This window comes from Oppia nitens, unplaced genomic scaffold (genome assembly GCF_028296485.1).
Source record: "Oppia nitens isolate AA-2021 unplaced genomic scaffold, nextdenovo-longstitch-racon4-pilon3 scaffold18_pilon_pilon_pilon, whole genome shotgun sequence".
NCBI classification, from domain to species: domain Eukaryota; kingdom Metazoa; phylum Arthropoda; class Arachnida; order Sarcoptiformes; family Oppiidae; genus Oppia; species Oppia nitens.
Genome location: NW_026533197.1, coordinates 347,162 through 491,340, shown reverse-complemented (window position 1 = coordinate 491,340; position 144,179 = coordinate 347,162). Strand labels below are relative to the sequence as shown.

The 144,179-nt window shown below is 22.6% G+C and overlaps 3 protein-coding genes across 4 annotated transcripts; 2 read left to right on the top strand and 1 right to left on the bottom strand.

Annotated features, from left to right (window-relative positions):
* Positions 1 to 50,905: 50,905 nt before the first annotated feature.
* On the top strand, positions 50,906 to 64,561 carry LOC128965831 (synaptogenesis protein syg-2-like). The gene is made up of 15 exons (XM_054312608.1): positions 50,906 to 50,951; positions 57,931 to 58,269; positions 59,325 to 59,435; positions 59,493 to 59,696; positions 59,858 to 60,154; positions 60,363 to 60,454; positions 61,106 to 61,310; positions 61,384 to 61,674; positions 61,744 to 62,043; positions 62,943 to 63,068; positions 63,177 to 63,246; positions 63,389 to 63,480; positions 63,761 to 64,014; positions 64,189 to 64,452; positions 64,511 to 64,561. The coding sequence occupies exons 1-15, from the start codon at positions 50,924 to 50,926 to the stop codon at positions 64,559 to 64,561; spliced, it is 2,724 nt and encodes a 907-aa protein (XP_054168583.1). The 5' UTR covers positions 50,906 to 50,923.
* A 1,862-nt stretch (positions 64,562 to 66,423) lies between these two features.
* On the top strand, positions 66,424 to 70,954 carry LOC128965939 (T-complex protein 11-like protein 1). The gene is made up of 5 exons (XM_054312720.1): positions 66,424 to 66,626; positions 68,928 to 69,409; positions 69,478 to 69,819; positions 69,881 to 70,017; positions 70,085 to 70,954. The coding sequence occupies exons 2-5, from the start codon at positions 68,967 to 68,969 to the stop codon at positions 70,858 to 70,860; spliced, it is 1,698 nt and encodes a 565-aa protein (XP_054168695.1). The 5' UTR covers positions 66,424 to 66,626; positions 68,928 to 68,966; the 3' UTR covers positions 70,861 to 70,954.
* A 983-nt stretch (positions 70,955 to 71,937) lies between these two features.
* On the bottom strand, positions 71,938 to 125,087 carry LOC128965960 (protein sax-3-like). Of its 2 annotated transcripts, none has more exons than XM_054312753.1 (7): positions 124,832 to 125,087; positions 75,742 to 75,856; positions 75,478 to 75,656; positions 73,377 to 74,914; positions 72,370 to 73,306; positions 72,137 to 72,300; positions 71,938 to 72,067 (listed from the first exon to the last, which is right to left on the bottom strand). In XM_054312753.1, exons 1-7 carry the CDS (start codon positions 124,938 to 124,940, stop codon positions 72,053 to 72,055), a joined length of 3,057 nt encoding a protein of 1,018 aa, XP_054168728.1. In that variant the 5' UTR covers positions 124,941 to 125,087; the 3' UTR covers positions 71,938 to 72,052. The 2 variants fall into 2 exon arrangements, with proteins under 2 accessions (XP_054168728.1, XP_054168727.1); XM_054312752.1 differs by lacking the exon at positions 124,832 to 125,087 and adding an exon at positions 95,642 to 95,788.
* Between the last annotated feature and the right edge of the window lie 19,092 nt (positions 125,088 to 144,179).

Genomic DNA, 144,179 nt, shown 5'->3' with positions numbered 1-144,179 from the left:
CCAATTCAATCTAAAATTTTATAATTTTGATTTGAAATTAATTATTAATAGTTATTATAATAAGATACAAATAATTATAGACAGGGTCAATTTCTTTACATTTTTGACAAAAAATCTGGATGTTTAATTCTGATAATTTAGATTTTAAGGGGGAGTAAACTGTCAAATATTACTTTCATAGATATATAATTTATATACAGTATTACAAAATTATTGTTAAAATAATATTATAAATTGTTATTCAATTGAGCATAGAATCTGATTCAATAAAAATTTGATAAATTTTGATAATAATTTTAAAAAACATAGTAAATATTAACCACATAATATTTATTATATAAATTTTAATAGATTTTTGAAATTATACTAAAATATAATACTTTGTTATAATAGATGATGAAAGTGTATTATAATGAAAATAATTTTATTTTATATATAAAATATACAATACTACTAGATTTTATATTTTTACAATTTATCTAATATAATTTATGTATTTTTGTGTGTTTTTTAATTTTATTAAAAATATAATATTGTTATTTTTATAATAACTTTATTTGATTTGGTTAACAACTTATAATATTTTTATTATATATACTATTATTAATATGAATAACAAAAAATATATAATAATATGCCATAAAATAGTAGTTTTTAATAGTATTATAGATGTATTTCTTAAGTTTTATTATTTATAACAATTCCGCAATTTTATAGCAAAAGGAAATGTGGTTTTTGTGTATTTTAACCAAAAGTTAACCAATATTTATATTTTCTATTTTTAGTAGTAAACATAAAGTAATTTTATATACAATTTTGTATACATTATGAACATAATATATGAGATTAAAATTTTTTGTTAATTGTGATATCTCTACAGTTTATATGACACGCAGAAGTTTATGTAAATATTGATAATAAAATATTTTTATTATATATTTATTAAACACATAAATTATTATTGGTCAACATTTATATACTAAACAATAAATTTTTATATTAATTTTATAATAAAATAATCTTAACAAAAATTAAACAGTATTTACATTAAAATGTTTAATTTAATTAATAATTGAATTTTATAGATGTTTACAATATTTTATAAATAACAATTATTTAGATTATTTAATTTAATAAACTAATATTTTATATAAAGTTTAATATTAATTATATATTTTCTGTCTTGATAATTACTAATAATAAAACTATGGATAATTAGTATAAAAAAAATAATATAATAATATTAATAAATTTATTTAAATGCATGTTTATAAAAAAGAATATATAATTTTGTTAATATAAAAAATACAATATTTTAAAAGACAATTATATTACAGTATTTTATTTATTTAGATAACTTATATATAAATGAGAACTGCATTATAACAAATGTTTGACAATCAAAAATAAAAATTTTATGGTTTTAATAATAAATAATAAAAATATGTTTATATATATATAGCATTAAATTGTTATTACGGTACTATTTAACGTTAGACATTTATATTTGTCTGATATTTAAAAAATTTATAATCAGACATTAAAATAGTTACATTTTAAATAATTAATAACTATGTTGTATTTCATATTTTATCATTTTTAGATTTATTTAATTGTTTTGGATTTACATCAGCAATGTAGAAATCTAGTATAAGTTATAATTATTATTACAAATTACAATTAAAGACAAATTGAAATGAATTTCAGAAAATCATTGTAATATTGAGTGTTTTAAAAATATAAATTAACTAATTATCTGCAAAAAAACTTATAAAACTGTTTGTATACATTGTTTTAATGTCATGAATTCAATGAGATATTAATGATTTGTGAGACTAAAAAAAACAAGAAAAGGACGTTAAATACTTTCATTAGTAAATACTTTCTAATGTTTCAATTTTTCAAGTATAAGTACTTTGAAAGTAATAATGCATTATTTTTGTAAACCTATAGAGTATTATAATTAATATAAATTTGACCATATATTTATATTAGTACAATGATAAACAAATAAATAAATTTTTAATTAAATAAATAATTGCTCATTACTATTTAGAAGATTTATGTAAAATAATAAATATAAAATTGAAATAATTTTCTGTTAAAATATATACTATACCACACATGTATCGATATTTTAATCTAAAGCTATTTTATATATTTATAATTTAATTATTAATTCTTTTAGTATTCATGCTAATTACATTAAAACCAATGGTTAATATATAATTAATTATTATAAATTAATTATTAGGTATTATCCAATGCTAAATATACAGTTAAATTAATTTTAATGATATATCATAAATAGATTTAATAAGAATAAAAATACGTTAAAACATTTAATACATTAATTTATTAAATTATTATTATTAATGAGAATCACACATACAATTTTTTGCTATATTTAAATAATTGTAAGATTAAAATAAACTTATTTGTTTGAAATAACCAATAAAATAATTATAAATAATGACAATACTGATAAAGCAATATTATAATATATTGTATAATTTTAAATTAAATTTTACACTAAATTATATGAATTATTGATTAGAATTTAGTAAACATATTATTTTACAATTATTTGATAATTATATTTGATAATAGATTTTTTTATTAGTTATGTATTTTAAAAAGGATGCAATAGATGAGTGTTTAAATGACAACTGTGTTATAGAATTGGCACAAAATTTGATGTCAAAAATAGTGTTTATATTTAGTACACTTAGTAGAGTATAGTACAGTACAGTACAGTACAGTATTTATTGATTGTTTATCAACAATATAACTCCTTAGGAGGTCTGTTGTGTTATATTAGTTGTGTTGTTATACTAGAAGACTATTTGCTAGCATTGCGACCAACAATTCACTTAATAAATGCTTGTTATGTGCACTGAATAACAGATCAGGTAATCCAGGGATACATAGCTCCCAGTGCTACCAACTTGTAGTCATATTATGTTACTGTATATTAGTTTACACTTTCTATGTTTTTCGGACGTTATTTTAGAGACACATAACTTACAGTACATATACATTACATTAATCAACAAAATTTATTTGTTAATTTAACAATTTAATTATAATTTTATAAAAATTTACTCAAATTATTTATTAGCTCTCTCTCTCTCTCTCTCACTCWCTCACTCACTCACTCACTCACTCACTCACTCACTCACTCACTCACTCACTCACTCACTCACTCACTTTCTTTCGTTAACTCTTGTCTTTAAAAAATACTGTTTAATAAATAAATAATTTTTTAAAATGCAATATAAATATTCTGGTCATAAGTTTTGAACAAGAAATAACTTAATGCAAAAAACTCACTGTATATGGGATTGCTTTGCATTTTTAACATTAGATCTCATAAATTATTTACAGAGAAAGTAAAGTCTTGTTTTCTGTATTTGAAATTTGTATAAAAGATAAAACACATAAATACTGTATAATTTGGGAGAACTGGGAGTCACTGATATGAATACTGCCAGTCAATGAATGAAATAGTGTTCATAAACTGCTTGTAATGTTATTATTATTATCAATGTATATAACATTTATATAAAATACTATGAAAATGTAGTCAATATGTTATAATTTTTTTAACTTTTTGTCAATAAATTGGAAGAAAGGGTAAGAGATGAGTGAAAATTTTGTAAAAAGCAATAAAACTGGAGTAAAATGTATAGCAATCTATAATAGTAGTCAATATATAATATGATTAATATATTATTTCGATCACATTTGATGCTCGTATTGTTGGAAATAATACTTCAAAAGTGTAGATGAAATCCATTGAATTACTGGTAATAAGACATTTGATTTAATATTGAAGAATCACTTTTTATTCATTTCATCTTTTGCTCAATTTATAGCTTTATTTAATAGTTATGTATTATAAACCCATATGTGATTTGGTGTGAAACATACAGTTTCTATTAAATGACACATACAGTAGAGTACAATCATTTTTCTAACTTTTCATTAACTTTACTCAACAAAAAAAATTCATCACAAATACCAACGTTTGTGAAGAAAGCTATAAACTTTAGATCAAAAATCTATAGAAAAGCAAATCAAAAAACAATTTAATGTTTAACTAATAAAATATTTTTTATATTGTATATTATGAGTGCCAATAATAGACTTTTCTTTATTTATGGCTTCAAAAACCAGACAATAATTGATCAAAAAAATTTCTTTTTCTTTCTTCTCATTCATTAACTCACATTAAAAAATGATTATTAGTAGCCAATAAATAATAATATATAATTCATATGCTTTAATATATAAATTAGATATAGTATAATCCCTGATTTACAATTTATTTATATTGAATTGTATATTTCAATCAGTACTAATACATATGCGATTTTTTAAATCAAAAATTGTATCCAATCGATTGAAAATTTTATACAATGTAACTCATAAATGCAAACACACAAACATATATATATATATATATATATATGCAAACATACCCCACATTTATTGTGCCAAATAAATGACACCATTATGTAAGGCAAACCTAAATCAATAGAGTGGAGTGCAGTCCATGTCTTGAGACGTTTTCCGATGATTTGTCTCAAATGTCTTATCATTATATTATGGATTTCATTGACTCATTTACTTACAATGTATCACTCATTCACTTTAGATTATACTGTAGTGACCAAAAAGTACTGATTTGATAAATTAACATCAATTGACTTAATCRTTATTTCTAAATTTATATATATATATATATTATTTTTTATGATTTTTGTTTCAATAATAAATTGATGTTACTATAACTTATTGTTAATACAATTAATTTGATAAAATTGTAAAGAAAATGACAAAACTATTTGGCAACTATACTGTTAATATAACAACAATATATCCATTGAATGAAGTATTGGTGGAGACTGTGGTGCGGGCAATAAGATTCAGAGCTCAACAATAATCTTAGAGAGCGTTATGTTTGAAGCACTCATCAATGTTTGTAGACTTACTATACTATGGGAAAGGGATCGCAACTAAATTAGATAAGAAATGGTTTTCCATTTCATGGCTAAGAGAGTTTGCCATAAAATCTACTCATCTTGTAGTTGATAGACTGTGACTGTTCAAGCACTGGGTGTATGAGCACTGGGAGTTCAAGTCTAAAGTTTATCTTCAAATGGATTGATATATACGACAAGCAAATGTGCTAAAAACACTATAGTTTGTAGTGATTGCAGTCAATGGCCGCATATTTTTATGATGAGCAGCACCGGCATGTGATAGAAAGCACAAGTAGTCACAACTAGATTTCATAAATTGAATAACTTTCTTTAAAAATATAAGACTCATCAAACACATCCTGCAAAACATCTACCAGTGCTTTAAGATTGAAATTACATTTTGCAATTCAAACACATAGATATTGCAATATATAAACTGCCGGCACTTACATAACAAAGTATTGTTCAATGTATTGCTAATAAAATTTATTAAATCTATGCTATCCATCAATATAGTCATACATACCATTGAATGATATAAGTTATAGTACACAGAATAGTATGAAAAGCATACATACCTGTGCTATGTTATGATTTTTGTTAACATAGTAAAAGAGCATTCCTGTGCCAAATATAAACCACTTAACTGACCCAAATGTAATAGTACTGTAAATTTAATGTTACTTTTATTGTACATCATATTATGCATACTTATATCGTTTAGACATTTTTAGAGATATACAAGTATTTCATATTAATATCAATTAAAAACACTTAAGACATTATTGTAGAATTAAATATTATTTGCATATATAATAATATAATTTTTTAGTTGATATATTTAATTACTTAAAATAAGTTATCTGTTAAGCACTAGTTTTCTAATTATTATAAATCATAACATTTAATAATTGAATAAACATAATATTAATTATTAAATTATTTATTATTTAATATTATTATTATTATTATTATTATTATTTTAATTAGACTTTAACTATAAAAATATTTATCTACAAAAACATATACAAAATTTAAAAAAAGTAAACTATTGATTGTTTAAATTGCTAAAGAAAACTGTTATTTACAAAAATTATATAAAACAAAATATATGAACATAATATTTGTCTTAATTTTTAATTATAAGTCTTAATCTTAAACTATTAGATAAAATTTAAGTCTTAAATAATGCTAATAATATATATTTAATAATGTTTAAAAAATAATAATTTTTATATTTTGTTCAAAATAAATTCTAATAAAAATTGTCATATTATTAAAATTTAAGTTTATATTAATTATTTATTAATATTTTAGTAAATATCTTAAAATGACCTTGTTAAATTTTATATATTTTAACTTAAATTTGTTATTTTTTAGTTACAGATAGTTTTGTCATTAGTTTGATATTAATTAAATTTATTTAATATATTGTAGTAAAATAATAAATTGCAGTATTTCTAGTGTTGGAAATTTTTCTAAATTCAGCTTTTGTTTATCGCAATAATATTGCTTAAAATATCGCGCTTTGGGATTATATAAAAATTAAATTTAATAATGCTAAAAAATTATTTCATTATAGATTAAGATTCTACTAATTTTTAAGTATTTTTAACATTGTATTTTAGATGATAACATTTATTGTTAAATTAATTAATTTTTTAAAATAAATAATTGAAGTTTTTATACATATTGTTTTATAATTTAAATCTTGTAAATTTCTTAAAAATTATAATTGGCACTATATTTAGCAGAAACCATTTATGTATATTTAATCTTATTTATAAAAGTATCACATTTACAATTTAAATAAAAGCAAAAAATAAAGTTTTACATTTGTTTAAGAATTAGTACTATTTTTGATAAGAATCATGAGTTATAAATTGGTTTCTGCTTTTAAAAAAGTCAATCAATGAAATTTTGCAATCTTAACATCACTAAGCATTTATCATATGTATTATAACAACTTTTAATGTTTTTTAAATAATTTATTCTAATATTTATTTAAAAATTAATATATAAAATAGTAAACAACAAAAAACAATTATATTTTTATAACTTTAATTCTTTATTTAAATTGTAATAATAATAATCTACACGAAATGAATAAACAATTTAATAATAAATGAGTCATTTAGCAAATTATATAATTTGTATTTTTTAAATTATTGGCTAAATTTTATGGATTTATATTACAAATTCATATTTTGAATTCAATTTTTGAATCTATTTTACATTAGAGTTTAATTCAAAATACTTATTCACTAAAAATAAGTTGACTTATATATAAATAATATTTTCATTTAATGTTTGAAGTTATGAATCTTTTTAGAAATTTTATTTCAATAAAAAATAAGAAATGAATAAAACGTTTTCTTAAAATTACTTTTACTACTTTTTATAAGTATATATAATATATAATATACATTATAAATATATATAGATATATAGATTTTAGATTAGTTACGATTGAGTGCTGTTATAAACCGATGAGTAAGATATATATCTAATATAAATCAAGTAATTATGGACAGTGATAAATAAACTATGTCAAAAATATTTTTTTCTATAAATCAATAAATTAAAAAAATACTTTAATAAGTTGCTAAATAAAATTATAATTAAATAAATTTTAATAAAATTATATTTTAATTAATAAGTTAGATATGTTTTATGCTATTAATATACAAAGTTTTTTTTTTGTTATATTATAAAACTAAAGATTTTATAGATCACAGTCAAAACTTACTGATTGGCCGTCTATTTAGTAAAAATAACCTCAAAATGGTTTTATATAATATTATGGATCAATTGACCCGTTGACTGACAAAAACACTTACAAATCAATCATTTTATATGAATTGCTTTTATATAATTATTTAAAATAAATTATAGTCATACAAATGTATGAAATATAAAGTCATAATAATAATATTAAATATTGAAATATAAAAAACTATTTTATTTTTTTTATATTTTCAAAAACGTGAAATGTAAATATTATAATAAGAATAATAAAAATAAATTAAAAATAATAAAATTAAGTATTATAATTTATTCTAAATTATCTCCAACTCTTTTGACTAACTAATAAAAAAAGCTCAATTTAAATAACATTAGGCTAAAAATTGATAATAAAAACTTATATATTTAATTGAAAAAAGGGTCAAAAGATTGATAATAGACTCTAAATTTAGATCTCTTTTTGGTTAAAGACTAATCATTTTAAAAATATAACACAAATATTGAATAATGTTTTTGATTATTTATTTTTATTATTACAGTGTATTAACTCAATTTTTTGACAAATCTATTTAATAGCAAAGAGAAAGTAATATATATATATATATATATGAATGACATTATAATATACCCATTGAAATGAAAGAAAAGCAAATGTGAGAATTGTTTGTGAATTTTGTTGTTTTGTTATATTTTAACAAAACATATACTATATATATATATATATATATCAATATTATTATGTTTTTGTACATAAAAAATGTGTCAAAAAATGATTTCCCATAAGAATTATAATTCATTGCATACAATGACAGTCTATTGATATGTTTCTCATAGTTGTGACTCTCAACTAAAACTATTCAATGTGTTTATATAAGTTATAGAGATATAAACTATAAGTATAGAATAAATACAGTATAATATACTTTATAACAACAATGTCTACAATGTATATATATATATATATCAATATTTATATTAACAAAAATACCCATGCACCATTTTTGATTGTCTATATGTTGATAAAATAGACTAATATTTTAACGCCTGCTTTACTATGACTTTGATATTTCATATTTGACTCATCACTATAGCTCTGTGAACCCACTTTCCCAATGCCAACAAATCTTTTGCTATAATAGCCTCAAAGTAAGTATTGGATTGTAGTTATGTATAAATTCAATACAAATCATTGAATGTCATTCTTAACAAATAGTATTTTGTGTCAAATATTATGTCACAAATATTGCCTATCAATGCAAAGCCAGTGAACATAACTATGAAATTCATATAAATATAATTTATATAAACTAAATATTTATCATACAATGTATAAACATTATATAAGTATTTCTTATTGTTTTTCTCATAAATCACTACAGCTGTTGTCCCATTTGGCACATCATATCGTGTCTATACATACATACACACAGCAAACCAACATTTCTATGTAATATCCAAACACATTATCTTATTAAATGATATATAGTGTAAATTATACATAACACAATGGGAGCATAATTAACAACAATTTTATTTGACATTATATGAGATGTATGAATATGGTATACAATGATGTGACAAAATTTTCATGTCTTGTATTACACATTGTGTTATTTTGAATACATTTACTTACATTTTATTATTAAAATATTACAACAATTTAAATGACTAAATGTGTTGGTGTTGTCATGTAATTTGCAAAAATTCATATTATTAATAATTATAACATTTTATACGAAAAAGTATATTATTTAATAAAAAAATTAAAAGAATATCATAATTAATTATAATTAAATAATTTTCCTAAAGTTTATTAAATAAAAATCATAGTTCATCATTTTGTAATAATTAATTTTTATAAATTTTGACAATTCAGTAGTTATGAAACTAATAAATAATTACTACTAAAAGATCAAAAACATAGTATAAAGATATGTCTAGAACTGGAATCGAACCCGACATCAACAGTATTATTGTCTAACATAACACTTTACTAATTTTAATATTATAAAAAGATTAATTTTTATAATTATATTGTAAAATAATTTTTAATTTTGTTAAAATGATTAGAATTTAAAAATGTTTAATTAATAAATTGTAATTAATGACTTAATGTGATTATTTTTTTTAAAAATAAATTTTATTAAAATATAGAATATTTTGTTTTTGTAAATTTTAGTTATACCGGTATAGTTTCTGTTATGAAGGACAGACATATTAAGACTAAAATGTCTTAAAAGCACATCATTTCTGTTAATAGGGGTTAGAGTTAACAGTTAAACGATAAATAAATCGACAGATATTTAAACTGTAATAATAATAGAGAAAACATAATATTTGCTAAATATGTCAAAATATTAAGTTTTAAATTTTAAATTTTAGGTTATTTATAATTATTTGTTAATTAGATTATTGCTTATTTCTACAAATTTTTATTTCACTAGTTTTTTCCTAATTTGTTTCATGTATTTGATAATTGTGTTAATTTTTATATCATTTCTATTTATATATTTCTATTTAAGTATTTTGTATATTTGTATTTATCGTTTTGAGTTTCTCTAAGTTTTCATTAAAGTATTCATTTCAATATCTTTTTAATACTGTTTTTACTTTATTTTTTGTTTTCTCAAATATTAATATCTTATAAAAAATTATTATATTTTGTTTTGCGAAAAAACAATTTAAACTTTTAGAAAAATTTAATAACAATAACATCTTAATTTATATCTATTTTTAGATTTATATATTTTTATTATTTTATAAATATTATTTATTAAAGAAACAATCCGTTAATATTCTTTTATAAATCTTAATTTACTATTGTTTAAAATAAAAAGTTTACTATTATTATTAAACAAACAAGTTTATTTTTATATTTAACTTTAATATTTTTTTGCTAACAACTAACATTTTTAGACATTTGTAAATTACAATTTTTTTGTAAAAATATTTTTAATTTAATAAAAATATATAACAAATTTTAATCAAAACTTTTTCATTTAAAACTAAATATATTAAATTATTTGTCATATATACAATTTTATTTTTTAATAAATTGTATTTTTAAATTATATTATTTTATTAAATAATTAAACTAAACTAATTTTATAAATACATATATTTTAAATAACAAACTATTTTTAGCATATACTAAACTAATGTTAAAAATATTACAATTGTAATCTACATCATCTATTAATTAATATATAGTTAGATAATATTACAGATTTATAAAATTGTGTTGTATTTCATAGAATAAATAGAAATTTTTTATAATTCAGTCAATTAAATGCTTCAATATATAGTTCTCTTAAAACTTATTAAATTACAAATTCATTTTAATAAATAATTTATTAAAAATAAGTAAATTTAATTTAAAATAAACTCAACACTTATACAATATAATATATATTAATATAAGCTAGTATAATTTGAAAAACTATGAATAACTTAACAATATGGCCAGATCAAATTAATATATTAATTATACGAATAAATTTTAAAATTTTGTTAAAAAAATAAATCATTATTAGAAATTGCAATAAAATTAGCTTAAAATATAAATATCTTAAATATTTTCTCATATTTAGTTTCTCCTATTGTATGTTGTTTTTTATAAAATACAGTATTATCCAGCAACTTTATTTGTAATAATGGTTGACTTTTTTGCATACAAAGGTTTATATGCATTAAAAATGTTTATCAAATTAATGTCTTATATGTGAACTCTAGTGTGTATAATAAAAAGGTTTTCACAGTATTTTTATTGTAATATTTTTGCTGTGTTTGTGTATGTGTGATAAATATCACAATTTTTATATAAAATTGTAAGAAAAAATGATAATATATGTATATTATAGTAGTTAGACTTTTGTTATTTCAAAGTGAAAATAAAATAAAACTTTGATACAATACATACATGTATAATGGAGACTATGCTATTAGTATTAGTATTATTTTGCTATACTGTAGAATGTAATGTTAGAATAAATAGGATATTAGGAGTTAGTGGCGGATCGTTATGTGTGTATTTGCACGGATCAGCACCACTACCACTATAACATACCAGAGTGCATAATACCATATTAGATGATAGTATATATTTGTATCTAAAAAGTATGCTTGTAAATATCTTGTATATATTTATAAAAGTGTATATATATATAATATATATATACTGTATATACTATTTTATAGGGACAAACACATACATAAAATCTATTTCACATCAATAGTGCATAAGAAATGCTCCACATTTTACGTTATGGTGTGATAGACATCACTGAATAGAGAGGATCTCTGCTGATCTCAGCTTAACCATTGAAATGGACATCAATACCATATATATATATATATAACAGTACTTTATATATATAATGTAGTGTTATGTCAGTCAGATTCTCAACTGTCGGGTCATCTCAAACAACACACTATATAATCATATATAAGTTAAATTATTAAGTGTGTGAGTGTGTATGTATGTATGTATAAATGTATACTGTATACATACTGTATATATATAAATATTTATATATATGTGTGTGTTAAATAATAATTTTTTTATAATTTTCAAAATTAATTTAAAAATATAATATAATTTATATGATATCGTTGAGAATGACATATTTAATTGCACAATTGATGTCAATATTAAGATTATTAATTACACAAACGAATTATAATATTTATATAAATATAATATTAAAATTTATATAAAACTGTTATTTTGTTTGATTTAATAATATATAAACATTTGATTGTATGTTGAATGTGACGAAACCATTGAATATACAAAACCAAAGCATAACATAAAATGCAATAAATGAGAGACCGATACGTCAAACGACTTGTAGTTTTAAGATAACAGAAAGCATTGAAAGCATTGTAAGAATACAATCCAAACAATACAGTACTGCAATACAGTACTGCTATGCAGTGAAGCATAACCTTCTGCTTTGTTTTGATAAAAAGTTTTTATTTGAAGCCTTGATTTTAGAGTTGGACTCAATTTTATCAAATCCTTATTTTTCATCTCAATTTCACTCATTGATTGCCACTAAAAACTATTTACAATATAAATGAGTTCTTTAATGTTATTGTATAAAAAAGTTTTCAACGCTTTTCAATTACTTTTTCACTGTTTTTGTTGTTTTGTTTTTTGTTTAAACAATAAGATAGACACCAATAAGATTAATGGTTAGTAACAATGATTTGTTTTACAATTGGCATCTTATGTGTGTACATATGGTACATATGGTACATATGGTACATGTGTATATGTGTGGCTGATTTTGTCTAACAATATACCTGAGCACAAACATAACTGTTCACTCATTACAATTACTATTAGTGCTTTCATTATCTATTAAATATGATTTAATATTACGGATCATAAAATTTTAATGTAATATAATTAAATAAATGGATTATATTTTTTAAAAATTTTATAATTGTATTACATATTTATCTAAACTATAATAGAAATAAGTTTCACAATTTATAAAATTGATAACAATCAATTTTTAAAATAAATATTATAATAATGTAAATACTGTTTTTGAAATTTGGTATTATATTGTTAAAATGTAACTGAGTGTAAATGTTAATATAAATAAACTATTTATGAAGCTGTAAAAATAAGTTTGAATAATTTTATATAATTGTATGAAACATTTGTCTAAAAGTTTATATTTATATATATTTTAATACATTTAATATATAATTTAAAGCCAAGTCATTAATGCGGATATAATTGATTGCACACAAGCTTTAAATGTGGTTCAAAACTGTGTGATCTATCATTCAGTATTAGACACAGCGATATGATGCCAGTGCTCGACAGTGTATTCCCTGTTACTCCCGGTGCACATCAATAAGTTTGCTGTAGTTGTCTCTCTTCTAGCGTTTATAACAGAATCAAAGTCGACATCTGTACCATTTATGCAGGCGTTTACAGAGATACCAGTCCTCCAGTCAATGCTATGACGAGATAAACACTCTCTTATACCTAACTCAACTCAACTCATCACATCTCTCTCTCTCTCTCTCTCTCTCTCTCTCTCTCTCATGACTTCATGCCATATCATCTATATATTCAGTATATATATATACTGTCTCTTTGCCCAACTCATGTATGTTTGAGAATAAAATATGTGACTTTCATAATAACTATTGGAAAACTTATTTAATATGGCATTCATATATTTGTTGGCTTTAGCTTCTCATGTGTTATGTTTTGTTGGCACTTAACTATAAGGTATACATAACACAACAACAACAACAACAACAACCAAACCAAAAAATTGAGATCCCATAACAATCACATACACGTGAATTGCACTGTAAGTCATCATTTTTATAACAACACACAATATTTTTACACTTAGTTTTATGGTTTATGTTTTATTTATTATTATTTATTCATATAATAAATTTCTTAAAAATGTTATTTAACTTTTATTTTTTATTATAAAAATTAACATACATAAACAATAGATTTGTTGTACTCAAATCACTGCCATAACACTAATTTTTGTTTTTTGGGTTAACAAAAACATGGGTTATATACTGTATTTTAAATTAATTTTAGCAAAAAAAACAATTATTACTTTATATTGGATTACTGAATATCTCTCATTAAAATTGTTTTATTATGTATTGCATTGAAAAATATGTCTAATGTAGTCTTAATAACATACGATTAGTTTTAATAATATAATAAATATCTGTTATTGTTATGCATTGCATGTTATGTAATCATAAATTATATCACATATTCATTGAAGAAATAAACAATAATAACAACAACAATGAAAAGTTTGTTCACTTTTTTACAATCATTATAAAGAGTTTACATATTATTGACGAGAGAACAGAAGGCAAAGTATACTATGGTTTGTATGTAAGTTATGAATGCTTTTTCAGTGTTAAGATTTCGCATTTAACTCATTATTTGTGCCCATATAATGGCTTATATGATGGGCTGGTAGTGGTGCGGCATACTTTATAACTGTAATCAACACAAAAATGTTGAGCCAATATATATATTTTTTTACCCTAAAATATCGTATATTTAATGATATTTTTTGTAGTTTCATGTTTTGCTTAGGGCTTATGTAAGTTATATGTAAGTTATGGAGACATAGACACAGACACATGCATATAAATGATGTGAAAACTGGTATTGTTGTGTACGGAGGGGTTAATTGGATTGGAAATGGAGTCCTATATTATAATAAATGCAATTTTCATTTCCTCTGCGGCCGTAAAACTAATTTCATATATTATTATTTTTTTTTATAAAATTATTTATTTTCGTTTAGCTCTTTAAAATATATTATATCTCTTTTCCATAGAATCTCCATTAAAGTTAACTCTAAATATTTGTATCTTATATTTAAGTCAATATGTATTTTATGAAATTTGATGTCAACCTTAAAGTGGTTTTTTATTCAACATTTAAAAGTCAAATAAATATTTTGCTAAGTATTTGATTGTTTTGATTTTTTTTGTCTTTTCTGTCGGTAATATTCATATCTTATTTCCTCACGTTATTAAATATATCTATTTATAATCCAGTTTTATGAAAAAAATTGAAAATTTATTTTGAATTATTATTTTTATTCATTTATTTATGATTTGAGATTTTTATATGCCTTCAAGATATTAATATACATTATGCAAATAAATCAAATGATAAAAAAATCATTTCTTTTATCTAAGAAATTAAATGTTGAAATACAGTTACATACAATAAACAATTTATATATTAATTTATCGCTTTATATTTTATAATAGATGTTGAAATTGACAATAAATATTTATTTATAATAAAAAAAACAAAACGAAATTAATTGAATATCTTAGTATTGTTAGATAATTGCCAGTAAATTCATGATAATAGTCAGTTCATGTACTGTATTTGTTATGATAACTATGATTTTAAACGATTAAAGTGTTTAAAAAACAATGTTTAAAATTTGAAAGATTAGAGAAATATTTATACACAAATTATTTTTTAAATATAAAGTATATTGATTATCAAAATAATAATTGAACTTTATACTGTAATATTATGATTAACATCACAATTTTATCCATAAATAAGCAAATTTGAGTATTTCATAAATATTTTTAAAATAGTTATTTTATGAATAAACAAATATTTTTGCATTCAAGTTTTTATAAACATAAATAGTTTATTAACTTATATAAGTACATATACCTTATATATATAGTATATTACATATTAATATTTATTTATATTATTTTTTACTATACCTGTACTATAAAAGCAAAATATTTAAAAGCATTCAAGTAGTTGATGAACAAAGTTTTGTTATTTATAAACACAGATATAGTAAGACATAGATGAAAGACATTTCATCAATAAGCACTTATTTTTTATATTCACCGCAATCTTATCTTAACCCTGCTATTGAACCTCTCTCTCTATCTCTCTCTCTCTCTCTCTCTCTCTCTCTCTCTCTCTCTCTCTCTCTCTCTCTCTCTCTCTCTCTTTCTCTAGAGTTTACATAACAAAGCATTTGCTAACTTATATTTTATGGGAAAATCGAAATTTTTTGCTTCAATTAAGAACTGTTTGCACGAATCAAACAAACGAAAAGGTCCTTAAAAACCAAAACACAAGTCAAAAGTCTTTTCAAGAGTTTTATTAAATAAAAATACTTGTCTTCAGTTTATTCACAAATATATGTTTTCACATTTGCATTCATTATAATAATAGTACACAATATTATTTATATCAAAAATCAATATAAAGATTATTATTATAAATTATTTTTAGTTTATTAATTTTTAAAAACATTATAAATTATGATTTTAAATTTTTGTATTACTATTTTTTTTAGTTTAACACTAATTTTATGTAAAATCTAAGTTTTTAAAATATATTTATATGAAAATTAGTAATTGGATACAGATATGGAAACTATTTGTAACTAATATTTTATTAAATCTATCAATTTTGCTAATTTAAATTGAAAACAAGATTTTCGATAAATTCAAATTTAAATAGTATTAAACAGAGATTTTAGTGATTCATACACAATGTGATTAAATTGACAGTAAATATAATTCATAATATATCATAAAATCTGTTTCAAAATCATTGTTTGATAATAATGTTGGTTGACATACAATACACAGCAATCTTATATGTAAAGTCATTAGCAATGCCTCCCGGAGCCCACAAGCACTACCTTTTTTTCCAAACAGTGATTTTTTGAGTCCATTATCAAAATATTTTTAAAACCGGAGAAAGTATTGCTATATTTATTTGAAAGCACATGTATTGTTAATGTACAGTATATACAATGTATATATACTCTAGTATACTGTATAATGGCTATATAATGTGGTTCACTATTTTTCTATAATGTTTTTATTTTTATTGACTTTTTTACATTTAAAGCTACAAAATAAATAAGTATGTGTGCACTGGACTCACCTTAAAGTTCATTTATATTGCATTGTATTGACAGCACTGGTTGACGGCTCTATTTGTTATGACTTTATTGACTAACGAAACTGTGTTTCACTCCTATATATCTGTATCTCTCAATCCTAATAAATGAAAGATATTTTGCAATAAACACTATTTTTTCTCTTTAACTCTAAGATTGAGAAAAACTTTTTCCAAATATACCGGTGCTTACAATGAATTAGAAATCATTTGTGTGGTCGGACTACTTAACTGGACAACGATTATGTGAAACAATATTTTATTATTATTATAGCATCCATTATATTGTCTTAGTTTTTCATACCTATAACTACTTAATATTTTTATATAAACGACTTGTGTGTCACTATACTAACCATATCATCAAAAACACTATTATTAGTCTCTAATCTCTAACTTTTTTATTTAGTATACAATTGACAGGTATTTTCTATATAATATTTCATTTGCTTTTATTCGCTATCACTTAACTAATCTACAAAAATATGTGACTATGAGCTGTCATTTATAAGCTATACAATCAATGAATTGTTCATAAAATCTGTAAAACAAATTGGTTTTAATAAGAATTTTGGTGATAGATTTATTTTTGTTATTTATGATTAATTACACTAAACTATCTAAATTAAAAATCTTAACAAAAATTTGATATATTTATAAAGCAAATATTAAAATTACAATATAAAAATTTATTTAGTATTTTTGTCGAGTAGTGTGCAAAAAATATTTTATAATATATATACACACAATGACTATTTGATTTCTAATACTATCTATTATTTTATTAGATTTCATTATTTAAAAATAAAATCTTTTTCACTCATTTCACAAATTATTAATGGTTTTGAAGGAAAACAAAAAGGAATATAATTTTCTTAAGAGTAAAATCACATTACATTAAACACGACTATTATTTTTTGAAGTACAATACAAAATATAAATTATATAAATTTATATATATTGTGGAAAAGTGATGCATTTGTTTTTCTACATAAGATAAAGTATATCTTATAAGTAAATCAACAAATTTTGAAGTTATGTATCATATGTGTGTTTGTTTGTCAGTTTTGAATGCTATGTGTAAAATCAATTTTAATATTTTAAAAGAATATATTATTTTAGATTAAATTAAAAACTATTTACGATTAAAAAACAAATATTTTATCATGTAGAATTTTTGAAATTTTTAATGTTAAAGAAAATTATGTTTGATAAACAATAATTAATTAGTTTTTGACGCTTATGTAAAAAATGTTTTTTACATTAAATTATTTAAGACTTTAAATAAGATTTTTGTTGTATAATTTATATAAGATATCTATCATTATAATTTTTAATAAAATTTTCTTACTTAATAATTTCTATTTTGTTTTAATATATTTTAATATTAATAATAAATTAATAATATAAATAATAATGAAATTGTTTTGTTTGAATTTGTTAAATTACTTTTTGGATGTTCTTTAATTCATAAAATATATTTATAGATATATAATATACATTTAATGTCGACAATCAGTCATTTTTATTATAATTTTATAATAAAAAGCATTCATTTATATGATATATGTATTTAAATGTAGATATAATATGTATTTATATTTTCCTTAAAACATGTCATTTAATTTTTATTTTTTTAAACTTATGATTAAGAGATAAATACAATTATTTAAATCATTTATAAATATTAAACTATTCTTAAATTTTTATGCATTATTAAATGATAATATAAATATTTCTATCATTTAAAACAATAAAAATGAGTGACTAAAGACAAGCAATTGATTATTAATAGTTAAATATTTAAAGTTTGGTTTTTTGTTGGTTTAAATCAACCCTAATGTTACTTATTGTCTGTCGTTTTGTGAAATATTAGATATTTTACTTTCACTTTATTATTCATTTTCCACTTATTTTCCCTGAAATAAAAAAGAGAAGACTTTTTCTTCTTAAACAAGAGTCTAATATATTGATCAAAACAATAGACAAATCAATGCCAACTGAGAGGAGATATACTATAGAGACTCAAGAATTAAGAGACGAAATGTCAATGTTTTCCATGTATTAGAAGAGTCTTTGACTGCAATTATTTTGTTACTCTATTTTTTGGCATTAATTTAATAGTTAAATAGCAATTTCACGTGACTTTTATTTTAAGATCCATAAAAATATATATATTAATTAATATTAAATATAAATATTTTTTAATGGCTAGAAATAAAAATTTTAAAAACAAAATTGTTATAAATATAGATATTTTGATTGGAATTTCATTTTTTAACATAAAAATGTGAAAATATTATTCATTTTATTTTAGAATAAGTTCTTTAACTTTTTGCATTTAAACTTAGTTTTAAATAATTTCCTATTTAACAATTAAGTATTAATTAATTTATAATCATAAATAAATATTTGTTTATATTTTCAACACATAAGTTACTATATATTTGTATGTAGAAATTGAAAATCTCATGATATAATATAGAAAACATTCAATAAAATTGTTAAAATTTTCATTGTGTATTGATTTTATTATATTATAATATTTTTAACCAAAACAATTTAATTATATAAACTTCACTACAGTTGGCGGTTTGTATATACAGTTAATTTATTGATACAATAAAATCTTATGCTAAGATGGGAGATCAGATAATGACATAATTTAAATAACTATTCATAAAAATAAGATTTGTAAATCCTGAGCTGGGATTGAACCCAGAATCAAAGTTTAGCCGTCAACTATCCTACCGCTAAGTTATACTTTTTTCTATAACAATTCAAGTACTGGTATTTAATTTTTGATTGTGTTTATACTGAATATACAAAGTAGCACAATATATATACAGTATATACTCTCATTTATAATTTATAAACTATATACTGATTAGTATAAAATATATTTAGAGTTTATTTGTTATGCTAAACACTACTTAACTCTCTATTTCCATCACTACTACTATTTTAGTTCAGTGTTTGGCATAATTGTATGGCACGACATGTACTGATAAGTACAATGCTATTTGTAGTGCACTGGCAGCACAAATACCACTGCCATTATCATCATTACCAATAGTAAGCCCGTTATCTATAAGTTATTTAAGATTATATATATGAAGCCTATTCTGAAAACTTGTGAATTGATTTTGTTGTTGTTGTGAATGTGAACTAAATGTTAGAGAAATAATTTCCGGTAACAAAACAATAGACAAAATGCAATCTTCACTATGTTTTAACTTTAATATCACAACTAATAATAGTAGATATCATATATGTATTAAATATGCGTTAGAGGAGTCACTATGTAGACAGTTAAATACAAATTTTCAAACGACTCATAATTTGTTTAGTAAATTATATTTTAAAGTTTTTTTTATTTAGTTTTATTACTCAAAAAGGATTTTAGGTATTAATTCCATTATAGACAGTAATGTAAGACATTGTTTATCCAATATATATATTATTTATCATATCGTAATTTATATACTTAATATTTATGTCTTCAAATTTATTTCTAACTAAATAAGCACAAAATTAATGGAAAAATTATTTATCAATATATAAATATATATAATAAAGAAATTTAGTATAAAATGATTATTTTTGAACATCGACTTCATTATCCGGGAAAAGGCAGCTATTGATTGAATCAGTTGTCTATGTTTGCTGTTATCTATAAATTTGGACTAAAAAATAATCTTTAAATTTTTATCGTAAAGTTTAAAATCATTAATCAATTGATTTAAATGTGTTTTTATACTTTATATTATCGATTTGCTATTATTTAATTCATTCATCAGTAGAGTGACCTAATTATACAGTATTTACAAATATATTGCAAAAAAAACATATTTAAGATGTAAAAAATTGCTTTCAATTTAAATTATCAATCAATTTATTCAATTAAAAAAATATTTAAGAAATTAATTTAAAATATTGAATAAAATATATTAGATTACATATTATGGGTGGTTCACATATTACGTTCGCACTTGAGGGGAGGGGGTGTTGGCCAAAGCGAACTTTTGCGAATGAGGGGGAGGGGAGAGGTAGAGACTTTAAGAACGTTGGCATTTAAATAATATTTTATTTCTTAGTGGTGATGGAGGGGGTAAGCGGTTAGGGATATGTGAACGTAATTTTTTAAATGTCTACATGCGAACAATTGCAAACATAGGGGAGGGAGGAGGTCTAGATTTCTTAAAAAGTGCGAACGTAATATGTGAATCGCCCTTATTGTTATTTAATTTTAAATTTGTTTATAGATCTGTAACAAACTATAATATATACAATAAATATTTATTTTTTAAAAATTTATGCAACGATCGTAAAATTATCTCAAGAGTTCCTGAGATTACGACAATGTACTAGAGGTTAATATTATAGTCCTATTCATTAACTAAGTTATCATATTTAATGCTTACAATGACTGTAAGCATAGACTCTAAGCTGTAAATATGATAACTTAGTTAATGAATAGGACTATAATATTAACCTCTATTACATTGTTGTGTTCTCAGGAACTCTTGAAATAATTTTATTGTAAGTTATTTATTAAAATACTAAGACCTGTATTGTTGGTCATCCTATTTCATAAGGATGTCTGTAAAACATAAAAGTAATGTCTAATACCATTATTTAAGAAATTTTTTGGTTCCCATTGTGTAATACCGGTGCATTAAAAATGCTAAAATGAAATATTATCTTATAAAAGCTATTATTATTACTTTATATATATTTTTTAGTTATTTATAACATTTAATTATTTGCCAAAAATAAATGCTTTGTTTATATAGTGTAATATACAGTCAATGAATGAATGAATAAATGAATGATAAAGAGGAGTGAATTACATAGATTTGGAGAACTGATAACATAATCGATATTTTTATAAATTTTGTGTTAAATAGTTATTTATATTAAAGCTTTTATGAGACTGAATGGTTCATCAAGTTTTTAAAATATCAATAATCTAATATTAAATTTATATTATAGTTATTATAGTCATTGTAGTTATTATAGTCATTGTAGTTATTATTGTAATTTTAGTCATTATAGGCATAAATTAATAATTCATTAGCAAGATTTTAAAGTACTACAATATGTATATTTAATTGAAGAATATTAAAATTAATTTAAAATATTTATTTGATTTAAAGTCAAACAAATTATATGAAATGTTAAGTAAAGTCAACAAATGTTCATTGAATTTATTATTCATTAAATTTCGATTAAGTTAAAGCATAGTTTTACTATCTATTGTATAACCAATGAATCAGTGAATAAATTAATACATTAATGCTAACAATGTATATAAGATTAGAATATATATCTTTCTTTAGTAAAAAACTATAATTAATCTAATAATTAAACATAAAATAAATTATATTTTTAGAAAATTAAATTAAACACTTTTTACATAAATAAAGCAAAGATTTTTTGAAATATATAAAAAATATTATATAAAATATGAAAATTTAATAAATAAGATAACATTCATAATTAGTAATTTTATTAATTATAATTAATTTTTTATATCCTTTATATCCCGTGAGATCAGAAATCAATTTATAATTACATTCACTAAATAATATTTTTATCTAATTTTTATTTTATTAAAAAATTAACATATAATATAATATTTTGTTTTAAAATTTTCACATTTTTTGGAGTTAAATAAATATTAAATATATAATTAAATTGCATTATTACAATCTAAATATACTTTTACAAAATAATATATGTGTATAATATATTAATATATAAATCTAATTATAATCTTAAATTACAATAAACTAAATAATTATTATTACTAAATAATATTTAATACAAATAATGCCATTAAACTTTTATGGCATTTAACTATTTAATATTATTAAATGTATAATACAATAAATTTATTGTATAGAGTATGTTATAGCCATCTGGTGTACAAAATTTATGATTACATATAGACAACTAGTCTTTATACAGTATTATAGTATTTAATATATGAAACATTATTAAACTAAAAGTGATTTACAATCGTTAAGAGATAATGATAGCGATAATCATTAAGAGATAGAAATCTTAATTTCTTTAATTAACATTAACTGACATTTCATTCAATGAATAAATTCATTTAAAAGACTGTTTTTAATAAATTGCTTTTTAAGATAATATAAATAATAAGACTTTAGATAACAATTGAATGTATCTTTTGATAATAATAATACTATTTTACTAAATTATATATTATTAACTAAAAGATTTTATTTCTTGATAATTATATTAATATTTAAAATTGTATTTTTTTGAATTCACGTTATCTAATAAATATTCTGTTAAAATTGTGAATTTTGAATTAGTGAAAAATTTTATATCTAAGAAAATCATCAAATAATTATTACCGTTTTTTTAGTACAAATTAAACATTTTGTGTGACACTTAAAACAAAGTATCATTAATTCAGTGAAAAACAGCTGTTATTCAGAAATGATATGATAAAAGCTAACAGTACTGTATTAATACAATACAATAATATACTCTACTCTACGAATTATATATAGTAGATACCAGTGCTTGAATGTGCTTCAAATTGATGCTCATTAAGTGTCACACATACAGCAATAGATCCTAATAGTATACATTTAATATATAGTATATTGTATGTAATTTATATAACATACATATATATCTCAAATAATAATCTATAATTGAATCCATTAATTCAATTCATTCATTGAATTAACTAATCATAAGATATGATATATATAATATACATAATGTATATACAGTATATATATATATATATATTATTGTGCAAAAAAGCAATAACATATAAACTATATAAAAATTGACAGACAATTTCAAAAAGTACCCAAACTTATGACACTATAATTAGGCAAACGATAAAAGAGTTATTTATGTTTTGCTATATAAGCCAATTGTTTATATAATAGCTATAAATGAAATCAATGCCTTGTGTTTAGTGTTATTTTAGTCCATTTTATTTCTATTATTATTGTTTTCATTTGTTTGAATGAACCAGAAATGAAATGACTATACCATATCATACACTATATATGTATATAAATTTATATATATATATATATATATATATATATATATATATATATATATATATATATATACAGTATGTGACTATAGATACAGTATATAAATATAAAAATTGTATATTGAATGGCAAACACAGGAATAGACATGTCGTGAATGTGTCGATGCTATTAATGAACAAATCAATGGACCATCAAAATCAATAATAATAATAAAACACAAACAAACTTGAAATAAAATAAAGTTATTTGCAATATATAAGTGAATTACCAAAAAAAAATAAATGAGTTCACTATTGATAGCAATATATAGTATAAAATAGAGAATAAATCAGAATTGCATAGAATTGTAAACAATATGGTTATGCATTCAGATTATAGATGGTATTGCTATTGGTTTCTACAGTAAATACATATATAATAATATACACTACAATATTATGGTATAACATATATTTCACTGTAAATTCATATTTTTCAATTTTTAATAATATTATACAGAATAAATATCAAAATATTAAATAGTATACTTTAATTAAAATAAATTTCTCATAAATACTTTTGTTTAATTTAAATTAAACTTTTATTTTGTTTGTTATATAAATAATTATAACAAAATGTTTTATTGTGTGCATCATTAATGACGATAAATGTCAAACTTGTTATAAAAATAGATTATTTGCAGTTATAATTAATTCTTACAAAAATATTAATATTAGAATATTTTGAAATAAATTTTTGAAATTAGTTTTAATTAGAATTAATTTATTCATTTAACATTAATTTTACAAATATTATTTTGCATAATAATAATTATTATTATTATAAAATACTAGAAATTATACAAATAAAATTACTAAATGTGATATTTCTATATTTTAACTGAAATGGTATATACATAAATGTAATATTATTGAAATTAAAATTGATTGACATATTTTTGTTTATATAAATGATATTCACTACAAAATATATAAAACAAAAAATAGCATTAAATTAGTTCAAATCCAAATACAAAATTTGAAGATCATTAAAAAGTTAATGCATTTTATTTTACTCAATGCATGTCGTATTGATTTATTCATAATATATGCATACTATATGTGCTCTAAATAAAAAAAACTCAATTAGTTTTTCTTGATTTTTTTTGTGTGAAATAAATTTCTTCTAAAATAATTCTAAACAAAAAAAATATTTTAATATTTATTTTTTTAATAAAATATTCAGATGATATTTTTAAAAATAATATAAAAATAATTTAATATAATTACTTCAAACAATGAAATAATGTATTTATAATACACTCTATTTACAATATACTATATATATGTGCTAATATAAAATAATAATAATTAAAATTGTACCTAATATAATATTAATATATATACAAAAATATATGTATTTATATACAAATTATATTTGCTTAACTTTTGTTATGTCATTTGGGAATCACACAAAACACTCAGTTAATGATCTCTATTATAATAAACTTTTTGTTGTATTATTATTTTGCATAAAATATAAATCATAGTGTATTTACATTTTAAAAATACAATTTTGTTTAAAAATTATATCTTCAATATTTAACTTTAGTATTATATGATATAATTTATATCTTTAATATAAAATGCATTTTTTGAATGACAATAATTTTTGTAGTTTTCAATACAGTATAATTTTATACCATTGGGATATACAGTATATAAAAATAGTGCTCCAGTGTCTCGCATTTGTCTCCCTGTCCTCGATGTTAAATGAAAGTAGTTTTTTATATACAATATTATTAATTATGCATTTATATTTTTTAATAGATCTTTCGTGTATTTTAATGCATTAAAATATTAGTTAATACTAATATAAAATAATATTTCATATATTTTTACAGGAACATGAAAAAACCATAATAAAAATTATATTTTAGTATTAAAATGTTTTAAATTTGAATAACATATGAAATAAAATATGATATATTTGAATAATCATATAATGTATATCTAATTTATTTGTAAATAGTAGTATATCATATAGACTACAAATTTCTAAATAATTATTCTAAAAATTGATTTTAAGTATAGTAAATACAGTATTATTATAATAGTGTATTTGAATACTAATAATAAATAAAAATAAAAAATACTAGTTTTATTACTAATTATAATATTTAAAATTTATTTATAATAAAACTGCAATTTTAATTATGTATATATTGTATGTGTATATTGTAGGTTTATATATATAATGTAGTTCATAATATTATGTAAAATAATCTTCAACTTAATAAAGTTAATTGACTTAAGTTTTTGTATTGTTGTTGTTATTATTGTTGCAAATCCTAAAAACAAATATTTCACACAAACAAGTGATATGAGATTAATATAGAAATAGTGTTAAAGAATACTATTTTATATATAAAAGAGAAATTTGTTAGACTTTATAGAATCTATGGAATTGTTCTAAAGAATTGTATAAAAATAATGAGTCTATTAAGTGATGAAATATAGCTACCATTTAAACAAATAAATCAATAAAAACAATTCATGTCATTAAATAGGTTGTGTTTTTTAGGGAAATATTTGATATTATATATAATTGTTTGAATTTATTGCAATTATATATAGAATAAATAAAAAAATATTAATATATATAGCATAAAGAGTTTAGCATTTTACGACAGCTAATTAAATTGAAGTTTATAAAAGCATAAATTTTAATTACTTATAATTATAATTGTTTTTCAATATTTATATTAAAATAAATTACATTTATTAAGTGCTATTTTATGAATATATTACATGTAAAATATAATAAATTGCATTTACAAATATATTAAAGTAATTTTCATATTATATACACTTTTAAATAACTTTTTTCTTATTCAAATTATATTAATTTCATATTATGTACTTAACAGTAATTGAGGTATAATTGTAAGTGAGAAACATTGAGATGATAACAATCATGTATTGTAAATAAATATTTGATGAGTTAGACTAAGGATATAAAAATAATTTGTTACAATTGATTATATATTTTAGATGTTTAAATCAAATACAATAGTTTTAGAATTTTTGGTAGTAATTAATACGAAAAAGCATTTAATGCCATCATTTTCATATACTATGACTAATACAGTATTTTAAGAAATAAATTAATTTGCATTATATTTTGCAATTTGTATCACAAATTATCATACTATTCATAATAAAAGGTTTATTGTTTATGATTCACTTATTGGTATAACAATAATCTTAATGAGTCGTATCACATAATAAACTTTATTTGTATATATGTTTACTTAAGCTATTGTAATAAAAGACTTAAAGAAAAGTAATCTTAGGGGTGGTTCGCATATTACGTTGGGGAGGGGGTTGGCCAAAGAAAAATTTTGCGAACGAGGGGAGTGGAGGGGTAGAGAATTTAAGAACGTTCGCATTTAAATAATCTTTTATTTTTTAGTGGTGGGGGTTAGCGCTTAGGGATATGCAAACAATTGCGAACATAGGGGAGGGAGGGGGTCTAGATTTCTTAAAAAGTGCGAACGTAATATGTAAATCGCCCCTAACATAAAATTAATAAAAATCTTTGCAATTATGGATTTATGAAATTCAATAAACAGAGATTGTTTTCATTATAATAATATTTTAATATTTTATATATTTGTATATTAAATGATAAATATATTTTCATTTACTTTTACTTATATAATATATTCTCTATTTATCTTAAATATTGTACATATCTTTATTTAAATAAAAATATGACATTTTACGACAATGTATATCAATATATGATATTTTAGTCTTTTTTCAATGTTTTCTTTATTTGTTTGTAAATATACTGTACATAGTGTTAGATAGAGTATACTGTTGTCAAACTGTATGGTTTTGTAAGTCAAATGGGATTTATGTTTATAAAGTAATCAGTCATCCATAAAATGTTTGTATTTCACATTCAATATGATGTCCGGTTTGGTCGCTAAAGTTAATGCTAAACATTTTGACAGACTTTTTGTGTCCAATTTGAGACCAATGGTTGGCTGGTATGGCATATGTCAAACAAGACAGTCATTGCCATAACTTTCTGTTACACTAAATGTAAATACTGTACAAGATTTTATAAGTCGTCAAATTGTCACATCATATCAATATTTAATAAATTAAAAATATGTTTGTTTAGTCAAAAGTAACAAATTGAGAATAACAAACTATTTTAGTTATTATTAAGCTTAGTAAAAAAAGGGGGCAACAATGTATCGCGCGTTTTATTATAATAATAAAAACTAACACGAGATGTATAATTAAAAATAATTATAGACTTGTAGTTAACATGTTTTACATTTTATTAATTGATTAAATAGTTTTCTATTTTAATAAAATAAAAAACTGAAAGTTTCGATTAGATTAAAACATTATATTTGTGAATACAATCCTATATTTAGTTTAACTATTGATTCAACAAAAATTCTAACAATTTTTTGTAATTTGTGTAAAAAAATATCTACTAATAATCTACTATTTTTAATTCATAAAATAAAAACCTGTTAACTACATATTTGTTAAAATTAATTTAATTCAACACGAGACATATTATTGCCCCTTTTTTTTACTAAGCTTAGTTATTATACATAATAATTAAATTATAATTAAATTATAAGTACTATTGTATGAATTATTTTAAATTTAATTATTATTTATTTTCTTTGAAATATTATATTGGATAATTTTTAATATTAACTAAACTATTATTAACACATGGTATACCATATACTTATATATTTGTAGCGTATATTAATATTTTACATTTAATTTAATGTTATTTATGATTATTGACTGATAATAAACATTTGTTTCAATACACAGTCCATCTGAGGCGACATTTCAGACAATTTTTATCCATACATTTTTCACATAATCTTTGAACGAAAAAAATCTTTAAAAATGGTGTAATTTTTATTACAAAATATCGATTTACTATATATTATATATTATCGTAAGATATTTATTTAGTTGATTGAGTTGATCTATAAGTAAATTAAAAGTTATTGTAAACAATTTAGTTAAATTCAAACAAAGCACTAAATTATATTTTTACACTATTTTATTATAATTTTTTTGATCTAATTGTTTGCTTAAAAACAAATAGTTTAAGTTTAAATTTTAATAAATTTTGTTAATCTTATTTTATAATCAGATATACAATAATTGAATGAATAAATGTTAATTACAATAGTAATCTCATAGATATGATATAAAACGAAACTTATTTTTTTGGTTTGTTATGAATGAAAAAGTCTTTTTTAGACAATGAAGTAATCATTGGATGAGCTGAACGACCGGTGCATTCACGCTGTCATTGCTTTTATTATCTCATATAAAACATACTTACAAAACATAAAATATCATACAATATATTGGCTCAACATTTATATATATATACTATACTATACTTTTAACAATCATTTCAAAGCCCAAACTCTCGCGAGGATTACTACTAAAAACACTTTCACTCTTTGATTGTTGTGATCTATGGCTAGACTTTTGGCTTATGTTTGCTTTTAGACTCTTAGAAAAATTTAGTGGCGAATCAAATGAAATAAAAAATTTTGCACAAATTTTTTTACTCTCAATAAAGTTTGTATTGTATTTTAAAAGAGCAAACAAAATACCAAATAAATATATTTGTAAAAGAAATTATATTTTATTTAATTTGTTCAAAAAGCTACCCATAGTGTATTATAATTTAAACCTATTTTCAATTAAGTAATATATAAAAACAATATTTAGTTAACATTTTAATTTAAAATAAAAATTCTAAATTAACTATATCAACAAAAGTTTTATTTGAATTTATAATTTTGCATAAATTAAATATTTACAATAATTATAATTTTTATCTTAAAAATCAAAACATACATAATTATGTTATTTATAATTTTTACAATAATACAGTACTTACTATTATATGATAGCTTTTCAATTATAATATATAGAAAGTTATATGACTTAATAAAAATTATACTCTATTTAAAAAATTGTTAATTCATTCAGATAAACAATGTCTAAATGTTTATAATTTTAAAATTATTATTATACGGTTTAAGGGAATTTTATTAATGCTTTTAAAGATTATAGTATTTAATCTTTTTAAAAAATAATAAGATTTATAGTTTTTAGTTTCCTAAATAATAAATATAAAAATTAAAAATTTCAAAAGTGAATAAATAGAATAGTTTATTAAGTTTTATATAATAGTAAAAATTTATGTTGACATCAAATATAAACATCATATAAACTTTATATATATATATATAAATAGTTATATACAGTATATAAACCAGGGGTTAATCAAAGAAAAATTGTGCCCTAAAAACAAAGAGAAATAACTTCCCTTTAAAATTTCGTCGCCAAAATTATTTTCAAATTTATAAAAAATTATAATTTTAACTAATAATATTTAATTAACTGTTTTTGTTTTTATAACATATTAAAATTGAATTATTAGTAAAAATTAGTAAAATAGTTTAAACCACAGCTTACGTTAAAACTAAGCCAAATATAACACTATTTTAGTAAAAATCTGTAATTGAATAATTTAAAAAATTATTTATTTCTTCAAAAAAAAAAATTAATCATGTTTCAATTAGAATTATATTTTAAGATAATTAAAATACTAATAATAAATTATATACAATTTAATAATATTGTTATTTTAAGTTTTGCATTTTAAAAGCAGAAGTATTTTTTTATTTTTATAATTTTAATTAAAATTAAAGTTTTTATCAATTTAAGAGAGTATTTCGAAAATTTAAGGAATGTGTTGGGAATATTTCCCACTTTCTTGGGAATTTTCTCCCATTTATATGGAAATTTTCTCTTGACTCCCCTTCAGATTTAGAAAAAATGCAATAAAAAGGTTTAACACACGCTATACCTCTTCCTTAAAATCCCAAACCTGACTTAACACTGGTATAAATGTATGACTAATGTTATATTTTTCATTATATCTTTATTACATCACGTTATAAGTTATAATATATGTTAATAATAACAATAATAAAATAATGTTTTGTTTTTTTAAATTTAAAGTTTTGTGTCTGTAATATACTGTATATCCTAATATACCATTAAATTACATCAGGTATATACAAATTATAAACAATTATATCAAATAATGTAAGTCATATATAAACAAGACTTTAACACAACTCTTATTTTATTTTTTCTGATTAAATAAATTGAAAACATCAGTCATTTTTAAGTTTATACTAAAAATAGTTAATTTTAAAAACATTTTCTTATTAAATGATAAAAAATTTTCATTATGTATTAAAAATTAGTTTTTAATATTTTATTTATATTTCATCTTTCATGTGGTTTTTCTTATTATTTTTCTTATTTTTTTTATTTATAATTTCAACTTTTAATAGTACAGTTGTATAAATTATATCTAATGTTTTAATATTATTTTGATGTGCTTTATATAGAGTATATTATACATTATAGTATATTTTATAATAGTATGAATGAAATTAGGATATTTATTGTGCATTTATATATATACAGACATTACTTGAGAGAGAGAGAGAGAGAGAGAGAGAGAGAGAGAGAGATTATGAAATCATTAGTAACTTAATGATATATGAATTGTTTGAAGTGACACTTCACTGCCCTTTCATTAGTTAATTACATTTAAAACAACAAAAATTAAATTTGAATATTTATTTCAACCAAAAAAGTGATATATATATATATTAGTACTGAATCAGAACCTATAGTTAAAATCAGAACTCATTATTATGTAATTAATGTTTTATAAAATTTTATGTATAATTATAAAATTATAATAAAATTCAATAATTATAAAATAATTAAATTAACAAACAATTGATATTTGATTAGATTTATAATCTAAAAAACAATTAAAATTGCAGTTTCTACTTTACATAGTATTTTTTATATAAAACTTTTTAAACTTTATTATTGAATAATTTATATCAGATTTCAATATTTTTTTCATTTACACGTATTTACAATATTTTTTTGCAGTTTTTTTTGTTACATATTTTACATTTTATATGATATGTTGAATTGAAATACTATTGAAATATGCATTCAATGAGTGAATAACCAAATCAATGACAAAATGAAATGCAATTTTTGTGCGACAATTGTCTGACTCTTTATATATGTAATCAAAATGAGTGCTCAATATATTAGTCACACAAAAGACACTCAAATTATATGAACTATTGGTTTGTTTGCTTAAATCTCAATTGCATTTCATATATGAATGTATTTAGAAAATAAATTTCTCTATCGATTGACTGAATTTTATGTCATTTATAGAATAAATATATATATTTATAATATAATACTATCAACTATTTATTATAATTTATAGAAAATTTTCTATTATTTATTCAATTAATTTATTAACATATAGTAAATGTATCAATAAAAGTATAATAATATTGGTATTCAAACTTATAAGAAGTTTTTATTATAAATAACAATAAATTTTTGAACTTTAATAACAATTTAATTGTTATAAATTAATTATAAAATTTTCTGATTGTAATATGATTTCAATCAAATTGTAATACAAAACCAAGTCTAAAGTCATCGGTTTCTAAACCATTGCTTCAATAAGACAATTGATTTCATCAATCATTTAAATTATATGAACGAAGATTGTGTGCTCAGCAAAGTTGAATCACTTGAATATATCTAAATCTTCATATATTTAAGAAAATAACGATTTATCAATTGAATGTATGAATTGTATAAACTATTTATAATATTTGACAATAAGATAATTATATATAATGTCTAACAAAAATAATACAATAAATTTTATATTTTATGCAACCACTGATCATAATATAATATAATATAATAACATGAACTTAAATTTTATATTAAATGATTTTTTTTTGAATTAAAATTAATCAATCAAATGAGTATAAAGATAATAATTCTTGTTTTAAATTTAAAAATTAAATAATTATAATAAATTCATAAAATACTTTTAAAATTTGATCAATTTTTGCCTACTAACAAAATAAGTATAACTTAGATATTTATAGTATTTAAAAAATACAAAAAACGGGTTGAAAATTTCTAAACACAGTAAACTTACTTAATTATAGTTATTTTGATCAATTTTCTATTTTAGAATTACAATAGTATTATATTTAAATAATAAACTTTTAATTATAATGACTTTTCAATATAAAAGTGTCATAAAAATATTTATATTGTCTATAGTGTCATAGAAATATAAAAAAGTTTAATATGTATTTAGTATAATTTTGTATGTGTTTTATACTGTATTAGATAAAATTATAAATATTTTCAATTAATTTGTGAATAATTTTTGTTATTTTTTTAACTAATAACAATCAGAAATATTTATTTTGTAAAAATAAAAGTTGTGAACCAATAGTGAAGCATAATTCAACATAATATCGTATGAATTTAGTAAATAAAATTATCTATAAAAATACTGGTATATAATATTAGTTAATATACTTAGTTAAAAGCATTTGAAAAAGTTATATATTAGAAATAACTGTATAATATTTTTGTCAATTTAATAGTTTTTTGAAAATACAAGTATGTTAACTGAACACAATTATATACTATTTTATACTAAGATAATTAACTTTATTTAAAGTAAATGTAAGATAAAATGTTTATATAATTTATATATAAAACTAGAAATATGTTCAATTGAGTGACTGTTCAATTAGATATATATACAATAGAATGTTTGTAATAATAATAATAAAACTTTTGAAAAAATTGCTTATATTTATTTAACTTATATATTATTCATTGAATGATTGCAAAGCCTAAAGCTATGATTTGAAGAGATGTTATGTTAAATTGCAAAGGGATGTCATATGGATATCATCGTAGAGTTAAAGTAATCCATTTTAAACTATACTTTAAAATTATTAGTTATTAATATTTGTAAACGTTTTGTCCCGAAAATAGTTTGCTCTCAAAATATTATACATATATATACCGTAAATCTAAAACATATCTAAAAAATGCCAAAATAGATGTGATGTTAGTGTAATGTGTTGAGCGCACCGGCGGTTTGTTGGTTGCGCGCGATTGCCGTTTCTTTTTACAGCTATATGTGAGACATTCATTGCTCGCATCCCTATTGACTGGCCGTACAAACAGTGATATTGAAATCATTGGTAGTGTTGTCTAAAAGTCGTTTTCACTTTCTGTCTAAATGTTGGAGTGATTGCATAGTTCAGTATTTGGTGGTAAAATACAATACTATACTTTCAAATGATATAAGTAAACCTAACTTTCCTCATACAAGCTCACCATATATTGTATATAACAACAGCAACAACAATAAGACAACTCATTGATTGTCGTCTAAAATGATGTCACAGACAAGTATTACATTTTGATGACTGAGACGATGATAAGTGATCACTGCATTTAAGATCAGCTCAAATACTTAAGAGTAGTACCTCTATATGTGCTATCAATATAAGCATTTGAAAGCAAAAAAGTACAGAAAAAATGTTGTGATAACAACAACAACAACATCAACAACAAGTAAAAGTCGGATCTAATATAAGTGTATTTTATTTATGTAAGCTTCAGCTCTGGTGATGTCAACAATGTCTTAACATTTATTGTTTTGTTTTTATAATATGAGCGCATATATAACGGTCACTAAAATAATAAGTAACACAAATAAGAGTCAAATTTTTGTTGAATTGTCTCAACAATTGTGTTATTATGTTGTGTCTGATATAACGTCTCAATTCATATCATTTGTTTCTCGAAAATAACAAACAGTCGCCTAAAGAATCGCATCAAACAATTGAATGAATGGATAGAGTATTGCACAACAATTTACATCTCTTTTAATCCCAACTATAACTCATGCAAATAATAGTCAAGAGATCAGGTCTTAGATTAGATTAAGAAAAGGAGAGAAAGAAAGAAAGAAAGAAAGAGAGAGAAAGAAAGAGAGAGAAAGAGAGAGAAAGAGAGAGAAAGAGAGAGAAAGAGAGAGAAAGAGAGAGAAAGAGAGAGAAAGAGAGAGAGAGAGAAAGAGAGAGAAAGAGAGAGAAAGAGAGAGAAAGAGAGAGAAAGAGAGAGAAAGAGTGAGATTATATATACTGTGTTTGTAGTAATGATTTAGAAAAGACTACCAAAAAATAAGATTATTGTTTGTTATAATTTAGAACAAAGTGTTAATCATTGAGACATTTGTTGTTATTATACTTACGTTTAACCCATAAGATTGGATAAAATATTACAAATACTATATTATTATTTTGTTTGTGTTTCAACTAAATCACTTGTTTATAAGTGTTGACACAAATTAATATCAGATACGATCAATGAATTGCTTGAATTAATTTCTGAATATTATAAATAATATCTATAATCATTACATATTAATACTATTGACAAACATTTTTATTATAACATTATCTCCTAAATACAAAATTTACAACTTTTTTTAATATTTACTTTTTTTTCTTTCAATTAGTTTATCGTAATATTTAATAATTATATTTATATACTGATTGTTGTGATTAAGCTTTAAATAGTATGCTATTAGCTATTGTTTGTGTTTACATATGAAATACTGTTATCTAATATTAAGAAAACTATTATTTGACTGCATTTATCGCAACAATTGATATGATTATTGGAAAAATTGAGACAATAATAAATCACATGCTATTAGATGTAACTCAATTGATGTACTGTTTTATAACACTTTGGATTTCATTCATTTTATTTGATGCCAAATCATACGCTGAGTGGATAATTGGTATGAAACGAAAAAAATATTTATATTTATTTTAGTAATTAATTTAATTATAAATACTTTTGTTTATATTTCATTAAGTTTTACGATTAAACAAAAGTTATGATAAATATTTTATTACGTTTTCACAAGTGATTTATCATAATTCTAACTTTTATTATTTATTTAATACATGTCATCAAAAGTATTATATAAACTTAGTTTTTTACAAACATATCTTTATTCAAAGCAGTATTATTCAGTAGTTACTAAATGTCAGTTTATTTACATTTTTGCTAACATAGCAAATATACTTATATTACTTTTAAATATTAATATATATATAATTTAAAAATATATTTTGACTTTTAAATTATATTTATTTTTAGAAAATATATAATATAAACTTATATTAATTAGGAATTTTTGTATTTTATATATTAAGTGTATAAATATTAATGTGTTATGTGAATTTAATTTAAATTTAATTAAAAAGCATCAATAATTTATATTTTTAATTAATAAATTACTAATCTAATAATATTGTTTAATCTAATAGTTAAAAACAAAATTTTTATTAGATTTAAATTTTATTGATATTTTATATAAATTGTAATATATTTTACATTAACTGTAGAATTACAACAAAACGAAATATATTATGATTAAAAACGATATACAGTATATGTTAACTTAGTATTTATATTATGCTATTTATATAATTAATGAAAATTTTGTAATTTTCATATACAAGTAAATTAAGGCATTTTTAACATTTAATATAATAGTTTATAAAATATAATAATTTGTAATAAATTTGTTTGTATATTAAACTGACAAATATATGACTTTTTAGTCAATTCTTCCCAAATAATTTGCATAATTATTATTATAACTTCAGTCGTATTTTATAAGTTATAAAACAAAGTTATATTATTTTACATATAATATAATTTTCTATATTTTTCAGTTATAACTAAATTGAAGATTATATTTGGTTCAAATATTAATTTATATAATTATATTATAAACTATATTAAAATTAATTAACTTTTTAAGCATTTTATATTCTATATTTTATTTATTATATATTATGTTATATATCGATTAGTTTACGTAACCAATTACTAATATATGCACAAAATATTTAATTGTTTGTCATATATGTTTGAATACTTTATGTAATTGCTATTAAGATTATTTTTTTATATTTATACAGAAAATCTTTAGTTAAATATTGTTAAATAAATTAAATATATATATATTATTACAATAAGCATATCATTGAAGAATAAAAATAATGAATAATCATAAATTTATATATCATATCATGAATCATAAAAATATTACATTAAAAATGAAACTTCAAAATAAAGTTTTCTCACAAAAAAAGATAATTTTTATAATATATGTAAATTTATAATAGATGTATAATTATAATATTATTATACTATATGTACTGATATAAAGTTATATATGTATTTATAGTACAGTTTAAACTCAATATTGTGGACATTTTTTGTTTATTTAATAATCTATTTTATGATTATAATGTTATAATCCCTAACATATGAATCATATGATATGATAATCATTTATACATAATATTTATTTTGGGTTTATGTGTTATTTTAATTTAATTAAGGGTTAAATTTGTTTGTAAATATTAGTTTTGTATTATAGTATCTTTAATATAATAATAATATTATTAAGTGATATTGAATATTATGATATATTTTATTTAGGTGTGGCTCACATATTACGTTCGCACTTGAGGGGAAGGGGTTGGCCAAAGAGAACTTTTGCGAACGAGGGGAGGGGTAGAGACTTTAAGAACGTTCGCATTTAAATAATATTTTATTTCTTAGTGGTGGGGGTTAGCGCTTAGGGATATGCAAACCTAACTTATTTTAATGACTACATGCGAACAAATACAAACATAGGGAGGGAGGGATATTGCTTAAAAAATACAAACGTAATATGTGAATCGCCCCAGTATATATATTTTTATGTTATAAATATTTTATTATATTTAAAATATATTCTTTTCTTTAACTAAAAGAATGAATATAAATTATATTATATAATAATGCAAATAATGTATTATTTTAAACAATATGACTGTATATTTATATATATATATAATAAAGTTTATATAAATACAGTTTATTATATGAAATAATTCATTATCCATTATATGAGTCTATATACAGAATGATATAATTTGAAAAAATGTTTTATTTTTGTTTTCTATTTATATATAAAATGTATGTTTTATCTGAATGTTGACTATTGTTTGTAATACAAACTTTGTATCAAACAATTTAGAAATATATAAAAATAGTGTAAAACATAACTATCGATTAGTTAGCGTATGTGTAAAATAAGTCATTGCACTCTAAAGTGTTTAAGCAATTACTTTGTAATTATTAAATACATATTCATTAGATGCAAAATTTACTAATAGTAAGCTAAATGATCTAATCGTTTGCAAACACAATATCTATTACATTATTGTATTGTATTTATCGTAATGAGGATTAATAGTCAAAACAACAGGATTACTATATAATGTAAAAAAGTTACTGAAATGTTATTGTTTTTAGAAAGTAATATATTATGAAATAAAAAAAGTAATTTTAGTTTATGATGTCATATGCTTTATGATATACAATATTATAGTATATAATGTGTAAATACAAATGATATTCTTTATATTAATAAACATTTATTTGTATTTACAGTATATTTTATTTACTGTAATTTTTTATGTAAATGTAATAAAAAAGATAATTTCTTTACACAAAATAAACATTTTTACTTTAATTTAAAAATATATGCATTGTTTATAATTATATTAATTTATCATCATAGATTTTATTTTATAATTTACTTAACCATAAAACTAATTTAATTTAATTACTTAATTACTTGAAAAGTCTTTTTATTTCTGTATTTTTATTTTCCTCTCTTTTTGAGTGTGTGTTCAATGATTTTAAAATAATTGAAATGTATTTTTCATTATATAACACAAATGTGTGAAACAGAGGCAACCATTAAAATAAATTATTTACAAAGCATTTGGCCTCTGGTTTGGAACAAACCGTTGTATTTGTAGTATTGATTGAATTATTTATTTAAGGGTTAATCAAAATATTATCCAATAAACTCTTGCTTTTATCATAAAAATTAATCATTTGTTTTATCACAAACATTAATACAAATTAAAAATAAGTTGAATATATAATAATATTGAGATATTATTTAAATAAAACAGATTCAATTGACATAAATGATAACATTTATTGATAGTTATCATTAATATCAGTAAAATATATGTTGTGTAATCCAATTGCATTTGATGTAAATTATGATAAATAATTGATTAATGAGAACTTTATAATTAATTATAGTATATTTTTGTTATAATATATTTTTGTTTTTAAATAATTAGGGAATAATTTACATTCAATATACGAGATAATTATATGTTAGCTAAGTATGTTTAATAATATTAAACAATAAATTTAATTTATACTAATAATAAAACTTAATTACATAATGATTTTTTGTTATTATACAAATATGAATACTCAGTTAATTTAAGATTGCATTATTAAATTAACCAAATTTTAAAACTTGACATTTTATTTGTTTATATAATTTTATTGTCGCAATTTAAATTTTATAAAAGATAAAAATTATATTTATCAATATTAATATTTATTTACTTATATACCCTGTATACTGCAATTACAAAATTTTCTTTTTTATATTAATTTATTACAACAATATATTCAACAAAATAAAAATATAGTAAATTATTTTTGAGTACATCATAAAAACAATATTTATGAAAAAATTACAAAAATATAAAAAAACAAAATTTATTTTAATATTATTATTAATATTGTTCAAGTTTTGGATAAAAAAAAGTTAAAAATAAGTTTTGATGAAAGATATTTATACGAATAAATTAAAAAAAATTTAACTAAAAATAAATACATACAATAAAAATGAAAATTCATTTTTACAAAAACAAAGTTTTAATAAAATATTTTTCTTAAAATATAAGATTTGTATCAGTTTTTTCATATAAAAATAATTATATTGAGTCTACAATAAAAACAGAGAGTAAGAGTGTTATGTTTCATATATTGTATTACACTATACTTTTTAGACTATTTATTAATTTTTTCATTTGTTTCATTTGAAACACTCTTACAAAAGCTTTATCTTATTTTTTACTTATTTCTGTATCAATGAAAATGTCACCAAAAATTTATACATATTTATAGCAAAAAAAACTAAAAGAAAGATACAGAGACTCATCTCATTTGAGACATTGACGATATCATAGACATTAAAATATAGAAACATTTATATAAGTTTTATAGTATATTTTGAATCCAACATTTATATCACAATTTCACGCCACAGAAAAAATTAATGTAATTCACTTTTATTTCATAACATTTTTATATTCTCATAATAATAATAACACATTTTATAAAAATAGGTTTATATAGATATACCTTATATGTCGAAGGATTGTGTATTGACTTTCTATCAAATACTTAATACACATGACTAACTCAACCGACTTTAACTCAAACTGATGTCTAATTCTTATATTTTTACTTAAATGTCTAACTCTGTGAACAAAAACAATATAATTGAACAACAAAACTAAGTCTCTCTCTCTCTCTCTCTCTCTCTCTCTCTCTCTCTCTCTCTCTCTCTCTGTTTCTTTTAAAAATGTTTTATCAGTTATTTACAAGCAGTGCCTATGATGTTAACAAATTAAACTTCAAAACAAATATTTGTTAAATCTATATTATAGTTACTATAAGTTCATGAATTCAATTCGTTTATTTTAACATTTTTAATGTTATAAATAAGAATATAAGAAATAAACAACGTTTTAACAAATATATAACAAATAAGTTATTATATTATAGTAGTATTTAAATTATAGCATATATTTATATAAATTATTTTTAATAATTTTATTAAATTATCTATGAATACAGAATATAAAATAATAAATATAGAAATTTATTTAATAGATATAATCACTTTATTAGTGATTTAAATTATTATTAATAAATATTAAAGAATATCTGTATTTTTATCTTGAAAATCAATGTATGGTTTTTTGTATAAAATTTTTATATTTTTAAAAATGTTATTTAATATGTCATTTAAATGCATGAATATACATTTTATCTCTAAATTTTGATCATATGTTTATACTATAATATATACATAATACAGTATTGTAAAATATAACACATCAAAAATTGTCACATTTCTGTGTTAAAAAAATAATGTTTTTTGTAATCATTGTAAACAATACAAAGACAACATAAGTGAGATAAATAGCGATAATAATAGTCACAGATTTCCATTTATATTATATTTGAAATTTATTTGTTATTAAATATTAAATAGTTTTACCACATTAGTTAATAAAACTTTCATTATATATCAATTAAAATATTATTGTTTTGAAATTAAATAATATCAATTTAAATAAAGTTTAAAGTACTTTAAATTATAATTTGATACAACATAACATTTATTATAAATTCATTAAATCCAAAAAAAACGAAAAAAAATTATTAGTTTAATTCATTTATCTCTGGAATTCAATAAAAATCATTTATAACTTTAATAATATATAATTCATGGATCAATAATTGTATATTATTTTTGTGAACACTATTTCTTTGAGTTACTATTTATTGATATTACAATTTCTAGCAATACTATTACAAATACCATAACAATTATTATTATCTACAACAAGTATAATATTAATTAGTATAATATATAATTAAAATGATTAAATTTGTATTTTAAATTATTATTTTTTATGTGAAATGCATTACATTTGACTAAATGCAATACACATGGTCAGTTAAAAAATTAGATATTAAAATTATAAATATTAAAAAAATATTTATGATGTTTATAATAAAAAATCCAAAAATGTAAATATTCAATAGTAAAAATACTGTTTTTATACTTAAAACACATTTGAACGTTACTATAAATTTAAATTTTTGAATAGTTTTATATATGATATAAACCAGAAATACAGTATTAGTAAAAAAAACAATTGTATAAATATATACTGTTATAGATTGTATAAAAAATAACTACAGTATTATAATATTTTTTGATGCCTTGGGATTTATGTAAAGTATTTGTAGGGAATTCAGAGTTTTGTGAAAAAACATTTATTTGCTCTTAACTATCATTAATTATTAATGATTTCAAAAGATTTTTTTAGATATACTGTACATCGAGACTATGAGAGAGACTATGCAGTGTTTTAACGCTTAATTTCATACGTGTTATGTAAAGTTTTTTTTGTTTTCATTTTATTAATAATTAATTTAAAGATTTTAGATCCAAAAAATATAACGTTTTGTTTTAATGAACCGCTATTTTTCTCAACTTATTATATAAAAATAATTTTGTTTTTGTTGATTATTTTTATTTAAATAGCAAACATTTAAATTATATCTTTGAATGTCATAAAAAATTAATAGTAATTAAAGTTAGAAACGAGACTTTTGGTGTGAATTTTATTGTTTGTTTGCATAGTATCTTAAAATTTGTGTTGTTTTAAACACAGTTTATGTAATTTAAATTATAATCACTAGACTTTTTGTTGATAAAATAAAAAAAAGGTAAATAATTTATTTAAAAAATAATATGCATAGTATAAAAAATAAAACAAAATGTAAATTATATGACATAAGTTTCACTAAATCACTATATTTTGCATATTTGAATTGAATTACATAAAAAATGTTTTCTATATTTAAAATTTTTTTAGTTGAATATTTTTAATGTAAAATATTTAATTATTTATTTAGGTATTTAGTATAAAATAAAAATAGATTATAAGTATAATGTGACAAATAATAAATAAAATTTAAAAACCATTTAAGATTTTAATACTTTTTATACTATTTATATAATGTATGTAATTTAATAATTCTTATTATAAATTAATGATTATATTTTTTATCTAAATATTCAAAAAATGTTATTAACATAAGATTTTTAGCTATAAATTTAAAATATTTTCTAAATACTATTAAATATTAATTTATATTTCAAAATTAATTATTTAAAATGTATTGTATTAATTATAAAAATTATAATAAATTATATTAAACGTTTAGATATTTAAAAACACTTTAGATTACTAATAGATTGAATGTTTGTAGAAATATAATAGAATTAAATATAAAAGTAATAAATAAACTCATTATTTAGCATTTTTACATGTTTTGTATATTTTTTATATAATTAAATTTTTAAAATTCTTTCTATAATTTAACTTTACATATTAAAATATTTTATATTAAATAAATACATTTTAAAGATATTTTTAAAAATAAAATGTATATATTATTTAATTTTAAAATAATAATAATAATAAATTCAAACATTATTATATTTAGTCTTCTTGTATTATTTAATACAGTAATTAATAAACGATTGTATTTACATTTCATAACGCTTATCATCATTTGAAAAACTTTCTCGACATTAACTAATATTAGTTATATATAAATACTATAGATATCATTAAACAACACAAATAATATATCGATAAAATGTAGTCAATAAAAAATGTATTTTCCTTCCGTAAAAATATATGTTTTTATAACATATAATAAATAGGATTAACGTCTATCTAATGCTTAATCAACTTTACTTAAACCTTATGTCATATCAATCAAATCTAATACACATTTTATAAATGCAAAAAATTGGATATTTTACAAGACTTGTACTGTATATTGCAAATTATATATTTTTATTGTTTGTTTTATAAAGTGTAAAAAATGAAAATAACTTTTTAAAATATTGCAATTATTTTATAATAAATATTTATTTTAACAACTTATAAGTTAATTCGTTTTTTTATTATGAAAATAAATAAAAAAATGTATAAAATTAATTATAAGTTTAATAATTTGATTAAAAAACAAATTTTTTAAATCTCTTTACATACATTTAGTCTGCAGTACAGTATATCAGTAGATTTGACTTCAAATTATTATTTATTAAGTAAATGTAAATTTTGTTGCAATAATAGTAATAATATACTATTATTTATAATATAAAAAATAATAATAACAATAAAATCATTGCAATATATAGTACCTAAAATAAACTAAAAAAGTTATCTCAACGATATTATTAGCATAAATATACGACATATACATAAACCTTAGATTTTTATATATAATTCAATTCATTATTATTTAAATTAAAGAACAATTTTTTTTGTTTAACAATACATACATTAATTTTTTTCCTTAGTATTCACTTATTATTCTCTAATGATTACAATAATATATAAAATGCATTTTATGCAAACAATTTTGGTGTTCAACACATTTTGTTTTACATCTACTTATTTATTCATTTGAATTGTTATTCATTGTCTGATAATATTTTTGTTGTGTTAAAACAAATGAGTATTAGTTATAATCTTATATTTTCCAATTAATCCATTTATCTATTTATATGCTATAAATTGTATGCCAATCTGTCTATATTTATGGAAAATATATGCAAAAATAATAAGTTATAGTCTCTAACTAATTCTATTTTATGTATAATAAATAATACATAACAATAGTATAACTAAAACAAAAATGTGATGTATTTTCTATCACTTTATTTAAATAACTATTGATTTTCTTTAAAAATTATCAATCAATCACTTTATGATATTTTTATGAAAAAATACTTTACTTAGATAATAGTGTTTAAACATGTTATGCGACAATTGATATGTAATAAACAATAAAAGCCATCTTTTATATAATAATTGTCTAACACTTGAATATCTGATAAATTTGTTTGAATCAAAGTGTATTACAATTTTAGATATAGTCAATAATTTCAGTATTGATTTGATGAATTGATTGATTTAGTTAAATTTTATTTAGATTTGTTATCAATCAATGTTATAATAAATTGAATATAAATATATTAAATAAGTATTTGTGTCTTCATTTTGTGACATTGTTTTAGCAAAATATAGTTTGCATAAAAATATATACAATAATATATATAAATATATATAAAAAGCTCAGATTAAATTTAATCGTTAGATATTGCATTATAATAGCATTTATTTTCAGTGTATCTCATAATAAAATGATGGCATTTTGCACGCAATCCTCTTATTTTCCTCAAAGATCTTTAAGACCTGTCAATCCTTCAAAGTATTTGTTTAATAACAAACTTATTTGGTTGCATATAGTATCAGATTATGTGATATTAGTTAAAAATAATGTTAAATAAATAAATGTACAATACTTTATATATTTTATAAAATATTTTAAAATTATATTATATGTTGTCTCAAAATAAAAATTTGATAGTTTTTAATTAATAAAATTAATACAATTATTATAATTAATATTTATCAAATAACTTAAAAAAATACTAAATAGTAAATGATTTATATTTTTGTAAAGTATTTATATATGATTTATACACTAATATTTACACCTTTTTTTATTAATCACATTTATAAATAAACTATTGATATATACAATGTATAAAAATTAAATATTAATTTTATATTTTTTATACAATTAAGATTGCTTTTCATTGCTATTTTATTATATTATAATAATTTTATATAAAACTTAATGGAAAACTACAAAATTATGACAAATTATTATAAATATATTCATATCTTTTAAAAATTACAATTATTGAGTATACGACCCCTAATAATAAATCATGAAAATGTTAATTACTTATTTTTTAAATAATTAGTTATAATTCACTTTAACATTAGTTATTTAAATAGGGAAATAAAACATAAATATTACTAAATAAAAGTAGAGTTTGCAAAAAAAAGAGAAATTTCTAGAAAGTTTCTCAAAGAAATTTCTGTCTATGGGATGCCCATGTCCCATTCTAATTTTGTTATTTCGATATTTGTTATTTAGTATTTTAATTTATTTTCAAAATAATAATAAATCAATTTAAATACATTAAGCTTAAAATATGATTGAATAATGAATAAAATTTTACAAAACTAATTATAATTAGAAAATTTTATTAATTTTATATATAAAGAGATCGCATTTGTATAGTAGTGCAGTGTATATATATATATATAGTGTATACCACTGGTTATCATTCAAGTGATTTCTGATTACTTTTGATTAAAATGCACTGTCGAAGCTTATGGTTTATTATAATATATTTCATCTAGCTCAAATACACTGTTACATATTAATTTTAATTAAGTGGTATATTTTATTTAATATTATATAAAAAAGGTTATTAAATTTGTGTATTATAATTTTTTTGTTTTTTATCTTGGTCAGTAATTATGTTTTTAAGTAAGGGACCGTATAATAATCGTGATATCGCCTGGTGTATACTATAGTATAACTAATATTATAATAGCTTTAGATATGAAGATCCCATAATATAATAATTAAGCAAAATTTCTTGAAAATTATTATTGAGAAATTTACTTTCTCTGAGAAATTTATTATAAATATTTATTTGTCCATCTCTAGATAAAAGTGATGACTTTAAAAGTATCAAAAATTGTCATTTTTGAATAGTTTGAATCCACTGATACAGTATATAATATCATATCATATATATATATATATTGTTATAAATATATAATATATAGTATTTATTACATTACATTACATTAACATATTAATGCACTTAGATATTAAAAATAATTTTACAATAACATTAGTTTATTATTATGAAGTATATAATAATAAAATTAAAAATAATTATTTATCTAATATATATTTTTGAAAACTTAAATGATTAGCAAATTATAAAAGATTTGAGTTTTTAATATTATTTATCAATAGTTATCGATTGATCAATGAATGATTGATAGCATAATATCAAATGAATACTTCATTTTTAAACAATTTTGATCACAAAATTCATTCACTGTTTTGTTCATAAATACATAGTTAACAGCATTACTATTATTGACAATATTAGAGGTTTATTTCATTTGATACAAATTTATTTAACACAAACTAGATATTTATTAAATTCATTAATTAATACTTAATTTTATTAAATTATTATATCTAGAATTATTCCCAAATAACATAATATACCTAAATCTAAACTCTAACTTAGTTTAACCTTTTAAAGTTTTTAATAAAAATATAAAAATCTAGTGTGAATAATTTTGGCTATAATAAATTAATCATATCAAGTATTTCGTATAAAAAAATTTAATGTAATTCTAGATTGTGTTAAATATTTTTATGTCAAATGAGTTGTACAACAATTTTAGATATCAATACCTATGATTCAATAGATTGAAAATAATTATGATTTATAGCTCACAACAAAATAATCATATATTATGAGTAAACCTTTTTGTTTGTCTGTTTTGTTTATACAGTAAATGACATTATATTATACATATTCTAATACAAACACATTATATAAATACTATATATAATTTATAAAATTTTTATATATTCTGTATATTAAAAAATACTGTATTATACAATGTGTTTTTTTTATTGTATAAAATTATAAATATAAAAAATAGTAAATTCAATCACATAATATAAATATCAGTTATAAGTACTGTATATAAATATAATAGTATTAAGTATTATATATTTAATAGTTGATATATACCTATGAATATACTATACTGTATATGGTTTATACCGACTGTCCTCGGATTCAATTCACGTTAAGCAAAAAAATGGTTTAATTTTTGTGTGGTTTATTTCTGGTCTGAAATAAACATAACTTTCTAATCATTTAAACAACCATTTCTTTAAAGTATTATATTTTATTCAATTGAAATCATTTATTGACTGCTTATTATGTCACGTATAATATAAAATATATCTATAATATGTATATTCAACTAAAAAAACTCAACTCATTTTAGTCTTTGAAAATATTTATATTTTTAATATTATAATCTATTTTTTTAATTCTGAATTATTTTTATATATCAAATTTGTTGAATAGTTTATTTTGATCTTATATTTTAAATCAATATAAATTCAATGTTTATGTCAAAATGTTTTGAACTAAAAACACATTATTATACAGTTTACAAATGTTAGAATATTTTTAAAGTCAAAATAGTTTTTATTTCTTTTATAAATATTTAAATCCCTTTTTATTGTAAATTATTTCTAATCTTTTTGATTGAACTTTTTTTTGGAAATATCAATATATTCAATATTATCAAATACTCAAATATAATCTATGTTTTCATTTGCAAACAACAATAAATAAATTTTTTAACAATTGCTGTACAATTTACATGTTATTTGTATTAACATAAAGGATTATATTACAGACAATTAATTTTTATTAGTTTTTATAGAAAATTTTATTGCATATTTTTAATGAAGATCTCAACTAAATTTATCGATTATACTTCAATTACGTCTAATTTTATTTATACTTTCATTTGATTTAAATATAATTAATTTAAATAAAAGTCATTTGTTTGGTTGCAACCAATGTTCAACTCAATTACAAATAGACTGTATAAATCTTTTTGTTTTTATTTTTCTAATATAAATAAATCAAAAAATATTTTATAATATAAAGATTGAAATTTTAATTTACAGAATAATGAAATTGAATTGAAATCGAGTTTATAACCAAAAAACTACTCAAAACCCTAAACCTTACCAAAACTGTCTGTCAGTCCAATCAAAATCGATTCTCTCGATTGCATTTATTTTAAGATTTTATTTATCTTTATATAGTATACTGTATAACAATATAATTAAAGTCATAATAATTTTTAATATCATTGAAATCAATGTATTTAATGGAAAAAGTCGTTGTTATAGATGTTATCTTAGATATAGGTTTCAGTATTGCATTCAATTGTTTAGTCAGTTATATACTCAGTTGTATACTGTGTATATTGTATATAAATGGTAAGGAGTAGACAATAGTTAAATTGTGTGATTTATTTGTAAATTACGAACAAAATTGAAAATCAATTTCACTTAAATTTCATTTAACACACATTATATTACATCTAATTGTTTTTCTTACATTTAAAACTTATTTTTAAGTTTAATTATTTTCATTGATGTTTATATTTTCTTTCTATACTAATAATAGAGTCTATTATTTTCACGATTGATTGAAATTGTTTTGTCAGCACTCAAACTGATTGTCAATACTAAGGACAATATATTATCAACAATTTTATTATATGATTCACATTATTATTAGTAGTAATGTTTAAGTTTATTTACTAATTATAATAATATTATTTTTTATAATAGTAAAATATCCGAATCAATTATATGATTTTTAATTACACTATTATATTGTATTATTATATTATTTTGTAATTGAAATAAATATATATTAGTTTGTATTCTTGAATGTTTTGAAAATATAGAGATGAATAAAAAGTCAATTTATTATTTGCCTTAAAGACAGGAAATAAGTTTTATATAGTATTATAAAATGTACTCATTGTGTGTGTGTGTGTGTGTGTGTGTGTGTGAACTTAAATTATTATAATGATATTCATAAAGTATATAAAATGTATATAAAGATGTGTTATTAGTAATAATAGATAATATTGTATGAAAATTATCTGAAATTGCATTTTAGTTCAAATGGTGCGTAACTGTTGTCTCATATAAGACTTGTTTTATTTTTTAAATTCTTTTAAATAATAAATAATATGAAAATAACTTTTTATTTCATTAAAGCATTCATAATAAATGCAATTTCCTGAAAAAACACGAACTTTTCTAACATTTTTATAGTTGAATATTATAAAAGTTTTCAAATATTTTTTATCGACACTATTATTATTGCAATATTTTATTTAATAATAATCTTATTTTATAATAATTCAAATAAATATAAAAATTTATTACATAAGTAATATGTGGTCTAATATTACAATAATATCATAATATTAAAGAGTTGGGAATACAGGAAAAAGACAATGTATTTAATAGATCAGACAAAATACTATTAGAGATTATAACCTAAAAAACGAATATATAAAGTATTTTTATAGCAGTAAAACATTATTATATCATTAAACCATCAAATATATCATATATTTAATATTTTTAGACATTTTTACATTTGATTGCATTTAGCATTTTCTGGTGAGTTGTCGGCCAATAATGTTGAGTAACTAAAAGTCAGTCAATACCCGGTCTCCAGTGAATACTTACATCCATTTGACGGACACATTACATAATATATATAAGAGTCGAGTATTTGTTATGATATGAGTGCCCAAAGATGACTGAGCTGTAGGGCAATACTACCTCAAAACCAATACATTTATAGCAGTCATCGCAAGGAATCGATGAATCGGTTGGTTATGTTAGGCATCAGCTGTGATGGTGTGGTTGTTGTTGTTGTTATAGCAATCACTATATTTGAAACTCATATCCATCACTACTTTTTTTATATTATAAATACGTAAACCATATTCACAATAAATAAGTTGTCGACTTCTCCACCTCTTTAACATACATAAGCTGTCAATGACTTAAAAGCAAATCTCCATTATATTATTATATGTATATCTTTTGCATAAATAGTATTAATAGCATTGACTTTCTATTGCAGACCATAATACCATAATTTATTACATATCAATATTTACTAATTTTTAATATAAATTGCTGTTAAAGTTAAAGCATTGATTTACAAAACAACATAAAATTTGATCATAATTACATACTGTATTATGCATATCCTATAGTGTTATAATTTGCTATAACTTTCCCATAATAGGAGAGCCCGGCATTAAACTTAAAGCTATGAGTCCAGTATCTAAAGAGCGATCAGGTATTTAACTGAAAATTGATTAACTTATTAATTTTAAATTATCATTTTATTTTCATAAATATATCTAATAAAAATGATATTTTAGTAGATATAATTAATGCTTAGATTAAATTATATAAATATTACAAATACAACATAACAATGTCACTTAAATAGCAAATCAAGCTTCAAGCTATAACTTCAATTAAATAATAATTTATTAAATACAATTAACAAAATGACAAATGATTTTAATATTAATTGAATATATTATAATTTATAACATTTATGTATTATAGTAATTCCCAATTGGTTTATATTTTAGCAAAGGTTTAATTTTATTTAATATTTATATATAATTAACTCTTTTGTTTAAACAAATTTGATAAATGTGTTGATAAGTGGGACTTAAAATTCCTTATGGGAACTATACCTAATATAAACTACTTGTGCTATAAAATATCAAACATATACAGTATATGAGTGCATATTTTCAGTATATTAGTTTCAATAAAATAAGATTTATGAAATGTTTATATTTATATATGTTATATATGTTATACAACTCGATTTTTTTTTATATAAAAAAGATATATTTACTGTCGTTTTCTTATAAATATTGATTGTGTATTATGTCTATTATGTCTCTTTGAATTTAATATAAAATGTTTGTCTTTCGCAAAGTCAATGTCTGTTTTAAATACGATAAAACCTTTAAGGGTTAGGAATTTAAATATAAAACATATATTCGTATACAAACTGTGCGACAATTTATTGCCGGAAAATCTGAATATTTGTGTAAATAATTATTCACAACTTTTATTGTTTTTTTAGAAAAACTTTTTTATATTTCAATAAATATTTGCAATAACTAAAATATTAGCTCAAATTTAATGCTAAATATTTTATTTTACGGTACTTTATTTTGTTGAAATATATGGCATAAATGTATGTTTTTTATATATAAATATGAAATATAAATATAGTATATTATATTTATATATAAGTTATATATCGTATATTGCAAATACCGGTATATATTATATAAATTTATATATAGTACTGGTTTGTACAGTACATATAATATACTGTATAAAAAATAACATGAATGTTGCAGATTATACAGTATTATTATATACATGATATAGTGCTATGAAATATATTTTTGAGGCAAAGAAATAATGTGAAAATCGATCGATCGATTGTTGTGTTTATTATAGCAATACTTTTATTAAAGTCAAACACAATATACAGTGTACACCATTATTCATATACACAACATATATATAATTTATATATGTTTTTATTATCGCAAAAAATCAGGACAACATCAATGTTAAAGTTGTGTAAATATATATTTGAAACTAAATTGAAAGTCAAGATTAAGTTTTTACAGGATTTAAATTTTAGATTTGAATCAATGCTAATTCTATTGAAATGTTTATTTTTATAATAGGGTTTCTAATAAGTCATTGTATTTAACTATTTGTTTATTAGATTATTCTGTAATTTTATTTTTTTAAACATTTCTATAATATTAAAAATCTTTAATTATGATACAATAAAAAGAATATACTTTTTGTATAACATACTGTATATCAAAAAAATTTTTCTAATAATAACAAAAATTTAAAAATAAAAATATGAAAGTATATATTTATTTTGTAATATTTGAAATAAATTTAATTTGTTAACATACCAATTTAATTAGATACAAAATCGACATAGATTATATTATTATTAATGAATATCAAATTACCATTTATTATATATACAATATTGTAAATTAATACGATATTTGTTTCATTTCTATGATATTTTATATCAAATGTCATTTTATATATTATATATTAAGACGAATACATAAAGAGGAAGTAGTGGACAGTTAGTCTGTCAGACAGTACTACTAGTAGTGAGCGCTTTATACTGTATTTATACGATTGGAGTTATGTTTTATGATATATATCAGGCGATATCACGATTATTATACGGTCCCTTACTTAAAAACATAATTACTGACCAAGATAAAAAACAAAAAAATTATAATACACAAATTTAATAACCTTTTTTATATAATATTAAATAAAATATACCACTTAATTAAAATTAATATGTAACAGTGTATTTGAGCTAGATGAAATATATTATAATAAACCATAAGCTTCGACAGTGCATTTTAATCAAAAGTAATCAGAAATCACTTGAATGATAACCAGTGATATATATTATATTTTATAACATTTATATTATAAAATGCTCCAAATTTATAGTCACATAATTATGTCTCATTTCAATTACAAAAAAAACATTTAGATTAAACAAATAAAGTCTTTATTTTAAGTCTAAAAATTAATTTTGAGTATAAATATATGAAAGTTGTTATAGTTTTGTGACATCAATTGTGCTAAACTTAACTCAAATACTCTATATATTATCAGTTTATTATACAATAATCAACAATTTCAGTTAATTAATATAGTAAAAATTTAATATAGTATAGTTAAATATAAATTAAAATAACATTACTTTATAATATTTACATAATAATATAATTTAACGTTTATTATTTAAGTAAAATTTTATACTTAAACCCTATTTTTCTTATACATAAAAAATTACAAATATTTTTAAAATAAAATATTCATAGAATTAAATAATTTTAATTAATAAATAATATTAAATTTCTTTCAAATAGGAAACTAATTTGAAAAATTTGTTTATAAATCTATTTTACTTTATTATAGAAATATTAGAATATGTTTATATTTAATACAACTTTATTAAAAATTATTATATTTAATATTGATATTTATAATGTAAATTCAAATAATATTTCTAAATAAATAATCAAAAATATTTCTGTAAGTCTACTATGAAGTCTTAAATTTCAAATACAAATATATAGGGAATTAAAGGCAACTTTTACTATAAAAGTATTGACAAAATATTTGTAAGAAAACATTGCATGAAAAATCACTTTCAGTATAAAACTGTTATATAACATGCACTGACATGTTGTGATCATATGAATAGAGGCATTCCTATTGGGAACGGTATGTATGAATGTGTATTTGAAAGGCTGAGCACAGCATTAATGATTGATTTGGAAATTTGATTCAAAAATCTTAGATTAGATGCGATATTTTAATATCAATATATTTAAAAAAAAACTATAAAAGATATACTGTTTTTTATTTATTTTATAAAAATGTCTTTATTATAAAATATTAATCCCAAATAAGTTTATATTATACATAATTTTAAAAATAATTTTACAGTTTATTGTGATTTTATTTGCATATTTACAGTAAAAGTATAAATTTTTATTCTATAAAATTTTATTTATTGTTTTTAATTTGTTTAATTATGTATAATATTGTGTAATATATAATATTTTATTATCTATTAAATTTGTACATATAATTTATGATAAATATCACAATTATTATATACTTTATACATTATATAATTATATATAATTTTAGACATTTATTTACATTAATTTAACATATATTTAGAAATTTAGTTTTTATTTCTTTAATAGAATACTTAAAATTATTTATAATAGTAATTTTATTTATTGAATTCATAATTTAATTATTTGATTAATTTAATTGATGATTATCTCAAAAATATAATTAAATTAATGTTTTATTTAATATATATAATAGACTAATTATTTAAAGCTAATATAAATAGTTGCAAATGTATATTTTTAGATAATATTTAAGGCTCTATCTTAAAATCAGACCAGCATCAGACTCCCGACTCATAATGTTTTGTGAATAACTATTAAACTATATTTTTAATTAAAAAATGACCAATGGCAAAGTTATAGATAATTTTAGACTGGATATATTTATAATTAATTATTTTTTATTTACTCTTATGATTGGCCAGATAATTGCATCAGACCTCTTTTAACTGGTATTAGTATAAAATTATTATTTTCAAACAAGCTTTTAAAAAGATGTTTTCTGGAATATATGTGTGTTTGTGTCCGACCAATATTTTTTGCGAATTTTGAAATCAGATTCGATTAGAAAATGAAAAATAATGTATAGGGGAATAGCATAAAAATTATATATCTCATCAGGAACATTGAGAAAATATAAAATATGCATTTTTTGAATTTTTGACTTTGGGATATGTAATGTATAATATGACTCAAATGAACTAATGGTTAATAGCAATGAATTATTTAGTGATAATATGACGAATACTAACTAACAAATATTATACAAAATTATTTTAAATGTGATTTATATGGACTATTTAATTTTAGTAATGCATATGTGGGGTATTTTATTATTTATACAAAGTACTTTATGCCTTTAAAGTTTGTTTTTGGCAATGCTTTTTAGCATTCTCAACTGGTTTTTATTTATTTAATTATTTATTTTAGAATATACTATTATTTGATAATAAATTTATAAAACTGTTACCTTGATACATTGCACAATTTTATACTGTAAAAGATAATAATTAGAAATGTTTAGAGATTTTTTGATTGTATGATCGTATCGATCACAACAAAATAATCTCATTTGATAAGTGATTTGTGCTCTGTTTAGACACTAAATTGTTTGAATATCATTAGCTAACATACTATACAAACAGATCTCACTATTTAATTGCAAATTGTGTCCAATTTTCCATTTGATATCATCTCATATGTGAATCACAATTAGATGCGATTGAAATCATTGCAATGACCGACACATTTACAATACATTCACAATCAGTGTTACTATTTGTGGCAAAGAAAGTGATGACAACTATATTACGGCTAATTTCTCCTCTCAATTACAGACAATAATAGTCTAATATTTTGCGTCTAAAAGGCGTTACAATTAAGCGACGGATTATTAATTAGTAGTCGTTTAGCTATTAAACCACAAACACTGAGACAATGACAAAAACTTTATCACTACTATATATTTATAGTATATATATAGTTACATATACTGTATATAATACTGTATATACTATATACAGTATTATATAAAGAAAGTGTAAAAATTGTTTTTTTTTGTATTTTGATAATTATTTAAATACTTTTTTAAAGCATAATAACATGTAATGCTATGTATATTAATATTAATAAATTTTATCTTATATTTTCCTATTGGAATTTTAAACTAAGTTTAATGTTTTTATGTTTATAATAAATTGCTGCTAAAGTACTACTATTGTAAAGTTAAAAAAAACTAAACCATTACTCCATTACTATTAATATTATAACATAACAAATAAAAAATGTGTGACTAATCTGTAGTAAAAAACCATATGTAACTATTATTGTACTGTTATTAGTAATACCTATTATTATAATTGCAAACACTATTAGGTTGTGTTTACACAGCAATAGTATCACCTAATGAGACTCAATTGAGTTAATCCCATAGATATTCATTACAATAATAAGTATTAATACCACACATGGCATGAAAGCACTGTTACATCGGTTTTAGGACACATACGACACATACAAACTAAAACAATTAATTCATTACTTAAATAACTTTCTTAAACACAGCGAGTATTTAAAACATTACATTAATTTTATGCTTTGTTTAGCTTTTAGTAACATTTTTTTCAAAAAGTCAATTAATATTTGAATATATTTTTATTTGTTTAAAAAGTTTTAGTCAAATATCTAATATTTCGTTTTATTTTTTTGCTTACATTAAAACTTAAATGAAAACTTTTTACATTACTTAAAAAATAAATTAGAGTTGACTTGAATTTTGGCATAAAATGTTATTTTTAATAATAAAGTCTTAAGTTTTAATATAAAAGCTTAAATTTATAATTGTATTTAAAATATTTATAAACTTATATTATAAACTAAAATTAATTAAAACGTAATATTCAATATAATACTATTAGAAATTAATAAATAAGTTTAAAAAACTGTTAAATGCTTTATAATTTTTATTTCAGAAATGATTTCTTTTAATTTATCACATTATTAATAATGATTCATTATCTGTATTGATTACAATAAAAAATTAAAGGGTTAGCAATTTAAATATAAAACACTTATTTATATAAAAATTGTTTAAACAATTTTTGTCAATATATTTGAATATTTATGTAAAACTTTTATTCTCTTACTGTTGAGATAATAGTAATGTTAATGTTATGTAAATGTATTTGAAAATAAAGATTCAATTTTTTTAGAATTTGAATTTCAGATATAAACTATTGCTATTTTTAGTAAAATATTTGTATTTGTTTATTATATATAATTTATATAATATTATTCATAAAAAATTAAGCATATACATTGTATTATAGATATAATTGATAATATTTAAAGTGTATAATAATTATAGTATTACTGACAACAAATACAATGTTTGTCTTTTTATAATAAGTTCATTACGTTTTGACCACTGTTTCAAAAAATATTTCAAAAAACAAGAGAATAGTTGTATTGTTTTATTTAAAAAGACATCAAAACGTATTTATTTTTATGAATCGTGACTGAAGTATCAAATATTTGAAACACCATATGATTAATGATCTCAAGTTTTTTATATTTATTAACTTTTTTTCTTAAATTTGGTTTTTGTTATACTTTTCTATTCAAAAAAAGAATGATAAAAATCAAAAAAATTGTAATTTAGTAAATTATTTCTAGTAATTGTATATATAAAATAATTTCATAAATTTAATTTATGACTATCATTATAAATTTTTGAGTTATTTAACATATAAACTTTAATCGACCCAAACAATTATTAATGATAAGAAAATATTCAAAAATTTTTACACATAGAATCTAAACACTTTAAAATAATTAAATGTTGACAATGATTGTAAAATTTAATTTAAAAAATGTTTTTAAAATACATTTAATTTATATTTGTTAGAAACCTATTTTTATACATAAATATACTCAATGTTAGTTATATTTTAAACAAATAGTAATAATTTAAGTATTGGTAATTAAGAAAAAAGTAATTAATTAATTAATTAATTATTTGATTAGACTTTCCAGCCTATAATGCAGTGGTTGGCGGTGTGGTAGCTCTTCCATGCAATGTAACCCCTCCTACATATGATGACGGCGTGTCACTAGTGTTGTGGTATAGGGACGACACGGGAAACCCTATCTATACAGTGGACGCTCGGACCACACATTTAGATAATGCCAAACATTTTTCCTCATCAGAAATATTGGGAAACAGAGGTGTCTTTAATATAACATATCCGATGGCATACATGAGGATTAATCCGGTCAAAGCCAATGATGGCGGCGAATACCGGTGTCGAGTGGACTACCGTCGGGCCCGGACTGTCAACCGGATCCTTAAGCTCAATGTTATTGGTTTGTTCATATGTTTACCATTATTTTCTTTCAAATTTATTTATCTTTCTATTTATATTTACCAGTATATCAGTAAACTGTTAGGTTATTAATGATTACAATAATTTACAGTATATTACCTCTATATATAAAATTACCAAATATTATATATGTATTTATAGTTTAACCATTTATAACATTAAAGGCGTGTTTTATACAAAATAATTCATAAATATTACACAATTTTTACTATCCATACAACTTATGCATTAGACAATATAAATATAAAATTCAAAATAACATTAATAATGATGAATAATAATGTTAAACCAATACAAAACATTTTAAATCATATATTAATGATTGTTTAAAATAAAAACTACTTGAAATAAAAGTTCAGACACAATGATTAAAATATCTCATGCAATGTATAAACTGCACTATAATTTACTATCATATATGTGAAAATTAATATATAATATATATACAGTAGTATTGCTCCTTATGATCATTGACTGCAATGATGTCACTGTTAGAGTTGGCTAAAGATCTATGGATTCTGATAAACGATAAAAATTAGATAAATGATTATTTGATAAAAAAAATCAAACGTTATTGAATATATTATAACATAGTTAGTAAATAGAGTATCTGAACTATATCTCTGTTTTATTAAAATATTTATGATATTAATGTATAGATTTAAAAGTGATGTTTACTTTACACATTTGGCTTTTGGCAGTTGGCTTATTTTGTTTTGATTTTAATTATTAATAACTTTATTTATATTTTATAATCAACTAAATGAAAAAATAATGATAATAATATTTTTTAATATTGTATTTTATTTTACAATAAATATTTTGTTTTATTTCTTATAGTAATAATTTTTTTAATAAAAATTTAATTGATGAGTTTGTTGATGAAACTAATTATTGAAATTTCTAAACTCAATCAATGATAAATTTATATTAAATCATACCGTATAAAAATAATAATAACATTAAAATATTTAATGTAATATTTTATATAATATATTTTTTATGTGATATTACTATATGACTGTACTGTTTTAGTGCCTGTATCTAAAGTGGTTATCTATGATGACTCTCGCAATCGCATCAGTGATATCGCTGGTCCATTCAATGAGGACTCGTCGGTCAATTTGACGTGTGAATCGGAAGGAGGTCTTAATTAGACAACTGTTCAACAATTTTTATATTAACAAATTGATGTCAATATAGGAAACCCTTCGCCGACAGTCAAATGGTGGCGGGGCTCAGCCTTAAGCGATGAATCCTATTACACAACACCTAAAGGACTCATCAGAAATGTGATACATATACCAAAACTAACGAGAGATGACCTGATGATGGTTCTGACCTGTCAGGCGTCCAATACCAACCTGACAGTGCCTGCAACACAAACCATTGCTATTGATCTCAATTGTTAGTCTAATTATTGCACATTTTTCATTAGCATAATATATAGTACATTACAATTATATTATGAAATTTTTTAGTTTAAATGCTTTTAATTGATTTCAATCAAAAAAAGTTAGTTAAATGATTAATGAAAATCTAACGTTTCATTTGTCTGACATCAACAGTAAAGCCAAAGGAAGTGCGAATTATAACTCCGGCACACAATATGTCGGCCGGAGATCGGGTAGAGTTGGTCTGCCAGTCGAGTGGCTCTCGACCGGCGGCTAAGATTAACTGGTGGAAGGGTTCGACACAAATAGATAGTAGTGGCGAAAGTACATCAGATGACGGATCAGTTACGACCAATTTCTTAACTTTTATGCCATCAATAGATGATAATGGAAAGACATTGTCGTGTTGTGTCACTAATTTAAAATTTCCTGATTTTGAACTGAAAAATAATTGGACATTAAATGTCTTATGTATGTCATTACACTAATCCATTAAATATTATCAAATTGATAGATAGATTCATATTTTTTGTTTTTTTTGTTAATTATATTTTTATAAAATACTTTTTTGTTGTTAAATATTCTTATATTGAAATTTATTTTTTTTACAATGTATTATATATATTCATTTGAATTATCTGTGATTTTTTTTATTAACGATTGATGATTGCTATAACAGACGCACCGATTTTATCATTGATTTTGGGCGCCAGTGTTCAACACCAGGAAATACTTGAAGGCAGTGATGTATACTTTGAGTGCAATATTCAAGTAAGACATCGATCCTAATGAACAGCACTTTCTTTGTGATCGCAATTAATCGCATAATAATCTAAAAATCATTTACTTTTTATATCTGTTATTATGAGTAAAATTATACAATTGAAGTTTTAAATAAAAAGTCATTAATTAGGAATACAATATAAACAACATATTTAGTATTTTTAATATTAATACATAATTATAATTTATGAATTAAATAAAATTTACAACAGTTAATATAGTTAATAGATTTTAATGAGAGAATTTTATATTTTTAGATTACTATTTATTTAATTGTGTTTTCTTACATAATGTAGCCATTTATTTATCAATTTTATTAGTATATAATTTTTAATCATAATATTTATTAAAATATAAATTAGAAAAATCTTGATTTTTTTAATAATCTCTATTTAAATTAACTTTTTATTAAATTAGTTTAAAACATTATAAAAATTGTTCATTCATTAGATGTTTCAATTGTCTAATTTTTATGTTTGATTGCAAATATGTTAGAAAATCTGATTTTTTAATACAATAGTATTTTTATTATTATTACACATTAAGCTAATCATAATATATGAAACGTAAAATTTAGTTAACAATAACTTAATACAGTAATACTAATATTATATTATACGATAAAATATTCAATTTTAGGCCAATCCACCCGTCACTCAACTCAGTTGGTTATATAATGACCAACCATTAGATAGCACGACAAAAACAACGGCGATTGAAGTTAAAAATAATTCACTATTGATTCGTAATATAGGACCTAAAATGCATACCGGAAAGTACCAGTGCTTTGCTGTCAATAGTCAGGGAAAGGGTGAAAGTGATGTCGTCAATCTCAAAGTTAAATGTGTGTTAATTTATTTTTATTTAATATTGTTTGACATTTTATAAAATCAATTATTGTTGACTATACCAAACAGATCCACCAATTTGTAAGTCAGTTCAGAGAGTATACTACGGAGTGGCCAAACAAGAAGAAGCGAGAGTTGAGTGCGAAGTAGACGCCGATCCAAGTGATGTAGAGTTTCATTGGGCTTTCAATAACAGCGCCAATGATAACCCGGATATGATATCATTTGTCAGTGAAGGCAAAAAAAGTTATGCAACTTATATACCACGAGTTGACTTAGATTACGGACGACTATATTGTTGGGCACAGAATAGCGCCGGCAAACAGAGAGAGCCGTGTGTTTTCTTTGTCATTGAAGCCGGTATTATTCAATATGTTTTACTATTATTATAATACATTTATAATAATAATTTTATTTGTTTATATTAAGGACCGCCTACTCCACCAGACAACTGTTCCCTAACTAATATAACAGCACATGAAGTAACTATAGAATGTTTGCCGGGATATTCTGGTGGTTTGGATCAGATCTTCTATCTGGAAGTCTTCAGTGCGAATCCAAACCGACTTTTAGTTAACTTAAGTTCAACGGAATATCCATTTTTCATTGCAAAAGGATTGCCGGCCGGCTATGCCTTTCGTTTGATTGTATACTCGAGTAATACTAAAGGAAAGAGCAAAGGCGTCACCATTACTGGCAATACACTGGTGGCCGCTCACTGGCAAAGTGGTTAGCAGTTAGATATATTATATCCATTTCCTTATAACAAAAATATACATCAATTTGAATAACAAACTAAAAACGGCCGCAAAATGATCTGTGGTTATCATTATTGCCTTAAATGGTTAACAGTTATACTGAATTATTTGTTATATTATTGACTCTTACGTTGCAATCAATATTAACGAAAAAGTCAATTAATTGTTTTATTAAGTCTCTTTAAATCTCAATAGACTTGATGTAGTGAAAAGTATTCACATAATTAGTAAAAAAATAACATTAAATTAGAAACAATTTTTTAAGACAAACACGAATTTCAACTAACATTTGCACTCATTTGTCATTAAGTACTGCATTAGCTCTAAATTTTGACGAATAATTTATAAGGATTTAATTAAGTGGTGAAACCAAACAACAAAATATCTTTAAGTACTTTGATATCATCAAAATAAAGTATATAACAAATTTATATAACAAATGTACATTTAGTTATAAGCATTTTTTGAACTTTTATATTATTAAACGGTTAAAACGTTAACCTTTAATGATTTAGACGTTAAATCGTCAAAAAGTGTTATTTGAGGAATAGTTCGACACTAATAATAGTGTAATTTATATAAAGACCGGAGCATTAATTTATAAATAATATACTCTACAATAAATCCCATGTATTATATTAATAATATATATAATGTCTTATATTTGACAATCCGCTGATTTGACTGAGTTTTTTTGGGCACAAATGGTGACACTATAGCTGTTGCCACTGATTAACACCAATTGTCATTTCAAACAAAATCGATAATTGATTTCTTTAGCCAATTCTCTATTATTTTCTTTTTTTTTTGTGTTATTTCTAATGTCGATTCCGGTACTGATTTCGTTGTTGTTGTTGATCTCATTTTTAGATAATACGGAAGACTTAGAAATTAGTCCACTGCTGACAGTCCTTATGATAGTTGTGGGCGCTCTCATTGTTTTGGCAATCATTATCATAATGATTATGAAAATCAAATCAGAAGAACAACTTAAACGTATTAACGTTTAATATATATTTATATAAATATAATATTCATGAATCCATAATTATTAAATAATTATAATTATTATTATTATATTACAAAATATTTATTTGATAACAGATCATAATCAAGAATTAGCATCAGTTCAACCAACTGATACAACAAAGACAACTCCCAGATCTATAATGAAGTAAATAATTTAAATAATTTATAATTTTTATTAACTCATGTTTTTCTAATATCTTATTCTATTTTTTATTACTTTCACTATTTGTGATAAATAACCGATAATTGTTGGTTAAATCAATTTACTTAATACATGGTATCATTAGAAAGACATCACATTTGCAAAACTCATACATCGATAACAAGAGAGAGGGAACGTGTCATACGATTAAAATAAGAGATTCAATGCAAATGAGAGGTACGCTAACTATATTCTTGTAGTTAAATTTTTTAATTATTTTATATTTTATATTCACTACAATAATGTATTAAAATATTTGATGTATTACAAGAAACTTCAAATAATGTAAAATTTAGTACTATTTATTGCATAATATAAATTTATATTTTATTTTTTTAGTTTAGCTAGATTTCTAAGAAGCTCATATAATTTACATTAATATATTTCATAAAATTTATTTATATATTATATTAAAAAATACTAAATATTTAATTTATAATATTTATTATTTTTTTAGAAATAACATCAGTTTTAGAGGAAAACGAGGATATGGAAAGAGAGGGTTCATTTTCAGTTAGCAACCATAGCTCTACCCCACTGACCCTTTATGTGCCTCCGCCGCCCCATTGTTTCACAGACGGCCCAATATCTACCAAACGGTGCCAATTAATGACTGATATGCAAGATTTGTCCGTAAATTCTGGTCTCTCGACTAGAGATCAGTCAAATATTTTGTATTCATTTAAACACAACCATATAATACCACAAAAAGTAATTAATGATAATTTATTTTAAATATCAATTGTCATTGATTTTGAGTTTATAAAAGATATCTAATATCATTATCTATAATCAAACATAAAGACATTGAACTCTTTGTGTACTAAAATTTTTTCTTATAAACAAATTTCTCTAATAATATTGGTTTTGATTTGTGGCGCACAGGAAGAGAATCATAAGCAAAAAGTAGAAATTGTGGTCCCAGTGCTTAAAAAACGGAACCTATTAGACACAACCATCACTGAAATCAATGATATAGACTCCAAACAGTATAGATGTTTATATAATAATACAGAATCGCTAAATGCAATCAACAAAATAGTTAGTCCGGCGTCGGGTGGCTCTCAACACGACTCAGGACAGGAGGACGACGAAGAGTGTTGTAATAACAATACACCACTTATGGAGATTAAACGTCCGGATCAAGCGGTATGTGTTATATTCAGTAAAATTATTTGTTAAACAATTTGTATTTTTTAATTTCTAGTGGGTATTGATTGAACAAATCGATAACTCAGAGCCATCGACACCCGTCTGACATAACTTGAAGATTGACCTCAAATGACATCAAAAAAAATACAACAAATTTATCTGTTATTTGCTCAACATATGAGTCTATCGACCGAATTATCTATTATTAAAACATTAAAAAATATCAGAATAAACAACAGATTTTATGAATAAAATAGAGAGCAATTGATATACAATTGAAGTGCTCTTAACCTCTAATAAATAGCTCAATATATTGTTAAAAATATACTTAATTTATTAAAATTATATAAATTATTATGAATAATGATATTTATGTAATATTAAATTTGATTTACACTTTGATATTTTATATTAATATAGTTATTAATGGAAAAAGACTATTTTGTGCCTTAAAATATACAAATATATAAATAAATAACAAAAATAATTAAAAATTAAACTTGAATTCATTATTTATAAATGAAAACTTCTAAAAATTATATAAATTTTTTAATTAAATTAATATTCATACATTGTTAATTGTATTTTGCACTATGCATGTTAATTGCATAAATTGTAGTTAATTATAAGAACCAATTAAGATTATTAATACGAAAATTAATATTAATTACTAATTTAGTTTTAAAATATATTAATAATTGAAGTAGTAATAGAAAAAAATGTTATGCATTAAAGTAATATAAATTTTAACTATTAATATAATTATTATACAAAAATTAAAAAAATAATTATTCAAAGTATAAAAATAAATAGTTTTAAAAATTAAAATTTTAAAAAATAAAGTGTTGACTAAAAAATTAATAATAATTCAAAAATTTATGTCTTGTTATTCATTAATGTTTTAATGAATATTTTTTTTTATTTGCGTTAAATGCTATATAAAGAATATGATTAAAAATGTTAATAAATTCAAGCATTAGTTGCTAAATATTATTATTAAAAAATATATTGAAAAATTATTTACAAAAAAGTAGTTATATTTATAATAAAGCTTTAAAAAACTATATAATAAAAGACTATTGTTTTAAAGTGATTTATAAACATAATTAATATATTCTTCTATATTGAAGAAAAAATAAATTGAAATTAAATGCTCTAATAATTAATATTAAATAATTTTTTAATTACAAACTTTAGTTCTTAACATTTAAATGTTAATAATCATATCAATTAATGTCAATTAAATTAATACATATGACTATTATTTTTAATAATATATTATTCATTTAATTTTTAAATATGATTGATAGTTTAGTATATGTAAAATTTAACCAGGATAGTTTATTAGTAGTATTTTTATACAATAATTATAATTATTATTGTATTAAATTTGATTATTTTTCTTATTTTCAACATCTGTACAGTTACTACATTATATTAAAGACTATATTGCCATCTGTTATACATTGAAACTATAATCAATGATATTATTTTTAATAAATATATTTTATTTATTAATATTTATTAAGTTTTAAACTTTTGTTCAATTGTCTCTCTATAAAGTATAAGTATATTTGTAAATATAATTAATATTTTTATTGATATTAAAATAATCAATACATTGATAAATTTTTTTATTAGTTTTAAAGTTATTAAAGTTATTATTGTCATCTTATTATTGTTAGTGACGCCAACTATGGGTAAGAAATAGTGAAATTAAAAACGTAAGCAAACTATGAATGCAAGCAATCGTTTGTTTTCGTTAATACATTGTATTATAATAGTAATCATATGATGTATTAGATGTCAATACAGTAGTGCTTCACATACTGTATAATACAGTGATTGCGCACAACATTACGTATTAAATATTGAATTAATGTTAGACTCATTGACTCAATGACTGCAAAACACTATAAACTAAAAACATATATTAAATAATAAATATTAATAATAATTAAGATTTCATTTTTTGATTGTCTAACAAAACACAACATAATTAACAAATGATTTGTTAATATTTTGATCGTTACTCCAAAATATTAACATTGATTTTAGCATTTGTTGTGTCATTTTCACTGATTTTGTCATTTATTTGATACAAATTTTTATTTATTACACAAAACCATTGTTTTCATAACACTATTCAGTGTTTTATCATTGAATTTATGGTGAGTTTTGTTTTCATTTTATTTAATAATAATAATATAATAATTTATACTACGATTTGTTATGATTTTTATATTAATATTAATTATCTATAAGTATTCAACAAAAAAAAATATTTATTTAATTATAAGATATATTATACAAATACAATATAATATGATAATTGATATACAGGTATATAAATAGTCATATGATGTAAATGTCACGTAATGTTTACTTCCTTCACAACAAATTCCCACATATTTTCCTCAATTTTCTATTTCCCGAAATTTTTAAAAATATATTGTATTTAATAAATACAGTTATTTTATTATTAATATTTTTAAACAATTGTTGTAAAATAAAAATAGAATTTAAAATAGATCTCTAAAATAAAACATTTTGTTTTATAATACTAATTATAGTTTTCAATTAAGTATTATATAATGATTAATATTATATATTTATAATACTTTTATTATTATATATTTTTTGTTGATTAACAGTAGTTTGAGAAAAATAAAATTAAAGACATTTTGTTATTATAAACAAAATAATTTCATTGAATTAATAATAATTTATGAAATGTACTTAATATAGCTTATTATACGTTCAACAAAATAGGTTACTATTCAAAGAAATTTTAAGTGAAATTTATTTTTAAACTTCACATTTGTTTATATGAATTGAGTTTTATGTTTGGTTAATGAGTCCAATGTTTTTTTAAATTTATATTTATATTAAAAATGCTTTATTAAAAACATAATTAAACTATAGTTTAATGTAAGATAACTTTAAGAAAACTTTTACACTTTTCGAAATTTCTTATAAAAATGTTATAAAATTACAAATAAATTAATTGTTTTTATTAAATTTTTGTTAGGTTAGTTTTTTTTTAATATACACTGTATATTATACAGTATACTTTATTTTATTATTTTTAATCTATCTAGCATAAATAAAAACATTTAATTTTATATACAAATATAATAAATAGTTTTAAAATTATTATTTTTTCTTATTATAAAAGTTAGACATTAAATCAATAAATCAAAATCAAAATATACGATAATTTGTTGTATCGTTACGTATATTGATATATAATTTTAAACTGAATCCTTCACACCCTAAATGACAATAATTTATCTATGAAAGCAAATTGAGGTCATAATATTTTTTGATTAATAGGAAAATTGTTTTTAAATTAATTATATAATACTTGTATATACAATTTATGAAATACATTGATAAATATTTTAATATTGATAAAATATAGACAATTTTTATTATTTGTATTATTTAAACTAATATTAATTGTAACTAAAGTGAAAGCATAATAATATAATGTACTGTATTTTAACTAAATCAATAAAATTGTTTACTCTAGTGTTATATACTACAGTAATTATATTAATTTAACAAAATAGTATAATTAAGTTTAATGTTTTAAAGTTTAAATTTATTTTATAATATGCATACAATATAAATTTGTGTAATGTGTACTAGTATCATTTTTATTTACTTAATATTTTGGTTTAGTAATAAACAAGAGATATTTATTAAATTATTTTTAAAATTACTTATATATTGAGGTCAACAAAAGTTTTATTATAGGAAGTAGTAATATGAACACTAATTATGATAAGATTACTAAAAAATATATTTGAGAAAACATATACTACTGTATGTTTTATAATTTATTTATTATTATTATGTTTTTGAACATTATCATTTTTATATAATGTATAACTTTAGATTTCTATTATAAGTATGTTTTAATTGAAAAGTTTGATAAAATGTTTTATTTTTATTAATTTATTATTATTTAATTTAATTACAATAACAATACAATAAAATCATAATAAAAATGTAAATATTTATCATTGATAAATTTTGCCCACATTTTTGAATAATGTGTTAATTAATTACTTGAAGACAGTAAATCTCATGATAGCATACAATTTCAATGAGTCATAACATGATTTAATATGCATTTTAATTGCATTTGTTATGCCATAGTGTATATCAATAATTATTATATATAATATAATAAAATTTTATACCGACGATGACCTTTAAAATAACACCTACATTATCACTTAATTCATAGACTAATGTTTTGAATTTTATTATTAAATAATTATGAACTTGAACTGAGAGTACAATATATGATAGAAATGTTTTAATCCGACGATTATTTTATTTAAATAATAATATTTACTAAATAATATTTTGTTAAAATTATTTCATGAGACATTGTATTTAATTTAACGTTATAAAAGCAAATATTTTAATTTTTGATTATTTTTATATTTTTTCATTAGATTTAAAATATATCTGATTAATAAAAACGACTAAAATAAATGGATAACAATTCAGACGACAAGATTTGTGAGACATCTGGAGAAGAGACGAAAGTATTAAAAGAAAAGCAGACTTTGGAGGCAACAAATGGCTGTCCAATGACTCAAAAGATTAAGATTCCGCGATCACGGACTGAGAGTACCAGTAGTGACGAAAATCGGATGCTCTCCACAACTCATGACATAAATAATATTAGTATTGATGGTAAGCGACAAAAATCAGAAATACGGGACAACAGATCAACGTCACCGACAACAACACCTTTGGCTGAATCGGTAACTGTCGGAGCGTTTGGATTTGGTTTAAGTCCATCTCCGCCACGATTTATATCATTTGAAGAGATAATGAAAGCGGCGAACGGCGTCGAGAATATGGTTTTGGCGCACGAAATAGCTGTCGATAACAACTTTAAACTGGAAAAAGTGGAACCGACTGACAACAGGTTTGTCTTATATTTATGACAATCAGCTTATTGTCCGGATTTTAACTTTACTTATGATTTTACGGCAGTCTTGAGAGACAAGTGAAAGAAGTGGCGCACAAAGCTTTTTGGGATATTCTTGAATCACAACTCAATGAATCGCCAACTAATTACAAACAGGCTTTGAATTTATTGAAAGATATTAAAGAAAATTTATTGTCATTGCTTTTGCCACAACATACTCGTCTCAAACAAGAGATCGAAGAAATACTTGATTTGGATCTAATTGAACAACAGGCAGATAATGGCATCTTTGACTTTCAACGATACGCTCAGTACATACTATCAGTTTGTTCACGACTCTGTGCTCCCATAAGAGATGAGACAATACGGGAATTGACTCAAACTAATGAAGTCATTTCTCTCATTAGGTAATTATCTAATAATACTATTTTGTTAATTAATTTTTTTAATAAATAATAATTAAATTAGAGGAATAATGGATTTGTTGGATGTGATGAAGTTAGATATGGCTAACTTTCATATACAACAATTGCGACCTCACATTCAGCTCAAGTCTATTGAATACGAACGCAAAAAGTTTAAAGAGTTTCTCGAACAGCAATCAAGTGATTATTGTTTTATACAAATCAATTGATTTGATAATAATTTGAATAACAATTTTGTCTATTATAGAGTTAACAACAGTCGATGGACTCGAGTTTACTAAATCATGGATTAAACGCAACTATGAAGCTATTGATGTATCCAAAGAAAGCAATGCTGTTATGATTACAAATAAAATCTTAACGAATGCTTATTTGGAACTATTAGTTTGTGATAATGCCATACAAGACTCATATCCAGAAACACTTCTATTGGATGCTAAGCGGATACAAGAAATTAGAGAACAGGTACTTAAGATAACACTCGTTGGCTCTATTTTTCTGGTTACAAATGCAACGACTGGACCATCGGTTCAAAGTCTTCAAGAGTTTAAAAATAAGTTAAAGAAAGAGTTATGTATTTTATTACCAGACAATTGTTCGGTTCTATCAGACACTGAATTCAAGGATATTTTGATTACAATTTCACTTCGTTTGAAACAAGAACTGAAAATCTGTGCCGAAGAACATGGATTCGCACAGTTGGACACAAATAAAGAACAATCTTTAGAGAAACAGACAGTCGATCTGAGCTCAAGTGATAACAGATTAAGAAAAATAGTTGAAAGAAGAGTATTAGAGTTTATTGAAAGGGCTTTGATGTCACCGACAGCACAACCGATGCAAATACCAACCGGTCTTTCAGCAGTTAAAGAAGAATTGACAGAAATTACTGGAAAATTTATACGTATTGTTAGCCACAATAGAGCCGTTTTCAGTCAATATTATGCGGACATTATCACTGAATTAGTCCCCGAAGTAAGCGCTTGTGAGACAAAATCTATTGAAAGAGATCTCACTCTTTAGATTAATGAACAGATTATTAATATAATGAATTTGTTCATTAATTTTTAGCTAAATTTCAATCTTATAGCTAAAATATTAAAATATAAAAAATACATTATTCGTATTAAATTATGTATAATTATAATTAATATATATATACATTATATATACTTTATCAAAGATAAATATTTACATTTTAATTAATTGTATAAATAAATATATGTAATATATAAATGTTTTTTGAATTAATTATTTGTTAGATCTATAAAAGTTATTAATTACCGATAAATAAATTCTAATCGAAACCATTTAGAACTCTACTTCACTCTACTATTTGAATTTATAATGTAATGTCAATTAATACTGAATATAGAGAAGCAATTATATAATAATAAATATAAAAGATTTTTAAAGTGACAATATTTAAATTAAACTGACCTAGGACACATTCAATTATATATACAAGCTCTTAAACATTTACCACAAAAATGTTTAGTTTTTGAAAATAAACTTTAAAAATAATATTAATTATTTGGTTAAGTAATCTTTAAAAATATATAATATACACTAAAATTACTTATCTTTATTATCGATATTTAGGTAATTAGGTATTTCGTTAGTAATATTTAGGTTTATATTTAGGTTATTTAAAAAACTATCTGGTACTTTTATTTGAGCTATTTTTATGTGACAATAATTTAAATAAATAACCAATAAATAGTAAATAAACAATAGTTGAATTTTAAATAATTTTTTATTGTAAATTATTTACAAAATCACATCAATAATTTTTATTATACATACATAACTATATTTACACTATTTATTATTTTATTAGTAATATTACTATAGAATTAACTTAGTTTTTAATTTTCTGACACATTATACATAATTTTATTATACAATAAAGTAATGTTAATTCATGTAATTTTTTAACTATACAATAATTATTAGAATATTTTTGTTAATAATATCTATTAAATAGTTATATTTAATATAAATACAATATGTCATACAATATCTTTTACTTAATATAGAAACAATTGACATTATTATCAAACAGTATTTAATTGTCTATTAAAAATAGACAAAACAAGGCATAAATGTTTGCATTTATTAATTATTTATAATTAGAGAGTGATATGCTTTCAATAATGAATTCAGTCAATCATTTCAATACTTCAATCTTCTTGAGTCCAATTTTTCCATTATTTTAAACAATTGGTGTCTATTTGTAATAATTTAAGAATAATATATTAGTTTCTAATAATTATTTTTTAAAAATAAAAAAACATACATCTCTTGCATCCAAACGCATAGCAAATGATTTTAAATTAAACGAGTCTTTACTGGACGTCGGCGATGATATTTGACTCTTATTATCGGTGACCACAATCGGTTGGTTTGCCTCTTGAAAGATGGGTTTCTTGTAAGAGATATAATTGGATGACATATCGTGAGCTATTAAAATATAAATATGTTTATTAAAAAAAAATTTTAATTTCATTTTTTACAATTAATAAAACTTACGGTTAGTATGCATAGCATTGTTAGGAACATTGGTTGGCATTTGTGACAAATGATTGTTAAAGTCATCGCCAATCATCTCATATGAAGGTGAGTGCTCTGAACATGAAGAGGGAGACTGAATATGACTGTTAACCATATTGTGGTCACTATTGTTTCGCCGGCGAAACTTTGGCGGATGTTTGGTCTGTTGTGACACTGCTGTACTCATATTACTATCAGTGCTGTAAGGACTCGAAGGTCTATAGTCTGACAGATGTGTCCTTTGGTGAGACACAAACTTCTTATTGTTATTATTATTAGGGATGTGTTGTTTGGTTAGTTGTTGTGGTTCAATGACAAATGATTGTTCATTAAAAGTATAAGCGCTGCCATTTTGTACGGCACGGATCAAACAGTCGGCAAGATTTGTCTGCGCGTAGAAAGCATTGTCGGCATCTTCTTCGTCATAACTCGATTGATGGCCATCACTGACTACTCGATCGCAATGTCCATAATCTGTATCGTCATCAACACTGGATTGTGGCGAATGTCTACCATTATTTGCCTTTCGGTTTATATCATGTCTGTGTCCATCCATTTCAGACTCCATTTCTAATCTCTGGTATGGATTCATCTGTTGTTGATTTCCATCCATAAGTGATTGTAGTGATGATTGTAATTGTCTGTCCATTGGATTTGTTATGACATTTGTTGGCGCGTAGTGTCCATTGGATTGATTGGCATTTGCTTGCATTGCTTTCAGTTTTTGCAGAAATGTCTGCTGTCTATTGCTATCCGATGACAATATGTCCGACACTTTCTTGTTTCGGGTTAATGTACTTTTTGGCGACGAAAGACTGTGTCGACTGTTGACAGGCGAGGGTTGATAGCTTCGGGTTACAAGAGGGGAACGGCCTGAGTTGGCACTACCAGAATGTATATAAGCCATCGATGGTAACTATTGCAAATAAAAATCATATATCAAATCATTAATCAATTTTGTATATATTATATTAAATTAATTATACCTGAACTCTGACCATACGATTTGCATTATGTTGTCTAACATTACAGTTGAGTATAGGAGTGTCAGGAGGTGTCCCGCATTCACTCGGAGGAGTTTCAGGCGGTGGAGGTATCAGATCATTCCAGTTAAGTACATGTCCTTTTGATACTTGATTTAGTGATGAATTACCGGATATATGAACATTATTTGGTTTAAATGAGTGATTCATTTGTGGTCTCTGTCTATTGTTTTTAATCTTCCGAACAGGTATTCCGTATTCATCGGTATAACTTCCAGAATCACTCGGACTTTTCAATGACTGTTCAACCAATAGGTGTTCTCTAACTCCGTCGTCGTTTAGCTCACGACATGACATCCCTTTGTCTGACTTTTTGCTTCCCATTTCTTCAGAACCACTACTTCTGTGCTCTCTAACAGATCCATGTTTTGGTATTGCATTTATCAATGTTGTTGTCGCATACGGTGCCGGAGCTGAAGGAAACGACTCTTGTTTTTTGTAAAATGTCGATAAATTATGTGTATCAACCTCTGCATAGTCGGGTGCCGCGTATTCGGCAACGAAAGCACTGGAATATCCATTGATATCATTTGGTGGACAATGTTTTGTTTGGTTGTTATCTTTATCAGATGGTCTCCAACCCTGATTAATCCACAAATGTTCCCTTGCGTTCCCGTTATAACCACCTCTTCCTATATCATCGTTTTTGACATTCAACGGAGCCGTTAGACGAGCACTGATAGTTTTTTTCCAGGCCATACGTCTCTTCATAATTATGCCGATAACAATAGCCACAAGAATGAGAAGGATTACAAACCCAATGACAGCATAAATCCAAGTTTGACTCATCACACCATTCAGATAGGTTGTATCCAAAGAGTTGGTAGACGGCCCGTCCTCTAGTTTTGAATAAAAAAGACTCGGATCCATTCTAAGTGCCACCGGTTCACTAAAAGGTCCGGCACCGGCTATTGTAAAGGCCAATATCCGTACTGTATATATGGCACCAGTGGTCAGATTGTATAATGTTATGGACGTATCATTTGAATTGAGAGTCATATTTAAATGAATTGTTGAAGTGATTCCTTGAATATACAGATTATATCCCATAAGATTGCCATTTCTGTGCTCCGGTGCCGGCGGTGACCATTCAATAGTAGCAGTCGTCAGGTTTACAACTTTGATACCCAATCCTTCAGGTGCTGCGTTTGGCACGTCTTCATCGGTCACAACTGTTCTGCTATTACTGGGTTTTGCCTCTAAGTTCTTGTAATAAGGAATCACAAGAAATTCATAACGAGTAAACTTCTTCAGATCATTCAATACATAAGTAGAGCCACTGTTGGCAACAGTTATTGTCGTAAACTTTTGTGTCATCGGATCAACGCTTATGTCTTTATATCGGATATAAAAGCCTTCGATATACTCTTGATTTCCCTGAAAATCCCAAAACAGTTTCACAGCACTTGAGCTCAAAACGAGGACATCCTTTAATTCAACTGATGTATGATTGAGTCGAGTCCGCGGATCCTTAATCTTACCTAAAATTTTAATTAAACACAAAATACAAATAATAACAATTAATCAAATAATACTGTATTGAAAATATAAAAGTTGTGTATATCTTAGTAGGTTTTGGCAGTAAATTAGTATTTTTTGTGTCAATTTGTAAATTAAACTAATGTTTATTATATTCATTGACATTATTATATTCATCAGATAATGAATATTATAAACTGTAAAATTTATATTATATCTAACTGTGCAATACTTGACTGTGCAAACTGTACAAAAAGAAACAAGTTTTCTAATACTTAATTTGTATTTGAAATGATAAGAAATTTGTATTAAACATCAAGGGATGCACTTAATAGTCATCAATCAATTGTATAAATCAGTGGTGCGTTACCCAAAATATTTATAATTATTGATATAATATAAAAATAAAAATATTGATTTATATGTATATATCACTCAAATTTATAGATAAAACTCCCACTTTTAAAAAGTTTTATATGGGTAACACCCGAATGTCATAAATTACAAATTAGTTATATATGACTACATTCGGCCTAACTATAAATCAAGTATATAATTGACTTACCGGCCATTTCGATGGTGGCATTCCTACTTCTAACAGTACCCAGTTCATTTTTGGCTATACAGTGATATGTTCCGGTGTCGCCGTCCTTTTTGCTATGTATTACATGAAGGAAAAACAGTGAGCCTCCGGGCAGTACCATACGGTTGGCGGTGTTGTGGATCAACTCGTTATCTTTATACCTGTGCATTATTATTGTATTTTTTTTGTTATCATTTTGATCTGTAAATAATCAATGCTAACAATAATATTTAATAAATACAATACCAAATAATTGTTGGCGTAGGCTTTCCCTCAGCCTTGCAGTTAATAGTGATGGGCTCATGCTTTTTGACCACAACACTACTCGGGTGCTCTATTATACGGGGCGGACGTAAATGAGCTGTCAATTTGAATCAAACAAAAACAAAGATTATTAGTAAAGATAAGTCAACAAAATAAATGCCATATTTTTAAATAGTAATTGGTTGCTATCAAATTGATTTATTAACTGTCTCTATATTTTGCATTTTAATTGCAAATCAAGTTTACTGTAAAATATAACAAAATAATAGATTTAAAGATAAACTTTATTTGTGACAATTACAATAGTAGTAATTTATAAATAAACTATTTTATTACTCGAAATTAAACATATATATTGTTACTGTTGTATTATTAGTATTGTAAACTATGTATTTTGTTGTTATATATTAGTTATAAAATTATCATAATATTATAGTATTCAATGCATTGGTTATTCAATTTTTATTTTTTAATACATTCCTAATAATAAGTGATTCATAAGTTATACTCGTAATGCCAGTGATTATGCTATAAATATGTGGGATTAGGTGTACATCATAAATGATAACATACGGTACGTGTATATCAAATAACTTTTAAAATATATTTTCAGCTTTAAGTTTAAAAAATAATTTATATACATTAGAATGATAGTCATTAAAATAAAACAATAATATAATTATATAAAAATATAATCTCATTAAAAACGTATAATTTTTCAAATTAAATGATTGAATAGTCATTGGGTTTCCAAAAGTTAATGATTAAGTGAAAAATGATTTTCAAGTGAGTCTCGACTTTGAATTTTTATGATTCATTATATGAAATACTCTATAATTTTTGTTTATTATGATTTATATTTGGCAGTAACTATAAAGGTATGATAAACCATATATTAAAATACAATAATATAAATTTTGTGTTAATCTATTTACACCTGCACACAATTATTTATAATTCATATACCATAGTAATTGATTTATATATTTTTATTAAAATAGTAATTCAAACATAAAAATAATTTACTGCCAAACCCTTAACACCCACAAAATCATAGTATCATTAATTTAGTATATTTTAAATGCCATATATTAACAAATTAAACTTTTATTTTTTATTAATTTTTGTTTATATTTTTAAAGTTATGTATACCGACGTTATAATTTTGAGATCAATTGCCTATAATTGAACTAAATAGTTAATTTATAATATCAATTCAAAATTTAATAAATTATTTTTCAAGTTACTTAATCTTGATATCAATTTATTTTAAGGTCAAGTAATTGAATTGACATTTGTTTAAATCTTTATTAACAAAAATTTAAATTAGTAAAATATTATTAAATTAAACTTAAAAATATATAATAAGCCTTATTTTTGCTATCTTACATTTTACTATTGTATATATATATATACAATAATAAAATGTAAGATATATATATATATACAAGTTGTATATATATTAATATTTAATAAAAATGGTTAAATAATAAATTCAACAATAATAATAATAATTAAATTAAAATTGTTTAAGAAAATGGCCAAGTTTATATCAGTAATATAACAATTTTAAATATATAGTTTTAATGGTATTATTTTAGTGCTTTTTAAGATTTTTAATGGAAGTAATAAGAATTAACAAATAAAAATTATCAAAATAATGCAAATGAAAAGTATAGTTTTTATATGTTATTTTAATTATTAATTAAAATATTTTTATTTATCTTTTTTTATTACTATTACTACTCAAGATATAGTGATTAAGTCAAGTTTTGAAAAAATTCTCATTTTAGTTAATTAGTAATATGTTTATAAAATTTTTAGTTGCCTTTTAAAACTTATTTTGTTTAACAATAAAATATTTTGATTTTAGTAAAATGCAGTATATTATATAATTCAACAAAAAAAATACAAATCATTTAATCATTTAAACATGACCTAATATTTGACTTTATACTGTATAAATTATTAAAGAAAATATAATATTAATAATTAAGATAATTTAGAAATAGTCTATAAAAATTGACCTCAGATTTCATTAAATTAATATACTATATTTTGACATTTTTAATTATTTTGTTTAATTTAATAAATTTTTCACACTATTAGTAAATATAATTAAGATATACAAATGCAATTACCCACATAATTATGATACAGGTAGTTATATAAAAACATTATTGCGATAAAAAAAAGTTAGATATTTATCAGCACTTTATGCAAACTTTACTAAATATCAATATATTCATTACATTAGTGGAGTAACATTAGCCATAAGTAATATAATGTAAAAAATAAGAAAACATTTTTTTATGAATTGCATCGCTTAATGGCATCGATTGCCGCCAAATAACAAACAAATTACAATTTTTAACAAAAAAATAACAAAAACAAAAACATTTAAAAAAAATTTTGATCTATTAAGTTATTAAGTGCCTGAAATAAAATATCTTAAAAATAAAAAAACAAAACAAAATGTTGTCAAAATTATTTGCATTAAAACACAATTTCTGGCAATCATTAAGAGTGATATAAAAAAATATTTATAATGTACTATATATATAATATATATATATAAGTGATCAGTAATTGAGTTTTAATTTATATTTAAATGATATAATTAAATATCAATCCTAATTGCAAAACATTCAATGACTTAATTTTCAAAACTTAATGGAATATAACATTTATATTAACTAAATTTTAGTATTTCTGAATACAAATTACATAATCTAATTTCTATATTTTTAAATTACTTATTTCTAATAATTAATTGTTATGTAATATAGTTTGTATGGTTAGTTATCAAATTTTATGAACTAACTATACTATTATATTAGTTAAATAAATATATTGCCCCCTATAGTGAAACTCTTTACTATTTATAATGAAAGACATCATTGAAATGGTCTTATATTAATGTAATGCAAGTACAGTACAAATTGTATAATACATCTGTATATTGAGTACAAACACATTAACTATTACTGTACTGTACTTTTAGTATACCATTTGTGAGTTATTTTGATGAAAACTTTTTGTTAATATATTTCCATTTCCACAAAACTAAAGACTTCCCCCATAAGAGTTTAAAAGTATTTTTGTTTCAAACTTTACATTTATGGCACAAATGTTTGTCAAGTCTCGAGTGAGTTGTCTGTCAAAGGGAAGGTTGTGTTTGTGTTTAAGTGAATTCACTATTAGTAATATATATTGTAGTTTTAGTAATATTGATAAAAGTTTCAATAATTTACGGTTTTCACTGAAACAATTTATAATTAAAGGCAATGAAAGTTTTAATTTGAAATTTTTGGTTATTTAGACATTGCATTCATACCACAAAACTAAATCATATGATATGAACATACAATCACTTCCCTATTGATTGCTTCTCTAATGCCTTATATATGCAATAATTTGATGACATTCTGGTCAACACATTGTGCGGCTAAGCCTCGAGTCAGACCAGAGAAGGCCAACAATTATACTATTTTTAACTAAAAACACATTTCAAAAGTCATGTCATGAGAATCACCACTAATAATGACTTTATGACTAATTATATGTATCATCAATGTTGAAGACAACACATATGCTTAAATTGAGAGCCGTAAGCAAATTTAGTTTGAAGGGTATGTCCATATGTGTGGCCAATGAGCATATAATGTAAGCATACATTTAATATAAGCTTCTCATTCACGCCGCAGCCATCACTTGTGTCTGTTTATAGACAACTGTGCAAAACATTGTTATATATCTCATCAAACAACACAATGTAATGTTGTTTTAATTATAAATATTAAGTTAAAGTTTGAGGACCAGTAAGTAATGCGCTTAAAGTAGTCACGACTCTCGAGGCGTAAGAAATATATTATTAACAGAAAAGTCAGTCTTTAATTGAAACCGATTTTTACATAACATAACTTACAGTATATTATAATACAAAAACTATATTACAGACAAACATTAAGTGCAGGTTTGAAGTGAAAGAGAATTTAATTAAATTTTATTTCATGTGTAACCTATAAGTACTGCTTATTTTGCAACTCTATATATTTGAGGCTATCTCGCAATGGGATGTCATGGCTTAATAATTAAATGAAAAAAACTATTGTAAACTAATTCAATATTCATCAAACCTGTACTTTTTACAAGTTATTTCCCAATTTTTTTTATAATATAAAGTAATTCAAATTTTTTAAAAAAACATTGACTCTATAAAAGAAATTATTAAACAAAAATTCGATATAAATTATTTGATTTTTACTTTTCAGATAAATCTAAATATTATGGTCACTATAGTTTGAAGACCAACCGGTGCTAAAGTTTATTGTTTATTCCTATATTTATGGCACTCAAACTATGGATTAAATATATTAGGGTCTGATATATGAAATTTTAATATGCAATCAACCGCTTAAAGTGTTAGTACATCCATAGAAAAAGCTGTCAATTTTATCAATACATAGAAAAAATGAGTTTTTATAATAAATAGTTGAACCATAAAAACATAAACACAGCGCCCAGTGTTTAGTTTAGCATTTAAACGGAACTAATAGTTATTTTGCTAAACATACAGATACTATATTATGTTATATTATGTAATATATATTTGTCGGAAATAGAATTTGAAAACAATTATACATTTTTTTTGAATATTAATTTATTATTTGTTTTATTAATAAAATTTTATCAGAAATATTGTTTATCTAATAATTAAACAATAATTGGAAATATGGTCCAATGGATCCAAAAAAAATCTATAAAAAATTTAGACGATTGATGGTTATCAAGAAATGAATGATAATAAAAATAAATTTATGTTAAAAAAGCTATAAAAATATAAATTCATTATATGAATAGTTATAATGTTTTAAAATAATTGTCAGCAAAACAAACAAATGGGAAAATGTAAGAAATATTTAAAAATTTGAAATACAAATTATTTAACAACAATACAGTGTTTGAACCGTAAGTTTGGATGAACTTCGGAATCCCTGTTGTGTTTGCAAAACATTATATTTCATAATAAATATCATATAATGACTTGTATTGAATATCGCGGGGCAACTATACTATCGGACAAAAATATTATGGGAACTGTATTTTGTTATAACTTTTACAGACATAAGTGGTATACAATAAATATATCAAATGGTTATTACAAAACATAGGATGCATCCAACAGTTCAGAAATTTTTATATAATATATAATATAAACGTTTACTTAATAAATATTTCACAACTAAATCTGTTTGCTATTACTCTTTACCAAAGTTATTGATTAGCAAAGTATTTAAATATTGTAAAAGAGGTTTTTTTATAAAAAAAATAGGACTTATTTTTTATTTTTTAGAAAATAGACTTAAAATTTATTTTGTAATTTATAGTATGGTTTAAAATATCTTATATAGTCTACTGTTAAATAATATAAATGGGACGTCCAGTCATTTCAGAGTTGCAAAACATATAACAATTTGGTACCCTTTTCTTCATTTATAGTACAGTACATGTGATGTCTTTTGACTCAATGGTATAGTTGTTTCATGAATTATATAGACTTTGAGGCGTCAAACAAAGCATCACTTAAATGACTTGTTTGGACGGCAAACGTTATGACTGTGTGTGTCGTATAAATTACATCCAAAAACATATACAATACTTGACGAGTACTTCACTGATGGAGATTTGAAAAACATCAGTTGAGAGCATTGGGAGAGAAAAATAGTGTTTAGATGTCTGACTATACATACAGTATATATCATTGAGTGCTTCATATATATAATCTAACTATTGAATGAAATATTGGTCGACACGAGTCTTTAAACATGACTTCTTTCTCGGAAAAAATCAAATCCAAAAGTGATGTTAAAAAAATTTGAGTTGAATTTTGGTTTTGGAAATCAATGGCAATGATATGCATCTCAAGAGTTGGGAAAAGCTGTCAGTCGTGGGGTGTCTTGTGTTAAGTCTGAGTCTAAAACTGTTTTTCCGAATCAAATTAAAAGAGTCTTTTATGACCACAAAGTCTTACATATATTTGAGACAAGCATTTAATGGTTTGTTTCAATCACTTTCATGATTGCCGTCAGTTGTTTGACTGACTCTTTAAAATAGTTTTAAATTTAAATATATAGAGATATATATATATATATTTAATTTTAATTAACTTCGATGTCAGTTATGGCTATTTTTATAGACATTCAAACAACAATACAAATAAAGTAAAATGTAATATTAGACTAAATATTGACTTTATATCAAAGTTTTGTTGACAAACTTGTAGACATAAAATAATATTTTTTAAAGTAATTTAATCTTCAATTGCATAAATATGTGAAACATTTGTGTATCCTTTTTGAAAGCTATTTACAGTTTTAATCTTTTTAAATCTCATTTGAAATCCTCTATTTTACTTGATTTGACCCAACATTAAATCTTTATTACCGTATAAAATGTTTTTAAAAACTGATTAAAAAAATAGTTTTTTATAGCCCTGTCCTCCCAGTGCTTACAATATTTTTAATCTCAATAAAACGTCTCAAGAATTTTTATGTTTATCTTTGCCACACATTTAAACATATTTTCCGCTTTGTTATTAATTTTTGTCATTTTGTTTGTCACTAATGAAAATTATGACTTTTTTTTCTTGAATATAACGTTTTGTAGACAAATATATTATCAGTTTATGACATTTACATACTGTATATATAGTTACATATTTTTTAATGTTTTCAACAAAAATAATATTTCACGACTTAAGACATGACTATACAGAAGAGTTCTGAAGCAACGGCTCTTCGCATCATTTAATCACTGGATTTGGTTATCAAACTTAAGCTAATATTATCCACAATTCTCTCTCTTTTCTATTCAATAAATAAATAAATAGTTTTTTAGTTACAGTTTTCTTATTGAATCACTATTTTTGTATAACATTTTTTCTTTCTTTAGCAACAAAACAACAAAATAGTAAAAAATTAAATTATAAATTCAAAAATACACACAAAAAAGTTGAACACTGTTTATATGAAATCACAAGAAAACCTTTTTTAATGTAAAAATGTAAGCATAAGCTAAATGAATGAATGATAAGCAATGCATAACAAAAACATATTGAAATAGCCTTTGAATTTGTATATCAAAAGGCAGTCATTCATAATACCGACTAATTCAGTGCATAAACGCATTGAAAAGATTAATCTCATCGATAATACAGTTTATAATATATAACAAAATATATACTATATATGAATAGTTATTTGGGAATAAAATATATGCAAAATACAAGTCTATATACATTAACATCAAAAGTTTCGTTAATATTTTGTTATAAAATTCAGTATATTTAAAAAAAACAGTTTATTTTAAAAGATAGTCTGAAATAAAACATTTGAACGATTAATTCATTGCATTATGCGATTATTATTTATGCTATAAATGCATTAAATAATTTATTTGAATTTAAGTATTTTTGTTTATGTTTTTAGTTTTAAGTAATTTTTATATTTTAAACTTAGAATTTATTTTTTTAACAAAACCAATAAAATGTTATAAAAAGCATTGAGAGTAATGCTATGAGAAATATTTGAAATCTTAAATGATTTTTGACATAATCTTTATTAATAAATATTGTAAGGTTTTAAATACAATATAATTAAAATAATTAATGCAATTGATGAAAATTGTTTAAAAAATCTTTAAAAACTAAAATAATGAGTTATTTTAATTCTGATAACAAATTTATATAATACTATTATTAACAAATACTTTATGATAAAACCTGATATCTAGTTATTTAAATTAATAATTTGTTTGACATTTTTATCTTGTTTTTAAGCAATTAATTTATCATTGCTTGTAGTTTTTTCAAATGAGCAATATTTTACAATGAATAAAAATAATATAATTATTTATGTAAAAAATGTATAGTTATAAAATTAATATTATTTAAATAATAATTTTACTTCACAATTATATGTTATACCATAATGGATAACAATAATTTAGTACAGAATTTGTTTGTAATATTAATTTTGCACAAATTATAGTATAGATTTCATGTACAATATTGTAATATTAAATAAACATAAGAGTGCAATAAATAGCATACATATAAAATCATGTGAAATATATGCTAAAAATTTGCATATATTCCCAAATTGATGCCTTTCCTCTCTCACCTAAACTGGAAATACGAGTGCAAACAATAACATTATATTAAATAAGTGGCGAATCGGTTGAGCATATGATCGGTAAAAGCGGTGCATATTTTTAGACTTACATTATCTCAATAATCAATTTCTCAACAGTTTGTGCTTACATAAGGATCGGTATGTTTTATATCGCACCAAATATTTTATAGCAAATTCATTAGTGATGAGAGATTCACACATATAATGCTTAAGGTATACAATGTATATAAGTTTTTATTAGTGATGCTCTCATATAAACACATATTTGCCATTTGAAAATCTATTGGATTAGCTGTCAGTCACCAAAAAGTATGTTAAGTAACATATAATCAACTTTTGTATAGTGAATATGTGCTCTCAGTTGATATTATTCATTAACAACAGATTTTGCATTAAGTTGAGTACATTTTTCAATGAATTGCTTATTATTTTTGGCTGTTTTGCCAATTTATCTTATGATGTTTGATGTGTTAATGAATGCTTACATTAATAAGGTTTATCTAATGCTGTCTAAAAACAACTATACTTATAATTATAATAACTTTGTGATCATTAAAATAGCTTTCGTCGTTAAATACATTAATATGATTGTTATTAGACATAATAAAAATTAGTATTTCATAATAACTTTATTAAAGTTCAGTCAATGTTATAAATTTAAAGTGGTTTGAAAAAATCAACTAAAATTATATTCAATTCTCAATTACTAAAAATAATATACAATATCTTACAAATCAAATGCATATAAATGCAAATGTTATTGAATAGCGAATATTGAAGCAAAATAATACATTATATTCTGTATTTCGGTATATACTATGAATTATTTTATTTCAATCAACACATGGCAACTATCAAACAAAACTTAAGCTTATGGCTAAACATTAAACATACTGTACTAACAAAATAACACAATTTTTATTATTTATAATTTTGTTATTAATTATGTAATATTATGTTTTCTTATAAAAACTAAATTAAGTAATTTATTTTACAAATTATGGTTTATTATTATTACTATGTCTTGTAATACAAGATAAAATTTATGTAAACTTAAAAACATTGTATATAATAAACTGTGATGTATATAAAACATGACCAGTACTAGTAGTAGTAGTATATTTGATATTTTTATTTATAGCGTTGATATTTTCCATACATAGCATATAAGAGGCATAATATATCTATAAAATAGTTTTTAAAGCCATTGAAAGTCAAGGGTGTTTTGCCAATAAAGGCAAACATGCAGTGAAAGACACTTAGATTTTGAAGCAAACGAGCCATCAATATGACTATCAGACAAATTTATATAGTTTTTAATCGCAATAGTAATACAAAGATTTTGTATTTAAGTCCTTCTAATAGTCGTCAGACAAACTTTGACAACCAATGTATTCATTGCCACCAAAAATATTTAACTACTTTTAATGTGAAAAACATTTTCAATATAAAGTCTGATAAATTATTAAAAACATTTTGTTATTTATTTTTTCAGTAATATAAAACATACGGTTTATACTTTTTTTATGTCTGTCTTACAATTTTATATTACCGCTAAGTATACCGGATATTAAATATAATTATTCAATTTTATATTGTTGTTTATACACATTATAAATTATGATTATATTTTTATAATATATATTAAACTTAAATTATGTTTTATTTTATACGCATAACATTTTTATTGTTAGTAATTGCCATCAATAGATAAGAGAGTATTACAATATATTTACTGATAGATTTGCGGCAAAATTATTGCTCTATTGTTTGGGTCAAAGTTTTTGCACTCATAATATGGCTATTAATCATAAATAATAATAATAACACTAATCATATTATATATACTGTATATTAAAAACTAAAATGTGTTTCTCATTAGACTCCGACTCTTATATTAGGTCCCAAACCATACGATTATTGGCGGTGAGGACACACCTTAACAAAAGGGAAACCGATTTTTCAGTCATTTATGCACCAAAGCAACGAACAAACGCCACAATTAGGTAATAAAAAAATGTTGTCTTACAGTCAATTGCAAACAACAAACAATTTATGGCAATAAAACTATAATAAACATACATTTACTAAATTTGTGTAAAACATGAAAATTTTTAGTATTATTAACTTTAAAATATATGATAAATACATTCTCAAGAAAATGTTTTTTAAAACGTATTGTAATCTATATTTGTTTCACAAAAAATATGCCAAACAAAACATTTACTGTACAATCAATCGTCAGTCATATTATGACAGTACCTGAAGATTTCATATTTTATTTTTAATTTTTTACACTTTACTTATAACTATTAATATAAATAGTTATGAATTTCACGATCCATTTATTTATGATTGATTTGGTGAACATATGAGAAATTAGGTGATTCAAGGACAAGGAGGTTGAGGTGAAGAGAAATATTTTTATAACAAAAAATATTTATATATATATTTATAGCTTTTGAGACGTCGTATATAGCGTTTGAGTTCACAGCAGTGGGGGTGCCATACATGTGACACAAATGAAGAATAGCCACAAAAGAAGAGGAGGTCAGAGAGCACAGAGACGTTGGTTTGGGTACTGTTGTTGTCAGCGCTAAACAGCCAACAAATGTTAATATCCTTCAGATATTGACCACTCAGTTGGTTATACCGTACATACTGTACAACAGCTACAACACTATAAATTCTATCTCCCAGTGCTCTTGTATTATACATGTTGTGCACATCATATCACAAACAGTGTTATTATAACACATTTTTTGCATTCATTAAGCTTTTCCTCTAAAAATCAATGCTTTTATTGAATTTTGGTTAAACTTTTTAGCTTATAGTTATACCTTTTCAGTGACTCCTTTTAGCATTATTCAAACATACCGATGCCATAGCACACAAACATAATAGCATACAATAGACCAGTGAACATATGCCTACCACTGAGCACTGACCGCTCATAATGATTGGGTACAGAAAGTGCTTAAAAGCAATACAAAGCCAAAACACACGAGTGAATCAAATAAACTATTTATTAGAGAAAACTCAAGACTCGGCTCTCAATTATTATTTGCCAAATGTTAGGAAAAAACCTTCAATTTCTTTCATTCACTTTCTTTATCTATGCCTCCAATAAATATGGGAAATAAAAGTTTGAGTCAAACCATCACATCAAACAAAAAATCTATTACTAAGTTTCATATGAAAAATTATAATCATTTCTCTGAAAACAAGAAAACAGAGTACCAGTCCTGTCGAGCACTGGTAGCATATAGTGAAACAACAGTGCGAGTGAACGATTGTGTAATAAAAAAATCAATTTTTGAAATTAGAAAACAATGGATACAAATGCTAAGCAATACAAAAATGTTAAGGAGAGAGAGAGAGAGAGAGAGAGAGAGAGAGAGAGAGAGAGAGATTTAGTTGAATGTAAAAAATTTTCATTAGTGATAGTAATGCTTTATTTATTGGTTGTTTTGTGCACTATCTGTGATACTAATAGAAGTGTTGTTATAAAAAGACCCGTAATTTGATTAATAGCTATTGATTTAAAATTGGGTTCTTTATGTGTACTTTTGTATATAAATGGGAAATGAATTTAGAGGATATGGTAAAGGCTGGTATGGTTCGCAAGGAGCCTCATGGGGACCAAAATAAGTAATGGGGAACTCAAGTGCCAGTGATATTGCTAAATTCACATTTGCAAAGGTTAGGGTAAACGGCGCCTACCAGTGCCCAAACCAATGTATATATGAAGCCTTGTTTGTCACTGAATGGCACATCACATGCGACTGCAATCCGTAACTCTTGTTACTCGACATAGCATTTGGTTGAACTGTTAGTTAGGGCTGAGATATATGCATAAAATCAAGCATAACATTGAGGATAACATTTGATGCATATTTTCAATGCATATTATTTTCAATTTTCAGGCAAAAGCACACTCTCTTTGAAAGTCTTTCCATACCTCGGGAACCGATCAACACATCTGCTCTTTGGGTGACATTTCAAGAGAGAAAATAGAGTAGATTTTCAAGGGATCGGCCTTTATATGTGTTGACTATATTATATCAAAAGTAGTAGTCATTATATCTGTTCAGTAAAACATATCAGATTTGCTAACAGCCCTATTCATGGCGTTTAATATATTAGTTATATAACATAAAAGTAGAGCTTTAATCCCGACTCTATTCATAGCAAAACACACAGACATATAGTGGACTAAAGTAGTTGTACTGCTCTTAGCTATAAAAGTATAATAATAATAATATATAATATCCGTTATCTTATTATTTTGCTTCACATGTTATAATGCATTGACTTCAATGTTATTATATAAATAAAGTCAAACCAAAAGCAAGTTTTAGCTGTTAAGAGGTTTTGATTGAAGCCGAGTATGAGTGAGAAAAATGATCGCAAAGGTGTGATAATTCTCATAAACCCTAAAAACATTGAATACCGGAGTGAGAAACATGAATGTAATGAAAAAACATAATTTATTTGGCAATCAGTGACTAATAATACTATAATTTAATGAAGTGAATAGCATTTGTTAAAAAAAACTATTTTAAGACTTATCACAACTTATTTGGGAAAATATTTTAATTACTTTCAAAGCCAACTGACCTTTACTTGTATGTTGTTTGCCTCCCATTATCTATTGGCTATACATTGCTTAAGAGTTTAGTTAATATTGCTATTGTACTGAACATAATAATATAATATCAGGTACTGTGATAATGTAATACCGGTGCCGATCCACTAAAGACCACTTAATACATGTCTTAATTCAAAAGTAAAAGTCTATTATTATTTGAGTTTTAAAATATAATAAATTGAGATATAATGGATAATACAATGTCTGTCCAGTACTTCCACATAAAAGCACTTAAACAAGTCATCCATTTCCATGTCTTTTACAACATTATTGTTTGACATGAAAGCCGGTCCTAACTTTCAGACATTTACTTATATAAATATATTGTTCACAATATTTTGTTTTCGGGGGTCAATAGGTAAGCACTAGAAAAATGATTGAATTATTAATTGTTTGAAAAATGTGTTGAAAAACATTGAGTCAAACATACATATGATAAAGAATCAATATTTTATATTTTTATGAAAAAATATAAATGATTTTTTGCTTAAATATTTGGATCAAACAAAATAAGTAACATTTTAAGACATCGTTGGTCTTAAAATAAATGCTTCACAAAAAGCACATTTCGATAATATTTACAGTAAACTTATAGCAAATATACCTTTTTTTGTAAAGTACTCGACACTTATACCTTCACTTAAACACACTCTCAGCTCATCCCTCAGTTCACGACTCATCTCCCACTCTAACTGTCGGTACAAATATATAGAGAAATAGGACCTAAAAAGTAAATATCTTTTTATTTGAACCGCAATTGAGTTCATTGTATGAGTGAATCAGTGAAATATAAAGTTGTCTTTGAATAAGAAGAAGAATTACATTGATTTAAGTTATGTTTTTGCGGTCCAATAGATATCATTAAAATATACTCAATTTATGGCATTTATTCACACATAAAAAAGTTATATAATTTTTTATATCTTTTATATGTGAAACAATAAATTTTTTCTCTTTCTTTTTTGTACTAGTATTCTATGATATTAATATGAATTTATTAAATAAAATTTTATTATACTTTAAAAATTTCAAGTACTGTATATATATAATATGTTTTTCATAAGTTAATTAAAAGTTTTTATTTTTATTTCCTTAGAAATAGGATATGATATCTTGAATTTAGTTGAATGAGTGATACAAATGAAACCTAATATTTTTTAAGGTATTAAAAGTCAATCATTTTTGTCTCTTAAAAAGTTAATAAACTATTTAATGGGTTCATGAGATCATCACTACGATCATCATATAAAATACATTTTATAAACGTTAATGCATTACAAAAATAAACTTAAGTAAATTTTTTTATTTATACCTCTTATTTATCTTTATTTTTGTAGTCCTAGAAAATTGAGAGAGAGTTTGCATTTTTAAGGTACAAGTGATTAATACTGTATAATGAAACATTCAATTTGCTTTAAACTATACAAACACTTTTAATGGCATTCATTTTAAAAATATAACAAAAAATGTTTAAAGTTTATAAAAGTTAGATAATATGCTAAACCACTCCTTGTATTTTTCATTACTAGTTATGTATTATTATTATATAACATATAAAGTACTATCCGTTTAAGTGGTTTGCAATCAAGTGACTGTATATGACTTTTAAAAATTACTAACATTTAATTATGGGCGCCTCCATAGATAGTTGGGGTACACCATATGTATGTCATTTATAATAATGAACCGAACGACAAATTATTGGTCAAACATCAGGTGCCCCTCTAATGAGTCTTCAATACAGCAACTTATCCAATACCCGCACCAATATTGATGGCAAACAAGTTTTGCAATGTTTACAATCGCAACGTGAAGTAAATCGATTTGTTGTGTATTTTATCCATACATTTATTATAAAAAATATTTTTACGTTATGTTTACAGAAAGTACAGTAACCCTAACTCACTCTAACCCTTACCCAAACACATGTGTTATTTACTAACTATTAGCAGTCATTATTATTATGGGAATTAATTAACGACTTTAGCACTCATTTAAATAATATTTTTTTAACTTATAAAATGTTTTACAAATTAATTGTCAGTCAAATAAAATAAATTACAATTTAAGGCACTGACTGTTTGACTCCTTTTGTTGTATTATATAAGCAAATAATACTTAGTTTGCATCTCATAAATAACAAATGCATTTATTTTTATAAAAATATATTTTGCTCTCCCATAGTAAGGCATAACACTCCCTGATATATCTCATTGAGTCCTACTATAAGCGAATCTATTATATAATGAGTACATATGAGAGCTGTTGGGATATTCAGCTTTTATTGTAATGATTACAATAAGTTTATGTAAATGCTTTCAATCAATAGTCAGCTCCCGACTAAAAGTATGGTCTTGTGCTCCGACTGTTGTCGTGTCGGACGGTCTGTAAATAGTGAGAGCGCCTGTATTTCTGGTTGATTGCAATCTCTACGAGTCTTTCACCATTATATTGAATATCGAGTTTAACTTTGCATAACATAACGCACACCAGTGTAACAACGGGACCGACTTATATGGAAATGGATTTAACAAAAAATTATTTATAGTTGAAATCTGATGGGACCTTAACATAGGCAAAGTAGTGTCTCTTTCAATGTTTGGGTGTTATGGGGAACTATAGGGGATCACAATAAAAGGCATATTTGCAATGAGGATGAAGACCATCATCCCATGCATTATATATGTATACTATTCTAACAATAATGAGTTGATTGTCAAAGTGTGGAGTGTGTGGTGCACTTTAGGGACGGGTATAGTAGTATGTATGGTAACATTTGGCTCTAATAACAAGGCATATCTCATATAAAGAGCACACACTCACCATCACTGCTAATGTTTCCACAAAATACTACTTCAATCCCACACTTTTCAAGACTAATTCAATTGATAGCCAATTGTATGCACTGATTGAATAAAATGTTTGTGAAAAATGGTTTTCACATTAAATTTTGTGTATTATTTTATTTTCTCGTTTATTTATAATAATATTATTTAATATGTGTGTCACATATATTTGAAATATGTAACTACTTTTTCTATCGTTTTATTATACGGTAATAACTAATGTTTGATAGGAAATTAAATATAATTATATATTACATACAATATATGCTTAGTTTGCTTAGTGAGAACTAAACGCTAAGCAAATATATATTTTGGCAAAAAGTTAAATAATAATAAAATTTTATATATCATTCATTAACACTTAGACACAGTTTGACTCCAATTTATTGTATATAAATAATTTTATTTCATTTTAAGCTATGTTTGGGCTGACAATCATTTAATATTGTATTCAATTTATATTTACTATACATATGTCTAACTTTTTATTACATTTTCTTCATTTAAATTAAGTTTTGTGTGTCTTTTCATTGTTTAAAAGCTTTTATGTGTATTTCATTTTACAATATATTTAATTCACTCCTCTTTTTATTATTAGTTTATTTCAAAGCCTACATTTATATCTGAATTTAATATTTTAATTGTTGACAGTAAGTGTTATGTAATAATAAATATAATAATTGTAATAAACAAATAAAATTGCGGAAAATGAATGTAAAGAACATAAAAATAAATTATTGACATCTCTTTAGACAACAATTTTCAATAATTCAGTGAAAAACAAGTTCTTTGTCAGAGTATGTCTGTATATACTATATGACTGCCTGTGTGTTAGTCCTCCCAATAAGTGGTGTCTAAATCCAAAAACATTAAATTGATTACAATAATAGCATTGAATAGGAGTGACACTAAAATGATATCCAAATGTAAGCCCTGACGGTATCATTGATTAGAATTGTTGGATATATCACTAAAGTATCCAAACGTGTATTTACTCTAATGTATACATAAAACTTCACTTCACTACCAATGCTATCAACTCATCCCTTGTTGTCTATTCTCACTTCTAGTCGTTTTGTGTCCCTAACTAAGGGTACGGCAATGTAATGTGCGGAACGATACACAAAAACATTTGGACGTTATTAGCAATGGGAGAGAAAGAAAGAGAGAAAGAAAGAGAGAGAGAGAGAGAGAGACTATAAAAGTTTATATGAGAAGAATATGATTAGAGACGAGGATATCGTATAATGGCAATGATTTGTTGCGGGTTTACACTCTCTATGCATTGATAACTAATAAATAGTCACTAAATGATGTGATACAAAGTTACATATATAAGGGGATAAATAGTGAGTGAGTGAGTGAGAGAGAGAGAGAGAGAGAAAGAGAGAGAGAGAGTGCAAAATAATGAACAGACTATTATATGCGAATCGAGACATCCCATCACTTCATTATGTAATAAAGTTTTGGTTAAACAAAATAAATGGCACTCTTTTAGAGACCTAAATAACAAACATATATATCATATCCTTATGCCTACAATGAATGCATTACCTAAAAACAAAACTCAATTTTAGTCCAAAGAATTGTCATTTGTTTGTTAACAAAAATGCAGAAAAAAGATTTAAAAAGTCTAATTTTGGACTAAATTTCTAGTATTGTCTATCATAAACAAAGTAGTAAATCGATATTTTTTTAATACAAATGAACTATTTGTTATATATATTATATACGTAATAACATATGCTATAAATTTAGATTTTCAAGAATTTTATGTTTATATTAACCGAATGTAATATTAGTCAAAAAATTTGGCTAAAAGAGAGAAAATCAATAATTGGGTGGAGAAGTATACACATATCAGATGTAAATAGTGAACCTTATTTAGTGACACCTCTCACCCGCACCGGCAGAAAAAAAACTATACACTATTCATGTGAACAATATTATCATTTAATTGGTAGCGAACGGCGCCATAGCTTTACATTAGTATAGCATCCGATAGTTTTGCACGTAATGTTAAAATAACACATAATTAACTATAAAAACTGTTTTTGTTATGTTTAGATTTCAAATGTTTGGTATAACTAACATTTCATAACATAAGAGGCTAAACAATGCCATTAAATAATAGGTATGAAATTTAAGATTCAATGTTATTTAAAACATTTATACTAATTATTGCAAATTTAATGTTTTTGTGATTGGTTTTTTATTATGTTTAGATACAGTATAAAAGTGAAAATTGTAAATAGCTTTAATTTTCTTATGATTATAGTAATGATAACTTATACAGTTTAAAAATTATAGCATTGACTGATATTACAATATAATTCAATATTTAAATTATATAAACAAAACTGATTGTTTGGTTAACTGTATTTATTATACTTTAAATATTTATGAGGAATTAAACAGATTTTAATGAATAATATTATCAAAAAACAAAATAACATATAATGCAATTTAATACTATTGGACTCTAGAAAAACAAATTTAACAAAATAATTATATTTACTAAAATTATTTATAAAATTAATGACATTGCTGTCAGTAAGTACAATAAATATAATATATAGATTATATATAAATTTTCTATTGAAATATTATATATTAAACTCATTTCAACAAAATGATTACTTTAATAATATAAAAACAACAAAATTTAGACACACGATAGCACAGAGAGACAGGTAGGCAAACCATCTGCAGCACTGATAGCCAATTTGGTAGTGAATTTTGATGTTAATATAAAATACTGTATTTATTAAAAGTAATGAACAATAATATCATACATTTTTGCTGTAATATGTTTTTTGTTCAACAAATTAAGCTTTAATGCGCTAATTAAGTGGGGAACTGGATATACAAGTAATATAATACTATACATAATATGGTAAATATAAATTTCATATAAATTTATAGATATATCATAGATATAAAGTTAATGTGTCTAAAATTTTTAAAGCAATTAGATTGGTCATCGACTGTTAATATAAGGCGTATAATAGACTTAAAAATATAGATAATATACGGAGTGTTAGTTCAAAAAGCCCTCAAACCATCACAACATCACAACCTCTTAGACAAATAGCCTAACAAAAAACTATCACTAATAAGTCAATAGAGAAAAAAACAAAATATTGTGAGAAAAAATTATAATAAAATGATATATGTATTGATTGGTGTCATTTAAAAACTTATAGACAGACACACATAATCCTTGGCACAGACCTAACACATGACAGGAGCCGAACCTAAGACTAATTTATCGACTTTTTATATGAAGCTTTCGTTTCCATTCATTTTCATAAATCGTTGTCTTGTTTTCCACTATTCATGTGTTTTGCATTTTTAGTCGTTTGTCTCATTAATCTTATAATGTTATAAAAAAGTATATTATTGAAAACAAACTTTTCTAACACAAACTAACATAAAAATGCTAATATATTATACACATATCTATCAGTTAAAGATTATTCCACTCCAGAGGACATTATTTACTTCATATTAAAAAATATTAGTCTTTTTCTTGAGAGAGAGAGAGAGAGAGAGAGAGAGAGAGAGAGAGAGAGACTGATTGAGAATTCAAATAAAAGAAAACAAAAAATTATTAGTCATAGAGATTGTAGACAAGGGTTTGTCACAAGACATCAGATATTATATAAATTATGATAAATTTATAAAGAATATATGTTTTCACAAGAAAATTGTGTTTTGTTTTTTTACCACACAATATAACAAATATTAAAAATTTAGTTTTTTTATTTCAATTTTTTGTTTGTTTTTAGACAAAAAAAATATTAAAATTCGTGAAAAACGATTTAAAGATTAGTGTGTAAGAGAAATGAATGCCATACATAAAAATGCTACCAAAAAATAATAATAAGTTTTTCATTTCATAGATCCAAATGTTTAAGTTTAATGTTAGAGAGATAAGTAAAAAATATTTTGTGTATTCATTCAAATGACACTCAATTATGTGTAATATTATATAAATTTTTTATATGATTTTGAATCATTTCACAAAAAATCATATCTATAAAAGTTATTTTTGTCACATAAAGTATAACAAATATATTCTTTGCTTTGAAATGTGAATAATATTAGTTACTTTTTTTTGACGGTATTTTCTTTAGTTATTGTCATAAAAATTGTGTATATATTGTATATATTTTATTATAACTTACAGTTAATGTTGTGCTCCTCTGCTGTCGACAACACTAATGATACGCTTATAATAATAATAACTTTAATCCAAATAATCAGTTGATAATAGCGTAACAATAATCTGTTGTCATTATTGGAGTTCATTATTAATCAATCATTGATTTAATAGCATTAATGTGAATGAGAGGAAAAATCAATTGAATTTATTATTAATTATTAGTATAACTTATTTTTTATAAGTATTGATAAACTCTTCAGTAAATAAAATGACTTAATATTTATAGCGTTTATAAAACGTTGTGTACATAAATATATATTATATAATTGAAGATAAAAAATAATAAAAATATTTATAAATCAATTTAAATACTATGCAATACAAATCATGGCAGACTAAGTAAATATTTTATTTATATTATAATTATTAAAATAATTTTGCTTCACATTAAACATAGAAACTTATTATATATTATTAAATGAGAGAAACTAATTAATTAATCAATAAATTAATTTTGTTGTTCCCATTATAGCACACTTTTATAAATTATATATGTTATGCTATTATAATATTACTTATTAGCATAATTAACTGTTTTATTATTAACTATAAAATATTGTGATCCAAGATAAATTTATATTATTTTATTAATATGTTATATAATCAATTTTCAATTATTACAATTCTCATAAAATATATAACTACAGTATATTATATACTTATGTATCTATCGTTACATTATTTTTCCATTATATTTATATGACATTACAAACACAGAATATTCAATATAAATAAAAAGTTGTCAAATAATGTATTTTCACTGACTCTTTGTTAAAGTAAACCAAAATTATATGTATTTATATAAAATAATATCAAAATGACTTTCAATGATATAACGTGAAGAATATGACAGTAAATATAATTTAAGTTATATATAATATTATGAGTAAATGAACTGTCAATAAGCACTGTTGTGTTTGTTTCCAATGGCATAAACACACACAAACACACCGTCAATATAAATGTATGTTAGAGAACACATGAAAACTGATAGAAAATTCACTGTAAGCTTACAAATAGTCAAAACGTTGAGAATCGGTAGTTATGTACTGATCTCAAGCTGCCAGTGCTCTGACTTGGTTTGTGGCGAGTGTTAGGCACTCCACTCAATAGTTAAGGCGAAAGGCCTGCAAGCGATGCGAGCAATACTTCAGTCGAGTCTATTATACATTGAATACTGTAGTACGGGTGGGTTGGGTTGGATTTGGTTGGGTTTCAAACAAACACATGAGTGACTGAAAGATAGTAATGTCGATGTGAGACAAGCGAACTCCTACTCCACTGATAACTACAAATACAATACATTGTAGTAAATGCCTAACAATTTCTCACATTTGCACACAAACTGGTGTTACTTTATACCAGAGAAAGCACTGGTATATTAAAAGGCACTGAAAATCATATTCAGTGGCCTTTTCTCTCACTTTCTACTCTACTCTTTAATAACAATACACTCGAAACATATTAAATAATATACAATCAAATTTCATATATCATAATATATAATCATATATTCAATATTTGATATAAAATATTAAAAAGGTTTGCGATATCAGTAATTGCAAGACTCGTATATTAAAAGCATTAAAGAAAATAATCTGTTAATTATTAAAAAGTTATGTACAAATGAGATATTATATTACAAGTAAACTAATTTTTTATTAATTTTCATTATTTTAATGAATTTGAGATTTTATTATATGTTAAACATATAAATCCTTTGACCAGATTATACATTATAATGTATATTAATCCTAATTTAAACGCATATTATGCAATATGTACTATATATAAGTGTATTGTATTTTTATTATACTGTATATTTATTATATGCAATATGTATATATTGAATAATTGAATTAAAATTTTTATAACAAGTAATTTTCATTTTTTAGATACACTAAAATCTATTAACATAAAACCATAAATAATGGATTACAAAATTATTTTTTGGTAATAATAAATTTTGATAAAGTGAGAGATTAATTGTTTAATTGTTATAATTTATAACTTAAAATTTTGTGAATTATATGTTTAACATAATATTATATAAATTAGAAATTTATCAAAATTTACTAAAAATCGAGTAATTATTAAAATAAATTTTCAATATAAACATTTATTGATTATAAAAATTTATTTATAGAAATTTGATTGTTATTTTTCTAATAATTCATAAATATAATCCATTTAGATAAAAATTATTTTAATAATAAATTAAAATTTTAATATTTAATTTTCATACTGGAAATCTCTGATAAATTTTTATATAAAATTTCTAAGACATTTCATTCTCCCAGAAATTAGTTTTATAATTATATATATTATATATTTTTATAAATCATTTTTCGTGAGATTTTAGTTATAAATATTCATATCGTCTATAATTTATTAGAAAACATTGTTTTTCTATTAAATATTTTGATAACAATATGTCCATAATATTTACACATTTTCATTCAAAATTATATTTATAATAAAAAATTTGAAAAATATTTAAAAATATTAACAAAAAATTATATATTAATTATCTTTTTTTATACGAAAACATATCATATTATATCGTAAGTACTTATTATTACTTTTGATATAAATAATGGCATATTTCTAATATTATACGTAAATACATATATTATATGACTCAGTAAGCGGTGAATCAAAAAATAAGTTAATTTTTCTTTTTAAGTTATAATTTAACATTATAATTTATAATTGAATTATTAACAACACTAAATAATATAATATTCAAGGCTTACTTAATATAATAAAATTTATAATGGATTAAGTAATTAAAAAAATATATTGTATACAAAAATAATATAATATATGTATATATATTTACCTGTATATAAACTGTATATTTTAGTGACTTATTATGAACTTAAGGAAAACACAATTTCATTGAATATCTTTTATCATTCAATCATTTGTTTGAATTAGAATTAATTGTTTTTAGCGATAATTGTATTTAACTATATTTTATGGTATTTTTATTACACCTCTATTATCGCATATCTAACTCAAATATAATATATTAACTTTTGATTACCTATATAACATTTATACCAATTGTTGCTATTTATAAGACAGTAAAACACTTATAAAAATAAAAACTAATAATAAAAAATACAACTTTGCGTTTTATTTATTATAGTGTTATAAACAAAATTTAAGTAAATTAATTGAAAATAATTGAAAATAATAAGTAATACTGTTATAATTAGTATAATAACATATACAGTATATACATATATTATGTAGATTATGTAAATTAAAAATATTCTTACTATTTTTTTTAATGTTAATAAATTATTAAAACTATTATTTTAGAAATATTTATCTAATGTTTTTAAAAATTAAGACATAAATTATATAGAAATATATTACAATATATGATAATATATAACTATGTATTTGTTTAGTTTTTTATGTACAATAAAATATTTATTTAATTAATTCATTTCATATTAAGTATTTAATTAATTTTGCTCTTTAATATATTGTAAGTTACATTGACAATCAAAATTAAAATACAATAATTTTCAATCTTATAATTATGTAACACATTTTGTCAATATACTGTATATACTGTATATATATCATCTATTTTTTAATAAAAGTTCAGAAAAACGCTTCTTATATATATATATATATATATATATTGACTGCATTGAGAAATGCTTGAAATGTTCAATAAATTATATGCTATACAAAATGCAGTGATTGTGTCGTGTATTACATTTCATTTATTATATATTCCTAAACAAAGATTTTTGTATCCCATATGTGACCCAAAGATTTATAGTCACAATCGATACGTGTCTATGCAATCACTGGTCAAACTGTAAGTCAAAACAGTATACATAGTCACACACATACACAGAAAACCTGTAATTTTAAGTATTTTTTGCTCACAATATTGCCGGTTGTATTGAACAGGCATTTGCTATGCAATCTGGTCTTTGTGTTGTCTATTGCTTTACACACGATATAACTTTTTGCACAAAAAAAACGTTTACTATTTTGAAGAAAGTGATCGATAAAACAATATCTATGAGAGACACGAGTCAAGAGTCAAAAAAGCATTTACGGACACATATCAAGACATGAGATGTGATCTGATATTAGACAAAAATGTATGACTTGTGAAACACCCGAACAACTAATGCCATAAAATATGACACCAAAAATGAGATGAGAAATACTATAAACGTGTAAATAAGTATATAAATTATATATAATAGTAAAGGAAAGACAGTACTACTACTACTACTACTACTACTACAAGCAAAAGAAAGTCAAACGATTGCCACAAAAATTTATTTCTTAATATCTTTTTTTTTGTGAATCGTTTCCATATAAATGATATTATATTTTATTTCTGTGAAATTTTTTTATGATAGTTTTTCAAGACTTACTCAACCATTATTTATGCATATATATATATATATATATATATATATATAAATGTTTGCCATCAAAAACTGATGATTTTATGGTTTCCTTAAAATTTTATTATATTATTCTTCTAACACAATATCTTATAATATAATGAATATATATCTCAATTCCTTTTACAATAATATTTGTTTAGTTTTCCATTGAGGGTAACAACAAAAACATTATTATCGCAATGTTATCAATAAATATAATAGAGAAATAAATTTTATAGTGTCTTAAATCACTCTCTCTCTCTCTCTCTCTCTCTCTCTCTCTCTCTCTCACACACACACACACACACAACAGTAAAAAATTATAAATACGATATACATGTCTATATATATTATTGTTTCATAATTAAGATTACCATAAATTGTAATTTGTTTTTGCTATAACTTCAATAATTATTAAAATAAAATATTGAATCAATATTTAATTATTATATCAAATATATAGTTATAATTTACTGTTAATACTTATAAATACTACAAAAATAAAAAAATTATTTTTATACATAATTTAACTAATATAATATATTTTTATAAAACTACATAAAAATTTATTAATTTTAAACTATTAAGTTAAATAATAATAACTTTAAAAATATCACATATTTAGTGTAACTTTACTTTGTATAAGTAATAATATTTGTATAAGTAAATTATTTTTATCTAAAAAAATAAATATATATATATTACTGTATAATAGTTAGGGTTAGATTGAGATTCCGAGGGAGGGAAGTTCCCAAATAAATTCCCTCCAATTTTCCCGGAAAATATGGAAAATATATTATATTCCCTCCCTTGATCGTTAGAAAGGGAAAATATAATTTGTCATACATTAAAAAGTACCTAATCTATGTGTTTCATTGGGACCATTATGTTAGTAATAACTCAATCAAAATATGATTAAAATATTATTAAACATTTAGTAAAAACATTAAATACATTTTGTAGACATTTACTATACAAACGTGTTTTTAATTAAACATTATGTAATATATGTATGATAGGTGGTACCACAAGGAAATGTCTTCCCAGGGAATTCCCAGGGAACAGGGAATATAAGGAACTTATGGAAAATAAGACGAGGGAGGGAATCTGATCTAACCCTAATAATAGTATAATTATATAAATATTTAACTGTGTTATTAATATATAACATTGACAAATAAAGGTAAAGAGAAAATATAATTATTTCAAAGTAATATTTTATTTTTTAAAATGATTTTTTTTATCTGTTCTATTCTATCAAATATTTTTAAAATTATAATTTTAAAAAATAACAAAAAACTAAATCAGAGTACACATCAAACTATACCCAAAAGTGCATTCATTAATGAAATTTCAATTAAAATTAATAACAAAAAAGTAACAGATTTTTATCAACAATAAAAAAGCAATCTTTAGTTTTATAATAAATGATAAATAATACAATTTAGGAAATATCATTATACAGTATTAAGCCTGTATTCAGTTTTTATATAAATGTTAAAAAATCATAATTATTATACTGTATAATATAGAACACAAATAAAAGTAAAATTCAGTGAAACAAAATCAAAATCAATGCACATTTTGAAGTAAAAGTACTATAAAAATAAGATTATATACTTTAATATCAATTTTTAACGGTCTGTTTGTAAGTATTAAGTATTTGTTAAAACACTTTTTTTTATATACGAATTGCACTTTGAGTTATTGAAGTACGAGTTGACGGAGGGTTAGGAGGTTTCAGTATATAAGCTATATATACATTACTTGCATATCTCTATATCTATAAACAGGTTATTAATCTTAGCCTTAATTTTTAAGTCTTTTTCTCTTTCCTGTTGTCTCAATAAATATAACACTATTTTTGTTTTACAAGTGATTAATTAGGTTTTGCCTCATTTTATACGATGCCATATAAAGAGTGTATGCAATCAACTATAAAGCATAAAAATATTTTATAAGATATCGTAAAATTACTTTATCAGACAATATTTAGTCAATTGTGTGTACATTTGGTATTAAAATATAGTAAAGTGTTAAAACACACTTATATTTTAAAAGATAAGGCATTGACTCCAGGGATATATCAGTATATTTATTATGAAACAGTAGTCTCTCGATAGAAAAAATACAATACAATATATAATTTTGTAAACAAAAGACTCAAAAATTTAATAATACTTTAAATCAAACACTTTATATAATACAACATTACATAAGAATATAATTTTCAATCAAAATTTTTTGTTTCACTTATTTTTTAAACTATCATTTATTCACTTCACAAATGATTTAGTTTATATAATATATTGCTAATATGTATTATATAATATGAGACTTACATAACTTTTTTCAATGTCTGACATAAAAGCCTTTTTAAAAAATAAGTTGTCTTTAATTTATAGGCATTTTTAGCTCTCATATACTTTATTTTGCAAATTTATGACTTAAAGAGTGGGGAATAAGCGGAAAACGAAAGAAATATTTTACTTAATCTCATGATTTTGTTTTATAAAAAATATAATACATATTATTGTATGTTTAAAAGCTTTGCTAATCTACTTTAATTTAATTTATACTCTAATATTAAAATTCAAATAAATAGATTTAATGATGACATTTTGGTAGAAATTAAATGTGACAGCTTATAAATAACGTTAATTTTCAAATTAAATGTTTTGATATTAACTGTATTGTTTGCTTTGAATTTTAATTTAAATCATTATAAAAATTATAATTATCTTATAATATTCTAAATCAATAATAAAATTTCTACTATAATAATACATTTTATAACATATCTTTACAACATAAAATTAGTAACATTTAAGTTTTTGAACTAACTATAGTATTTTATATACAGTTTTTATATATATATTGAGACTATTATATACATAATGTAGTATATATTTTTGTATTAATTAAAACCACACTATTTGTGTAAAAACAACAACCAAATTATTTAACACATTTAATCAAATTAAACTGATTTTTAAGTTTGATTATCAATTTGAAAAAAATTAATGATAAAAATAGTATCTATTTTTTATATATACTTTTTTGCTATATTGTATTTATTATACTGTGTTATCAATGAATTTATTTGTGCATTAAATGTATATAAGTTGTGTTCAATTGATTTTTTCACTACATTTTATTCAGTTGTTTCTCCAAATTGATTATTAGACTCTAATTTTTCTTTTTCTTTAATACAAACCATTATTCTCTAACAGTAACTGTATTTCATTTAAACAGTATATACTGTATATATAGTAACAAAACTATTGGTAAAATACATACAGATGTGTGCAATAAAAGCGCTGAACACTACATAACACAACACAATCTAACTTCACATATAAGACAACTGATTCACAATAATGTGTTGCACTTTAATAGAAATAGTCTAATCATAGGAACCAAAAGGGGAATCAAATCAAATGATAGGTATATTTTATGTGATCACTATTTCTGCAATAGTCGGCACATATATACAGTATATACCAAAAGTAGTATCAAAGCCTTTATTTTGATTCTTTAGTTTTGGTCAATGATGTGTATGTATTGTATGTGTTTAATACTGTATACCCTTACCATTCAATTGTATCCCAAGTCTCTCATTTTGATCATCAGATGTTAGTCATTAAGAACTATCGGATAGTCATGTATTGCGAAACCAATATTACCGATGACTTTGGTTATGTTATCAGCTATTTCTTCAACTAATTTTATGACATCTCTATTGGTCTCAACTATTACTATAGTTATCATTAGTTGATGTCTTATAACGGCTAACGGCTCTCAAGTCTTTCGAGAGTGAAATACACTCAAAGACTTGTACTTTAATATCTTTATTCTCATTATAATTATTTCCTCTCTATCTATCTATCTATCTATCTATCAGCCCATCTATTAACCTAACCTACCTATTCTCAACTTACTCTCTATCTATATATACAGTATATACAGCTACCTATCTATCAGTAATTTCTTTTCATTATTACTTTATATGACATTTGAATTACTATACGATTTTACAAAACGTCTTATCCTTTAACTACAATCTCAATGGCCTCTCAAGTGTTAAGTAATGTCTAATTACTTTTATTGCTACTTATTGTCAGTTGCATTGCATTTACGATATAATTCATTAATCAATATCTGCATCACTTTATGCTGGCATTTATCGCTCTTAAAATAGACATTTTCATTCATTTTCAGTCCAAATATTGGCACAAATTGTAAAACACTTCTCTCTCTCTCTCTCTCTCTCTCTCTCTCTCTCTCTCTCTCTCTCTCTCTGAATCACACATATAGACACACATCTCTTCACATCTCATCTCTCAAACATCTGTCAAACTTTTTTCCCTAAAAATTATTTTTCAAAGAGAGATATGAAATAAAAATAAAAGACGAAAAGAAGTGATGATATTAGAAAAAAGGCAATATTTAAACTCACAATTTCATAAAAATTACTAAAAAATAAAATTATATTTATATTATAGTTTTTATCGTTAATATATTCACAAATGTATTGCTCTTAATATTAAAGAATTGCATCTAAAAGACAATCTGTGTGTGAAATGTCATTTGATTTTCACTTTCTCTGGCAAATCCCAATCGATCAAAATATAAGAAATATTTTTCTGATAAATGTGTTTAACGTATTAGTTATCCAAAGATTTGTTTCCGGAGCACTGGTAGGTTATCAGTACTGCTTCACAATCATTCATAACAAATATGAGAGACAGTTAGTCATTATAACGAATGTGTTGTACTAATGCCTATACATAAACTACTGTATAATATATGGCAACAAATAGATTGCATTTTTGTCTACACTTTTCTTAATATACTCTAAGCATTCAATTTATTCGATCAATTGCTTTAGATTTTATGCCATTTATTTATTGTTAACCAAAATTAACTCATCAAAAGTAGAATGGGATGTTAGGGGACAGGGATACTATAATATATATATATGACATATTTTAGTATAGCCCAAACATTACAAATCTCTAATTTTATATAATATATTGAAAATGTTGTGCTAAAGCTAAAGTTGTTAAGTAATCTTAAAAATGTTTTATGATAGCCAAGAGTATAATATTTTTAAAAGTGGCTAAAATTATTTTTTTAAAGCTATTTATTTAATATATTTAAACTTAGACTTTGCTTTATATTATGCATGAATTTATCAAAGAGTTAGCTCACAAAAAACAAAACAACAACAAAAAAATGAGAACTCATTTCAATCTATTTTCAACTTTTTTGTTGTTTAACTTTATACTCGAAAAAATCCATTTAAACTATTATAGCTATAGATAGTACAGTAGTAATACAAAGTTGTACTGTATTTATATGTCTTAAACAATGAAAACCATTATTTGGTTAATACACACAACACTATGAGCTCAATAAACAACCAAAAATATAGACGGAATAAATAAATTATATAATATATGCATTAATTTTTATTTAATGAGTATTTTTTCTTTTGTATTTTTTGTTTTTAGTTGTATAGCCTGCACTTAGTTATAATAATTTGCAATTTTAGTTTCATGAATAAACGCTAATTTATAAATAACAAAATTATAAACATATTATTTGCATTAATATTTTATTAGCTTATTTATTACATTAATTATATATATATTTTTTTATATCAATAAATTTAATGCTTAAAATTAATTTCATATTTTAATATTAATCCATTTTATAAACATTACAAATATTTTTCATAATAATTCTCTTTTTATAATAGATTTGATTATCGATTGATTTGTTGTGATTTTCACAGACATTGTTGGCAACAACTCATAGACTGTATGTGCAAATCATAGCCTAATTCCGGATCAAATCATTCACAATAAATGACTGAACGACGGGAACCAAACCAAATGTGTTGTCATTTTTGGCCAATTTTTATGGATATAATTCATTGAAAAAGGTTTTTGGCTCCAGTTTTATATTTTTACTAAATATACAGTAAAAATGTGTTATAAGTTTCTATTTTATTCACAAAACATTTTCCATTTCTCAGTTTCTTTGTCTAGTTTTATATATTTACAGCAAAAACTAAATATAATGTTTGAGAAAAAATAAATGTTTTCACACAAATAAAATTCAGTGTTTATATTTAGAGAGAGAGAGAGAGAGAGAGAGAGAGAGAGAGAGAGAGAGAGAGAGAGAGAGAGAGAGAGAGAGAGAGAGAGAGAGAGTACACAAAACAAAAAATTTAATGTCCGTCCCTTAAATACAGTTTACAATGTAATATTGATGTCATCAATATTATATCATGTGCTGAATCATCGATTATTTATTTAGACGACATCTGAGACATACATTGATTACGAGAGTGACATCAAAAAGATAGAAAAAACAGTTGAAAGAAAGGGTACTGAATAGCAATTAGCATTGTATGTGATATTTGCTGAGAAAGGGCTTCAATTTAAGTGCCGATCATCGCATGTCAGGACATCATTTGGTGCGCCCTTACTATTGCCTCAATATTATTGTTATTGTTATAATTATATTTTTTTCTATTAATATAATTATATATTCATTTATTACAGTAACAAATGTAAATATTATAATAATAACAAACTATATTAACTTGTAAGACATATAGTATATATCTTACACTGTAGTTATAATACTATAGATATACTGTATATAGAATTCCCAATAATTCATAAATAAATATCTTATATATTCTCGTGTTTAGAAACAATGATTACTTATATAACTGACTTATAATGTAAATGCAAAAAGAATGATATGATAAAACTGCTCCTAAAATTTCAAGACTTATAAATGATATATTACTGAATATAAAAAATATAGTAAATAAATACATTCATAAGCAAGCATTTAACTGAATTATATTTTTTATAATATCAATATATATATATATATATATATATATATATATATATATATATATATATGAATTCAATGCTAATCAATCAATTTGTTGTTAGGAAATGTAGGTAAAAAAAGCATGAGATAAATACGTATATATAAATATATGACAAGTTTAAGCTTTAATTAAATGGACTTAGTTTTTATATTCACATTAATGTAATTGCACTGTATTTACTTTATAAATGCTTGATCTGCAATGTGTGTGTGTGTGTGTGTGTGTGTGTGTGTGATGTTTTATATAAGTTAAATTAAATGTAAAATTTTATAATTAAAATACACTTATATAAAGACAGCTGTTTAGTACTGGTATTTGTCCTCAAATACCATATACAGTAAGTGTACACTATTGGTACTGCAGATCATCGTTAGAAATGCATGGATGAAACAGCTGTCATAAACTGCACTTTTATCAAACTATCAAATCATAACAAACACATAGAAAGGACCGGTCATATACAGTATATATAGTATTTTATATATAAAATTTAGGAAAAATACACTTAAGCTACGCATCCAAAGCCCATCATTAAACATTGAAAGATACTTACAATGTTTAACATCAAAATGAAAAAATCAATCAATATTTATATATTCAAAATTAGATATACAAATATATTTAACTCAAATCATACAAGGTAAACTAGTTATATAATAGATTACTAATTTTAATTAAATAATATAAATGCTAAGCTTTATAATAATATTAACTTAATATAATAGATTGTTAATATTGTTTTGTTTTTTAATTAAAAGACATTAAACAATGCAACAAAAAATAATATAATGAATATCCAGTATAAAACGTATTGAATATAATATAGCTTAATATTTTGAAATAAAATGTGTTTAACAATTGTAAACTATTATTTAAATACAAATTATTATTAGATAAAATATATTAATTCATGTTTTTATTAATATTATTTGAAATCATCATTTTTATTAAATATATTATATTAATGTAATAAATTTATGCAATAAATGAACAAAATAGTACAGTATATTATTAAAATTTTTATTATATACAGTGTATATACTGTATTAATATACTTATTACTTATATGAAATATAATGAGATTTACAATTCAATAGCAATTCATATAAAATAAGTCCTTCCCTTAATAATATTGCTATATTTACTGTATTATATATATGATAGTCAATTCATTTTCGTTGCAAAATAGTCTCAAAAGATCAACAATTTATTGATTGTACACTATATATGTATATATTTTTTACGATCAAAAATTTCAAATCAATATTTATATAAATTATTAATTTTTTTTCTTTATCGTTATATAGCTTATATAATATACAATATAAAGTCATTAAAACATTAGAGAAATGAATTAATGTTATCAAAAACTAAAGGAGATTATATACAACAATAGTCATAGTATTAATAGAAAACTAAACTAATTTTTTTATAGTTATAATAACGTAAACATTTAATTCCTAGTATAAACAATATAATTAAAAATAAACATATAATGCAAATATAAAGATAGAATATTTGAATAGAAAAGAAAATATTAATTAATTATATAATTTTTATAATTTTGTAAACATTTTCTAAATAAAAAAAAGTATTTTATTAATTGTTTAATAAAATATATAAACTTGTATTAAATTGATGGCTTATATTGTATAGAAAACATTGTTTAGTTAAGTGAATAGTTACAGTATAATTGTATATTATGATATATACTGCACAATAACTAACTTATATGCTATATATAATGTATATTATAATATTAATATTACTGTTACTTATATTGTTTGTCAAAAGTCAAAAACATAACAATATATTATATGCATAAATGTTTATATGAAAAACAAAATGAAGGCGTTTTTCAAATGCATTCATTTGATTAAAATTTAAATTACCAAACATTAACTTAAAGGAGAGTAAAATCTAGTTTAGGCTAAGCTCTTGACTGAGCCCTCGATTAATAAATATTTGGTCTATCGTTAGGATATGCTTTTAAGTCTATTTTACTATAGTATTAATAATATTATGATAACTACAGTACAGTATAGCTTTTATATATTATTGATGAATACATTTATAGTAATATACATTATTTACTGAATTTCATTTTTTATAAACTTTATTAGTCTTTTCAAAAATTCTCTTTAATAGCATTTTTTTATAAAATGACTCTAATATTAAACAAACACATGTGTAAATCACAAAACTTAAACTTTAAAACTAATAACAATAATACAATTTGTGCTAATATTATAATTAATTATATAAATTGCTTAAAGTTATACTCAAATATCAGATATATTAACCATTACATCCTTTAGCTATTTGATTGCTTTAAAAGGTCGCAAATAATATCTAATCTATTAATTTTAATAATATAACAGCCATATTATTAGCTAACATTATATCTAATTAGTCTGTAATAGGAGCCGTCCTATTAAACGGGTATTTAAATCATATAATTAGTTATAATTATCTTATTTTTATTTTTTAGTATTTTTTCGTATATTAATTTATATACTTATATTATTAATATTATATTAATTCAAAATATTATAAATGAAAAATATTTTTACATTAAAATATTTTTATAATACTTTATCATTAATTTAAGTAATTAAATTTATGTTAATGTTATCATAATATTGTTGTTTTAATATAAAATTTTATAAAAATAATTTTAAAAAGCATTTATTTTCATATAATTCAATAAATTCAGGAAATGCAGTGTAATTGAAACAAATGATTTAAACAAATGGCTCATTGAGTATAATATATGTTTCGCCTAATTATTTAATTACAAATTTTTGAATTATAATAGACATTATAACTAATATTATAGCAAATACAATGTCATCGCAAATATTGTTTTTTAACCGCTTTTTACGTGTCGTTCATTAATTTAGGATCTCTGCCAACATATACATCATTGATGGGATCATTGACTCTGAACTCATATCTACATAAATAACTGGAGTTTTAAAAATAATGTTAAAATTATAATATGTATAAATAAATAAATAGAAAAATAATATTAATAAATATAATTCAATGAAAAAATATTATATTTATTAATTTATAGTATAATTACAAAATGATTTTAACATTGAATATATATTATGAAAATCAATAAATAAGTAAACATATTATTATTATTAATCTGTAAAAACAGTTTTTCATCACTTTTTTATTCCCATTATATTATTAAAAGCTAAGTAAGTGTGAAACAAGAGTTTCCTTTTGTTAAATATATGAACCAAAAGTATTTTACAAGTATTATGTGAAACACCACAACTGCTGGCATTTATCACTACTAAAGTGCTTATGTATTGTGTGAAGGACTGGGGAACTGGAGTTAACATTCCTGTACCTGAATATAAAGACTTATAAGAAATTAGGTAATAATCTGCTGCTATATTAATAGCATTATTACTCTAACTTATAAGATAAGATAAAATAACAAATTGTCATTTATATTTTATGAAAGGTATTATTTATTTATTATTATTTGGTATTACAGTATAATTCAATTTTAATATAATTTTGTAATATTAGTATACAATTATTTGGCTCATTTATTGTGATATTGTTGTTATCTATTAATATATTGTTTTTTATTTATTTTCTTTTATTGTTTTTAAATTTTCTAAAATCATTTATTTTATACGTGTTATAGATATAATTAATAGCATATAATAAAAATAAACCCATTTCCTTAATAGCAAATAATATTAATAACAATTCAACACATAAAAATATTAAAAATTGTCAAAATATTTTCTAATCAATTGAATCGATAGAAAATTTTTAAAAAATAGAAAAAATAAAACAAAACAAACTATAACCTAAAATAAAAATAAAATCAACAAAAAACTTATCAAATAATAAATCAAAAAGCAGTGAAAAAATAAAAGAAAGGCTTTCAATGGATAGTGACATAAAAAATACATAAATAGCATAATATTATAGTATATTACATATATTTTTAGGATAATAGCATATCTATAGATAGGAATCTCACTCAGAGATGGGGAATTGTAAGACACGAATCGTTGCAAATATTGCTATAAATATATTACATAAAAAATTTTAAGTTATTTTGTTTGAAATGTTTCTTTATTTGTCAACAGACTTATGCTATAAAAAAATTATTTGAGACAAAACTCACTACTAATTTACTAATAAATTATAGTGAACTGTAAAAACATATCATAATGTCATAGAAACTAATGTTTATACTCTTGAAATAGTTTGTATTGAGTATTCAAATAATACATTATTGTTGTTTCAATGAAACCATTTGTGGTTTTTCTTAAATTTCATATTCAAGCTATTATACAGTACAACATAAATGAGGTTTTATTTATATAGTAAAATAATATTTAAACAAATAATAGTCTTTATAATAAAATTTAAGCATAACATAAAATTATAACTAAACTCACAATTTCAATGTCTAATCTGATGTATTTATCAAATTGTAATATAACCCGTATGCGTGCCTTTATTATCTGTTAGTTTATTATAGTAAATGATCTCACAGTATGTAATACATGTTTGGTTACCAGTGCTAATAGACATTCCCTTCAGTCTACAATAACTTATTTATCAATACAGTAAGCATTACTGTTATTATAATACTGTATAATATAAATATATGAATCAATTGCATATTGTTTGGCTATTTATGGGTCATTGAGAAAGTACTCTTCATTTTATTTAATCAATTTGTGTCTCAATTTGATACACAAATTACATATACATCTATTGGTAAGAATATCTGTTATTCTTATTATTGTTATTATTATTATTACAATACTATTATTCTTACTATTATAACAAACAAATTCCTAATATATATATATATATATATATATATATATATATATCATATAATGTTTTCCTTTTGTTTATAGCATACCAACAGAAGATAAGGCAAATATAATTCCTAAATGAGACAAACCTTTAGAACATTGAGTCTCTCCTATCGGTAGTTCTGGTATTAGTTGTGTTCTCCTAATAGCTAACCGCGTGTTTTTGAGCTCTAATTTTGAGAAACAGTACACAATATTCTCAGAGGAGATACACTGGTGTTTCACTTGTGGTTCTGATGAAAGTTTTGCCTACAATATGCCTGTTCTCTAATCATAGCACATGTCATCATATTATCTGTTTTATGGCATTATATACAATATTAAATTGTATGTATATATTATATTTATATGATGTGTTATTACTGTAATAACTACAGTAATAGTACAACACTAAGACAATGACCGTCAAATGATATAAGTATGAAACTATTATTATTATTATTATTATTATTATAGACAATAATTAAATGTTGATTTTTTACTCTTATTTACAGTAAAGATAATTTAATTTTAATGTTATATATTATAAAATTGTGAAAATATTAAATAAATTCTTTTTTTGAGTTTTAAAACTTATTTAAATTTCAATATCAATGCTATCAAAATAGTAAACCTTTAGTTTAGCATATGTTTGGGAGTTATTAGAAAAAAGAGTATATTTATGTGTGATAAGTGTATAGAGTAAGTCAGGAAAATGAGAGCACAGGGAGGTTTGGTATTTGATTTCTTTGTGAGTATAACTCCAAAAATTGTGATGAATACCAGAGAAAAGCAAATTGACTCGCAATAAATTCACTTAACAAAAATCAATAACATTGGTGTGTGTGTGTGTGTGTGTGTGTGTGTGTGTGTGTGTGTGTGTGTGTGTGTGTGTGTGTGTGTATGTGTGTGTGTGTGTGTGTGTGTGTGTGTATGTGTGTGTTAGAACTATACAATTGCCATAAAACGTGTGATCACTTTTGGCACTTATACTGATGATTAGTGACATGACTTTCCACGAGAGTAAATCAGATGTGAGACCAAAAAATGTTAAGAAAAACTAACACTTCATTCACTTATATAACAGATTCGTGTGTTTGCCGTTTGCATTGACTGCACACCAAAAATAAATTGAGACAAAACTCAATTATTTTTTTGTCTTTTCTGGCAATCTATTGGTTACACTATTGGTTCAAATAAAAACTATGCTATGATTTTGACAATATTGCGATTGTATTGCATTTGTTTTCACACTTTTACCGATTGACACACTATTTTCTTAATAGACAATATTTTTCATTGTTTTTCAGAAAATCTGTATCTATTGATTAAATGAAAAAAGTCAACATTTTTATAATAAATAGTTTTTATTTAAATAATAGACTCATTTCTTTTAAAAAACGAAAAACGAAATTTTAAAATTCAAATAAATTTTCCAAACACTTGAATCTTATTTTAAATTCTTTGCCATCACTTTAAACTAATCTAAATATACAGTGAAATATACAATAAATTGAGTGCAATGTCCTGTTCATTGTCTTGATAATCATTTTTCTCACAAACTCCGACTAAATTTGATGGCACCGACAGCACCGGCATATATACTATGCACACCATATATACACCAATATATATATATACAGTATATATAATATATAAATATATGATAGAAACCTAAAGTCACATCTTTTCTTGTCATCAATTGTCGGATATATGGCTTATTTCGTGTTCAGGTTAGGGCTTAAATAGATTGCCATACAATGGTTTATATTAATAGTAAATGTAATGCTATGTCACAATATTTCTTAAAGTTTGTGCTGATTTTGATGAGAGATCACGAAACATAAACATCACATCATTTTAATGATAGTTTCAAATATATATCATTACAACTATTACTACTAGAAATACCTGTAAATATAAAAGTCGTCAACTTTAGTGCCCGTCATATGTATCTAAACACCAAAATATTCCCATCACTCAAGTGTTAACAATATCTGAAATTTGAGACTAAATTTATATAAACAATAGCTATGTTTGTGCATATTATTTATAAATAGATTATATATTAGATTTTATAGACACTGTTTCTTAAATATTTCTTAAATTTTATATGAACTTTACTTTTAGATAAAACCTAATAAAAAGTTTATTTCATAAATAATATTTAATATATGAATCTATTTGTTGCATAATGTTTGTAAATTTAAGGTGTGTTAAGGTTTTTAGATACCCACCCCTTCCTATGGTTGCATAAAATGCAAATAAAGTCTCTTTTATTGTCTTTTAAAGAAGTGATCCGATCATTAGGTATTAGCGTTAAAAACTTCAAATACAATATAACTGATCTCTTGTAGACCACCCATAACTTAGGTTTCATTGATATTCACAGCGTGTTTTCAGTCGCTTCTGGAGTTTTTGTGTGTTTTTTTAAAAAAAGACAATAACTGTACTTAAATTTCAAAACATGAAATATACTCATATATGTTATTTATCACAGATTTTTAGCAAGTTTTACTCATAAAAAAGTTTTTTCTTAATATAAAAACAATGGAAATGTTATTTTTTATATGATTTTCATATATATATACATTGTATACACAATTTAATCATTTTTCAAATTTTAAGGACAACTAAAATCCTGCTTTAAAATACTTTTTCATTTTTAGTTGCAAATTTATAATACTAGTATATATATAATATTTTATTTGCCGACAAAAAAAATATTGAAATATGTTTGCGATTTAAAAAATCAATTCAAAAGAGAAATCAAAATTGTGTTCACAAATACAGGAAAATAAATTCAAAGAAATAAAGAAAAATTTGAGTAAATATTTTAAATATTAAGTAAATCAAGTCATTGGCTTCAATAGTACAGCCAAAAATCAAATCCAATCCCAACACAAATCAATTGATATAAAAAATTGAAATAAAATAAAAACATTTTTCTTACAAAATATTGTAATAAAATGGAAGTAAACGTGTAATCAATACAAATAACAATAATAATGACAGTAATACTTAATTTATACTTTTCTATAAAAATAATAACTTAATAATAATTTCTAAAAGAAAGCAATATATGAAATTAAAAAAAATTATTATGTATCAAATACTGTATATTTAATAACTAGTGGTCAAAACTTTACATACCTATGTATTATTGGATAAAATATTACATATATATCATATTTTTATAAAAATATTTATGACAATTGGATTTATATTTAATGCAATATATTTACATTATATAATATAATATATATATAAAATTCGCAAATCTATTCACACAATAGGAGTGATTGTATTTTACAAAACCATTTGAGATATAGAAAAAAGATTTATTATAATACTGTTTTGTGTTTAAAATATAGTTTTTCACAAAGTTATATCACATTAATTTTATATAAATATATACATATATATTATACAGATTTCAAAACATTAATATTGAATATATTATAATTCAATAATAGTAACGTCCATTTATTTATTTTTCAAAAACTACTATTTGAATGTAAATTAATTTTAAAGTTCATAAATAATAACAATATAACCCATAATAATAAAGACAATCACGATTTAGTGATACATAAATACATATATTATATTAAATATTGTATTATGAATTGTGTAAAATATTTTCAAACATTAATCTAATCCCTATTTAAATAAATTATTGCTTTAAATAAGATTTTTTACTGTTATATTTAGTTGTATGTATTTTTATAACAATACAGTTATGATGGCTTTTATTATAAATTATTGTTAAAATGATATCAAAACACTGCATTAACTTTGGAAAATGTAGATTAAAATTGAATAAAATGAATGAATCGACAACTAATCAGATAAATGATCTCAAAAATTAAGTTAGTCTTCAAACGCATCGATGAATAAATTCAGACACAATCGTCACCTAATGTGCATTTCTGTCCCATACGACTAACATCGGGTAGATATGGGGTGTCTATCTCCTGGTGTTTATTGTCGGACACAAAGTAATATAATAAATGAGTGAGTAAGTGTGTGTGTGTGTCTGTGTGTGTGTGTGTGTGTGTGTGTGTGTGTGTGTGTGTGTGTGTGTGTGTGTATGTGTGGTAAATGATAAATTTAAAATGTTAGTAGTATTTGAATAGAGATTATTTCATATATGCATAAAATGCATAAAAATCATGTGACGGAAGGAAACGAAAGAAGGAAACCACTGCTGGCGGACCCACTGATAGCACAGTTACTATAATGACTGTCCTCTTAAACAGTAAAATAAATGTGTGACTATTGGACATTAGCGACGGCTGTGTGTAACTAACACTGACTGTCATTATCTTATGTCCAAAAATTGTATGAAAAGAATATATATTTTTTTGAAGACAATGATAGATATAATAGACGTCAAAAAACCAATCGATCTCTGGGTCCAAACAATTGCATTAATAGTTGAATCATATTTTTTAAGCTAACATTCAAATGTATGCCATATCTGATTTGTTTTGCTTTACTTTTTTTTGATATGTGGTTCATATGTGTGGTAATAAAGTAAATTTCAATAGTGTATCTTTACTATTATGTTATGCACACATTTGGTTTAACACACAGTGCTTCTGTATATAATTGATTTAACGTAATATATTTGGGGAACAGTAGTCACTCTATATTTCTAATTGATAACATTGTTCATCCAAATGGCATTTACTAAAAGAAAACAATGGGTGCTCTCTCTCTCTCTCTCTCTCTCTCTCTCTCTCTCTCTCTCTCTCTCTCTCTCTCCTATTTGTCTGACCGTCTATCCATTTCTCTATCTTTTTTATACTTATATATATTTTAATGGTTTTTGAGGAACAGTATCGGCTGTTAATGAACTGCATAGCAACCAAATTTTATACCAAACATACATATATATAGTGCAGTAAACTAGTGTATTATAAACTATATACAGTAGTAAAAGAGAGTCAATGGTAACACAAAAAAATGTTTGCCATTAATCATAAATAGTATGTTTGAGGGAACAGTATATATAAAAATTATATTCAATTCTCAGGTGTATAGCTATGTAATGGCACAACAATTACTCGACCATTAATAGCATAAGTGTTTCAATACTATAATTTGATCGAAAATATCATTTGTTGTATATATTGTATTATATTATTAACTGATACTATATTCTCATTTAAATATATTCTCTAATTCTATTCTCTTATAGTTTTTTTTGTATAATTTTTTATATACTAATGCTTTTAGTAGTAAAACATATATTAGACATTTGCCAACTCTCCGGTGTCTTTATAATAACATTTATTTTGTTCAACAAATCAATTATTAAAATTTACACAACTTTTGCTGTTGTTTTGGGCAGTAGAGCCATGGAATCTATAATATAGAATTGGCTTCTTTACCAATACTACACTATATACTGTATCAATATATATATATATATATCCAAACACATCCCTTTCCACTGCTTTATTCATATGTTTGGTAAAGTTTTTAGTATTAGTTATATATATAAATAACTGACGAGTTTGACAACACCTATGATCCAAAAAAAACTTTAACATGTTTTTAGCCAAAAGCCAAATAAATTATTAACAAAGTTTTTTTTTGTTCCATTTTTCAATTTCAATGATCTATCAAATAGATAGTCACGAGAGAGAAACAGAGAGAGAGAGAGAGAGAGAGAGAGAGAGAGAGAGAGAGAGAGAGAGAGAGAGAGAGARAGAGAGAGAAATTCAAACTTTTATAATTCATATAAATAAAAAGTTATTTTATTTATTCATTATTTTTTTGCAAAGTTACTACAATTTTATACTTTAACAATAAATTTAGTAAAATGTAGTAACAACTGAATAAAAATGAAATTTTAATAAATAATTATATGATTTTTTTCTTATGAGAAAAGCTATGCAATATATTATTTGGAAAAATAAAGAATATTCTAATTTAAAAACTTTATTTCGATTGTAATAAAAAAAACTGAACAAATCAACTATTATTTGTAAAATTAATTTTAAGACATACAAAACACACACACATATATTTAACTTTGTATAAAACTTATAAATAATATTGAATATATTGTATGAAAATATATATTTGTGAAAAATTGACATTCATTTCTCATAATTCTTATGCTTAAAGCAAATGTTAAAATAAAATAAAATACATTTATAGACTGTGATTGAGAAATGTAAAATAAGATTTGTTATTTTGCATTTTTCTTATATATATAATAAATAAAAATAAATTTAATTTGTTTTACAAACTAAAAAAATAGAGTTTATTAAAAATTCAATACAACAAAAATTGAATATAAAAAGTAATTTCTTTAAAAAAAATTGTTTCTTTAAAATATAAACAAAATCTAATTTTATTTAGCATTTGATATAATCATTTATAAGGTGAGTTGGCGTTATATAAAGGCACAAATAATTAACTAATAATAGTATTATATAATATTTAGCTATACATTCAAATGAACTCATTATAAGACTTCACTTAAATTATTTATGCATTCATTCATTCATTCATTGAATCATTCATTCAAACATGTAATGCACAAGAATTTTTAATAACATATGAATGGTATGTTTGATGGCATTCATTGGCCAAATGATTATTAAATTGCCTAAAAAATAGTGTATACCGTTTGAATATTTAATTAAATAGAGTACATAATAATAAAATAAGTCAATGAATGTAATCATTTTTTGTTGTTATTTTTTTCAGACACCAATTGATAACCTGATGCACTCATACTTAATATCTACTGAATTATATACTCTATATATATCTACATAAACACACAGTTAATAAAATTGTATTACTGTTTGTTGTCAATGAATTTTTTCACTGATAAAACACCTCTCGTATGACTTATAAAAATGGACGACAATATACAATATATAAAAAGCACTGTACAGTACAGTATATGTCTGTATTATTTTCGGACCATTTAATCATTCATTTACTGAGATTAACACATATTTTTCAGACACCTCTCCATTGTTTTACAATTTATATAAAAGAGTCATTCAAGTGAACCGCTTTTATGTTAATAAAACTAAATCTATGTCTATTGTAAATAAACTGATGTATTATTATTCGTATAGTTTTATGAAAAATAATAGAGTGTAGAGATTGTGAAGTAAATAAAACACTACTTAAACGGTTGATTGCAAAGTACACCTTAATCTTGTAGTGATCTATCATATGCTAAGCTATGAGGCATTTGTGTGCTTCAAATTGATAACACATTATACAATCTCTACCCGTCCTCTCAGTGCGAGAATCAGGTTATCAGGAGAGCACCGACACGACGACTAAAGCTAAACGATAAATATTTTAACTAAAATCAAAATTCAAAGTCAAATGCAATGAGTTTTTTGTGTGAGCCGTCAACTGTGAGAATTAAAGAGGAGTCTATTGAAACTTATATATTATATATCACACCGTTATATACGTATATATAGTATATGCGACTGTCATGAGAATTGATCGCACAGTTAGGTCTCATTCAATGACATAAGCATTTAGAGATCTTTCAAAATTTATCTCTTATTATGAGAGCCACGAATATATTATCGATTAGTGTATATGTGTCTCAAAAATTTAACTTCAATTTAATGCCTTAGATCTACCAATAGCTGTCATAATACACACATACTGTATGTATGCAATTAAAAAAGCAATTTTTCTTATTTTGTCAATTTATTAGACAACAATCTTATAATATTTTTGAGAAAACTTAATAAACTATTAAATTTTGTACTTAATTAAGAGTTAATTAATAATTTTTATATATTAAAAGTATTTTTAATATATTTAAAAATTATAGAATAAATATATTTTATAAAATATTTCTAATATATATTAAAATCATAAATAAAGTCACTTAAAATAAACATCATTATATTTCAAAATTTTAACCAAAAATTTATCAGTTTTACTACATATCGGATAAATTTGAAATGTAATCAAATTTATACAGCCTTTGGATATTTAATGATATAACACTATTGTTTAAACATGGGTTTAAATTTAGTTTTTTAAACAAACATTAAATTCTCTCTTTCTCTCTCTCCTCACTCATTCACTCGTTCATTCACACACACACACACACACACACACACACACACACACACACACACACACACACACACACACACACACACACACACACACACACACACACACACACACACACACACACACACATACACACACACACACACACACACATACACACATACACACATACACACATACACACATACACACATACACACATACACACATACACACATACACACATACACACATACACACATACACACAAATACACACACACACGCATACACACACACACACATACACACACATACACACACACACACACATACACACACACACACACACACACAAACACACACACACACGCATACACACACACACACACACACACACATACACATACACACACACACACATACACACACACACACACACACACACACACACATACACACATACACACACACGCATACACACACACACACATACACACACACATAACATTGAGACACACGAGTTATTATTGTATTTGTTGACATAACTATAGCCTACATCTGCATCTTTGGCATCCCTTTGTCAAAGTATTCCTTATGTTATGTTTGTTTAGTTATTATTATTGGTTTAGTATATATTGATATTTATGATTAAATGTGAGCACAAATTGTATGTTTAGGTCTGTGAACAACAACAACACCGACACTACTATGACTTTTTCAGTCACGAAAAGTCTAATAAATTCATTCAAAGCATAATATTTATCACTGTATTCATGAGTTATTTTGTGAATTTCATGCTTTTTAATATAGCATATGATTCTCATAACACGCAATCATAACATATATTTTGATAAATTATAAGATGAAAAATAAGTTATTATATGTTTTATACCTTATAGTTATATACTGTAAGTTATAAACAATTGTTTAAATTGTATATCTTATTTTTCAACACTTGTTTGAATCAGTAATGAAAACCGAAATCGTGATATACATCACTATATTATTTAGTAAATTATATAAATTTAGTCTTCATTTAAAATTTCGATAAAAAATACATTATAATGATCTAAATAAGTGTTAAAATTAAAAATTCCTTTTATTATCTTTATTACAGATGCTGTCAAATAATGACTGCTTGAAAAAACAAGCGGTAAATATCAAACAAAAAACCAATTAATATAATAAGAAATTAAATATAATGAAAAAATATATTTTAAAAATACATGTAAGTATAGTATATTTCAGTAATTTTTTATGTAACAGTTATCTCACATAAATTTATACTATTACTGCACATAAATAAAACTTTAAATTATATGAATACTACAATAGATATATACTATATATATATATATTGTTATATTGTTGTGAATGAATAATAAGTGTATTTATGAGTTCATTGAAATTTCAATAAAACACTCTTTTCATTGATTTTATTATCAGTAAATAAAAAATGAAAATTTATTCACCAGTTTTTGTGGGTTTAATCAAACAGAAAATTTTTGTTTATTTGTTTAATAATATAAATGTATAAAATGTATATTTATTCACACAATAATTATTGATTGTGTTTTTGTTGTTGTTATCAAAAAGTCAGGTCTTGTTTTAGTTTTTGAAGTTAGTTTTGTTCAAATCAATAAACATTTCAAATGATAGCAAGCTTTCAATAATAAAAAATCAAATTAAATATATTTGCATTTATTGCTATTTACTATATTTGCTAAATTGTATAATTGCTAAATTTGTATATAAAAAAATAAATACAGTCAATGTTTAAAAATCACACTAAATTATAAATACATTGCAATTTTATAATAATGTATAAAATTTAAACGCCCAAAAATAATTGGGATTAAATATTATAATATTTAATGTTAACAATGTTTACGACCATAACTTATGAAAGATATTAATCTAAAGAAAAGCCTATTTTATGATTTGCAGACCAGATATGTTATGAAAGCCCAGAGCGACAACAAAACTGATGTCATGTATGTATCGCATAAATAGGCAATGAATGCAATGGCAAACCAACCGATACATGGTTTTCAATTTCAATGACTCTGTACTTGAGCTCATGTATGCTGTGATATGTAATGTTTAGTAGTTATGATTTAAGTGTGAAATGTCATCACTTTTTACATTTGATTTTACAATAAAAATGTCTTTTGAAGATTCGTTCTGTAAATAATAATCTTTAAAAAATATTGAATGACATTATCATCAATGTGTTCAACATATTTACACTTAGGTTTAGTTATGTTCATTGATTCATATTATATAATAGTTTATTCACTGACTCAATGATATAACAAAAATATTTTCATAGTATAACTTAATTGCAGTATAATAGTGAAAATAATATCTTAAAATTTTAATAATACATTATCGTTGATACAATATAAATATCAACAATTATTGCTGTTTTGTATGAAACGTGTAAAACATAAAATATTATAACTTTTGATTTAGTTGTTTCAACAATACTAAACATTACTCCACTATCAGAATAATTGTACAATTTATACAGTAGTACTGTATATATTAAAATTATATTGTAAATACTGTATATATATATATATATATATATATTATCACGAAATGGTTATAACAAGCGTTTGTGATTAGATTAATATGCATTCAATTAAAACATATCTCATATTTACATAAAGCCTTTTGTTGTTTATATAAATGTATATTCAAATAATTTGTACAAACATTGTATAAAAGGGGATCAATTGAATTCATATATACAATGAAAATATGTGTTGTTTTTCTAACATTACTAATGATATAATCTTATTATTATATGATTCAATCATTTTGATGTCAGTCAGTCATTTCAATGAACGGTTAGCTACTAAGGGAGAGGATAGTTGTGTGCGATAAGTATCGATAGCCAAAAGCATATTATCTTATTATAACATTTGCCACACAATGTATACTAACAAATGGGAACACAAGAAATGCATCAAATATTTGCAATCAAAACATTGAGAAAATATGAGACAAATATTATTATTATTATTTTATTATTATTCTTTGTAATCATTAGCTAAAGTCTATTATAATTTTTTTTAAAGTAAAAGTCATATGTTTAAAGTCACAACATTAAAATTATTAGAATTAAATTTTTTAAAAATTATTTCTGAAGTAATTAAATTTTTTACAATTAGTATTTATCATCATTGAGTTAAGTTAAATTGTTATATCAATAATGTCTTAGTAATTACTATATAATATTAGACTTATAAATGTTAATATCGTTGTGAGAGTTAGCAAATAATAGTAATAAAAATAATTTTATGACAATAATAAACAAAAATACAATAAAAAATTGGTATCTTTTGTTTACATAATTAAATTATCATAAATTACTATAAATTATGTACATTGTTATCAAACATTTGGTACAATTTTATTTATTTATTTTTAAAAATCAGATTTATAATTATATTTTATGCAAAACTTTATTTCTAAATTATAAGTAAACTATTTAATTAATAATATAAAAATTTTAATAAAACTTATATTTTAATTATTAAGAATTTATACTGTCTTTAATAATATTCTAAATATATAAATAATAAATAAATGGATATTTTTGCATTGATATTCAACTGTAAAACAACGAAATAATTCATGTAATATAGCAAACTATTTATATTATATCTACTACTAGTACTACTATTATTATTATTATAACAAGCATTAGTTATATAAACACATAATGCCTAATAAGACATTAGTTTCTTTATGTATATGCCTGTGGGCCAAATCAGTCTCTTTATAACAACACATATACCGGTGCCAATATCATCTAAATTGTTGACTAACCTAACCAGTCATACAATTTTTATAGATATTTAGTCTCTAATTCTTGTGTAAACTTGCGTTCAATGAAAGAGAAAATGAAATAAAATTTTCTTTATATTTCTATGTATTTCTCAAATAATTTTTCCTTATATTTTTACTCCAGAGAATAATATAACAGTAAAACATAAAATAATAATAATATATATTTCTTTCTTTTATTTTAATCTTTTTTTTCTCGCATTGAATGATATTAACAACGCTATACTTATTCTTATGATTATTAGTAATATTTTTTATTGTTTTTATTTCAAATAAAAATTTTTATATTGTTTTATATGTGAAGCTAATCCTCAAAATTAAATATATTAATAACTGAAATAAAAGAAAAAATAGTGATCCGAGTCAATGATTTCAATTACAAATGCCATTCCTTATACAACTCATACAAAATGATAACTTTCATGTTGTATATGCCATCAAAAAGAAATTTGAATTATTATGAATAGACACGTGAATCGCAAAAACTCATAATAATAATAATAATTTTAATAATAATAGTATTAATAGTTGTAATGAAAAGAAATTAATTGAAATACTTTTTCGGTACTGTTTTTGCTATCAAACTCTCTGTTCATAACATTTTAATTTCAAGGAATGTCTCACAAATCAATTCACTGAATAGTAAATAATGTTATTATACGTTACATACAATACATACATATCATACATATTATATGTGAATTGCAATTTAAATTGCACTCACATTGCAAATAGTAAGGCTCTGTAAGCAAACATACAGACAATTGTTGGCAATACAGTACTTACTACTACTATAGTAGTGGAAGCTATGGACGGGTAGATTGCAATTGGAATGCTATTCGAGCTATTTTTAAGGGGTCTAACAGTTTGTTATGTTTGTAACTTAACTACGGATAGAAAGCACTGTTATATACCGTATAACAACATAAAAGTCGGTAAAGGTTTCTAATTTAATGATCGATTTTTATGTCTCTGTTTACTAACAGTAGATATTTGTGGGTAAAACACACACAGACTTACCTTCAGCAGAGTTTAGCCAACAAATCGAGACCAACAACACTATGTAAACACAGGACTGTTGTATGACATGGACTGCCCTTTCAGTCGTCATTCTTGTCTTAGTAAACATTATTACACAAAATGTGTTGATTCTTGTCTTTTCTTTTCACAATTCACTTACAGTTCAATTCAAACTGTTTTTTATATCGATTCCACTTTCGGCTTATATAATATTTTTTCTCTATTCAACACTTATGTAATAATAAACACATTTATAGTGTAAATATATCACAACTTTTTTTTTGGCAGCCAATGCCTATGATTATAAATCGTCGATAAAAAGTGTGTTTAAATACATTTACGATGTCTTAAGCGGTCTTTTTGGTAGACTGTCTGGTCTTCTTTTGTTATAATAATTGTATTGTCTATAAGTTGATTGTGTGGTCACATGTTTTTCACAGTATTTTCATAAGTTTTTCGTGTCAGACAGTTATATATAAGTTAGTATTTTAACCACAAATGACACACTTGTCTATCAAGTTATGTGTGTGTGTATCGCATAACAAATCTGTTAATGAAAAAAATATGAATTAATTCAATTTATTAATAAACATATATTAGGCGCTAAATTTTTATGCAAATCCATGAAAACTAGCAATTTTTAGATAAGAAATTTCATTTAAATATTAAATACATACAAAAAAATGGAGTATTCGTACTAATAATATATGTAATGAATGAATTCATTTATATTCAACATTTAACACAAACATTTGATTTATGTATAATTTAAGCGAATGTATTAATAAATAATTGATTTTATCAGTAAAAGAGTTGTATGTTTAAGTGAGTAAATTATTTGGCATAGATTTAGTAAAACTCAAAAGAAAACATATATTTTGTAGAAACACTGGAAATGTGTGTGAATTTAACATAAAACAGATATATCTTTCAAAACAAATTGTGTTTACATTTATCTAAATTCTTGTAAATTATATTCATATAACACCAGAATTTATCACTCAATATAAATGGAAATAAAAATCACAGAATTAAGTGGCAATTCATTGAAATATATTTTGATTGGCAACTAATTTGTAGTTTCAATGAAAGAATTAGTTTGTATGTAATGAACAACAGTTTTTTTGCACAAACAATAGACACTTTGAAAATGAAAATTATGTGAAAAAGGAGTAAATATAAGTAATTTAAAAGATTTATAGTTTTAAGTAATATATACGATATAATTGGTATACATATAACTGTATTTATGGTGCGTTCAGTTTCATCAAGAATTTCACATAACTATTGTATTGAGCGCTTTATTGCCACAATCAATGACTTTATTGATGACTCCCCCAAAAAACCATAGTATAATACCGACAAATATATGACTACAATACAGGCGCACAACAATCGGTTCCCAAAGAATCGCAGTCACTGTCGGTAATCAACTGACAAGTGCTGCGCTCTTACAGTATATTCATTGCATTATATAATTTAGATATCATTTTATTTATTTAAAAAATATATTAAAATAAAACTAAATTGTAAGTAATCAGTCAAACTTATTAAATTTAATATTAGTGTTATAAGATTATAATAAATTTAATAATAATATTAAGATTTTTTTTATGGATAATTATAATATACAGTATATTGTTTTATTTATAACGATTTAATAAATGTCAAAATCTCGAAATCATATATTATTGAAAATAACTGATTATTATCATTTTTTTATTAGTGTTACAAATTTAAAAAGTCTAAATAATCAAAAATACTGAATAATCTACTTTTACTTTAGTAAAAACAAAACAATAATCAATTATATATTTTATGGAAATTTGTATTTTATTATTTGTTATAATATTATCAATAATAAATGAATTGTTGTTTCTTTTGTATTGTTTTATTAAATTCTTTGATTGATTTAGTCATAAATCTTATAATTTAATAATGTCAACCACTAAGACAACAATTGAGGGGTCGAGAGAAGAGAGAGAGAGAGAGAGAGAGAGAGAGAGAGAGAGAGAGAGAGAGAGAGAGAGGATGAGAGAGTGACAAACATAATAAAACAATTTACTATAATACATAATACTATACTGTATATATTATATATTTTATACCATACATATATCTCATAATATAATATCTTAACAAAATACTAAAATATAAAATATTATAAGTTTTGCAAAAATGAATTAATTAAAAAATATTTAAATATTGGTTTAATTATACAGTATAATTATTTTATTTAATTAATAATAACTAAAAATTAATAAAATCAATTTTATTCAAGTTATAAGAACAACATATTTATTTTATGTAATATATTTTATCAAATATAAGAGTTATAGACCTCTAGAAAAAAATAATTGTAATGTTTTATTTAGTCTTAGAGTTAGTTTGATATATTGAAGAAATTCAATTGAAGTTTATATGTGTATGTGTTGTGTCCCATAGGGATGTGTTCACTCCCTATCTTTGAGTTGATGTAAGTATAGTATAAACTTAATGTTTGTCAAAATTAGTGGTTTAAGCACTGGCATCACTGATTGGACTGTATATTGTCGTTAGTGTATTTTCAATTGCTCTTAAATAAATGAATATCTTAGTGACTATATGTCCCCATAGTGTCGGTTAGTTTATCTATATCAAGAGTACCGGGAGTTTAAAGGCAAAAAAATTGTTTGGATTGTTTACACAAAATGTGGGCCAATCGGTGTAATGCATGTGTACATTACAATCACTACCAAACCGTACAGTCAATGGTTAGCGCCCGCAGTGTTTTGGTTGCAATAAATACTGTATATATTTATTTTCATTGTATTGTATATACAGATTAATACAAATGCCATTAAGTTTTATTTTTCTAATTTTTTATTTAAACGTATATTTGATTTCTCATTTCATAGTATAAATACCCGTATTCTTTATATATATAAATATATATTCAACATAAATATTATTTTATTGCAGTATTAACTTCAGAAAGTGATGACTAGTTTATCTATGATATCTATCTATTGGCACTTTTACAATAAAATTTAAAGTATTGAGGCTATGAATGAATTTGAAATAAGTATATAAAAATCAAACGAAAGGAAACACTTATAGATGCAATCAGTCATTTGTCATCACAAGAAATGTGCTAAAGTATTATAGTTTACTACTATATATATATATATATATATATATATATATATACAGTATATACTGTATATTTTTATTTTTGCTCAAAAAATATTAGCAAATACTGATGCTTAGGTATTAGGAATTAGTGAAACTTTTTTTTAAAAAAATAATATAACAGAATCTTATTAGTTTGTACAATATGTTATATGATATATAAATATCACATATATATTGTATTTATATACTGTATATAAACTGTATATTCTGTTTATATAATTTAACAGTTTCTATATATTTTGTTGTAACAAAATCTGTCTCTTATAAAGACATTAAATTCTAATTTATACCTAAATTTTAATACTTTTGCTAAAAAACTATTCCCCAAACCATTATATTTATATATAAATATTAGAAAAAAAGTATTGAATGATAAGCTCTCTCTTTTTCTATTCATTTACTTATTCATAGGTTGTGTCAAACATAACATCAGAGAGAAAAACACATAATGTTTAGCTGAGAAAAGATTTGAATCCTTGTATTTATTATATAATAAAATGCTGTATTTGTGCAAAATTTATATAAAAAAATATTTCTCATTGATATTTGAGTACTACTAGTTTGATAGCTATAGTAATAATAACTCGGAGGCAAATCCTTAGTTGCCATTCAACTATTTATTTAGTTTATCAACAAAAATAGTAAACAACCTTTTGGTGAATTTTATGTCAATAATTCCCATTTTAAGTTTGAAGAAGAGTTATATAATAATTTGAAAAATAACAACATTTATATTTATAAATAAAGTATTAAATTTTTTTTAAAAATTGTCAATAAACTTTAATAAATAAGTCAATAATCATAAATTTTAAATTTTAAATGTTAAATTTTTTGTTGGTGTTAAAAGTTGTAATTTAAATATATATTTTTTATGACACACAGACCACACATGCATTTTAATGGTGTCTCTCATAAGCTAATGACATATACAGTATGAATGTGTGGTCAATGCAATAGACATGCATTAGTGGCCAATAAATGCATTTTACGATTATTTATGAGTTTAAGTGAGTGTTGAAGTCATTTCTGGTTTAATCATTTGGTTCGTCAGTCAGTCAGTCAGTCAGTGTTTGCACTTTGGTGTCGACTAAAGCTAACATAATTTATTGAGTTTATTATCCTTACGATAGTCATCACAGTCTTATTGTCAGTGATGGACTTAACATGTTTTTAAGCTAATTGTGCTAACATTGGTATATAAGGAGTGGGAGTATCTAATCAACAACAACTTTCATCAAACCATTTCACTCACTCTCACATCTATTTTGATGAAAAACTTTTAAGACAAGTGATATCTTTTTGGTTGTTATCTCTTGGCTTTAATGGCAATCAAATTAAGGGTTCATTTTTTATATAATTAGATGTAAAAAACAGAAATCGATATTTATTTTACAAAATTTAATGTTTGTCTATATTATATGTTTTGAATATAATAATATAATAAATTTAATTAATGTAAATTCGTAAATTAATATTTATGTTAATAATAAATTTTATAAATAAAAAAATATATAATAACAGTTCTTAAACATTATAACTTAAATCAAATTATTTTAATGAACAATTGATAAAATAAAATTTTATATGAAATACAAAATAATAAAGTTTTACATTTTAATTGAAAGTATGATAAATACAGTATAACAATATATATATATATATATACTTGTGTTTGGATTTCTTGAATTATATATGTATTTCATTTGATTCTTGATTTTGGTTTCACTAAAAGCATCAGTTTTCACAACTTTCTTTCAAAACATAAGACATGTTAAACAAGAAATTGCAAAAAAAATATTGCATTGAATGCCAAATAACATAACATATAAATACTGTAATGGATTTTAACGATTAATGACTTCGATAAGAGACACACTTTATATAATAGAGAAGTTCATAACAAAACTTTTATTGATTACAATGAAACCCACTTTTGTTGTTATTTTAATTGTATTTCTCATTTTATTTAATGAAAATTTCTATTTAATGTCTCAACCATTTGTAGCTCACTTTTATTCATACACTTTATTATTTTAACTGTGATTTAAATCTATTTTTTAGTACAATTGCTTTTTTGTTTCTCTAGCTTTTTACTAATCTAAAGTGTATTAAAAATGTTTTGCATATAAGTATATCAATATATACTGTAGTACTGTATTTATACTATCACTAATGAATTCATACAGTATTTTCAATTATTACTATAATATTTAACTTTAATGAATGAGTGAATGTGAAACATAAAATATCAACATATCTACAATATATAAATTTTATGATACAATTTATATTAAATAAGTTACAAGTATATGACATATAAAAACAAAAATAATTTAATAAAACGTTTTTTCAATTTTTTTATTTTAACTTTCAATGAATTTTTCCACAAATTTGACGCCCAAATTGTATTTGAGAAATATCTCTAATCTAAAAATGCATTTTTAAAGCGTAAAATTAGTATTATTAAGACATTAAAATTTTAAGCCATCCATTAGTGTAATTACTATACGTCTCTTTCTTTATTAGTATGAGAGCTATAAATATAAATTTATATATTGTATATAAATAAAAAGCTACATATCTATAGACTGATAAATAGATATTATTTTTACTTAAGGTTCCGACTTTTGTTGTTGTAAAGCCGTCATTATATTTTTGATAACCTCTCTATGGGAATTGATACATAATTTGTGATACAAATATAGTTTAATAAAACACCCATTATATTAAATTTACAGTATATTATACAATAATATATATTTATATATGATGTAACATAAAATTTATATTATCTTTTGACTCTATAATAAACTTATACTTACTATACTTTAGTTTTATATAAGTAATACTGTGTAATAATTCTATGTATATATATATATTAAATAATTTGCTATATAATGTCTATATATACAGTATAACATATAGTATATATATTTTTTGTTATATAATAAATTATTGGCATATTTGGCAAGTTTGGTGCCCATAACTAAAATAAATTGACATCAAATGTTAAGACCAACTGAGCGTTTTGTGGTTATATTAATAACCAATATTTACGGCTGTTTTCATGGCAAACACACTTACAATTTAATATTTTTAGACAAAATATTCAATTAACAGACAAATGTCTGAATAAATAATTTATTTGTCATTTTATTTATACATTTATATACATTACAACTCTCTAGTGATACAATCATTGAGCCATAAGTTATGCATTTATATAAATTGCATGTCTTTAACCACATTTTGCACTTAAGTATTAAAACATTTTAAAGCAAACCTTTTAGTATTTCATGCAAAGCTAACTATTTGACAATTTAATAAATATATCTTTAAAAACTTTATAAGTAGAGTTAGTTTTGTTTATTTTTAAATACAAAAAAACTTTGTTAAAATATATTTGCTGTTATTTTCAAAAAAAAAAAAATTAATTATACTGTATCTTAAAGTTGCCAATATAATTAATTAAATAAATATAATTTTGTAGTCATTTTGTTTTATTACATGATTTGAGTATAATGCTAAAATGCTTAATATTTACGATTTGATATAAAATATTTTTAAATTTTTTGTTTGTTTGTTTTTTAATATGATTTTATTAAAGAGTTTATTGAGTAAAAAACAATATAAAGATAAATATAATATATATATAAAATATATAATACGTGCGATATTTATAATATATAGATAATACAAAAATTGTGATTCAATTCACGTAAAAATGGGCTAATAATCCAACTTTGATGAAGTTATGAGTGCAGAGTATTTGAGATTAACGTTGTGTTTATATTTGTGCCAATAGTTTGTGTGAATCTCTAGTGAAGTCACGAAATATATGGTATTTACTGTTTTTGATATCATTTTTTATAACTTTTTTCAATATCATGTCAAACAATGGTCTCTCACTTGCTTTATATTATTGACTTTATTGAGTAAACTTTTAATGCGACAGAAAATAGTGTTATAAAAAATACATTTAAGACTTATAGACAATAACTCGCATTTATTTTATTTTCTATATTATTGTCAATAATATAAAAATGTGTGTAACTTTGATCCGCAAACTTTTTTTTCACATTTACTTTATATATACAAATGTATATAATATTTATTTTGTGTTTTCACATCAGAAAACATGCTTTGAATTCAATACTTATTCTCACAATTATCTTATATTATATTATTTCTATTATATATTTACATAATTTGCTGTATATATGATAATGATTAAAAAATAAAATTTTAGATATAAATAATATAAAAATTAAACTTGATAATGCATTGACAATGTTTATATTTATAAATATTTTTATTAATTTGTATTTTTGTTGTTTTGGTTGGTTATAATTTATATTAGTGTTAACACAGATATAATTAATTGCTTCTCATCCGAAAACATTTGGAAATTAATTTTTATTTTTAATATTTTAGTTCTAATTATTTGCTTCGATCGACATTTAATTTATCAAATAAAACAATTTTTCTAATAACATAAATTTATTAATGATATACATATAAATCTAATGTTGAAATTATGCCGTTTATAATAATATCAATTAATCTAAATAAATTTAAAGCGCTTTAGTTATCGCTCTAAATTTTTAATTATTTTCATTAAAAAATAAATATAATAATAAGATATTTTAGTATATATATATATATTTACAAAAAAACTATTTTAGTAATTAACTTTAGGCAATAATTACATCAATGATATGGACAAACTTTTAGCCCCAATACACGTCTAAGCATTTAGTTATGAGGTTTGTATGCAATACTAAAATAAGTCATTTGCAAGCCTTGTCTCTCTCACACACTTTTCCCTAAATATATAGGTTTTGCTATATTTTTCAAATGTTATGACTTTGAACGTGTCATGAATTTTATTATAAGTTTTGCCACTCTTTTGCTAACTAAATAAATGAGTAGAAACAACGGTTCCCAAAACTACATAAGCAGTTCAGTGTCACTCCCGATCGCATAGGGATTTGGTGGCTAAGAGAGAGAGAGAGAGAGAGAGAGAGAGAGAGAGAGAGAGAGAGAGAGAGAGAGAGAGAGAGAGAGAGAGAGAGAGAGAGAAACTAATGCAAAAAGTTTTCTTATAGACAACACTTTACACTAAACACGTATCAGATGAACGCCTATTGTTTATCTCTATACAAATTTGCTCAAACATATCGATCCTAAATAAAGCCATGTTTTTGGTCGACCATTACGTTTGGTCTATAGATTTGACAGACACTTGATCTCAGCTTTTATTATGTTTTTGATAATCAAATTTTGCCATTAAGTTCAACACATGCTCAACAAAAACAAAAAATCAAATTAATGCCAATTAAAGTCTACAAATAATAAAAATTTGATTTAATTTTTCTCTTCAATTCATTTTGACTCACAATTTGTTTTTATTAAATTATTCAATCAAAAATTGTGCTGAAAATAAAAATTTTTTGAAACAAAATCAATTTCATTTTATTATCAGTCAATGCTAACGAATAATATGTAGAGTAGGGGGAGATTGCTATTTATGAATAATAACTAATAAATTAATAACTTTAAGAGTCGATAATTGAAACATTTAAATGATGTTTACATGTATTTGTGTTGAATGTGTAGTAAAAATGCATTTAAACGCATCACTTGAATGTCATCCGACTATAAGATTTGTTTCCCATCTCTTGTCGGTCCTAACACTGACCACACACTTGCAAATGCTTTACCCTTAACTCACTCATTATATTTGGTTAAACATTAAAGTGCTGTTTCTATTCAATGCTAATCCTATTTGACTGTTATATGCATTTTGAGAGAGAGTTTAGCAAAAGACAAGTGAAGATCACACGAAAAGCTAATTTTTGACAAAAATTGTAAACACAAAGACTCGAGTGAGAGGACAGCTGTGAATGAGAGACACATTACCCATCAGTACACATATATGACAGACACCCCAAACCTCTCTCTCTCTCTCTCTCTCTCTCTTTCTTTCTTTTTCTATGTCTATATATGATCTACTCATTGACAACTAAAATTCTCACCAAATTTTGACATTACATATGGTTTAATCATAAATAATATTAAAATACAATAAATATCACAAATGTTGTAGAAAATGCAATTTTTATGTTTCAAATTTGTAGAATTTTTAAACTGTTAAAAATAATAATAATATAATAATAAATGTGATTTATTATGAGATTTATTATTACATTAACACCTTTTAACATTTTAAATATTTAAATCAATTTTTAGGTCTTTTTGTTTTATATATTATTTCTGTTATTTTAGAAACTATTTCTAAAAAGAAAATAAATAACATTTTAAACAAAATGTGAGTATTATTTGTAAAGTAAATTGAAATTATAGAATGAAATAAAATTTATTTTTATTTGATATAATGTTAGCATTTCTTGTATAGTCTATAAAAATAAAATGAATGAACCATTACTTTGATTGTCGACTCCATATCATAACTATCAATGCTATACAAAGTGAATCAATGTCTCAACACTTGCCTAACCCGTTATAAACATTTGCTTCATGTATTAAGTACTTTCAGTTTAAATGCTTTATTGACTAACAATAACGACTCTAATTGTCATTGTATTAAAATAGAGAATATACTGTAGTTTAGATATACTGCACATTGAGAGAGAGAGAGAGAGAGAGAGAGAAAGAGAGAGACCAGTGATGTATAACTGAGTAATGTAAGCATTTGGTGGACTGATATGTGCAACAATGATAAAAACTGATAAGTGCTGTAACCCTAAGTGTATGTCCGGCGCCCGACGTTTCCATTTATCTGATTGTTTCGGCTTTAACTTTAACTTAACTTTTATATATATTATACAAAGTATATGGTATGTCCTGTTTTGCTGTTTTTGCCAATAATCGACAAGTGCTTAGTGTCTCACTTATAAAAAGATTGTAAACGGAAAAAGTATTTACAGACAAATCTTGTGATAACATAGTATATATATATCAGCGCTAATCAAATGGCAATTTTGTTTTGTTTTGCAATTACACTCATTATTGATGTCTAATATATATAATAATGACAATAATTATCAATGAAAATAGATTGTTGTGTCGAAACAACAAAAATATTGTATATAAATAATATGAGTGATATAATTGATACGGTTTACAATTCCTACTATTAACAAAAAATAATAATAATAAGCAATCATTTGATATTTGATATCATTAATAATGTTAAATGTATGATTATCTTTGGGTTTAAATTTATTATTTTAAAATAACAAAAAGTGTTATATTAGATCAAATCTTTTACAACTAAAATTGATTTATTATTAAACACAGTATATCTGTATGTCTGCAATAAAACCGATAATACTATAAAATAGAGTGAAATCTGAAGCAATAATGCTTTGAGCAAATCATATGATAAGCTGTCAATTGATTTGATATGCCATACAATTTTGCTTTTGGATCAATACTATAGTTTTAGATCATTTGTTTCATATTATTGTTCAGATGACTGTGTGTTACAAAAAATATTGATATATCCAATGATTGGCTGTTCAGCGCTGATGAGCACCGGTCTCTCACGGCTTCAAAAACGGCCAGTTATATACACAAATTGGACGTCCAACCGAGTAGTCAAATAAGAGAGAGAGAGAGAGAGAGAGAGAGAGAGAGAGAGAGAGAGAGAGAGAGAGAGAGAGATAGAGAGAGACCCGGTGCTGGACTGGTAGAGCTCATGTTCCTCTCATTGTTAATCCCGGGTTATTAATGCAGAGAATATGATCGTTGAAATATTATGGGCCACACATACCAGTGACAGCACTGGGATTTACATACACACAGACACAGTGGAAGAGAGAAAGAGAGACAAAGAGAGCTTATTTGTGAATCTACACGAAGTGTGCATTTAGTGGAAAATGTAGGATATGTTGAATATGATGCATAGCCTGTTTAGACTGTGCTCATTAAGCACCGACATTATAGCTACTTAATGCCTACATGTCCTCTAAATCTGAACCCTTATTATCTCTGCGCTCGACATTCATCTCTGGATCACTTGACAACTACTAGGCTTTCAATATATACTCTATAGAGTTAAGCAATAAAATTAATTGGTCTCAAACTTCATTGACAGCCAATACTTATGTTTTTATCGGTGTTTTTAGACGTCATTCATACAAAACTAGTAATGATTTACTGAATCTATTTTCAATAAACGTTAGTACAGTACTATGATATTCAAAACCACATGAATATAATCTAAGTTTTTGTAAGTAATATAATTATTTGCAATCTGTTATAAAAAATTAGAAAAAATACATTTTATATGTTATATTGCATTATAAATATAGTTTTTTATATTAAATGGTTTTATATATTCACTAATTTATCCCACTGTTAAAAGTATTGTACATGAAAATTGCATAAATAATACCGGTATACTAAACACTATAAATATAATTTTTTAATAAATAATAATTATCTAATATTTAATGAAATTATATTATGTTTCCGAAATCTATTTACGGGTAATTAAAAAACTATATTATTTAGTAATTTTCAAAACAAGTGAAGTAGGGCTGGACTGTAATGTATATATGTATGACTGAGAAACATATTTAAAGGAATATTCAGTGAAAACCCCAGTTTGTCACCTCTTGTTATAGTTTTGTGATATTTGTGTATAATTTATATAATATTTGTAATATATGTTTCAATAATATTACTAATTAGACAAATTTGTTTTACACCACTATTTTCATTATTAAATATATAAATATATTTATAATTCATTGTTAATATGTAAACAACCAAACAAAAAAAGTTATAAAAGCTCTAGTTTTAAATAAAGTATTTTATTTTAAAAGATTTGGACATTTTTATTATTTTCAATAAACTTATTAATAAATTTATATTAACTTTAATACTGAAAATCAATCCAATAACTTAAAAACAAATTCTAATCATCTATTTTTTTGTTAAAATCTTATGTATTGACCATTATTTCAAATTACTAATAATATAAAATTTATTTTAAAAACTTATATATTAGTTTGTCAAATGTATTAGAAAGTGAATAACTTTTATATAAAATTTTGCTAATTATTAAAAATATATTTAATTAAATTGTAATTAATTAAGCATTTAAAAGTTTTATAACATCAGAATGTAGTAATAAATCAATAATTAAACAAATATTAGCATTAAAATTGTTTTTTTAAATAAAATTTATGTAAAGATTTAATAAACAAATAAAATAATTTAGTTATGAAATTATTTTAACATATTATTTATTAATTTATAAAATACAATATTAATTTATTACAAAAATCTTGACTTTTTAAATAATTTTTAAATGATTTAATATTTAATAAAAAAGTTCATATATATAATTTATATACTGTTTATAAATAATATAAATAAATTTATATTTATTAATTAAATTATATTTTTAAATATTATAAATATAATACATTTACAATAATATATTTCAATTGTTATTATTACTGTACATATCAGTACAGTATGTATATTATCAATGCTTTCAAATTAAATACTATAACACAAATTGTCTAAAATTTTGTTATTTTAGTAAATTTTAATTTTAAGATTATATTATATATTCAATACATACTATATTATGTAGTTTTTATACAGTATATTGTCTACGAAAGTGTTAGACTTAATGTATTAATACATAAATTTAATTTAATTGAAAAATGACTCATAGAGTACATGTATTTCTCTAATTCATTTGATATGTAATTTCAATTGTCAGTCGACGACAGTCCCCGAGTTATATACTATTTAAATTGATTTTTATAATCCATTTTGATTGACATATTTTAAAACATACAGTAAAACTAACATTCATTTTATTGTTATAATATACTGTATAACTCTCTCTCTCTCTCTCTCTCTCTCTCTCTCTCTCTCTCTCTCTCTCTCTGCGTGTGTGTGTGTGTATTGTGTGTCTATAGTAATATTATTTAAATTGTAAATTGTAATAATATTGTTATTATACCAATATTTTGTAATTTTACTTGAAATTTATAAATTAAATAATATATAATTAATTATAATTTTTATATATTAAATTATTAATAATATTATTAATCTTAGTTACATCAATATAAAAATAATAATGAATTGTAAACTAAATTCAATAATATAGTAAAACCAAAAATAAAGTACTATTGGATATAAGTGTTGCACTTGAGATACAAGAGTTTCACCTAATATTACATTTGAATTATTGTTAAGTTGCAGCTAAAGTAATATATTATTACAATATTTTATATTTGATGTACTTTATAAATAATAGCCGTCTCTCATAATTTCATAACAATTTTAGTTATATTTCCAATACTAACCAATTTTATGTCCGCTGGCTATTAATATTCAGTGATTAATGAGAATCTCGTATTTATTATATATCATATTATTTGCCAATTTTGATTATATCATATACTGTATACTAGTATTTAATACATACAATATATATAACTCTCAATTTTAAACTATCCTTTTATATGAACTTCAATTGTATGAGTGCTTATTGTCCAAAATATTCATTCAAACCCATCGGATGTCTGCTATTGAACTCCTCTGGCAATAACAGTAGGACCACATAGGGATGGGATGTCGAGTATATGTATCAAACAGTTTTTGTCTTTATAGCCAATAGTATAAAGAGAAAAGTCTACATTTGTGGACAAAGTATAATATTGTGCAACAATAAGCACATACAGTACTATACCGTATATTAATATAATACAGTATATAGTATGATGTGATTTACAAAATAAAATATTTCTTTTGATTGAAAGTATGGGAGGCATAAACATATCAAAAATATATTTTTAAAATATATTTTATTTGATTATCAATAAAATCAAAAATTATATTTTGCCTAAGGATTATCAGTAAAAAATTAAATTCAAATTTTAAGTTTTCTATTAAATTATATTTATCTTTATCTTTTGATGTACTTACTTTTATATTATTTATTTTTTTGTAAATCAATTTTAATAAAAATTAGTAATTTTTATTTAATATATTTAATTCTTTATAATCATTAGAATCTGTAAAATCATAAATAATTATTTGAAATATATTAAAGAGACTGTATGTGATGTTTGACTGATTTAGCTTATGATGTATTCAAAGCACTACCAAAAATATATGACAAGTGTTTTATATTGGAAAGCAATGAGCACTGGGATGGAGACTATGATATATATGAGACTATATGAGTGCTTAATCGAGCAGATGTTGCAGACATTGAGATACGAAGAGAGGACTCATTATTTTTGCCAATTTTAGGCACACGAGTCCCGGTTCCCGATTGATAGGCCGTTTGAATGGACATATCTATAGTCCAGAGTCATTGGTCTATATATTTGTGACTCAACGATAGCAATGACATTCACTATACGATTGACTTACATATGAATAGATGTGATTGAAAGGGAAATCAAATGTTGAATACATTTGTGTCGAAAATATAATGCTTTTTGTTGTCAATTATTACTGTTTGTCTATAACTGTTGTGTTGATGATAGTTTCAAATCAGTCCTCAAATATTACTTTTATACTCTACTATATTGTCGATACTATTGCTGTGTTACTAAAAATATACAAATAGTTAGAGTATTACATCCTTTTATATCTATATCATTCAATTTTAGTCAATTGCATATTTGAAGAGCACAGCAGTCTATAATATATGACAGTAAATACATTTATAACTATTATATTATTAATTATATTCATATTAAGAGTCTGTGATTTTATTAATAGTAAAGCTATTGCTGTCTCATCAGTCATGTCTTGTATCCAATTACTTCAAACGACAAATTTATCTCAAAATGAATAATTGTTTCTTCAATAAAGCAAATAAAAGCATAAGAAATTTAATATTATTTAATATATTATTATTATTGAAACCAATTTGCTATAAATATAATAAATAAATATAAATTTGAAGCAAACAATTTCTTGGAAAATATAATATAAAATTGAATGTTTGTTAAAATAAAACAAATTGATGTTAAATATTAAAAGAAAAAATATAATATAAATAAGGAAATGAGTGCTTGAATTGAATTTTATTTAATTGAATTCAAGTGTTAAGTAATGAAAAATAATTTTATTTCTTTTTTCTGGAGATTTTCTATTTTAAGTAAAAAAAATTATTGCAAAGGAAAGCATTTGATTGAATAAATTGAAATAATAATTGAATGCATGCATACAATGTACTGTAAATAAATAATAGCACATGAATTAAATAAATAAAAAATAATATAATTTGCATAAATTTACAACTATACAATGATATCTCAATTTTTATTTATATATATATATATACAGTATATATAGTACATACAATACATATCAGTTATAGTAATATATTAAAGCTTGAAAACAACAAATTAAACAAAAAAAAAAGATAAATAAATATTGACGTATGTTATAAAATTTAAGTCAATTTTAATTTTAGTTTAACAATCTTTTATTTCATACGCTATTTATTTACAATTTTATAGAATTTTCCGTATATTTTTATAATTTAAATTTACTGTATTTGTTGTTTACAAAAATAAAACATAATATTAGTTTTGCTGTCTTTTGGTTTACTAAATTATGATTACAATAAATAATAAAATGTAAATAAAATCTATTTAATATTTTTCTTTACATATATTATAAGATCAAAAACATTTTAAGGTAAAAATTATGCTAAAAGCTATTAACACAAAAAATAATAAACTTAAAAGAAATAAAACAATTTTTACAAACAATATATCTTTTATTTAACACTCAATACACATAACATTTAAGTCAAAACTTAATATAATGTATTATTCTTAAAATTGACTTCAATTCAATTGGCAATTATTTATACAACATATTTTATTATAAACTAAATTTGAAATAAATAACACTAAACTGTTTTAAACATTTTTATATTTTATGATTAACGTAAAAATCCATTATTAGTTTGTTTCACATACAGTAAGTTTTATATAAAAAATTGTGTGATTTTAAAGGTTACGGTTGAAAGGTTTGGTTATATTGTGTTAAAGATCTCAAAAAAATCTCTCAACTGTTAACTTCCGAAAGCCATCTAAACTCACATAATAAAAGTCAAACTAAAAGTAATGAAACATTTATATTTTACTAAACTTATTAAATATTTTCTAATATTAATAATTATGATTTGATAAATAATTATTTTTATAAATATTGTTGCGTTAATTAACTATTTATTCTCACATTTATATTTTAATAACATCTATTATTAAATATGAACGTTTATTGGCGAAATATTGTTAAAAAATAATAGTTAATATTTTTAATAAATTCATATTATATAGACATAAAAGATGATAATTTTAATGATCACAAAACTTTTATGAATATTAAATAGTAAAAGTTTAATTTAAAAACTTAATACATGTTATTATTAATACTCCATTGAATTTTCAATATAAATTTATATTCATCATTTTAATTATATGTATATAGTAAAAATGACATAAAATATTAATTTGATAAATTTTGAATATAATTATAATATATTTAAAACAACACTTGAGTCATAAAATTGTTAATTTTTTTATTAATAATTATTATTTATATTTTCAAAATTATGTCTAAAAAGGTTACTTAGAAATTTATATCAAAATTATGTTTACTTTTACTTATATGGAAAAAATTATCTAAAAGTTTTATAGAAATTTCAGTTCAATTCAGATATATTAAAAATTGTTTAAACAATACTACAACTTATAATTAATTGTATATTATTAAATAAATTATTTTTTTATTAATATAAATTAGTTTATCAAATTTTGGTGTTTATTATTTTTGATAAATTAATATCTCCATTTTTTATAGATATTAATTATAACCTTAAACCAACAAAACTCGATTAATAAATTTTAATAATAGCTTTCATTATTTGTATCGCAATTTTTACATACATTTAACATTTTTATATAATAAATGACAAAATGTGACTTAAATATTAATGAACTTAAGAATTTATATGCAAAATAAAAACAACAAAAAGTCATATAAACATAATCTAAATATTTTACTAAATTAAATCTTTTTGTTTTTAACCTAAAGATTTATTCACAGCAGCAATATTTTGAATAAATAATAGCATTTAAACCTTTAATTTATTTTAGTATTATACTGAATAATACATCTCTCTATAGTATTATTTATTATATTGAAAACAATATATTTTCAAATTATTAGAGCAATTGTAAAGTATATCTACTTTATATTTAATGATAATTTATATATAGAAATATTTCACTTAAAATAAGTAATAATTTAATTAACAAATAGACAAAAATTTAACATTTATGCCAATAATAGAAAATATTTTACTTTCTATAACTTTATTACTTTTCAAATAACTGCCAACTATTTTAAGGGTCAATCTATTGACTTAAATCCCTATATAAGGGATAGCACTGACCATACCTTTTATGCTTTGATATGCCAGTGCTTACGACTGCAACATATTAACTACAAATGTATAACAAATTCATAATTAAATAAAATAATAATTTTAAAATACAATGAGTTTTTTAATGTATTGGTGCGCCTAATAAACAATTGCCGTAAAACTCAATTAATGTTTTACAAGTCGGCAGGATTGTTAACCTGCCCGGGAAGCCCCCAACCCACTACATGGCCACCACAGAAAAAAGCATGTTTGGAAATCGGCATCCGGTATGGTCCCGTCAACGATACGGTCGGAAAAATCCGGGACCAAGAGTCCGACCATATCGTAAACTTGGCTACGGCCTTAAGTGGACAAACCACTACCCGTCGGGACTGGATTCGGAAAAACCGAAACGCCGCGGAAACAAATCATCGCAACATTTAAACAATAAGTTTAACTTAAAAAAATAATAATTAATTAATTTTTAATCCAATAACTAATTAAAAAAATTATATACAGTGTTTATTTTAATAATAATTATAAATCCTAAACTGTATTAAAATAGATTACCTATAATTATACCCTTCCTAAACATTGTTAATTAAAAAATATATATATAATCTTATATTGTTAAATTTTTATAAATCAAAATATAATTGTGACTTATAATATCAAACTTCGTTACAAAAAAATGTAAAACAATAACTATCTTCCTAAAACATTGTAAACCCCACTGGGTAAATATTTTAAAACCAGGGGATGTAAAGTATATCTACTTTATATTTAATGATAATTTATATATAGAAATATTTCACTTAAAATAAGTAATAATTTAATTAACAAATAGACAAAAATTTAACATTTATGCCAATAATAGAAAATATTTTACTTTCTATAACTTTATTACTTTTCAAATAACTGCCAACTATTTTAAGGGTCAATCTATTGACTTAAATCCCTATATAAGGGATAGCACTGACCATACCTTTTATGCTTTGATATGCCAGTGCTTACGACTGCAACATATTAACTACAAATGTATAACAAATTCATAATTAAATAAAATAATAATTTTAAAATACAATGAGTTTTTTAATGTATTGGTGCGCCTAATAAACAATTGCCGTAAAACTCAATTAATGTTTTACAAGTCGGCAGGATTGTTAACCTGCCCGGGAAGCCCCCAACCCACTACATGGCCACCACAGAAAAAAGCATGTTTGGAAATCGGCATCCGGTATGGTCCCGTCAACGATACGGTCGGAAAAATCCGGGACCAAGAGTCCGACCATATCGTAAACTTGGCTACGGCCTTAAGTGGACAAACCACTACCCGTCGGGACTGGATTCGGAAAAACCGAAACGCCGCGGAAACAAATCATCGCAACATTTAAACAATAAGTTTAACTTAAAAAAATAATAATTAATTAATTTTTAATCCAATAACTAATTAAAAAAATTATATACAGTGTTTATTTTAATAATAATTATAAATCCTAAACTGTATTAAAATAGATTACCTATAATTATACCCTTCCTAAACATTGTTAATTAAAAAATATATATATAATCTTATATTGTTTAATTTTTATAAATCAAAATATAATTGTGACTTATAATATCAAACTTCGTTACAAAAAAATGTAAAACAATAACTATCTTCCTAAAACATTGTAAACCCCACTGGGTAAATATTTTAAAACCAGGGGATGTAAAGTA

Bases quoted from the DNA above. Each gene is read 5' to 3' on its own strand.
- LOC128965939 (XM_054312720.1), top strand. From the start codon at position 68,967: ATGGATAACAATTCAGACGACAAGATTTGTGAGACATCTGGAGAAGAG. The intron at 69,410-69,477 runs GTTTGTCTTATA...ATTTTACGGCAG, and splicing joins GTGGAACCGACTGACAACAG to TCTTGAGAGACAAGTGAAAG. The intron at 70,018-70,084 runs GTGATTATTGTT...TGTCTATTATAG, and splicing joins GTTTCTCGAACAGCAATCAA to AGTTAACAACAGTCGATGGA.
- LOC128965960 (XM_054312752.1), bottom strand. From the start codon at position 95,765: ATGAACTCCAATAATGACAACAGATTATTGTTACGCTATTATCAACTG. The intron at 75,857-95,641 runs GTAAGTTATAAT...TCAAATTGACAG, and splicing joins AGAGGAGCACAACATTAACT to CTCATTTACGTCCGCCCCGT. The intron at 74,915-75,477 runs GTAAGTCAATTA...TTAAAATTTTAG, and splicing joins TGCCACCATCGAAATGGCCG to GTAAGATTAAGGATCCGCGG.
- LOC128965831 (XM_054312608.1), top strand. From the start codon at position 50,924: ATGAGTCCAGTATCTAAAGAGCGATCAG. The intron at 58,270-59,324 runs GTTTGTTCATAT...GTACTGTTTTAG, and splicing joins CCTTAAGCTCAATGTTATTG to TGCCTGTATCTAAAGTGGTT. The intron at 64,453-64,510 runs GTATGTGTTATA...TTTAATTTCTAG, and splicing joins TTAAACGTCCGGATCAAGCG to TGGGTATTGATTGAACAAAT.